At 48.5% G+C, this 142,185-nt stretch overlaps 3 protein-coding genes and 2 long non-coding RNA genes across 5 annotated transcripts in view; 1 reads left to right on the top strand and 4 right to left on the bottom strand.

The window, feature by feature from the left end:
• LOC310910096 overlaps positions 1–2,843 on the bottom strand; it is a 3,232-nt gene extending 389 nt beyond the window's left edge. The window contains exons 1-4 of the long non-coding RNA XR_014590248.1: positions 2,684–2,843; positions 2,134–2,211; positions 1,947–2,016; positions 1–1,009 (exon numbers count right to left, since the gene is read on the bottom strand). The exon at positions 1–1,009 is cut by the window's left edge and continues 389 nt beyond it. This is a non-coding gene — a long non-coding RNA (uncharacterized lncRNA). The remainder of the gene's footprint in view (positions 1,010–1,946; positions 2,017–2,133; positions 2,212–2,683) is intronic.
• Positions 2,844–16,810: 13,967 nt separating this feature from the next.
• Positions 16,811–22,873, bottom strand: FGF5 (fibroblast growth factor 5; the record flags this gene model as incomplete). Its single annotated transcript, XM_083862329.1, has 3 exons — positions 16,811–17,152; positions 20,249–20,352; positions 22,606–22,873. 3 exons carry the CDS (start codon positions 22,871–22,873, stop codon positions 16,811–16,813), a joined length of 714 nt encoding a protein of 237 aa, XP_083718455.1.
• Positions 22,874–28,950: 6,077 nt separating this feature from the next.
• PRDM8 (PR/SET domain 8) lies at positions 28,951–33,952 on the bottom strand. Its single transcript, XM_083861857.1, has 4 exons — positions 33,862–33,952; positions 32,267–32,487; positions 31,827–32,058; positions 28,951–31,631 (listed from the first exon to the last, which is right to left on the bottom strand). The coding sequence occupies exons 2-4, from the start codon at positions 32,483–32,485 to the stop codon at positions 30,253–30,255; spliced, it is 1,830 nt and encodes a 609-aa protein (XP_083717983.1). The 5' UTR covers positions 32,486–32,487; positions 33,862–33,952; the 3' UTR covers positions 28,951–30,252.
• Positions 33,953–54,612: 20,660 nt separating this feature from the next.
• Positions 54,613–59,770, bottom strand: LOC310909729. Its single transcript, XR_014590167.1, has 4 exons — positions 59,681–59,770; positions 57,858–57,989; positions 56,546–56,982; positions 54,613–54,956 (listed from the first exon to the last, which is right to left on the bottom strand). It is a non-coding gene; the product is annotated as an uncharacterized lncRNA (long non-coding RNA).
• On the top strand, positions 57,423–137,717 carry ANTXR2 (ANTXR cell adhesion molecule 2). The gene is made up of 17 exons (XM_083861841.1): positions 57,423–57,480; positions 57,969–58,040; positions 60,475–60,546; positions 66,212–66,293; positions 67,274–67,381; positions 67,481–67,549; positions 68,377–68,457; positions 82,576–82,636; positions 83,607–83,702; positions 86,397–86,466; positions 99,698–99,776; positions 102,052–102,147; positions 106,856–106,897; positions 107,450–107,545; positions 110,468–110,635; positions 111,522–111,602; positions 135,917–137,717. Exons 1-17 carry the CDS (start codon positions 57,461–57,463, stop codon positions 135,953–135,955), a joined length of 1,332 nt encoding a protein of 443 aa, XP_083717967.1. The 5' UTR covers positions 57,423–57,460; the 3' UTR covers positions 135,956–137,717.
• Positions 137,718–142,185: the final 4,468 nt, after the last annotated feature.

Here is a 142,185-nt window from a genome sequence, read left to right as displayed (position 1 = left end):
GTCATAAGTGATAAGAAAAGGTTTAACTGAATTAGATGGAAGCCTCAAAAATACCTCACCTTCTCCTTTGAAGAGCTTTTGAAGTAAGCCTCTGTTTGTCTCGCATCCAAGGACTCTGAAGCTCACGAAGTCTGAAGCTCATGAGTGAGCTTGCTCACATCTGCTGTAGACCACACTTCAGGCAGCATTTCCTCTGCCCATTAGCCAGCCATAACAGGATAAATAATGACCCGGGAATTATGGAAGGGACAGAGGGGAATGGCACTTTTATTTCAAGCAGAAGAGCCAAAGGAAATCAAATACATCAGTAGGGTACACCTGCTCAATTCCCAATCAAAACCAGCATGTAAAGTCACAACCACTCCTGACTTCCAAAGCATCCAGTCGTGCCTTTGCAGGCACCTTTAGAACTCCCCTTTACCACCAAAGCCATGTAGGAGAGAGAAATCCAAGCTCCAGCTTCTCCTTTCAAAAGGGACCAGAGGCACTACCCTGGCCGAACACAACACCAAGGCTATAATGCTCTTTCTTAGGAAAAACTAAAGCTCCTAAAAAGCCAACAACACAGGACAATCCTCCTTTGGAACTTAAGAATATTGATGCAGCTCTGCAGAGAGTGGCAATTTTATCTTCAGCCAAACCATCCTGAGACAACCAGCTGAGAGTGCAGGAGCAGCAGACAAGGCAGCAGCAATCCCAGGTGTGTCCTCAGCTCTGCAGTAACCTCTTGTAACCTTCCTGGACTGTTTTCAGATGCTTTGCTTAAATAAAAAACCCTAACATCAACATATTTCTAACCTCAAAGAAATCCCTCATCAAATAATCTTTCTCACATGTTCTACCTGAGGTTTTCCTTCAAAATAACCTGGTTTCCTTTCCAGGTTCATTTTAAAACTGTAGATCATCATCTCACAGGTACTCGTGGATATTCTTCCACCACAATTTGCTGCTTCTCTGCCAGGCTGACAAGAAGTGTTCCTTCAGTTCTTCTCCCACGCTTCCCAGTGACCTTGAGAAAAAAATAAAGTACAACTCTTGCTTAGAATCATTGCCACAGTTTTGCTTCACTATTGGACTAAGTGTTCTGTAAATAGCAGGGGATGATCCGCAGCCTATTGGAGCTGATTTGTCTATTACCTGTTCTGCCTTTTTAAACCCTCAAACCACTCTTTTGATACACACCACTTCTGCAGCTCTACAATACAAAGCAGTTTCTCCAAAGGTGATGTGCCCCTGGCTCGGCACAGCTCCCACCCTTCAGCAGGGGGATGGCAAAGGGACCTGTGGTGACACTGACAGAGAGTCACACAAACGCTGAGGAACCTCAGGGCTGGACTCTGCTGTTTGCAGGGAGCAAACAGCCAAGCATGGACTCTTTTCCTCCACAAGGAGACAAATAGTGACAAAGAATTACGAACCTGGGATATTCTAGGCCCCAAACCTGCCCAGTCTCCACCTGCTGCACAAACCTGAGGCCAGAAAGGACATGAATCCACATCCAGCACAGCCTCAGAGAAGGCCCAGCTGGTCATTTCCAGCAATGACCAAACACCCAGTCCCAGAGTCCATCGGGCCCTGCTCCCCTCTGCCCTGAATCAGCAACACCCAAGACATGCTGGCAACCCTGGAGTGACCAAATATCCACAAACCCATTCTGCCAGTATCAGATTTCTCTGCCCACCCAGGACACGCCAAGGAGGGATGTCTCTGTCTCCCACTCTCCCAACAGAGACCTCTTCACTCCACACCCCATTCAGCAAACACCAACTTAACCCTGAGCAGGGAAAGCAAAGACAAGAGAAATTTCAAAACCCTCCCTGCCTTGATGCTGTCCAAACGTGGGACAAAGCCCTTCCCACCACCCTCTTGGCCTTTTCCCAGTCTGAGGAACTCTGGAAATGCCCATCCAAATCCAGGTGAGACAGACAGCAATGTTTTCTACCCACCAAATGCCGCAGCCCCAAGCATCAGGAGGCTGAGGATGCTCTGAATTGCAATTCACAGCCTTGGCGAACCCTGCATGGAAAAGCCAAGTGGTTTGTGTGCAGAAAAAAATAAAAGTCCCCATTTTTAATAGTTAAAATGACAGTGGAAGTTACTGGCTGCTTACAGTAGCAAGCTTCATATACTCACAGTTTTACCAGAGGCAGCAATTTCAGGTTCCTTCGTTTTGGAGCCCAGCTCCAAACGGGAAACTTTGCATGACTGCTCCTGAGAGAGACAAATGGAACTTCAGGAGCTCAGGAAAGCGACTCCCTCTCCCGAGTTCACCTGCCCGAGCGCGCGCAGTGCTTCCAACCCACCTCACTCCCTTGCTCTGCACGTTCATACTAATAAAAGAAACACCCAAGTTCTGTCTCCAGCCCCTTCTTCCCTGCGCCCCACACTGCTCCTCTTGCTCCCCCCTCTGCTGCGCTGCCCCTTGCCACGGGGCCGGGCGGGGACAAACTCCAGTGTTGGTTTCCTAGGAGAAGCGCTGCCAGGCGGCCCCGCCGTGCTGGCTGCAAGCCCCGGCCGCAGCCCCGCGGCTACTTCCCGGTTCCGTGCCCGCGCTGGGAAAACCTTCATTCGCCCCGCGCCCCCAGCCAAGTCCCCGCTGCCTGTGCCGGAGTCGCCCCTGCAGGCGCCGTCCCCCTCTCCAGGGCTCTTCCCGAACCCCGCCGGGTGGCCAGTCCCCGCTCACCTTCAACGCGGCTGCAGCCACAGCAACCGCTCGGCTCCTCTGTTGTCTCACCACGCCCCTCAACGGCCTCTAACACGGCCGGGACCGGCGCTACTCCCACGCTGCTCCCGGGCACCGTTTGCCGCGGCTCCTGCCCTGCAGTGCCGGCTGCTCCCCACAGGGCGGCAGCACTCCGCGTGGGAACGCCACGGCGTATGCGCGTCACCGGGGGCGCTGTTCCGCCCTTAGATACCACGTGACGCCGGGCGCCAATCCTCCACTCCGCATGCTCACTGCTGTTTCCGCGTCGTCCTCGATGGTCACGTGACAAGCGGCTCTCCGTAGACAGCGCGCATGCGCTGTCCCCTGCTGCAGTACCACTTTTCGGCCAGCAGGCACCAGCAGCGAGTCAGTCTGAAGTGTCGGCGCGGCGCGCCCGTCCCGCGGGGACACGGGGAGACCTCGGTGTCCCCGGGCCGCCGGCAGGGCGGGGAGCGGGGTGGTGCTTGGGGCGTAAAAGGGGAAAACACCATACCACAACAAACATACCCGCGCCCGTGATTGTCTCGAAAACTGCTGGAAAGAAATTAAAATATTCCTCATCTTTTCAGTGCTCCCAGCCCAGTCAGAGAGCTTGAGAAATAAATATCTGTTCCCTGTCTTCCAGGAAGAGCTTTTCGAGGTGAAAGCACTGGAAAAGACGACTTTGCATAGCTTATTTTCTTTCCGCTGCCGTAGGAACAAGAGCACAGGTAGATGCAGCTCTCGGCACTCTCCAAACACAAGTCTGGGCTCCTTTGCAAACTGTCTCTGCCATGTAGTTTTCTCCAGGAAAAATCAAATTATCGCTCATAGCAATTTGAAGAATAAATTATCACAAAGGGAAGTAAAGAATAAAATGTTGCTGTAAGAGCCTTCAAGATCTGTTGGACTGAATTTGGAAGGGGGCATTCATTCCCTGCAGTGCAAATACACAACCACCTCCAACACAAAGCACAGCCTGTCAATTGGGGTCTGACAGCACCACTTCGACAAACTTCACTGTCATTTTTTGTTTCAGTGACTTTTCGAATCAAACTCTGAAGCTGACAAACCTGGAGTGTCCCCAACACTGCATCTGGCTGCTATGGAACAAAAGGATACTCCCAGGGGTGACTGCAATCCCAGAGATGACCTCCCACACTGCACAGACACACCTCTGGAGCTCGTGTGTGGGGTGGCAGTGACAGCTGCAAATTCCCACGGTCTGATGGCACAACAGAGAGATGAAGGCCAGCAATGCCCACAGGACGTGCAGGTTTACCTTCAGCTCGCTGTGAGGCAGCATCACCTTCCACTGTAGCCACATCCAGGGGGGAAGTATCTAAAATCGCAGGATTCAACAAAGTGCAGCATCTTTCACCCTGATCCTGTTGTAGCTCAGTGTTGGGGCCCAAACACCACATCTATGGGTAAACATTGACCTGACCTGGGTCAGTCTTAAACACAGCCCTAATTCTGACCAACAACACGGTCCCAGAGGTTTCCTGCCTAGGGCTGAGAGGAATCTGACAAGATGTTAGTAAAGAACCTTTGTTGAGAGCAGTCATCACTCCAGTCCTTCAGGCTTCAGAAGATTTTGTAGTCAGCAGTCCTAAATTCTAATCCTTAACCTAAATTTCAAACAGGTTTTGTTAGAAAAATAGTGGACAGTACATCATACAACAGAATTAAAAGACTCCACAAGGAATAACAGATCATTTTCTATTAATAACAGAAGTTTTTTCTCCTCATCTGTCTGGCACTGTAGGAAAAAATCTTTGCAATTGAGACAAAATGGAGTAGTTATTAAGGCTTAAATCTCTCAAACATTGTTGTTTCTTGGAGAACTGTGCCAGCACCAAGCTACTCCCACGTGCCCGGATGGAAAAATTCAAGATAACAAAAAGTGATTTATCTTCTCCCTCTCTGACCCATAACCAAAGCAGTTGTGTAAAACAACACAGACTATTCAAGCCCCACCCTGAGTTTCAAGGTGAAATCACACAAAACTCATTAAAGCCAGAGATGAGGTTACAGACCAGAAAAAGAACCAAAAGATGTGCTCTGCTTCGATACACTCTCCGATTGATAATTCCAAAGGAAATTCCCCACTGATCATAAGCAATCACCTATTACTTTGTCATGGAATCATTGCTGCCTTTCTGTGGAAGTGTTTCAAACATCCATGGAGAGTTCAGGGGCTCAGTTGGGTTGTTTATGGCTCATCCCTACAGGACAATTCTAACCACCCTCATCACTGCTGGACCCTCAAGTTTCAGGGAACTACTGATATAGTTCATAAATACTCCCTTTTCCCTGCAAATCAGTCCTTCACTGCACATCCCCAGTGCAGATTTACTCCATCCTTTCTTCCCAACAGCATCCTTTCCAGCACAAATCCCATGTCTCACAGACACAAACCAAACAGAAATCTACTACAGCTTAGGTGTTTGCTTAGAAAGTAATATTCTTAGTACATCAGGCTACATGATTAAAACACATACATGCATTGATGGTCAGCGAGGGAAAGCTTTTCAGTGGAAAAAATAGTCATTAAAGTAGCACACTTTGATACACCTTCAGAAAAAGCAGAATTAGCACCAATTCCTAAGACCATTTGTGAGGAATCCAGCCCTCCTTGGGACACCCAACACAGCAGATATTGAAAAAGGAAAGAAAAACTCAAGCTTGTAGCAAGAAAAATTAGACAACTCTCTCCAACTTCTGGTAAAACCTCTTTAATCTTTCACGTGCTAAACCCAACGCTTTGATTTTATCTAGGAAAACAACGCCAAAACAAAAAAAAGACCACACAGCCTAACACAGGTCACAGTTATGAAAGATACTCCAGGTCAAGTGAGGAAACTCAGCAAACACGAAGATTTAAGGAAACGTCAAGTATTCCAATGTGCTACTCCCTGGATGTGACCCAGCAGCAGCCACCACTGCTGCCCTCCCCAGCAGCAGCCCCAGCCATGCCCCACCTCTATTCTGAGCAACACAGCTGTATCTTTTCCTGGCAATTGAGGCCAGACATGGCAGCTGAACCATGTCACTTGCCTGGTATCTCTCAGGCCAGACTCTCCTCTCCATAAACAGGAGCCCAGAAGGCAACACTGAGACTTGTCAGACACCTGCTTAGCTGAAGCAGTCAATTGACTCTAAAACACTTCATTAGGTCTGTGGGAGCACTGGCAGAGCCTGCAGTGTAGAGCTGTGACATGGCACTTGGCAGACAGGGTCTCACTCAGTGTCTACAGAAACCATCCTGCTGCTCCAGAGTGTTTGCTCCTTGAAAGGCCATCCACGGTACAAGATACACATCTGACCAAAAGGGAGCAAGTGGCCTCAGATCCCATTCATTGTCTGGTTGCTCTCACCACATCCTCACCCTGAAAAGGGAGGGGGGAAGTCTACAGCTGGTTCTGGTGCCTAGGTGGAACAAATCAGCTTCAGAGCCACTGGCACCTTTCTGAGGTGACTGACAAAGTGACAGCATGTGTGTCCACAAGCCCTTGCAGAAGAGGTACTGGGGTGGATTAGAAGTTCTTGCTGAATGATGTTATTCTGTGTAGTCCCAAAAGAAGCTTAAATCAAAACAATCAGTGTGCAGGGACAACCAAATGAAGAGGCCTCTCAGTGGTAAGATATTCTCAGGAAAAAAAAAAAAATTCAGCCCTGCTTATTTGCATAGGCAGGAATCCAACCTTGTGTCACTGCACAGAGCCAAGTAACATCAAAGAACATGGAAAACTTCAAGGGGAAAGCAACACACCGCCTTTCAATATTCTACAACAGCACTCCATTTCTGCCAAGCACCTTTTTTTTGTTTGTTTTCCTATCCAGACCAAGTGCATGGACTGAATTTAAGGATATTTGAGCATGTCTGAAAGGCCTTTACAGAAAATAAAGTACGTCAGGAGACATATAAATAACCCAGACCCTGAGCCCCATGCATCCTGCCACCATCCTGCAAAGGCCTTTCCTTTGATAGCTTGGGTCCCAAACACAAAATAAGAGAGTTCTGTGATAGGGCAAGTGATTCTCTGGACAGCAATTCTCCAACCATATGCAACTCAAAGTGGGGTGAGAAAGGAGCCCTGAGAGTGGGCACTTGCTTCCATCCCCATGCACAAAGAAAACACCTTTCACTCCCTGACACTATTGCCAAAACACAGTGGCCAAGGAAAAGAAAAATCCAAGGAGAAAGCCACAGGATTCATAGTGTGCTGCAGAAGAGCAAGCCTGAAGTTAACAGCTAGAGAAGCACAGTGAAAATGAGCACCAAGTTTCTCAGCAGCAACAAAAGCAAAACTGTGGGGAATGGCAGATAAAAAAGGAAAAGGCTACAGGAACAAATTAGCAGAGAAAAAGAATGCATAATCCAACTATCAAGTCAAAGCAAATGCATTTATTTCCACCTCTTGTATTCAATCAACAATGATGAAAGACACTTAAAAATCAGTTTCTCAGAAGCATCTTTTTTAACTACTTCCACAATGAGATGGCAATTTGGATGGGAGGGGGAAAAAACCCTCTTGCAGGCTGGCAGCCTGCTTTGGGGCAGAAAAACACCGATTTGGGAGGGAGTGGAGCTATGAATAGAAATGTCCAGATATGTCTAGTGGTGCTGAAGGAACTGAGCAACACTGGCCACAACAACTTTGCAAAGATGTGGCCTGGCTGGGTGCCAGCTCCCTGATGACAAGAGCATCAACATGCCACGCAGTCCTCTCAATGCAGAATGCTGAGGGCCCTGCCAGCCTCGAGCACATCTGCACTCCAACCCAGTCAGGATCTGCACAGCCAAACCACAGGAACACTTTGAAGGCAGCCTTGGCAGATGTTTGTGAAAACCTCGTGCTCATGACAGAGCCCTGCTAAGGCCACTCGTCACCGTGCAGGGCCCACGCTTGGACCTCGTGGGGCCAGCGCTCCTTCCGTGGCTTTGGCACAGGAAAGTGTTTCAGCTCAGAACAACTGCTCTGCACAAGACTGCAGGCCTTGAGCTGCTTTTGTTTTTCCTTTATGCCCAACGACCCAAATTCAGTGCTTTCAGGGTGTAAGTTCTTGTGGCACCCTTGGTGGAAGGAGCTGGAAGATGGTGCAGTTATTGGATCACCCCTGGGTCGCGCCCTGAGGCGCAACTACCCAAACAGAAAAAGAAGTCCAATTCTTTAAAATAATTCCTCTTTTGTAAGTATTTAGCTCATCTTAGCTAGAGTTTACATTTTCTTCACAGCTATCTTGTCCAAAAGAACCCTGATCCAGCAGACCATAAACTGCAGGAATCCACAGGCAAATCCATTTCTCAGATTCCAGTTTCATTTGCTTGAGGATTCATAAGCAAATGACAAACCACCCCTCTAGAAAAGAAGTACTTAAACACATTTGATTCATTTATGCCAAATATTTTCCCCAAACTATAAAGGAAAAAAAGGTAAAAAACAACAACAGATTAATTCTTATGTTGATTGTTGTAACATACCTCCAGGTGAGAAAGCATTTCTGCCAGCCTAACAAATCCCCTGCTGACAGTACAAAGGTAACCAAACACACCTAAGCCTCTTTAAAAGATACTTTACGTTGTATTAGGAATGTTGAGGAATAACACTTGGAATTAGGAAAAATTCCTTAGGTTCTCTACTTCAGGGATGACTTTCAGGCCCAGTGAACTGAGTGTTCCCCAGATACAAACACATGGCCCTCCAAATTTGGTACAAATACCTATGGACAGCCGCTATGCTTTTTCAGAAGCCTGTGTCGCCAAGGCTGGAAATGCATGCAGGCTTTCCACATCACATCTACATTTGCCTGGAAGCACATGGACACACACATACCCATTTCTGTGCCAGCTTACCCCTCACTGCACTGCTTTGAAATACATTAAAAAGCCAGGTGGAAAAAAACAAACCACAAAATAAAGGGCTTAGTGCAGTATCATCTTAAAATTCTGCCCAGTGATGGAGAGAAAGGAGAAAAGCTGTTCTTCCACTTTTCCCAGTTTTGGACCAAGCAGTTTGAAACAGTCAATATCATCCTCAGCTGCAGCCATGGCAGGCTCTCTCCTTGCTTCAGCCTTGCCCTGACTTCTGAAGGGCCAGGGGCACCAGCAACCCAAAAGTATCAGCACTTACACTCACTCCTAGTACTGATACCTTCACGTTATATCTTCACCAAACAAACCTCAGGGATGTTTTTGCTTTCCTGGCAGACTTAGCCAACTTAATTCCCATTTATTGAAGCAACAGACACCCTGTATGGCCGTGGAGTTAGAGCTCCTCTGGCACAAGAGCCCAAGAGAAGACTGCAGGGAAGAATCCAACGACAAATTGAAACCCCAGATATGCAATGAAGGCCTGCTTTTGGCAGGTTTCTTTTTGCTTTTGGGACACAATAAAGGCCTTTAGACCATAAACACATATGTGAAAACCCCACACTGATGACTTGGCTTTAAAGATGTTGCACTTAGTGTTACAGACATAGAAATGCTTGAAATGCTTTGGGATTTGGTGTTTCTTGCACCTCTAATCACTGAAACAATTTAAAAGATTGAATGGCAGAGTTCTGAAGCTCAAATATTCAGATTATATTTTGGTGCTATCACTTGACATAACAAAATCCAATGCAATACTTAGAATATGAAAAGCAACATTTTCTCCCTTACTTTTAATTTTCCAGTTTAGGAGTCTTCCTAAAAACAGGATAAGAAAAAACAGAAGAAACAAAGTGCAAGGCCTACTATTAACAAGTATGCCAAAACACCTGCTTTCTGTGTGTTTTATAAACACATGTTTTCATTAGAAATTATTACTTTCCTGAGAATCTAAATTTATATGTGTAAAAATGCATCCAGTAGGGGCATGTGTTTCTGAGCCCACACCTCCCAGGTAAAGCATCAGAGGAAGAGTGGGACAGAAGAATCCAGAAGTACCAGCGAGAGGTTCAAGGTGACTATGTTTTGCAGGAATATTTGAAACCAAAGTGTTCTGCAGCTGCCTCAAGCCTGGAGACCACAGAAACAAAACAAGCTGCACCTCGTGCTTCATTTTCTGCCCTCTCTGATCAAAGGAGAATCAGATAACACAAAAGATAGTACGGAAGATGGTAACATCAGTCCAGTGCTCCCAGGATGGCTGGCGCCAGGATTCATTCCCTTCTCTGGCTGATGGAGATTAAATCCAGGTGTTCTGGGATTTATGGAACAAAGCCCAGCTTTGCCCCTTGCTGTTCTACTCCCAGCCACATTTGCACAGCAGAAATATCACTGGGCTCCTGTGCCACTGGTGTATGAATCAAAGCAGCAGCCCTCACTGTCCCTTCTCAGGCAGCATCCTGACCAGTCAGACTCACACTCCTCCTAGTTCAAAAAAACTCCAGGCCATAAAAAATTGGCTATTTTACACCCAAAATAGGCTCCTATCAGAGGTAAAATACCCCACACTGCATTCCCAAGCATCTTGTGACTGGACATGACTCTTGTGTTCCGGGGACACAGCCGTAACACCCCCACAACAGAGACAGGCAGCAGCACCTCTAATGCTGGCCCCATGCCCTGCATGGAAACAACAGCCTCTCATCCAGGGAAAAGCCTTATTAAGGCCAGTTCCAGCTCTGTTTGGGGGGGTTCTGGCCCCATCACACCCTGCAAATCCTGCTCAGCAGGGGTGACCTAGGATGCGGATCCTGGGTGGAGGGCAACCAGAGAGCTGGCTACACCAGTTGATGCACCAGAGGTGAGGCACAGAGATCCAGGTTCCCTAAATCCTAATCATCCTCCCTGTCCCACCCACTGCCCCTTACCCTGTGGGTGGCACTGAACAGAGACTTCTCAGCACGGAGTCATGGCATGGGTTGGGTTGTAAGGGCCCTCAAGAAATGCCCCCTCACAGCTACAGAAACCACGCCAGGGAGCAGGGCAGTACCTGTTTGAAGTGCACAGCAAGGGAGCAGGACTTGTCATAGAAGGGACAACAGAAGCCAAAACAGAAAGAGAAAACAACCTTGAGCTCATTTAGAGATGTCCTAACAAAGTTAAAATGTTATTTGCAATTTACCTCTGCCAAGGAAAATAAAACAGAAGCCTAGCTTCAAGTCCCTTCATTTCAGATCCCAAAGAAACACAGGTGCTATCACAATAGATGGCATGTTACACTTCTGTCTCTCAAAGTCAGCAGTTCACTGGGGTTTATTATCTTGTTTCCTGGTTCTCACCCAAAAAAAAGCCTCAGACAAGATATCTGATGGTGCTCTCCTTTTTTTGGCCGACAGAAAGCACTTTGAGGAAATTACTCTTACTTCTATTTTCCCCATCAACTTTCCCTTGACTCCACATGTGATGACTAGACCTGAAAAGTTTCATCCTATCTCATCAAGAATGCAAAAGGTGAAATAAGAACACTGCCTCCAGCCTTCCCAAACACGTTTCCTGCCACAGGTACTCATTTTGACCATCTGCAAAGGAAGTGCCACCATGGCTTCCCAGCCTGGGCCTTACCTGCCAATGCTCTGTAACTAAGCGAGAGACATTCAGAAGGCAGAGGAAAGGATGCAGAGAGTGCCACACCATCAGATGAGAGAAAATAGTGACCCTCTGGTCCAAAGCAGCTTTGCAAGATGCATAATTCAGAGCTACTCTGCAGCTAGCTTTTCAATATCTGTCAGGATGAGCCTTCCTGTGCACAAGGGAAGAGATTTAGCTCTGGAGAAAATCCTGTTACATTTAAACCACAACTACAAAAGGTCTGCTCTGGTGAAGACCTTGAGATCAATCCCCACCCTCTGCTCATCTTCGCTCTGCCCTACCTTGCCCACTGAATTCTGCCTTGCTGATGTATTCCTACGCAGCAACCTACAAATAACATGGGAATTATGGAAGCCTACAGCAAAGAGCAGCTGCACAACAGCCACTGGCTCTCAGGGGAGCAGAAAGGCAGCCCAGGCACTCTCTGCTCTGCTTGTTGGGTTCTTTTAGCCCTTTCTGGGAAACGGAGCTGGAAGCTGCTGTTGCGTGAGACCAAAGGTGAACATAATTCCTCAGCCAAATGAGGTCTGGCTGAAGCCTCAATGGAGCCTTATTGTGATAAACACTGGCCACTTGCAGGTATTTCCAAAACCATTAAACACAAGTTTGTTTACCGAAGAGGACACGAGATGTCACTTACCAGCTAACCCCTCTGTGTCTGGACCCAAGCAACCCCTTCCCGAGTGAACGGATGAACGGCCCAAGTCCTGTGTCCCAGCTGTGGACTAAAAGACTCATTATTTTCCTTGGATGTGTCAAAGGCCAGATTAGACAGCATTTAGAACAACATGGTCTAGTAGAAGTTGATCCTGCTCATGGCAGAGGGATGGAATGAGATGATCTTTAAGGTCCTTTTCAAGCAAAACCATTCTGTGATTCTATGAAGAGTCAATTCTGCATATTAAAAAAAAAAAAAAAAAAAAAAAAAAAAAAAAATTAAAAGGCATTTTAAAAAAAGTCCCTTTTTGCCTGAACTAGGAGCTTGAAATGGGATAGCACATGAGGTATGGCAATAGCTGAACTATGCAGCACGTGTTCCTAGCCCACAAATGCTACCAAAGACATTTGACACATGCTATTAAATTATTCCATAATCATCTCACTACACCAAAAAAAGGGAAAAAATCCACAGGAGAACCAAGCTACTCAGTGGCTCTACTGTTCACTAACTATGCTGACAAAGTAAGTGGTATAAAAATGTTTTTTAGCTCCTCATAGCAAGGTCCCCCCCAAACTACTGCTTTTGGTAGTTGTTAATTTATTTTCCTCAAGAGGCCAGAAAAGCACACAAGTAAGTGTTTGAAGACGTACACACCAGGGAAACAGAGTGGAGAAAGGGCAAGAACAAAAAATCAGAGGGAACCAGACACGAGATATGATAATACGTGACTGCAAAGCCCAGAATTCCCGAGGCAGACTCAGTTTTCACAGCAAGCGCACGCTACGACAAGTGTGAGAAGGCAGAGCTCAAAATAAAAGCCTAAACCCAAAAATTGCGTAAGCTCTGCCTGAACTGCCCTTGCCTGAGACTTTTAGAGAGTGCATCAATACAAAGCTCAAAGGCTTTTTCAAGGCGAGTTAAACATCCTGCATAAAGGAGCGGGGACACATCGTAACAACATCCACAGTAAAACATCCCAGGTAAAGGACCGTTTACCTTGTAACCACAGCCACGGTAACACATCCCACAAAAGCATCACATCCCTTCTGACAACATCCACAGTGAAACAGACGCTTGGCCTTCTTATGAGCCGGCCCCCCCCATTAGCTACCCGGAGCCCGAGGCATTGGAAAAACACGCATTTCGAGGCTACAACTTCGGAAGGACGACGCAGTTAATCCCCCTTACCTCTGGGGAGCCGCCCCCGCCGCAACGCGAAGCTGGAGCTGCGAATGCCCACCTTCTTCCTCTGCCGCCCCACGGTCGCGCTGTGCCACGAAGGGACACCGGGGACGCCCACCCAGGCACCGGGAGCGGCGGGAGAGCGATAAGGGATTGATTGATTCATTCCCTCCACGCGGCGCACGCCAAGCCACCCAGCCGCCGCTCCTGCCTCCCAGCCGGGCACTGGTGGCTGCTCTCCGGGAGCACACCTGCAAGAGATCGATCCTACCCCCCGAATGTGGGACAGAACATCTGCGGGCATCCCTTTCCTCGAAGAGTTTCCTCCAAGCAGTGTGCACTGGCACTTCAAAGGTCCAAATTCCAGCATTTGGGTCCCTTTGTCGCTGTGATGAAGCTTGTTCAAGAACATGCGTCCCTGGGAATGATTCAGCGCCAATTTCGTACTCCATAAGCATTGCACAGGATCTCCTTCGCGTTTCTGTTTGAAAACCGGGCCAGGACCAGCAAAAGGCTGTCACTTCCCACCCGAGCCAGCCCCACTGTCAGATAACTCACACCTCGGGACAGATGTTTGCGCCAAACTATTTGACTCTCGGCCAAGGGAGACACACACCAGCAGCAAACACCCCAAAAGCCGGAGTTGCGCACGGGACAGGCTGGCCGGGAGAGCCGTTCCCTGGATCCGGGTGACTCCCGGGCCGGCGGCTCTTCTCGTGCTGACCCAAAAACGCTCAGCTTCGCTGTGCCCGCCCCAGCGCCCCTCAGTGCTCCCCGGCCACCCGCTGTCGAGGGACTCCATCCCTGCTTGGGGGTGCCAGGGTCTGCGCCTCCTCCCTCCTGGGGACAGGCGGAGCCGCCGGGCTCATCATTCCCGAGGAAAGTAGGGAGAAGCCAACGAGCCCCCGCACGGAACGGGCACCGAGCCCTGCTCAGCGAGCCCGGCCACGCCCGGCAGCCCGCGGAGCCGTCCCACCCCGGATGGGGTGGTGGGGGCGGGGGGCTGCGTGAGGGATCTTCGGGGTTCCTGTTGGTGGTAGGGTTTGGTGGCAGGGGGGGCTGCGCACACCTTGCCCTGGTCACAGCCCCACCCCGGCTCTCCCGGAGACCCCTGAGGCACCGTAAGGGACCCTTCAACTCTTAAATTTGACATTTCTCTTTTCTCACCTGCCCACGCTTGCCAGCTTCATACAAAATCCTCTCCCTCTCGCTCCTGCTAAAGGATGCTCCTTCCAAGCCATGCATTCAGGAGGGCAGGACACACACAAATCCTTTTGGGGGATCTGGAACAAGACATACACCCCCTGGCAGGAGTGACTGTAGGGTGGAAAAGGATGGGAAGGCTTTTTTTTCCCTCTCAGAATGTCAACTAGTATCTCCAAAACCAGAGATCTGAGGGACAGTGCCAGCTCACTGCACTCTGCTGTACTCCCTGCATCCCCTTCCTCAGCTCCACGTGGATTTGTGCCTCCTCTGAAGACAGTAATTGTCTGAAAGGAACTTGGGAATCTTCTTTAGCTTCTTGGTTTCTGGCTTGTTTTCCCCAGCACCACAACAGTATCTCTGAGGTAGCTGAAAAGAAAAACAGAAAAAACACCCCCCAAAAATCAATTTAAATTTTAAATTTAAAAGAAATATTAACCACATTCTCAGGCTTTTAGTCCCCTGCTGCTGAGCAAGACCAGTGAATTCCCTTAAAGAAGGGCGTCTGACAGGAACGGGGAGTCTGCTGGATTCCCTGACCCTGCTCTCCCTGCTGGGGCTGCTCACTCCCTGGCACAGACCTCTTTGCTTCAATAGCATGATTACATTTTAATTATTACTGCAACAGCAAAACATCAGCTTTTGCCTTTTTTTTTTCCTGGAACAGTTTTCTGTAAAAAAATATATTAAACCAATACCTTTTTTCCTCTGAGGCAATGCGGTGGCAGAAAGACCAGCACATTCCTTTCTCCCTTACCTGCCCAGAGAGCTCCACACATCTGCCTGGGCTGGGGCAGCACCTGCAAAGGTTCTGATTCCATTAGCTCACTGAGATGAATTAAGCACTTATTACTTGGATTTCATCTGTGCACAGTCAGACAGTCCATCTGGAACTGACAGGGAGTGCAGGACACCCCTGTTCACCTGACCCTGCCATGACCCAGGTCCAGGCAGCTGCCCCAGAGGAGCCATAGGGGGGGACATCCCAGGACACAGTTTGGGGGGCACAGCACAGGGAACACACACATCCCTTCAGCTCCACTCTACCCCATTGCTGACACCGTGCTGGCCAGCCCCAATCTAACAGAAGCACGTGGAGCAGGCAGTTTTGCAGCACCCATTTTTTTTTCCCCTTCAGGGGAAGAAAAGAAGGCACAGACAAGGCAAGAGATCACACCATCAGTTTATAAAATGAAACACAGCTATTTTATTCTAGCATCCCCATCCATCCTCATACGTGGAGCATGCATGTCTGACCAGGGGCTGCCAGGAGGATGACAAAGGCAAAGAACCACTATTCCAATGGAAACAGCCATTTGTACCATAATCAGATGCAGAGAGAAGGCTAATTATTTCTGCTGGACGCTGGTAGGGCTCAGATCTTTGAGCTTCTGCCAACCTGAGCCCACATCTGGGCTCCTATTAAGGCTTCACGGGTGAGGTTCAATGCTACCAGTGCCTGTTCATACAGCAACACTGCTAAACACTGATTACAAAGTTCATATGCACAACTATTCCACAGATCACACCATGGTGGAGAAACAATTCAACACCAGGGCCAGCAGGCAACCTGGAGGGGAAAACACTCCTGAAGGGACAAGCAGCTATAACAGCATTTATTGCCACATTGTCACACTCGCCGTAAAATAAAAACCTTGCTCCCTGCCTCTGCAGATGTATTAAGAGCAATAAAATAAATCAGCAGCAAAAACTGTTGGATGAAACCAGTGGGCACCTGGGGGCTACCAGCATCCCTAGCCTGTGGGGATATCTGGAGGGACTCCTCCAGGGAGCAGGAATGCCCCGGCACCATGGCAGAGGTATTTTAAAGCAGGCATCGAATCCATACCTGGATGGACAGGAAGAGACTTGCTCCTCCAGTTGTCCAGGGAAGAACGGGAGAGACCACCAGGAGTGGGCTGCAAACAGCCACCCATCCCAAGTCTGCAACCCTCACAAAATATATACACACATCTATTATTGCCAACAAAGAGTTTGAAGACCACCTCGCACCACAGATAAGGCAAGTAAATTTGCAGGGCTTGGTCTCTCTTTTATTTGTGGAAGGGAAGAGCTGGCTTCTAAGAGAAGGGAAAGGGACAGACCTGGGTATAAGGTGCCTGAGGTTATGGTCAGAGGAAAAAGTGCAGCAAGAAGGAGATGTGAGAAAAACAAACAAAACCGCTTGGCTCTGAACATCTCTCTCGTATGAAAATGATTGTCAAAGGAGTCACTAGTGAAAATAAGGTAAGAAAATATGTTCGCTATAGAGGTACCTTTCTAGTTCTTTCAACAACTGAACACTAACCCGAGGTCCACCCAGTGTTTTTAGTTCGCCACAGGAATTCTCTTTGGCAAACCCGAGCTGCTCATCCCACCACACGCCTCTGGGGACGCCGCCCAGCTTGTGCGGTTAAGAGAAGACCTCGAGTCCGGCGCGGCCACCTGGGAGCTTCCCCGTGTCCATCTGCTGAGGGAGACATGGGTCTCCCGCGGGGTCAGCCCCAAAAGCTCCCCGGTGTCCGTTCTCTCCAGCGCCAGCATCCCCGCCGTGGCACTACCCAAAGCGGAACTTCAGCCGGTACTTGACAGGGCCGGGGTTCTTCCGAGGCGGGGATGGGACGACCTTGGGCTTCGGCGGCGGGGGCTTCTTCTCAGGGAGAGCAACGGTGAAGGCTAGCTCCGGGGGCTGCGGCTGCCAGAAGCGGGGCAGGAAGTGCGTGGAGACGTGCTGGGGCCGGGCGCGGGGGCTGCAGCCCCGCTTGGCTTTGCCCCGCTTGTTGAGGGCCACGTACCACTGGCGCCCCGAGCGGGGGCTGCGATGCACGGCCGAGGCGTAGGTGTTGTAGCTGTTCTCCTGGAAGCGCTCTCGAAAATGGCAGTCCACCGTGAAGCGGGCCTGCAGGGACAGAGGGAATACCGCTCGCAAAGGGCAGGTGGTACCTGTCCCCCACCCCCAGTGCTTGCCGGTTTGCTGTCTCCCAAAATCAGGCCCTAAGGAGGGGGGCAACAACACTGAAGCGGAGTACCAACACTGAAGGTGCCAAGCACCTGACTGCTTGGAAAACCCCCAATGCAGATGCTTCAGTAGCTGCTGGCCACCCAGGTTTGGGCTTTCTTGGGGAAAAAAAGGCTTGGGCTGCCCCAGTAGTACCCTTCCCTCCTGTCCCCTCCTGCCCCAGCAGTGCCCTTCCCTTCTCTCCAAAAAAAGCACTCCAAAACAAAAGAGCAGAGCCTAGCACTCCATCTATGTGCCCACGGCCCTGGGACCCCTGGCCATAGCTTCTGGCAGCCCCTCCCAAACCTGCCACACTTTTACCTGATGGTGAGCATGGAATCTGGTGCCCTAAAAAGCTTCCCCAGCTCAATTTCACAGCAACACCTCCAAACCACTGACAGGGAGGAGACACTGAGCTCTCCAACTTTGAAACCAGACAAGACCCAACCCCCAGCAGGGCTTTGTAACCACTAGAAAAGTGTTTGAAAGCCCAAATTTAACCAAAGAAGTTGAGCCTTAAAGCACAAGCGACAGAGCCCACAACCTGCCATGTACATTTTGTCTCATAGTACTTGGAATTAGGTCTTCTTTAGCTCATTTTTGCTCTCCCTGTCTTTCATACACCCTCCCCACTGTTTCCCCCACACACAGGCCTTCATCTTCCCCAGCAAGGCTTTGCTGACCCTTGGTGCTCCCTGAAGCCCCAGAATGCATGGCAGTGCTCAGGCAGGATGTCCCACATGCGGAGGGAAGTGCCCTGCCCTGGGAAGTGTATCAACAGCTGCCCCACCGTGATCCTGTCAGATTTCCCTCTCAGCTCATCACTGCACTGCTCCAGTCTGGAAAAGCCATTTTTTCCTGCATAGGGCAGGCAAGGAAGCCAAAGCATGTGGCTGGCATTGGATTTGCTCTGCAGAGCTTCAGAGACAATCACCAAGAGCAGTCCTGAAGTCAATTAAATTTCAAAATCCAGTTGAGCAGAGATTTGCCCAAGCAAGGAATGCAGCTTTGTTGCAACTCCTGGAAAAGGAGAATTACCTGGGGCAAATCTGTCCCCTGAGGTCTGTGCTGGACAGGCACAACACTCCTCCTACCCGCTCTGTGCTAAAAATGGACAAACAGGAGAGCAAGGATTTATCAATGAGGAAAAAGCCATCTGTGCACGCAACTGATAATTGCCGGGATAACTGTCATTTTCTGAAGCTGGTGCCTCTAAAAATGAACCACTCAGTAATTTAATTAAGCTGGCATTAAAAAAAAAAAAAAAAAAAAAAAAAAAAAAAAAAAAAACCAAAAAAAAAAAACCACACAAAAAAACCCCGTCTGTAAAACACCAAGCTCAGATGGAGCTGAGCCTGAGAGTGAGTTTTGAAGGAGCCCAAATTCCTGCAGAAAAGACTTCTTTCTGTGGTTCAGCACAAAGTCCCCAGCCTGACTCCCATATCAAAGTGCTGCCCTGAGTGACGGGCACAGGACATGCTTTGTACTGCTCAGAACTCATTAGGCTATGAAATAACTTCAATCCTGCTAGCACAGGAAAGAACAACAGATGCCAGGTTTGCATTATTGGCATTGTTTAGTCCAGCAATCTTTAGACATCTGGGTCAAGTTTCTACAAATTAGCGGCTTTCACCCGAACAGGGCATCATGTGTCCTCACCCCTGCCCTGACCCTCCTGACTGAGGTCCCTCTCTACCTCTGCTCTTTGTGTGTCAACAATTAACCATGCACCAATAAAGCTTGATTTAATTTCTGCCTGTGCCAGGGCATAAATCAAGGCTTCAGCTCAGATAAGAGGCCCATTGTACACCAGAAGGGAAGGCTCTGGAGGGCTGGCAGTAGTGCTCTGCCTGTTTCCCTCTCCTCTCCATCCTTTCCCCCTCCTGCTCTGCTCCTCTGCTCTCACCTCATGTTTTCCTTCATGGAACCATTCCCCTTTTCCCCTAGATACCATTCATGCTCCTACTTTATTTTATAAAATAAGCAAGCACATGCTCGTCCTTTAAGAATCAATAGGCTTCAGGAGCAACACTCCAAAAAGACTTAAAGGAAGAAAGAGGTGAGTTCATAAATCTCCCTTGAAGTGGTCTGCAGTCTCGGGCACTGCAAGCACATCTGTGACATCTGCTCTGGGATCAGGAGGTTCTTCTTGGAACTGAGGGGTGGGCAATAACCTTTTTGCTTTCCCCAGCCATAAGCCCTGACCAGGCTTCTCTGGAAACCACCCTCAGGGTTGAGATGCTGCCTTAAAAATGCCCTTCTTGGGGTGGTGTATGTATACACACCTTTCCAAGGCACTGACTTTCATGTAAGTACAGGAGTTCACTGTGTTTGTTTAAATGAACTCTGGAACCGACAACAAGAAACAGGGAAGCAACCCCCTGAGGTTGAAATAAGCAGTGAAATCAATTTAGGCATTCAATCGACACAGAAAGCTGGAAAAAACACAATGAGACCTGCAGGAAACCTCAGCCTTCAGGAAAACATCCTGCAAAGAAAAGTTACCAGGACTTTTTCACTCTAGCTGCAACATACCTGCACAGTCTGGACCTCACCTGCCCGAGCCTCTCCAGGGTTCTCTGTCTCCAAGGGCAAAGCCAGCCCGAGCCCCGGGGCTGCCGGCGCCACACGTGCTGCTCGCCGGGAGACATTTGGCTAAACCCTTCTGTGCGATCTGCCGCAGAAGTGGCTAAAAATAACCCAGCCGTGCTCAAAGAACAGGCTCTGCTGATGCAAGTACCCTACTGCACACAAAAAGGCCCACTTCGCACGGTTAAACGCGCTAAGTAGGAAGGTGGGCTTGGGGGACTTGAGCTCCACCTGTCCCCTTCTCTGTCTGCACGGCGCTGGTGCCGCCGGCGCGGAGCCAGCCCGGCAGCCCGAGGGGGCCGTCATGCCAGGGCCCTGCCTGGGACTGTCGCTGCGCTGACACGTGGAAGTGTCACAAAGCCTTCAATAAACAACACATACTGATAAAGGGTGGGGGGGTTTACTTACACTTGCATGGAGTTTTCCTTTTTTTGACATCGCTAAAAATTTGTTGCTGAAAACTCCTCGTATTCCTACAATCCCCTGAGACACAGCAAATATTTCCAAAATACCTAGGATGACAGAAATCCCAAAATAAATCACAGTTCTTTTCACATCGGTGTGACAGAGAAAAAATGAATACAACTCCGTCTGATAGATTTGCATTTCCTCTCCCACGTCCCTGCTCCTCATCTGCCTGGCTCCACCCAGCTCATGCTCCATCCCTCTGCCTCACAGAGTGGCCTCCATCCGCTTTGGGATGGATACAGGGTGGTGCCTGGGACTTGGGTTTTTTCTTTTAAGTTCCATTTTGGGGTACAATTCCTGGCTGGGCTGTGGTAGAACGAGTTAACCCCTGGGGAAACCACTCCCAAGAGTGTGAAAAGTCCCCTGTACCTACACCAGCCTGCTGGGATCAGAGTCCTCATGCTGCAGACACAGAACTCGGCAAGTCAGTATCACACAAGCCAGAAGGGACTGGAGGGACTGTGGATGCTCCCTCACACCATGTCCTCTCAGTAGAGCTTGGGGGACATGGCACTGTGCAACCCAGCCATAGAAAAAAATGGGAGTTTTCTGAGTGTGATAGGGGTTCTGGGCCCTGATGGGGCATGTAAGACCTGTGACTCATCTGACAGAACTGCAACCTCTGAGCATCCCTCAGCAACAGCACCAACACGTCATCTCCCCAAGTGGTGTGGGGTAACTCGAGCAGAGGGCTGGGCATCCCCCCAGCCCCTGCCAGCTGGGGGCCAGCACCACGCCCCCAGTGTACCCTTTGCACCCTGGGGAACTGGCAGTGCTGCCCAGCTGCAGCCCCAGCCCCAGAGGAAGGAGCCAGCAGAGCATCTTGCCCGTCCCCCAAAGGGCTGTGGGGTTAACATGCCAGGAGCAAACACAAAGCCATGTTAAACCCTCTGAGGCTGGGTATCAGATCACCACTTCCCATGTTTATTTTAAGGGGGAAGCACATCCCCCTGAGGCACCCAAGTCCCAGCACCAAGGGCCTGGGGGGCACTTTGGGGGGGTTATGGGCTGCCACACCCCTCACCTCATGTGCCACAAGCCATGAGGGTCTGCAGCCCCACTGCAGCAAGGCGACTTGTCAAACACCTGGCTCTTCTCAAGGGCACCCCAAAACCTCCTGCCTTTTGTGGGGTGGCCCTGCTGCCGTGGCAGACATATTCTTCTTTATTGAGGTTGCCCGGGGTGAAGCCCTATTTCCAGGGGCCAAAGCTGGGGTTTCCCTGCCAAAAGCCAACTTCTTCCTGAGGGCCTCCTCACCACAACATCCCAGCAAATCCTGCCCCCCACCAGCACATGTCCCCAGCCAGGGCTGGCTCTGCTCTGACACGCAGAGCTGGTGTGGTTGTGGCCTTTCCGGGGGGATATCTCAGGTTAAGGAGGAAGGAACTGCACATAATTCAGGTCTCTGCAGGACAGCTGTAGCACCAAATTTCTGCCAGCCCTTCCAAACCCATGTCTCCCCAAACAGCCATGGCGTGGGTGCTCCATTTTCCTATCCATCCTCTAAACCCCTCCAGGCCATGTGCCTGCTGTGCCCAAAAGCCCTGAGCAGAGCTCCTAGGCTCCCAGCATTTCTGACCAGGGGTTGTTCTCCCTCATGGGGTCAAGGCACAGTCTGGGCCCCAAATTCTTTGGTCCTGGGCAGATGTGGCGGCTGCTCCGTGAACACTCCCAACAGCTGAGCCACGCACACTGCCAGGGTCACCTCGGGCCCGAGCCCTTGGGCTCTTGAAGTGATTTTTCATCCCCACCTGCCATTTCATTCCCTCTAGCAGGATATCATGGCAACTCCAACCAGAGGATAAGCCATGAGTTAGCACAGCTTTCTCTCAGGGGAACGTCAGCCTCAGTCCTATTTTTAAACTGAATATATCCTATCACTGTGCTGGGAGAATGAGAATGCAGAGAGGGATAGAAAAGTCCCACAGGGAAAGGACCAAAAAGGGGCAGCAGCATCTCCCCCAGGTGCCTGGCAAGGGGCTATGGTGGGAGTGCAGACCTCATGCTCTCACACCATCCCCACGGACTCACTCCCTTGGGCCGGGCAACCTCTCAGGTGGCAATTCCCAGAAGAAGACAGGCAGCTCTCACGGAGCCTGCAGAACACAGCCCCCCTGGCACTCCAAATGCCCCTTCCCGGGCCCGCCAGGGCTGCAGCTCACCCCAGGTGAGGGCGACAGGGGCGAGGGACTCTCTCATCCCTCGAGGGGGTGGGATGACCGCAAGGATAGAGATGCTCAGCCCCACTACCCCGGCCCGGGCGCAGCAGCCCCCCAGATCTCCCGTTCCCCACTCACTGAGCGGACTCGCGTCGTGGGCGCCGTCCACGCGACCGTCGGGGTGCAGCTGGAGGTGGTAGCCGATGCCCACCCGGCAGTACAGCCGGCCCCGCCGCCGATCCGGGCGGCTCCGCGGGAAGCGACTCGGCCCTGCCGCCGCCGGGGAGGAGGAAGAGGAAGACGCAGGGGCGTTACGGCCCCGCTGAGCCCCGCCGGGCACCTGCTCTCGCCGGGCGCGGGCGGGCAGGGCGAGGAGGAGGAGGAGGAGGAGAAAGGACGGGCTCATGCTGCCGGCGGGCGGGAGGAGGGAGGGAGGGCGCCGCATCCCGCTCCGAGCCCTGGAGCGGGGGACCGAGCACGGGGGGGAGCCGGGCCGGGCCGCCCCTCCCCGCTATTTATAACCGGGTGCCGGCCCCGCACCTGTGCCCGGCCCCACGCCCCCCTCCCCCCGCACCCGTCCCCGTCCCCGCGGCAGATGCGGGGCTCGGGGTGCATCTATCTGGGAATTAACTTGACCTCCTCGCCGGGACGAGGCCACGGGGCTGCGGGAGACCCTGGGGACAGGCTCGGGTTGCAGCCCCCCGCCCGGGATTCGGGGGGTGACACGGCAGCTGCGCGGCCAGGCTGGCCTCGGGCAGGGGGCTCGGGACAAGCCCCCGAACCGCAAAGCCGCTCTCCCTCACTCACGGGGCGAGGCTTGGCCCTGAGAGCAGCCCTTGGGGACAACGGTGCGTCCCTATCACGAACCCCCAGTGGCATCTCACAGCCTGCAGGAAAGGAAGCTTGTCTGTCCACAACATCCTCCTTGGTTCCCGGGCAGGGGGTGTACGACCCCCAGCCTCCCACCACTATCAGGGTGACTCACACACCTGGCAGGTGCCCCCCGGCACCAGCAGCTGTGTTCCTTCCCAAACACAAAGACGACGACTGAACAGCACCGCGGGGCAGGAGGAGACCCCTCAGCAACAGCTCCCCCAACTCCGCCCCTCTTTCTGCGCACTCAGTACTCCTACCAAGCGGTGTTGTACCCTGAATCCCACCGCCCCTCAGCCATCCCAGGGGTGCTTCTGGCTGGCGGCCTCATCCAGGACACGCGCCCAGGGATCGGATTCGGCAGGAAGGAGGCAGAGCCGGTGGCACGTCGGAGGGTGACCTTCGCCTTCCAAGGAAGCTGAAGGTCAGGGGCACAGAGAGGGACACGCACTTAAGGAGCTGTATCCAGCCTGCTTGACACCTGGCACAGCCTGGTGTGAGCAGATGATCTCACAGCTTTGCTGCAATTTCAAACCATTTCTCACATATATATATCCACAGAGCTATATGCACACGCATTATATATAGACATGTATACATAGACAGCCCTATATATAGACACACATACCTGAAGGAAGGTCAGGCCACTCAAATCTTGTTTACTTCTCCCAGCTGTAGTGGTTAGCCTGGCAAAATCCATGACTTCCACTTACCCACCTCCTCTTGAATTACACACATACTGATTCCAAATCCAGACCCATGAGGAGGATGAGACCTGCAGGACTCCTCAACCTCTGAGGTGGTGTTTGTGCAAGACTTTCTGTATCAGCACAGTTGAAGGAGGCACAGCTACCTTGCTCCAGGAGGATTTCTTCTTTAGCATCTTGGTGTAAAGGCTACAGCTGGTACAGGATCAAGGCAGCAAAATCCCTGTTCTCCATCCAGGTGAGCAGACCAAAAACCACTTCTGCCACTGACAGTTAAAGGTGAATGCAAAAAAGTTTACAGTTACCATCCTAGGGGTGAGCAGCAGCCCAGGAGCAGAAAGGAGGGCCACCCGCATGCCCGGGCCAGAGATACTCATCATTAGAAAAGATTCTGTGCCCAGAGGTTCACCAGCAAGTCCAGCCTCCCTAACTTCGACCCTACTGTCCACCCCCACAGTTTCCAAAAGCAGTTCTGGTGCCACCCTCATTGCCAGGCATCCTCTAGCTCACTCACACTTCTCTTTTTCTCCTCCAGTGAAGAATTCACAGAAAACTCAAACTCCCAAGGGGTGTGGCCACCAAGAGGGCAACACCAGCCAGGTGGAGTTGCCCGGGCTAGTGTCCAAGACCTGCTGTTGGAGGGAATCCCACTGCAGTGCAAGTTCCTGACCCTTTCTGGGAGGCACAGTGAGGCAGCAGAGCCCGTAGGTCACTCATTCCCTGTACTCCTCTTTTCTGTGTCGTGGAATGGGACAACTGCAGGATAGCATTGCCCTTCTCAAGGGACTCCCTTGCACCTATCAGAGCCGTACCCAACCACCTTCACTGTGGAGAAATGACTCACACAAGTCCCTGTGGCACGCGGTGCGTTCTCATCTTCACTGTGAAACTCTGAGAACACACAAACAGCGTTTTGGGCATGACCTGAATGGTTTTGAGTGCTTTCTAGTTGTTCACCTGCATAACACATCAATTTTAAATACTCCAGGCGCTCCTGTAGCACAACTCAAAAAAAGCCCCCAAAAATACCAACATAAGAACAAACCAAACACAAGGTTTAAATCTAAATAAATAAGTAGATGTAATAGTGAACTTTCTAGAGCAATTGTGTATAATTGCCTTTGGCAGTAGCAACCTCACACACACACCAGCAGCTATGGAAGCCTAATGCTGATGTTATGTTATTTAAATTATTCAGGGCTCAGTTACAGGGAAAACTCAGCAAGTGGAGAGGATAAGCTGGGTTTCAAGTGTAAAATTCCCTATTTGAAGATGAGAAAGACTCTTCTGAGCCTGTTTGATCTGCTGCAGAGCACTGGGCCTGCAAGTTGCACGACAGGAGCACTCCCCCCTCCTAGCATCAGCCTGGTGCTATTTAATTGCCACTTAAAAATAAGCGAGGCAAAGCATGAGGAGACATGAGACCAGTGAACAGAGCCTGGGAAAAAAAAAAAAACCTCTTTGCAATGAGGATGTGCCTGAAGAAGACTCACTGCAGTGGAATGGAGGTAACTGGTCCCCAGGTCATCCATCAAGTCCCTCTGGAAGTGTCCCTACCCCCAAAAGAATGAGAACTGTGGCTGCCTGGGGAGCTTTGCAAAACCAAACATGTTACCAGGAGAACATGCATTAGAGCAGGTTAATTTAATTAAGACCATTGTTCTCATCTTATTTAATTAGGATGATTATCACCTTCACGTGCTGGGGGAGCACAGGTACAAGTGGTTAACATGCCCCCATGGGCATGAATGTCGCCGAGATCACTCAGAAGCCATCTCACAAGCCTGGATAAGGAAATAAATTCTAACAAGTGAAAAGCAGTCTCTCTTTGAATAGAGCTCAGAGCATGCCAGCATTCTACAAGACAACACTATGTCTCACAGAAACTTCCTCCCTCTGTTTCGGTTTTTGTGTGTATTTGTTTTAAAGCCACCATCAACATGTTCTGTAATGGGTCAGTTCTTTCCCCACTCCAAATCAGACCTTAGCAGCAGGGAAAGTAGAGAAGAAATACTGTACAGCTCATATGATTTTCAAAACAAGGGAACAGTTTCAGTCTTTCCTAGACATCCACAGCTGAACAATGCATTTTCAAGAGCTGAGTATTGCAATGAAATACTAATAGCTGATTTTCTAATTTTAACCAATTAGAGGTTGACTAGAGATAGACATGGTACAAAGAGGAGCTCAACCGTCCTTGCAACAATGGCAGCAAAACTGCCAGCAGCCGGGCAGCAGATCTCCATCTGTCCGGCACGCTGCTCAGCATCTTCATGTGCAGCAGAAAACTCAACACAAATATTTTGGGACTGCCTCTGCAGGGTCACTGTGAGGACGGTTTCATTGCAAAAGCCTTGCTCAGAGGTTTCATTGCAAAAGCGTTGCTTGTACACCTCTCTCCAGACCTAAGGAAAAGAATTCATGTGAAATTCTCTACAGCCCGTGCCCACGCTGATGAGGGGTTCAGGTGCCTGTGTCCAACTGCCTGGTGCTAATCCATTCCCAAATCTGCTGCCATGTGGAGCCAGAGACACAGCTTCTGCTGGCTTTGACAGGATGGGATCAGGCCCTGAGGCAGGCAGCTACCCCCAGCCCCAGCCCAAAGGTTCGCAAGCTGTGGGTCTGCTGCCTGTGGCTGCCTGACTACTGCACCTTCAAACAGAAACCTCTGTGGCTGCAGTGCTGCCTTCTGCTCCCCAGGAACAGCATTAATATCAGGATTTGTTGGAATTGTTATCACTGTTATAATTTGAAGTGTGGCCTAGCTACAGGTAAGATGGAGCAGTATTACTTTAAGCGCTGCAGGGCACAGAAAAGGGGCTCCCCAAGTCTGAAGCCTGCTTGTCCTTATTCCCAGCTCCTACTTACTGTTCCTCTGCAGTACACCAAAGATGCCCCTTGTGGGTGGGTTTCAGCGGCAGATGAGTCTGTGGGCCCTGGCACAAGCTTACAGGGGCAGCTCTGTCCCAGAGAAATGCCCATGCAATGCCCTAGCACCAAATTTTCTGGGCTGTGATGCTGGCTGAGGAACCTGCATGGGGGAAAAGCCAGCTGGTGCCACAGCCCAGCCTGCCTCTGTGCTGTGCAGAGACACAGCACAGCATCAGCCACAGACAAGAAAAGACATTTAAAGAAAGAAAAAAGAAAAAAAAAAAAAGTAATAAAAAGACAAAAAAGGCAAGGGAAAAAAAGGAGGGAGATTCTCTTTCTGTTTCCCATGCAGCAGCAGCAATGTTGACAAAGGAGCAGTATGTGGCAATGGTACTCATGCTGACCTGAGGAGAGCCAGCAGGGCTCTGGGGAGTGAGGGACCTGCTGTGGCCAAGCCGTGAGCCCAAATGGCCCAAGGGGAACTCCTGTGAACCCCTCTATACAACACCCAACTCTACAGGATCACGGGCCACTGCCTGCCTTTATTATAGCATGTTCTGCTTGTGCAGGAAGCACTAGTTGGGTTTTGATTTATCACTTAGGAGTTTGATATCCGATTTTACCAAAACAAAGTCTTGGATTAAATTTCCTGACCACTAGTCTGTAGATTTTTGTACTTATAGAGAGAAACAGTGTGAGTTTTGTGTGACAGTAACAACGCAGGCACCTGCTGCACCACATGTGCCCTGTCTTACTGTGTTTTTAGGGGGCTGACTGCAAACTTATCCAAACCCAATGGGAGAAGTCCTGGGACTTAGCACCGTGCCTTCTGAGAGAGCCACGAGAAACACATAGAAAGCAAGGTGCTGCAGGATGCTGCCATGACAGAGCAGGAACACACAGCACACTACACGGCTGTGAAAGGCCATAAAATATTTGGGGCAGATGGAAGAGATTCTGAAACCTGCAGGTGTGTGCTGGGTTCCCGAGTGCACCTTCGTGCGGGGGAAGAACCATCCCTTCAGCAGCACCAGGACAAGTGCAGGGAGGGCGTAATTAACACCGCCGCTGTGAACCTCCCCGCGTGCGGGAAGGAGCCAGCCCCAAAGCCAGGGGCTGCTGGAGAAGCGAAGCTGCTGCGGTAGAGGAGTCCGGAGAATCACCCCCAGGGAAGGAGCCCGCCGGGGCCCCGAGCATACTCAGTAGCCCCGCGGCGGCCCCACTAGATGGCGGTGCCCACCCGCCTCTGCCGCCCCCGGCATCCCCCGCAGCCCGCCCACATCCCCCGCAGCCCCGTCCCGGCGTTCCGGGGAACCCTCAAAAAACGGACGCGCGGGGGTGGCACCGTTTTTAAGGAAAATCCACGGGAAAAATCAGCGTCTCGCCTCCGCAATTAACGGCAGCAGGTGAAGCTATGGGCATTCTCGAGGCGAGGAGTGAGAGCAGGGGAAGCCGCTTCGGCTCCTGGCGTGGTTCGGGGGTTCCTGGTGCCGTGCAGGGGTCAGTGCGCTGAGAGAGTGAGCAACATCAGCGGGAAGCTGGACTGGCCATGGCAGGCACTTTCCTAGGCTGTCCTACGTGAAGGCCAGGCACTTCCCCAGGAACTGTAGAGGCTTTGCAGCAGGCCCGGGTACTCCGTGCAAACCCCAAACCCCATGGCAGCGGATGTCGGTGGCACCTGGACCCCATTTACGTGACACTGTGGGGCTCTCACGCTCTGCCGTGGGCTCCGGCCTCGCACAGATCCGGCTCTGTGATATTTTTCCCTGCCAGTGACCTGCTGAGCCACGCACAGCCTCGGTGCCAGGGTGACGGCAGTCTGTATGTGGAAATGGGTTTCCAGTTCCCGGCACATTCCCGGGCTGCCAAGTCCCCCAGTGCCCTCCCGTGCCCCACAAAACACGCGGGGCTGACGCTAGATGCACCCGCTGCAGGCGGTGCCCTTTGGACCAAGCTGTGCACCCGTGCCCGGGAGTATCCCCCTGGTCTTGGTCCTCCCGTGTGTCCCTGGCTGCGATGCCATCGCATTTAGCCCGGTAATGCACCAGGACAGAGGGACTCACCCCGGCCCCTCCAAGCACTCCCTACCCTAAGACAGTGCGGGCTGGGGGCTTCGCTGGGTCCTGTCACCCCAGACAACCTCTGTGCCCGTGCCCATCCTGCAAGCCGGGGACCACCAATAGCCCGGCAAGGGTGGGGGGGGGCGGGCAATACGGGCTCCTGGAAAAGGTAAGGTGGGAAAATATCTAAGCATAAAAAGACGGAAAGAAAAAAAAAAAAAGGCAAAAAGAAAAAGAAAGGCAAAATGAAAGAAATTAAAGACAACCCAAAACACGAAGGGAAGAGGAAAGGAAGGGAAAGACAGGATGGAGACATAAAGGCTGAATTAAATGCCAGACAAAAGCAAAGATGCGTAAAGGAAGGACGGACAGATGTCGGAGGGGCCGAAGGAAGGCAGGTGAGCAGGGAAGGAGAGCGCAGAGAAGAGGCGGCGTGGTCGGGCTTTTCTGCCCTTCTCTGCGGCCCGGGTGCGACCGGGGGCCCCGTTGTCACCGCGCAGCCGAGGGCCCACCCCTTCGCCACCGCCCATTCCCCCGCATCGATTAACGTCCAGGTGCTTTGAAGAAAATAAAGTCATTTATTGTCAAAGCATCCAACATACCTGGATAAACTATAAAGTTTAATAATTTTTTTTTTCCAGAGGGGCGAGGAAAAAAAACCCAAACAACCAAAACAAACCCAAACGGGAAAGGGAAGCTAACACGGAACTACTGAGACTCCATTCCACGGGCACCAGTGACACTCGGGGGTAAGGGGCGCGGGCGGCTGGGCCAGACGGGGGTAGCGCCCAGTGCATGCAGGACCCCGGCCCGCCGCCCGCTGGCCCCACCGCGCTCCCCTCGCCCTTAGCTTCATATCCAAAATAAAAATTTACCCTGACATAGAATTATCATTACATCTAAACCATAAGTGCTTAATAATTTAAGTAGAAACATATGACAAATGCATCAATATGTTGCAATATATGACATTTAAAAAATGTATTTTTAAAGTAATTTGATTTTTTTCTTTTCCCGATGCTTCTCTTTTTTTTTTTTTTTTTTTTTTTTTTTGATTGTTGTTGTTGTTGTTGTTTTGTTTTGTTTTATTTTACTCTTACCTTCATTTTTCTGCCTCTTCTTCTTCACCTCCTTCTCCTCACCCGCTGCCCTCCCCGCCCCTCCCCGGACAGTGGAAACGCGTGCATCGAACGGGAAGGGTGGGAGAGGGGGGCGGCGTGGGGGTTCCCCGCGCGGGTTCCCGGGTGGGTTCTCGGGCCGGGGATGATGTCCCGCTAGTTGTGGGAGGTCATGTGGCGGGAGAGGTGGTGGCGCTCGCGGAAGGACTCGTTGCAGATGGGGCACTTGAGCTTCTCCTCGCGGCGGCGCTTGACGAGGGGCTCCAGCGCGTATTCCTTCTTGTGGTGGGAACGCATGTGATAGACCAGGTCCGAGGTCATGCGGAAGGACGCGTTGCACTTGGCGCACCAGTTCTGAGCCGGCAGGCACAGCGAGGTGAACGACGGCGGCAGCAGCGTCAGCGCCGACGGCAGCTGCAGCTGCAGCGGCCCAGCCGCCGCCGCCGCCACCGCCGCCGCCGCCGAGCTCTTGGGCCAGAAGGCCGTGGTGTAGAGGAAGGGGCTTTGCTTGGGCAGCCCCCCGCCGCCACCGCCGCCGCTCGCCGCCTCCCCGCCGCCCGGCAGCTTGGCGGCCAGCGCCTCGGCGGCGTACAGGCGGGCGGGGGCGGCGGCGCCGTCGGGGCAGGGCTCGCCCAGGCCGCCCAGCTTGGGACCCAGCACCAGCGGCGGGACGTGCGGGAAGGAGCGGGCGGGCTGCGAGAAGGCGCTTTTTCGCTCCTCGGCCCCGCCGCTGCCGGGCCCCCCGGGGCCGGCCCCGAGCTGCGGCACTGTGCTGAAGGCGCTGCCCCGCGCCGGGCTGCCGCCGTCCAGGCGGGCGGCCAGCGGGCCCCCCGCACCGCCGCGGGGGCACAGGCCCGGCTCCGCGCCACCCGCGGCCGGGGAGCTGCTCTCCGGGCCCTCTTCGGGGCCTCCGTCGGGCTCGGGGCCACGGGCCGCCTTCTTCACCTCCACGAAGGCGCTGCGCTTGGCCTCTCCGGTCTCCGGGCTGGGAGGCGCGAAGAGGCGTCCGCCTTCCTCGAGCCCGCAGTAGGAGCCGGCGGCGCGGTACTGCTGCTGCGGGGCGCAGCCCGGCTCCTCCTTGGGCGCCGCCGGCAGCCCCGGTCGCTCCGCCGGGAAGCGGCCCCGTGCCGCGCTGGGCCCGCGCTCTTCCTCCTCGGGGAAGCGCCGCTTCGGTTTTCCCGTAGCCGCCTCAGGGCCGCCCTCGGGGGGCGCTGGCCGCCCCGGTGACCCGGCGCGCCCGCCGCGGGAGTTCTCCAGCTCCCGCGCCAGGTTGTGGAAGTCCGTGGAGGGCTTGGTGCTGGCGGCGGGGCCGCCGTCGGGCCCGGGGAAGGGGTGGTGCGGCGGCCCGCTGGGCTTCCCGAATTTGCTGGGCTCCTGCTCCTTGGCGGCGCCGTCCTTGACACCGGCGGCCTCGGCGGCGGGGCCGGTGTCGGGGCCGTGCAGCCTCTTGGGGCAGCGGAACCGGAGGTGTGCGGCGAAGGGCAGTTCGAACTGGAAGCGCTGGCTGCACTCAGGGCAGGCGAAGGGCGGCGAGCCTGCGTCGGGCGGGCACGATAGAAAGAGAAAGAGAGCACTGTCAGCCGGGGCCGCCGACGCGATATCCGCCGAGAGTTTGGGAATCGGGAGCGGGGGATCCCGAAGCCAACCGCCGCCTCCCGATGCCCCCCGGCGGCGGGGATCCCCCTCCTTCCTCCCGCCCGGGACGGCGGGCGGCCTCGCGGGGCACCCACCGTTGGTGCGGGCGGGGGCCCGGGCCGGGCCGAGCAGCAGCAGCTCGGTGAGCTCCTTCCCGTACCACACCAGCAGCTCCTCGTCCTTGGCGATGCGGCGTAGGGAGCGGTAAAAGAGCTGCCCGCTCTTGATGTAGGCCTCCAGGTTCTGCTCCTCCCGTTCCCGCGCCGACTGCACCAGCCGCAGCCACATCAGCCCCTCCGACGAGCCGTTGGCCGCCGACGTGTCCACCTGAAACCGCGCGTTAATCCACCGGACCGACCGACCGACAGCACGGGGCCAGGCAACAGTAGGAGCGGCGGCGGCGGCGCGGCTCTGCCCTCGGGGACAGCTCCCGGCGGAGGGGGCTCCCCGGGCCGAACTGCGCTCCGCGGCGGACACGCGTTCGGGCACCGACCGGCGTGGCGAGCGGCTGGGCCCGGGGACAAGCGGCTCTTACCCGAAATATGTAGGGAACGGTGCGCTTGTCGGTGGACTTGAGGGCGATAAAGGCGATGCTGTCATACAGGGACGTGTGGCTCAGGACGCAGGGGCCGAAAATGGCATTTTCCGGGATGTCGCAGGTGGTGTAAACGCTGGTAAAAATGTCAGTCAAGCACTGCTGGACCGTCTTGGCATCCCCGTCCCATATTCCCCGCTGGACGCCGGCGTCCTCCATCCCTGCGGGCCGAGAGAGGGGCAGAGAGGGGCCGTTATCGCACTGGGTCCTGCTCAGTGGTACACCGGGATGCCCCGGAAAACGAAATAAAACCGACTTGAATTATCAAATAAAACATTAAGAAAAAAACAAACAAACAAACAAAAAAACTCCAAAAATTGGAAAAAAAATGAAAGAAAAAAAGAAAGGGGAAAAAAGCAGCCCGGTCTGAAAAAAATTTAAAGCAGGCTAGGAGCTGCGAGCAGAGGCGAAGTGCCGGCACTCTGTCGCGCTGATTTATTTTTTTAGATATCGCGGCGGAGCTGGCTCTGGGCAGGGACGCGGTAATCCCACTGGTCACGTCCTGTCCCAAGCAGGGGCCAGGTCTCCCTCCGGCCACCCGTGGAGCCGGGCCGGGCTGCGGGCTATGCCGGGGGAGCGGGTGGGTTTCAGTGGCTTGTCATTGACGCTGATTGCGTGTCAGGCTCACCTCCCGCTCTGCGTGACAAGGGGAACGTATGGCTGCTCATTATCATAATCCAGCACTTTCCCTCCGAGATTTTAATTAAAAGCAGCAAGCTGAGGTAATTATTTTTACCTCGACACGCTTATTTATGGAGCAGGGTGAGCCCCGGCTGCCACGCGTTCTGAGGGGAGGGATGCGGGCGGCGGGCAGCTGGCGGGGCGCGGGCAGCGGACAGGGTGAGGGGCTGGCGGCGCCGAGGCCGAGGAGGGAGCGCCGCGCCCGGCTGCGTTGCCCTCTCCCTTCCCGACCAGATTAGATAGAGCACGGCTGCCTCCCCCCACCCCATCTGCCATCGAAATCCGTCATTTGGGGCTGGCTCGGGAAAAGACCGGTGCGCCTGCTGAGGGCTGCCGACGCTCGCACCGGGCACGGCTCCGCCGAGCCGCCGCTCGCCCGCGATTTCGGGGTACGACCGGGTCCCCGCACCGCCGGGGGCTCCATCCCCCCGGAGCGGCAGTAGGGGTCCCGACCCCCCCCCGGGAACGAAGGCCAGTGGAGAAGCGCTCCGGAGCCCTCCCCGTTCCGCCACTGCCCGACGCATCCCTTCCCCGAAGGAACGATTTCGCCAAACGAAACCACCGACAGCGAGCGGCCCCCACCGAATTTTCGCCCCGGCGGCGGCGGGCCCCGTACAGTTCCCCACGGCGCCGCATCCCCCCGGCTCCCCGAGCCGCCCCCAGCCCCGCGGCGCTGCCTCCCCCCGGCCGCCCTTTGTCCGGGCCGGGCGGCGCCGGGGCCGCTCCCGGAGGCTCCCACGCCGGTCCCCGCAGCCCGGAAGGGCCGCTGGCACCACGGACATCCCCGGCATTGTTCCCGCTCCGGGGCGGCAGGGGCCGGCGGGGAGCGGCGGGGCTCCTCCGCCGGTACTCACCAGGGACGGTGGGGATAATCCTCCCCTCGACAGTGGCACAAAGGCAGCTTCGGGCTGTCTGCCTCGGGCTCTCAGCGCCGCTCCATGCCGGGCCGGGCCGTGCGGGCGGCGGAGCAGGAGGCGCGCGGTGCAGACGGACCCGGTGCAGTGAGGGGCTGGCACGCAGACACACACTTTTTGTTTGCTGCACATAATCTGCCCAATGACGCGTGACAGCCCACGTCCCTCCCGTTAACCCCTTCGGGGCTGCCCGCTCGCCACCCGCCCGCCCCTCACCTGGGCCCGCCGCCTCCGGGCACCAGGGGAGAAAGGGGTGGGAAATGCGGGGCGCGTTTCCCCACCGACCCTCTGCCGGGGCAGCGGGCGTGTTTGCGGCCGCGGCTCCGCTTCGGCCCTGCAGGGGTGCGGGGCGGGAAGTGGGGGTGCCCGACGGCCGCTCCGCCCGGCGCCGGGATCCTGGCGGCGGCTTCCCGCTCTGTCCCGGCACCTGCCAGGTAGGGGGTAATCGGACACGCAGAAAAAAACCTCCTCGGGGAGACGGAGCCGAGTGGGAATGCCTGTGCCCGGGTCCGCGGAGCGGCCCTCCTGCGCTGCCGGCGCCCGGCGAAGGCCCGGCGTGCAGAGAAAGCGGCACCGGCAGCCCCGCGCTCCCCGCCGCAGCCGGGTCCCCGCAGGAGCGGGGCAGGGGGCAGCCCTGGCCTGAGCCTCCCGGCCTTTCCCAGCCATTCCGGGACGGGGGGCGGCCACGGGCTCTCCCCCTGCACACGCGGGGCTCCCGAATTCACCGACACGCGCGCAGCTTCAAGGAACAGAGACACGCGGATGCTCTGTGCCGAAATAAGGGGTTTACCGCGTGGAAAAGTGTTTAACAGTCCCTCCCTGATCGTCGTCATTTCAGATACAAAGCAGATTTTAAAAAAAGAATAATTAAAAATGGATTTTGAAATCCCTTAAACTAAAAAAAAAAAAAAAAAAAAAAAAAAAAAAAAAAAAAAAAAAAAAAAAAAAAAAAAAAAGAGAGAGACAAAGCGTTTCCCAGGGGCGAATGGAGCGGGGTTTGCAGAGAGTGGGCTGATGTTTGGCTTTCAACTTCACTTATCCCCCACACAATTACGATTTTCCTTGCATTAGGATTAAAGACTGCATATAATATGCTTTCAACATTTATCTTATTAATTCGACAAAGCGCAGTGTCTCCTACAACGGAGATTCTCATAACATTAAAAATATGTGAGTCTAAAAATTTGGATGTCGATTCCTGCTTCAGATGTGGCGGATTTTTTTTCCTATTCCTGTCTCTTTTCCCTTCCCCTCCCCCCCCTCCCCCCCCCCCCAATGCTGCAGCTCTCGTTGTAAGATATAAATTGTCCGAATGACTATCATTAGTGGGGGGAAAGAAAACCTACGCGCTAATTTCATTCGCGAAAATTTTAAGGGACACCACGGCACATATACGATCTCGAAATCGCTTCGGCATCATCTAAGCTACCGAAATTCCCTGGGACTGGAAAGGAACGCGGCGGAATTTCTGAGCTTTTATCCAGCCTCTGATGCCACTCTAAAAGTAGATCCCGGGGAACGGCGTCCTTCGACCCACAGAACAGTACCGGGACTGACGCGGGCTCTTTCTTTTGCAGTTTCTGCTGGGGGCGGGGGGGGGGGGCGGGTGGTGCCCATCGCATGGCCCTCAAAGCCCCGCGCTCCGCAGAGCCCGGTGCCGGCGGCGCTCTCCCGGCCGCTCTCCCGGCCTCACTGGGAATTTTGGGGGACATGGGACAGGTGCGCCGGGCCTGATCCGGCCCCCGCCGCCTGCCAGGGAGCGCAGTGTCACCCTACGCGGCCGTGCGATCGCTGCCCGCCGCCTCCCGGCTGCCGCACGCCCCTATCTCGGTACATCCATGTGTTTTCTATTTGTTTAGTTTTCCAGAAGATCTCTTGCGGAGAGCAAGGGGCAACGCGGGCTGAGGAGTTACGGCCTTTTTCATAGAGACCCCCCCAGCCGGCAAACCGCCGCCACTCCCCGCCCTCTAAAAGCACAGCCCCTGCTCTGCCGAGCCCCTCTCGACGGCACCAGCGCGGCACAGACAACAACTCCCGGCAAGGGGAAGCCCCAGGAGCAGCAGACAAGTCTGGGATGTGAGTTCAGAAGGGGTTGGGCTGGCGACCCAAATTCCCACAGAAGCCAGCCCTGACAGGCATCAAGGCCCGAGGGGTCCGCTGCTCCCTGGCCGGGACCTGGTGGGGATTCAGACGGCTGCAGAGGCCAAAGGGCTGGCAGAGTGGGGATGCCTGAATGCTTGGACACCGTTATCACTAACCACCTTGATAATCCTCTTCTGCCCGTGATGAGTTACTGTGCGGATGGCTGCAAGGGACAGAGCACCTGCTTTCGGGGGTGTCAGTCTTCTCTTTCCTCCCTGACCTTCACACGGGAAGGGGTGAGGAGAGGGACCAGGAAAATCTGCTCAACCTGTGCTCAGAAACACTCCTGTATCCTTTGGGAAACACTGCTTGAGTGGTGTCATGCGCCAGGCCTACGGGTGCATGGTTACTCCTATGAGGAGACGCATACACCACTGAGAGTCAGCTCCCAGGTGACTGCAATAAAGTCACTCATAAAATAAAACCACTGAGAGGACACACGAGTTCCCAGAAGCACACGAGCCCAGCCACACTCGCTCCTGTGGGGCCAGGGCACTGTGAGGAGGGGCCATGAAGGGATGATCAAAACTACCTTGCTACCCTCTCTGGCTGCTGCTGCCACAGACAGGGCCAGCTGTGGTCTCTGGGAGGTGCACACCAGGGGGAATGGAAAGCCACTCAAAACAAAATGTGGAGCCACAAGCTTTCTTGGTGCCTGGAGAAATGCAGAGGGAGACAGGAGGCAGGCAGGCCTCTGTAGTGGAAATAAATTGGGGCCTCAGCTGAATGACTGGAACCACCCTTTCTGCTTGTCACCAGGCTTGTGGATGGTGCCTTTCCTGGGGAAGCCCTCTGCTGGGGTGCCAGAGACATCCCATCACGCCACAGACACAGAGGAGTGGTGCTTCTCCCACTGCTAATTCTGCTGACCAGCATGGGGAACCTGCCAGAAGTCCTCAGACCCACAACCAGATGAATGTTTGCCTACCTCCAGGTCCTTGTCAGGGCTGAGGCACACCAGCAATGTTCTGTCTTGCTCCCAGCCCAGCTCCCAAACACCTCTCTGAGGTGCTTATCCCTTCCTATTACCTCTGACCCTTCAGCCCCATCTCAGCAGGGCTGGACTCCCAGGCCAGGTTACCACCATGCCACAAAACCACAAATCCCTAAAAAGAGCCAGATACCAGCTTTAGCTGTGCTTCACCCCAAGGAGCAAACGCTCCTGCCCCCCAGGAACCTGACATACCTTCCCTACCTGCTTTCTCATGGTTCAGCCACACCATAGGCACCTCGGCTCTTTCCTCATCCCTGATGGTGCCTGAACTTCCCCTCTACTGTCTTCTGAGCAAATGCAGAGTCTGCTTAGAAATATTAATTTGCATATTCACTAAAAGGTCACAGTTTTTTTATTATTGACCAAAACCTAGACCATCAAAGATAGTACAGGTGGCTAGTTAAATGGTTCATACATAGCCCACTATCACTGCTGACTTTCTATCTTAAAATTATTTTTCTCAGGCTTTCTGCTTCTCCTCCTTACTTGGCCTGACAGCAGCATCAAGGTTTAAAACCTGGAAAGCTTTCACCTAGCTTCACCTTCCTTCAAACATTTAACAGCCTGACAGAAGACATGATTGGCTGCAAAGTACAGAAAAGGGACAGAAATGGAAGAAGGGGAATCCCTGTAGGACTGAAATACACCTCTGCCTCCTGTACGCCCTCGGGCCTTTCTGACCCTGTGTGCCACCATCAGTGTCCCACGCTGGGGCAGAGCCCACCCCACCGCGTGGCCCAGCCACGCTTCAGTGTAAGGCCAAGCAGAAGCCACGCTGCAGCTGGAGGACAGCGCAGAGAACAGGCCCCAGAGGGACAGTCCCACAGCCCTTGACCCAGCACTGCCCAGTGTGGGGTGCACAGGGTCAGACAGTGCTGGGCTCCATCTCCTTGGGAGACCTGAGCTCAGAGCAATGGGCCAAGTGTCTCTTTGGTGGCCACATGGCCTCTCTGCTGTCAGGTCCATGAGGACATCACTCACAACTCCTCACTGGAGTCTGGGTGGCCAGTGAGTTACGCATGGCCAAGCTTTGGCAGGAGCTGACTGCCCAGCATATTCCTATTAGGTGGATAATCCTCATGCAGGAATGGCCTCTCCTTCCCTGGTGCTGCCTGGGGGCTCTGAAGGCCTTGGCTTCTCCAGCGACTGACAGTCCCTAAAGTTAGCAAAGGTTTGCTAAACCCTGGTGCAGAGGGGGTGGGGAGAGCAGTGAAAGGACAGACAGACGGGGCAGGGGGGAGGGAAAAAAATAAAGATGCGGAGGATTTCAGATCCAGCTCTGCTGCAGCAACTTGACGTGGGGTCTGTGAAGGATCTTGAAACTTAAAAAGATTTATTTTCTCTAGTCATAAATCTCATCCCGTTGTTCCTCTGACCAACCAAGCATGATAAAGTCCTTTTCCATAAAGTATTCAGTATTAAAGCCACAAAGCTCACCCAATCAGTGGCCATCTGCTTCTCCCATAACTGCTGCTCCAGAAGCAGGGAAAAACAGCCAGAAGAGAAAGGGCACCACTGTTACGGCTCTGGGACAAATGAAGAGGCACTGAATAGCAGCCGAAACCTTTGGTTTGCCTTGTATATCTGTATCTATAGAGACAGAGGAAGAAAGGAAGCATTATATTGATACAACAATTGTAAAACAAAAAAAGGAAGAGGCATCTAAAGGGCAATACAGCAGGCATCAGAGGGCCCCGCGGAGAGGGATGCTCGCAGATTCATACAGACCTTTAATTGCTTTGCAATTGAAAGATAAAGAGGCCGAGCAAAAAAACGGAGAGAGCGGCAATGCGACTTGCATTACGCGGTGCATCGGCGCCTGAGCTCTCGCAGCCAGCGAGCCCGGAGCTTTGCTGACTGGGGTACGACATTCCTGCTTCCGACCCCCTATTACGCTCTCCTCGGCTGCATCTTGGCCCGGCCACCCCGCACTGACCTTAGCTTCCAGCCGGCTGGGAGGGAACAACCCCCAAAGGCCCCCCCGGAGCTCCCGGTGGTGTAGAACACGTCCCTCAGCCGCCCCGGCCTTTCAGGCTGCTCCCCTGGAGGGGGTTTGAGGGAACTCCTCTTCGCCGCACCGCCGGCCGCGCTGAAAAAGCCGGCAACGGTGTCGCCTCAAAAAAGACGCGAGGAGGCGGGAGGGTGGCGGACTGGAGAGGGGGTGCAGAAGCCTGAGGGGGCTGCGGGAGCACCGGGCGGACAGCGGCCACCCGAGAGCGGCCCCCGCCCCTTCCTGCACCGCCGCCCGTCGGGCAAACAGCAGGTGAGACTGAGTTAAGTCATTAACCCATTTACGTCCCCTGAGAGCCGGGGGTTCGACCCGGGACCCTACTGCACGCTCTGGGTGGGGGACATCAGCCCCAGCTCGCAGGGACACGGGCAGGGACCCACGGACACGGGCCGGGATTAGCGGCGGCAGGCCGGGATTAGCGGCTCTGCTGCCGCTCTCCAGGATTACGCCGGGATTAGGAGGCGGCCCCGTCCCTACTCCCGCGCCGGGTGGGTTGAGGGGGAGTCCCGGAAACCCGGAGGGGTTCGGTGCGACCGGGGGGCCAGTTTCCCCCTGGGCCCCCCGCTGTGCCCGGCGAATGCTGCATCCCTCCGATGGAGGGCAGGAGAGGAAAGTCGAAGCCCAGGATGCTGTCGGCGGCTAGATGCAGGTGCCAGGAACCTGCCCGCAGCCATCCCAGCTCCCGGGGGTGCACTGAGCCCCCTGCTTGGTTTCCCCATCTTGGGAGCCGGCGGGAGGCTGGAGGGCCCAGCAGGAGCCGGGGCTGGAAGCACAGGGGACCGAAAAAAAAAAAAAAAAGGTATTGGATTTTCCTTTTAAGATTCCCTGGCACATGAGTGAAAGCAACACAAATACGATTTACAAAAGGATAAAACCAGGGTCGAGGACCGGGAGACGTGGATATGCTTCCCTCCCCCCAGCAGCTTTCGTTTCTCTCCCAGAGCACGAGCGGGACCAAATGCCACGTTGAAGGCACGGGTCACTCCCTGGCTTTTCCCGAGCACTGTCGTGTCCAGCAGCCCTGTATTATGTCAAAAATCTGGCATGGCAGGCAGTGGCACATCTGCTAGGTGTGGATGATATTCATTAGCCAAGGTTCTCTGCTAAACGGCCTGCCAGAGTCTCAGCAGCGTTGCCCAATGCCAATCACTTGTCTGCTGCCAGCTCGAAGGCAATTCTGCTTCAGGGATGGCTCCTTTCCATGCTGGCAGGAGGAAGAGAGGAAACAATGCATTTAGATGTTTGGGATGTGAGCGAGGTTGCACATGGGAGCAGCAAGCAGATGTAGCAGGAGAGGAGATGAAGTTGTGAAGTGTCATTCAATAATTGCAGCACAAGGGAGATGTGCTGGTGAGCTGAGGTTTGGGAGGGGAAAGCGTTAACCCCTTTCCTAACCACAAGGCAGACACTGGTGGACGCTTTTTGGAAAGGAAACATAATGAGGCTAATGCAGCAAATGGGCTGCTTGTGCTTATGGAGGACACACAGAACAACACAGGGAGATTCATGCCAGGGCGGCCGGGAAAACCATCCAGGCCAGGGGAGGGAGCTGCACTGACCTGCTCAGGGAGCAGCCTGGCTCAGATGTCCTTCCCCTCTGGGGGTCTACCTGCTGCAGCCTGGAGAGCTGCCCTGCTTGTGACATAGTGGGCTCAGTGCTGGCCCTGACAGCTTGGTTCACAGCCCAAAGGGGCAGCTGCACACCCAGGGCAGCCTGGGCACTCACCTACGAGAGATGTGCAGATCAGAGGTGGAAGGCAGGAGCATCTGCTTGGCACTGCTATAAACATCATTCTCTGGGAAGAGAGGCTCCATTTTACTCTGCTCAGAAGCTCTGGGAAGGTACTTGTTCCTACAAAGGAATTTAAGCACCTCAATTTGAGATAGATATAAGGATGTTAACCTTCCCCTCTTATTAATTTAATAAATTTACAACCACAGAATGAAACTTGAATTTGAGCCACTATGTGCTTTCCAGGGAGCCTGGGGAGGCAACCTCAAATAGATGCTCAGTAAAAGCTCCCCTCAGCCCTGTTTTCCCCTAGCTTCCATTCTGACTTCTATTTCTGTTTATGTCCATTCAGGTAGTGGTTCATAAAGTGTGTGAGATGCTACCTACACACACAGACACACACACACACACAGAGCTCTTGCCTCAGAGATAATTCCTGTGACAGCCTCAGTTTCTCAAATGTTCCGTTACTTTTGCTTGCATCATGAAAGACCACTGGCAGCTTGCAGCGCCTTTCATGCTTCTTCCAGCCAGGCAGGGAATCACAGGCTTCTCCCCCAGGACTGGCCCCTCTGCAATTACCTGTGCTATTAAATCCCCATGTACACCAAGAGCCCTCCGAGGTCAGCACAACTGTTCCACAGTGAAGCCCATCTCTGACACCACACGTGCTCTTCCCACAGGCAGTGGCTTCCCCGACATCCTCTGCCTGGCCATCTGCGGCACAGCTCAGCTGTGAGCCCTTTCCTTCTGCTCTCACCTCCCCAGGAAGTCGTTCTGCTCCGGCTGTATTCTGGACTGAGCCTTATCCACCTTCTGTTTCTGTGCTGGGTTTGTCTCTGTTCTGGTTAGTTGGTCAGCCTCAACCGACAAATGTCTGCACATTATAAAAGATTTTCCCAATTTGCTTTTTTTGTGGTTTAACGCTCGTTGTACCACATACACCTCAACACACCTCTGGCAGAGGCTATGTGAACCCCCAAACCTCCCATCCTCAGACACTAGAGTTGGGTGGCTTTAAGAGCAGGATCCAAATCAAGAGACAGAGATGCGATGCTTCTCCCGCCTCTCCAAACACTATACCTTCGTTTAAATACATGAGTAATCCTACTGGATCTACTCCAGTGCTTAAAGTTAAGCCTATTAAGTGTTATTAAGTGTTCACGGAGCAGTGGTCTGCACACAGAGGAGCCAGAAGAAAAGGGAAATGGGAGAGTGGGGTGCTGCTCTGGTAGGGAGCCATGGTGGCAAGAAACACCTCCCTGCTCTCCTTCCCTTCAGTGTCACCTTCTCCTCCGGCTACTCCCAACATCTGCAACACCAGGCTCCCCTCAGTGTTCAGGGCTGTCACTGATACTAGTGATGAGAGGGCAGTAACCGTGGGGCAAGATGAAGTGGGGGGGAAGTGCTTTAAAAACTTGTCAAAACAAAAGCCTGGATTATTTTTTTAATGCCAGGTAGGGCATTGCAGTCACTGTGTTGGGAACTATATTTTGTTTTGTTTTCAAGATGCCTCTTGCAAAACTCATTGTGTCCGTCATCATTTTCAGACAATGATACAGGAGAAAGAGAAGTTATCCCTGCTCCTACAAGGAGGGCTCTAGGAAAGCACTCATGCACATGATTTCCTTTGCTCTCCGAAGATTTCAAGCATGTACTTAGATTTAAGCCTGAGTGCTACTTTTTGTAACAGGGAGCATCTCTTAGAAACAGGACTTGATTCAAAACCTGCACATCCATGGAACTCTGGTCTTGACTCTGCTTCATGCACTGGAAAATCTCCTGCCTTGGCCACAACAAAGCATGTCCCACCCTTTGATGCATTTCTTGGCACGTGCACATTCTAATTCCAGACACCACCCTTTCTCCCCCTTTTCTTAGCTGTCTTTTCTTTGGGCACAGTGCATTATGCCTTCCTGTATGTACTACTCCATACTGCTTGCACAATGTTTTGCATGATCTAATATTCTTTGTTCAAAACTGCAAGAAAATCTAAATAAAGACTATAGCGTGTCGCATCAGTATAGGCATCAGCTAACGTTTTCCACGGCATATGGTACTTCAGAAGCCATATGTACCACTGTTTAGTGATTCTGGCAAAGAGGCGCAGAATGGTGAAATCCAACTGCCAGGATTTCTGAAAACAAATATGTAAATGCTCCAGTGCTTTTGTTATTCATAACATACCTCTAACACAGCACATACAATATGCTGTTCATTCTGTAACGAGTATACTACTAAAACTGTATTTGCTTCCGTTCTCATTTTAAAAGATTATTTTCTTCTGTATATGATTTTGCCATCCTCTCTATCAAAATCATTCTAAATTGCAATTCAGAAAAGGCATTTTATCTATTTTAAAGCACACACTATGGGGAAGATTATGTACCTATGCAAGGGTCTTACATCAGAACAAAGACAGATGTTATCTCTGCAGCCTGAAGAGTGGAATAAAAGCAAGGAAGGGATGTGCACTTAAGCAGATCAGTTGCATAGAGCAAAGCTTGTTCAGCCAGGAATAACCTCCCAGGGAACACGGGTGGGTTGCCCCTGTTCACGGGCTACTGCAAAGCAAGCAGGCGGACAAAGCGTTTGTGAACAGGCCCTCAGAAACAATAGCTGGGAAGGAAAGAGGATTCCAGACACGTGGTCCAAGGTGGATGGCGACTACCAAACTCTGACCTGGGCTGGGATCGGTCCTGGTGAGCCATGGCTTGGCCAGCAGCCACAGACAAAGGGGATGGTCTGTGGCTGGGGGCTTGTTCCCAGAAGGGCTGGCAGCACCAGCACCGAGGTGTCGGGGCAGTGCACAAGGCTCATGTGGAGCACTTGTGCATCACTAAAGGCTTCAGACCCCATCAGCCAAGGCAGAAGCTCTCCTTCCAGAGCCAGCACCAGCAGGTAAACAGGAATCAACACCCAATTTCATTAACCACCTCTGACAGCACTACTCCAGGTGCCTCTCTCATCCGCAGAGAGCTTGTCATCTCTGCCTGGGATCTTGCTGTGCTGAAGGATTCCAAAATGTTGTTGTTTAGCATTAAGCCTCTTCATTCACAACAAACATTTTAACATTATCTGTTGCCACCATCACCTCTGTCTTTCGGTTTATCAGTGTCCACAGAGACTGAAATTGCAGGAGTGACCAAGCCCATTCACAGGTTGCTCTGCAGCTCGCTCCTGCCTCAGAAGCAGGGCTCCTGTACATCCCCAGAGCCAGCACTCAGCATCCCGCAGCTCCTGGTGACACCAGGGGACCAGGCAAACCTCGGGAGGAGAGCATAGACACAAGTGCCTCCAAGAAAACCCTTGTGAGTTTTCCAGTCTATTGCTTAACTAATGTTGTTGAAAACAACAATGAACCCGTGACTCCCTGCACACAGTCTCTGCAAAATACTGTCACCCTACAGGGTCCTGAAAAAAATTCAGCCATCTCCAGACCTGACAGTGTTGTTCAAGACACACAGATGTCTTTTTCCCAAGAGATTGAGGACTGCTGCTTCTTTCTTTATCAGTCTGCAGCATCCCGTTTCAGCAAGCACAACCTCCCTCACCAGGGTTTCGTGCCCACCACCACCTCTGCTTGACTTCCCTTGCACATCAGACCTGCTCATTACCTCCTGTCTCCTGCCAGCCCCCAGTGCATTATCCCGAGCTGCAAACCATCTCGGTGCCCAAGCAATTCCTTTTTGGTAGGTTTTTTCCCTGCAACATAAACTGGGATCCCACTTTCCTCCTCTCAAGTTACACACATACTCTGTTCTAAAGCTTAAGACAGACCTTTGCATTCAGCCAGGCCTTTCACCTCTAAACACTGTTCTTTTCCATTCTATCACAGAAGAAATCCTTAACATAAGCCTTTATGTTTTTGTACTTCTGTAGGTCCTTCAGCCAGAATCTGGGATTTTTTTTTCTATTCTGTTCTAGCCGGCAGGTGATAAAAAATTGCCATAAGAAAAGTTGGCTTTGAGCGTAAGTGCCTGGATTAGGAAAAGAGACAATTAGAAAGTGCAAAGTGGCAAAAAGCTCTAAGAAGCCAACAATAAAAAAAACAAACATGCAATCTGGCTATCAAAAAAAGCCATGTTTTTCCCTTGCTGCAGTAAAAATCAACATAGTCAAAATTACAGGGTATTTCAAAAGACAGGAAGTCATGAGGAGAGGGAAAAACAGTCTCACAGGGTCAAAAAGGGAAGGCCTGGGAAAAGCCACCTGAAGGAGAATACAAAGGAGGGGACAGGGAAAGGCAAGCACCTCACACCGGATGCTGTAGTGATCTTGCAGCTGCCAAGTGAGACAAACTACCCTGAGTGAAGGGAGCCAAAAAAAGAGCCTGCTGATTGAGCTGGTTCACATGAACCCACATTTATGGCAGAGCAAAGGTCAGTCTTGCATTACCTCTTATGAATCCCTCTTGAATGAGCAGGCTGGGGACTTGATGAGCACAGGACAAAGATTTATCAACATGCCAGGGGTTGCTGGCCCTAACTCTTAACCTGCTAGCAGAGGTTGGGGCATTTCATTAAGGGGGGCCTATGCATGGAATACTTGCAGGCTTCAGCTAAGAGTAAATGGGATCTCAGCCCACACAATTTGCCACTGCCTAAAAGACACCAGGTTATTTTCTCTTAGCATGGAAGTCAGCAGTCCCCTGGAACCCTCTGAGCAGCAGAGAGCACAGAGGGGATAGTGAAGGGAAATCTGGAAGAGGTCTCATGGTACATTGTTCATCATATCCGTGAGCTCTAGATCAGCAGAGAAAACCCAACCACTCCTCCAGGCTGTGCTCCAGAGGCACTCCCTTTCTGGAGCCAGGCAAGCACCCACTGCCAAGACAGGCCCCTCTCCAGGGCCATTCACAGCTCCCATTGGCAGTCTCCCTGTGCCACCACAAAAGCTGGCCACTTTTAAGGGAGAACAGTCTTCACATGGGATATCACCCCCTGGACAGGCTTACTCCCTCTCCTAAATCCCCTGTCCTGATTGCAACTATGGTTCCAGGAGGAAAGAATAGCTTGAGCAATTGGGTATTTACAACAACACATTCTTCTGCCTCTCCTATTACTTGTTTTCAAGGCCCACGTCCCTGCACCCCAGTCCCTCCACCTGGATTGCATCACCTCTGACTGCCTGTACATGAGCTGCTGGGTTATTTTCCCCCACTTCTTCCTGGGTGTTTCTATGCATGCTGCTGAATCTATTGGACTTCATTATATGAGATTCAGCACCACTTTGAGACTCTTGAGCTTTCCCCAGCAACTAAAATAAAACAACCCCAAAACATGGACTATGTGGTGTGACACTCAGTGTTCTTGCACTCTTCACACTGGTTCCCACCTTTTTATTTTCCTGTTGCAACATGAATACCCCATGGTGCTGGCTGAGGGGCAGTAAATTCACTCCCTCCTTCCCTTCCTGCAGCCTCTGGCAATGCTCTCAGCTGCCCTCTGCTTCCCTCTTCATTCAGCTGAGAGATGCAAAGATTTCTCACCCAAGAGACACCATCCCAAGGAGCATCCCAGCCCCTTTGGGACACATACCCCCGTGTCTCTTCAAGCACCTGGGCTGCAGCAGGCACAGCTGAAAGAGCCAGGCAAGGACTAGAAGAGGGATTCCCAATGCACGCTCCTGCAGAGTGAGTGAATAATTTCTCTCCTGCAGTTAGTGCCAGCACTTGCTCTTTGCCAGTTGGCAGAGGGTACCACTTCATTTTCTGAGGAATGCTTAACATCCACCTTTCCTCCACCCCAAGGGGAGTCTTCCCAGGCAACGGGGCATCTGAAGGAGCTGCAGGCTTGGGGAAGAAGGAGGAACACAGCAGAGAAGCCAGATTTTACATCACAAATGTCTTTTAGCTGAAGGGGAGAAGGTAGCACATCTCTCCCTCACCTGAGAGTTCCCATGGGAACACAGAAGGGCGGTGTAACAGCAAATTTTGGAACAGGCACGTCTGCAAACAACTTCTGATATAATATTTGAGTCCTCAGATGTTCAGCCACTTGCACATACTGCGTGAGTGCCTGATTTGCATGGGATTTGTATTTGTTGGTATTCACATTCGTAAGAGAACACATACGTTAGATTAATGTCATCACAGTTTATGGAGATCATCTGTGCCACAGCACCAGCTCAGGGCCCTGATTGCATTCTGTGCCCTGTGGCACATGGCAGCCCCTCCTGCCCTGGCAGGGCCACCAAGAGTCAGGACGGCTGTGGCAGGCTGAGCCCTTAGGTAGTCCTGCTGGGCTCACTTCTTTTTAACACAAAAGTTTAAAGATCATTTGGAGTAATGGTCTAAAATTGCTTAGCTCACATTCCAAAGGTAAAATGATTCCAACTATTTGGACTTATTCTCTTATATTTGCTTATATGAACTTATAGCATGCTCCACACCCTCATTTTTAGTGCCTACTTAAAGACATTCAGCTGTCAAACAGACGAACTAGGTGGTCCCTTTTTGTCTTGCAAGAGCATCCCTCTCTCAGTAAAATGTGATGGTTATAATTCCCTCCCTGTTTGCCATGACACCTGGGTGCTCTCATCTGCTAGACAGCTGTAAGCTGTCACTAGAGATGCTGTTCTCACAGAAGCGTTACTGGGCTTAGTCAGACACCCTTTGTAAAGCAGATGGAACACCTCAGAAGAACAGCACTGCAGCAACAAAAGCTCATTTTCTGCTAGGGGATTTCTGTTATTGGGCAATGCTTCCTTCAGGTGACTTCACACCCCAGTGAGCCCACATGCCAGCAGAGTCCAATGATGATTCTGTTAACCTACTTCCACTACCGATGCCCAGCAGTTCCACTTCTCAAGGCTGGCCACCAGCCCCTTTCCATCTCTGCACTTCCAAATCACACAGGAGTGATAGCAATGAGGGCTCAACCCCCACTGTGGTCCTGCTGCCCAGGATTTCTGACAGACCAGGATTTCCGCTCCCGTCCCCATGGAACTGTGCACACATGAACCTCTCATGCTGGCACCCACATCCGAGTCACTCCTCGTGCACATGACCTGCAGAATCTGTCTCAATCTTGATGGTGCAACCCAGAGGAAGTGGGTAACGCAAAGGAAGAGTGCACATCTCCAAATGTAGTGATGATTTCATGCTTACCCAAGTAACAGGCCAAGTAACACCTTTTGCCTGCCCTTAAAAAACCCTTTTTCTCTGCAGCACATGCCATCAGCCCATGCTCCAGATACCTGCACAATACAGCTGCTTCCATTGCTCCTTACCCAGGCACAGCTCTCCCACCCCACAGCACAGCTCCTGTCCCACATTTTTTGTCACTTGGAGATGCCATGGTATGCATAGTTCACCCAAGAGAAGGGCATGCCCTGCTCCAACTTGGGTTAGGAGACGCAATTTCAATTTATGGTTCTTACAAGCAAAGTCTTGAAAAGGCCTTTCAATATTTGAGCACTTCAGTCTTATTTTCCAAGCAATTTATACACTAAGAAACCTGGATGGAAACCTCTGAGTGATAATCAAATCCCTTAGATATCTCAGAAAATGTTGCCCCCATATGATCTAGTACCCTCATAAAAAACAGCTCTCTATTTTTCTTTGTGATGGTTCTTACTTCCCACCAACATCTGTCACTGTGATTATGATCTCTAATGAGCTTCTAAATTATACCACAGCATTCTGCCTTGATGAGCTACATTCAGTAACTTTCATTCTGCAAGACATGAAACACTGCCTAGAAGATGCTGAAAATTCCCTCAGCACAACAGCTGAAAAACTGGTTTGGAGGGATTTTTTTGCCTGTTTGGTTAAGGTGTTTTTTTTTTTTTTTTTTTTTTTTTTTTTTTTGGGGGGGGGGCGGCTTTTAGCACTCTGTTTGGTGTTTCTTGTTATATATCTTATTCCAGGATACCTAGGAACTTTAGAAATGCAGCACAGAAAGTTCAACCTTCCTATTGCACACCCCTAAAATCTCCACCTGAAGATGGGAACTCTGTCATCACACAAGAAACAGAGATGGCACATTATTTCTGTAAGGCAGAACAGGGGGGAGAACCCAAACAAAGGCCCCAGAGAAAATTGCCTTAATTTTTATGTTGGCTCCCAGCTATAGGGTAGGATTCATTTCGGTGATGTATCCAGACCCTCGGGATGCTGTAGAGACTCAGTTTCCCTGTCCTGCCAGGATGCAGCATTATGCTCCACACCTGCTCCCCAGGCACTCCTTTCCCCCAGTGATCATACTGGGAGACTCCAGTATAAATGAAACCGGAAAAGTGAATATTAACCCCCAAGGTTTGCTGCCCTGGCTGCAAGGAACCAGAGTGTCAGCCTTGCTAACACATGCCCACACTGCCTGGCAACCTCTAGGGGATTCAGATCTCTCAGATCCATGTTGATTCCTCAGACAATGCCAGCTCCCCTCAGCATTCTCACTCAAATATGTTACTAGTGTGCAAATCCAGTGTCACACCTCGCACTAATGTCACCTGCCCATGTGAAAGTGTGTACGGTGTGTCTGAAGACAAGGACAGAGCAGGCTGATGTTTGTGTGTACAAATAGTTCCCCTGAGGCAGCAAGGTGCTGACTCCCTGCTGGTGACTCAGTTGCACCTTTCCCTGCTGCTCATCCTGGATCTGTGACGTGGCTCACGAGAGCTGAACTCAGAAGGGTTTGATTTATAGGACAGGATTTATGGGGGTTATTCCTTACTTCCTGCAGATAAGGACAGACAGCGCTGATGAACAGTTGCCATGTTTTTAGCTCAGAGTAGCTGTGCTCTCTCTCTAACTCCTGCTTGTGGCCAATCTTGCACTGGTATCTGCAAAGCAGCTCCAAAACTAATGGGACAAAATATACTGAGCACAGAAAACTCAGGGTGCACATTGTTCACCTCTCACAGCCAAACTGTGGAGAACCGACTGCCATTTCCCATGCTTCCAGCCTGAGCAAGCACTCAGGTGGCAGGCAGGTAACAGGGAAGGTACTGACAACACAGGCTGAGATTGCAATACAGTCCTGAAGCGGACAAACTTTGCTGGCACACTGATCCTCGCTGATGAGTTCCCAAGTAAACTTTATTTCTAAGGGCAGAACTCTAATTGCAGAGCACTAGACTGCTTCCAAACAGACCCTGTCTACCTGGAACATCTGCCCACTCACTGCAGCTGACACCATCTCCCATTTCTTTTGCTCTCTGTGTATCCAGTACCTTTCCAAGCCCACAGTGACTCTGGCTCATTCTCGGAAGTGCAGCTAGTTCCAATGGTTCCTTTGAGGGCAGGAGCACAGAATCCTGGAGCAGCAAGCAAAACAAGTAAATGCTCCTGAGTAGAGGAAAAGTAAGTGCATAGGACTGGCAGAGAGCCACTTAGGTGCTTATGTGCCATAGCTTGTCTGTGCCACAAGATGAGCTGCCCAGGTGAACGCACACTGACTCATCACTGTCTCCGACCCATGAAATGAGTTTTCCAAGGAACTAAACCACATCTTTGCATATCCCCAGCAGGGGTTTCCTGCTGAAGAAGGAAGGCTTTTCCTGCTCAACATGCTTCACTACAGGTACCTTGAGCTATGGTGCCATGACATTGTACCACGAGCTATTTTGCTTCATGGTTAGCTTTGCTGAGTAAAACATTTCCTTTAAAAGGCCTTCTAACAGGCACAAGAGTTCAATATGAACATGAAAAGACTGCCCCATGGGGATGAGAGTTTAGTACCCCAGCTCTCTTCCTGTGGCTATTATTGTGTGGCAACTCTAACTGTTCCCCAAAAGCAATGCCAACACACCGCCTTCTACACCTCACTAGGCTGATCCATGAAAACATACAAAGTCCTCGCCAAGCTGCTTCACCAGCTTGTCCCTGGGGGAAGGGACTTGACCCCTCCTATCCTTGCAGCCTTTGTTGCTCTGCCAATAGCACTGCAGAAAATGAAGCCTGCAATCCAGTCAACACTGCCCTACCTCTACCCATCTTACCTGCCCAAACATAGGAGTAAGAAAAAAGGATAAAACCTTGGATGACAGACAACAGCATACGAGTATATATAAGTTAAACTTTTTACATGTGGAGAAAATGAGAAAAAGGTAATTCAGAGTCACACAGATGTAAACACCAGTCAGATAAAATACATCCCAACTGCTTCACTCCTGTTTTAAGGCCAGCACAGTCACACTGATGATCAGAAACTTGTCATCCAGGCAGCTGGGGGAGCAGCTCACAAAACAGGGCAAGGCTGATGTACGCCAAGTCACCGGTGTGATTTGGCTGGTGAATAACCAGGCAGGGCAGTGAGTCAGCCAGCAAACACACCCACACTCGCCTTCCTGCCCTGAGGTCTGACAGCAGCAGAACCAGGAGCTGACTGCAATAAAATTCCCATCTTACCTTTTGAATGTGGCATTTCCCCAAGCACATCCTCTAGACAGTCTAGCTGGGGTTTGGTGTACAAATCTTCACTAACCCGAAATTACACAGGCCAGTGGAACAGTGTTGTTCTCTGCCAAGTGCAGGGGCTGTAGGCAAGAAGGAAAATCACCCAATCAGACTGGAAAGTACCTCAGATAGTTTTACCTCCTGCTCAAAGCATGGGCAACACCAAGACCAGATCAAAAATCTAGTCAGGCCTAAAAACCCCAAAGTGAGCCTACCCCAAATGAGCTCAGTTCTTGAGAGCCTGGTGCTTAAAATGCCAGTGTTGTAAGTTCCATCCCCATATGAGCCATTTACTCAAGAATTGGACTCAGTGATCCTCATGGGTCCCTTCCAACTCAGAATATTCTGAGACTGAGATTGTGATCTCAACCACGCCACTGTGGCTGTTCTGCCCCAGTGCTCAGCTGTAGCTGTGTGGTGACAAAGTTCCCCTACACCCTGCTGCATGCCTCTCCCATCCTCAAGCACACAGCCAGCCTGCCCCTGAAGAGCTTTGCACCCACAGAGGGCAATCCCTCTCACAGTGATCCCAGATCCATCCACCCCAGTGTCCTCCTGGACCAGCAGGGACAGTTGGAAGTTCTGCTCTTCCCACACTGGCCATGCCACAAGGACCTGCTCAAGCATTCCTTGGAACTCTTTGACCCCTTCCAAGGGCTCTCCAGTCCTCCCCACTCTGCATGCCCAGTACCTAGAGCACTCCACAGTGCTCCTTCCCTCGCTACAAAAAGCAGGGTCAGACCTCTTCTCTAGCTTCCAGGTGGCACAAGCTGCCACCCAGCCCCACTGTGGAGCCTCCATACCCTTTCATGGCAGCACCACCTCCAGCCAGCTGTCCTTCCATGTGCCCTGTCTCTTATCTGCAGGCAGGTCACTGCAGAAGCTCCACCAAAAGTCTGGCATCTCTCCACCTTCTCCTCTTGGTGCTACACAGCCCCAAACCCTTCTTCTCTAGCTCTTTCCTTCAGCAGGCTCCCACAAGCCAGACCCTAGTCCCACCTGTGCGAGCACCACATCTTCCTCAGGACACCACTTGCTCCACCAGGCACAGGAAGAAGCAGCTACTATGTGGCCAACAAGCCCCTAGTGCGCATCCCTGATGTCCTGAGAGCAGTATCTCCACCTCTCACTGCCCTGCAAACCTCCACACCACCTCTGTGCCAAACGCCCAAGCACCATCCTCTCCCAGCAGCAGCAGCAGCAGCAGCAAGCCCAGGTGATCCCCAGGGGATGCCAGAGATGGGAGCTGCTGGTACAATATAATCAGAATTCCATGGAGAACAACAAACAGTTCCTGGGGGATGCAGCTGGGCTCAGGAGCAGTCAGGAGCAGTGATCCCACCCATGCAAAGTGGGATCTACAAGAAAAGACAAATGTCTAATTCCACAAGGAGCTCCCGGGAAAGAGAAGGGAAGAAAAAGTAAAAATAAAAGTTCTAAATGCTAAGAAGCTTCCTCAAAATGTCACACAAGAAAAAAGCTGAAAAAAACCCACAATGCCATCCAAAAAGCCTCTCCCAAACTTATAAAATCCTCTGTTTAAATACATAAACTAAAAATGCTCTGCTGGCAATCTTCAAAACTGGGGAACTCCTCAAACTATGAGGGGGAAAGAAAAAGAGGAAAAAAAGGGAAAAAAAAACCCCAAATAAATTGGCAAAAACCCATGGAAAGGAACGGTGAAAATTTGAAAAAAGCACCAGCAGCAATACCAGCAAGGGGATCTTCCTGGTGAAAAAACGAAGGGGAGTGGTTTTCCCCCCCAATTCCAAAATTCATCCCCCTGCAAGTGAACAGCTTCTCTTTAAGTGCTGGTGTCTGCTGACTGCCTATGCCTGTCTTGGAATGTTACCCCCAGCATACAGCTCCTTTTCAGCAGGCATGATAACCTGAAAGACGTAAAGCAAGCCAAGCAGCTGACCCAAATCCCAGTGGGTTGCCTGAATTTTGTTTGTTCCCAGCTGAATTTTGTTTGTTCAAAGCACAGGCCAGGTGTTTGGGCACCCAGAGCACATGGGTCTTCGTGACTGTCACTCGCCCCAGCCTTGTGGCCGGAAGAACCTGGCACAGATGACTTCATGAAACCAAATTAGGGGTCATACACAAGAAAGGACATTGCCACAGCTCTGGCATAATTAGGGCCCATCATCATCAAGGACAGGAAATTGGCACATCTGCTTTTCAGGCTGCTGATCCAACGGTGGCTCAGGAACGATGTCCTGCTACAATGCGCTGGCCCTGCATAAATATTCCCCTCATTGTCCCTAAACAGTGGTACAAGCAGTTGTTTTATCACTCAGCCTCCCAATTGCTCTTTACTCTTTCTCTCCTAGGCCTGGGAGGACAGAATTGACACAATGCGCTCTCTTGCTCTCCTTTGCAGCACTGAAGGGTCCAAGCCAGATGGATAAATGTCAGCCCCTTTTCCTCCAGTGTGACCCCAAAGCGAACACAAGTGATGTTTCTGTTTGGATGTGCCCTCAGAAGGTTTGAACCTGTCCCCCTGGAGTCAGTGATAAAACTGTCACAAACTGGATGACTCCTGGATCACTATCTGTGCTTTTTTAAAAATTATTTTTCTCCATATACTACTGAGAATTGTGTCATCCTTTCCCTGGGTTGCACCTCTCTGCAGGGAGAGTTTCTGACTGCTCCATTCTTTTGTTGCCTCTGGCTGGGCTGTTGTTTCCCAAGAATACCATAAAGGGCCACTAAAACTCTAGAGTTGTGCTAAACTCCCAGCCCCAGTGATCCTGGGTGTTGCTCAGAGCCAGCAGTAGCTGGCGGGCCAGAGTGGGATTTCCATGTTTTCTGTCCTACTTTTTCATTTTCTCTCCCAGGCCAAAAGTGATTTATTTTTATGCTGTTGTGGTTTGCACCAGGACAGCCCATCTTTCCCTCTTTGTTTTTATTCTTTCTGCTTGTCTGAGCACTGTGGAAACATACAGCTCTGGAAAAGTGGAAACAAGCAGCTCTGCACCTTGTCCAGGGCATCAGACAGCAGAGAATCACAAGAACTTCAACAGAGGCTGCTCCATTTCTGCTGAGACAGGAGTGAGCAGGGATGATCCTGGCTCCTCAGGGATGAGTCAGCGTGCAGGAACATTGCTCCATATTCCCGCATTTATACTTCCCCTCATCCAATGTACTGCTAGAATTTAGGTTTCCTGGCTGTTGGAATTGAAGGGTTTCCTTCCCCCCTGTGTTTCTGTGCATATTTTCAGTGGGTATTGCAAATGTTTCATGATGTCAGAAAGGAAGAGCTATTGAGGAATTGTGAGCTTGCATAATTCCCAGATTTGTCTAGACAGATACTTTCCATCTGGATGATGCAGGCTACACCACATGGACACGAGAGTTCCTGTGTTACTTAATGCTGTCCTTTTTATTTATTCATTTCTACACTGCTTTACAGGATGCACACAGACACAAGGCTACAGTTATAAAGAGAACAAGGATTTGTAGCTAATCCTTCAGGAGGCAGCTCTCAAACAGCTCCTGTATGTTGTATAACTGCTGGAGTCCCTCTGGTTTCTTTTTCCTTGTACAAACATGAGACTTCCATGTGTGGTTCATATCCTGTGAGGCGAGAAGAAAAATATTTTCCTGTGAGCTGCCCTGGCTCAAGGCTTCCCATCATCATCACTTATCCTTGGGTTTGCACAGTTCAGGAAGCACTGGCTGGTGCCAGTGCCGTGGAGCTGTCCTGTTCCATGCTGCTCCTGGATGATTTGGCAGAAGGGCAATCCCAGACCTGAGTCAGAAAGGAGATTTAATTAATCAGCATTGCAGCCAAACACAGAGACACACCCAAGTTTCATTTTTCCAAATGTTGGCAATCACTGAGCATCCTGAAGAAAGCAGACTGACTCACAGCTGTTGGCCAGAAGTATCCTGGACCCGAACTGGATTTATCAAGCAACAAAGCCCTCCTGACCCTCTGTAGTCTATGCAAGATACAGCCTGTGTGGCCACTAAGCCTCTGTTTGGCTCCAGTCCTGAGGTCATCTCACCACAGCACTAAAGGATTTCCCCCCCAGGCACAACCTTTCTGCTGCAGCATTCCTGAGGACCCATGGGCAGGGCCAGGCTCACACCCAGGTTACAGCAAGGGTGACTTTTCCTACCAACTGCTCTTTTCCTACCAACTCCCCAAATATGATGAGTTCACTTTGCGACTGTTTGCCTGAGGTCTTCCCAATGACCAGCCTGGGCCAAAAAGAAGGTGGGAGTGGGTGGATGTTAAGGGACAACATGTGGGGAAATCATCTGTAAGTGTTGGAGATAAAGAAGGGAACTGTATAGCCCCAAAGGTGCTGTAAGCTGTTCTATTTACTACTTTCTCTGCACTAAACCTTGGCAGTGAACTTGCATTCATTTGCACGTCAGCCATCCCCATGAAAACTTCTGCTTCTAGAGCTGGGTTACTTTGAAGCTGTATTGTTTTAAGAGTTCTGTTTTAAATGACTGAGGGCAGTTTCTCCTTGGTTCCCCTGGTTTCCTTGCTGTCCCAGCCTCCAGGCACAAGAAGCCACTGTAAAGGAGGTCCTCATGCAAGTGACTTTGATTCCAGATGGGCAGAATGGGGAGTGAGGGCAAGCTGTGCCTGCTCCAGATGTGGAACCGACACCCAGAGGCAGCAGGAGATTCAGCTGGGGTTGGGGCAGGGGTCTGCAGCTGGCCTTGGTCCCTTGGTGCAGCCAAGAGCCAAGGTCCCCTCCTGCTGCTGCAATATGGTCTTTGCTTTGGCATTGGCAAGCTGCTGATGCCCCATCTGGCTCCCCGGATATCATGAAGATAACCAGCTCCGGAGGCTGCTTTCCTGGGGGCTTTGTGTGCACACAGGGAGAAATGCCTGTCCTGATGGGGCTGGGCACCCTCTGCAAAAGTTTATGCAGGATTATGATGCTGGAAGAGGGTGGGGAGAGAGTCAAGCATCAGCAAATGAGTTCTGGGAACCGGGAAAGGAGGCTCCAGCCCTTGTGTGAATGAAGCCAAATAGCCATGAGCCACTGCCCTGTACTTCCTATGTGCCTAGCTCCCTCTCATCCAGCCATTCCAGCAAAATAGCCAGGATTTATCTGCTTCTTCAGCAGAAACCACAGGCTAAAAGACGAATTCACATACTTGGAAACAAGTAAAGCATGAACTGGTAGTGGAGGCTTGTTCCAAGCACACTGGGTCACATGTGCTTGAAGCAAGATTTCCAACATCTGGATAACATGACACGTATTCCCAGGCAAGGCAAGCTCCTGGGGCTTGGGGTGGACTCGTGCAGCTTGGAAAGCTGGAGTGCAGCTGGTTTTGGGAAGCTCAGTAAGCTTCCTCTGTCGTCTCACACACCTCTGCATGGCCTTTCTTTTGGCTGGGTCTTTGGCAAAGCCCAGGCTGCTCTGTCCTTAATCTCCCATGTTTTGTGAATCCATGGGGACTGTAAAACACCACTTGCTTGCCCTTTGACTTTGCTCACTCAAAGGCATTAAGAACTTCGTGAGCCAGATCTCTGGCTGACATTATTCACTGCTGGTCCACGGGCTTTGAGTTTCCAGCTTGCATCACAGGGAGGCTTGGCTTGGCGTGGGGATCGGCATGGAGAAGGCACTGTAACAGAGATGCGTCAGGTCAGAGCATTGTGCTACAGTGAACCATCCAGAGACAGCAGGAACGGGGATGAAGTGAGATGAAAGGAAGATTCTCCAGCAAGATGACTCTGATTTCCCCGTCTCCTCTTGCGGAAGGACGAGCAAGATCCTTTTTGCAGTTTGATTCGCCTCCCCAGCCTGTGGGAGACACATAACCACTATTAGGAGGGGATTTTTTTGTTTCAAAATCACAATTCTGTGGTGTTTGTGCAATCCCCAAATCCCCTCAACATTGAATTTATTTGGGGCTTACTCTCCGGTACACGCGCAACGCGGGCAGCACCGCGAACCGGACTGCGCCTGACGCGGATGATGGGATGCAAGAGAAACGCACGGGCCGGGCGAGCGGGGGCGGTGCGAGCCCGCCCGCCCTGTCCCCCGCCCCAGCCGTCGCTGCGGGGAGGGAGGGCCGTGCCGTGCCGGGCGAGCCGCGGCGGCGGCGGCGAGGGGCGGCCACTCCGGCGAGAGGCAAAACGGCAGCGCCTGCCTGCGCTCTTCGCCGCCCGGAGGCTCCATGGCCGGGGCCGTGCCCTTGCTGCTGCTGCCGCTGCTACTGCCGCTGCCCGCCGGCGCCGCGCCGGCCGCGGGCGAGCCGTCGTGCCACGGAGCCTTCGATATGTACTTCGTGTTGGACAAGTAAGCGGGGAGGGAGTCGCGGGCGGGAATGAGGGAATCGCCGCCATCGTGATCGGGGCGGCGGCACCGCTTTTTGTTCGGGCACCGCGTGGGGCTGAGGGGCCGCGCGCGCGGGGTGGTCTGTGAGAGGGAAGCGGCGGGAAACGCGTCGAGAGGGGCTCGGCGGGAAGTTCGGGAATCCTCCAGAGGGGCTGTGGAGAGGGGCCGTTGGAAGTTCTCCCACCGGAGGTGCCTGTGCGGCCGGAGACGTTGGAAGGGCGAGCGGCGGCTGCATTTGCCGTCCGCCCCGCCGCGGCGGCCGGGCTTTTGTGGGGGAGTTCGGCGGCCGCGATTGCCCTCAGGGCGAGGGAGGCGCGGGGCCCGGGCGACAAACTTACCAGTGAGAGCTGGCGGTACCTCGAGATGTCTGGAACAGCGAATATTGTCGGTTTCTCCCCGAAGTGTCACCCTAGATCAGGCCGCTGATGTGCTTTGGTTTTCCCTTCTAGGTCTGGGAGCGTGGCGACGAACTGGCGAGAGATATTTGATTTTGTAAATCAGCTGACAGAAAGATTTGTGAGGTGCGTGGTGCTGCTTGTGACACCTGAGGTGATGCTGGAGTAGTTCTGGACTCTGTTAAACAACTCCCCCCGCCCCGGTCTTTTGCAAGCGCAGGGGATGTGTTCCACAAACACATTAAAAGTTTGGCTTTTAAGACACAAATTGCTGGAATATATTGGAAATTTAATTTTCTTGTGCTTGGAGCTCAGCAAAAGGGTGACAATATGTGTCTTTAAATACTCCCTTAAATGACTCTCAGACATGATTTGATGGTTTTTTAAACTTGTTTTTTGACATACCATGTGCCTAATTTCTGATTGGGTACTGCTCAAATTCTGTGTTTGGAGATCTGTATAAAGAAACAGTCTTGAAAAAATATAAACATATGTGTAAATATATAGTGCAGGTCAAAAGGAAGAGAGCAGTGTTAAAGCTCAAATAGAGAGGAAGCCCATACCATGCAACAGTGCATTTGTGGTACTTAAATATAACAAACTTTGTTACTGTCAGCAGTGTTGTTGGGCAAGTCCAGCTCCTGTTGAAATAGCTGCTGTGAATCCTGGCTGACTGCTCTGTACAAACAGATGAGGATTGCAGTGCTTTGCTTTAAAAAACCCTACAACAAAATCCAGAATAAACTGAGGTAATCCCCCACCACACAAAGGAAGAGATGGTGTGGTAGCTTTTGCTAAGGAAAACCAAGTGCAGACTGCAGTTGTAATCCTAGGTTGCTAAGAAAAGAATAAAATTAGGCCTTTATAGTTAAATATGGCTTATTTTCAGCTTGTGAAAAGCAAATCTTCTGTAAACTTATGTAAAACTTCTGTCCAGGGGGCAACAAACTTTTGAAAGTTGTTTTGTAAACTCTGGAATTACAGGGGAAAAAAAAAAAAAAAAAAAAGCAAAAAAAAGGAAAAAAAAAAAAAAAAGCAAAAAAAAAAAAAGCAGGACTTCCTTGGGTAAGTGGTAAAACATTTGCCCCCTCTGAGAGGGTGGAAAGATTTCAGTGGAAATCTTTCAGTTCAGCATCTTCTCCAGCCAAGTGACACTCCCTCTTGCAACAACTGTGTGGAGGTCTGGCTGCATTCCCATCCCAGTGAGTGCTCACAGAGGAGGCATGGATGGGCTGGCTTGTGGAGAGAAAGGTTCTGTGGGGATGCTAAAGAGAAGTTGGCTGAAACATAACTTGGAGGGTATTGCACGTGGGAGTGTGTCTCCAGCAGGGAAGTCTCATGGTAATTGGTAGGCAGTGATGCACTTACCAGAGGTTGGGATTGCAAGTACTTGGTTTTGTTTGGAGGCTTGAAAGGGTGATAATCCTGTGGTTTCAATTCTCATTTAATTTAGAGCCTCTCAGATTTTGGTATGCAGAGCCATTATGGATAGACTGCAAGCTTGGATCTTAAATCCACGGTCTGTGCAGTTCTGTCAGACTTGTAGTACTTATATTTCCTTGATGTCAATAATTTTAAGTTGCATCATTGACATCGGTGAACTGAAAACATACGGTCATTTAGCTTTTCAAGGGTTAAGTCCTTACTAACCGTAACCTGATTAATTAATGCTAATAGTCATATACAGTAAACTACAAAGTTAGTGAATATATTAAAATTGTGATGAATAAAATTTAATATAATGAAGGAGAGATGCTACAACTTACCCTGGGAAAATTCCTGTTCTGGGCCTCCAAAGCATCAGGCAACTCCTAAGTGTTTTCCACTGCTAATTAGATATGATTCCTTGTAACCTTGTGTAAAGAGACAGGTGACCTTCTTGAAATAAATTTAAAAAGAAGATTGAATTCCTTAATAAAATCAATTGATACAGCACTGCTTTTTACCATGGCATTTCTCTGGATGCTTTTAGGGAAGAAGTTTTCAAGTCTCAAAATTCTCTAGTCAGAGAAACAAACCCAGTCTCTCTCTGGAAGACCCTGCATGCTGCTTTCTCAGGACTGACACAGTCAGTAGGCACTGCCTCTGTGACTGGAAGGATTTGATAAACAAAAAGCAGAGTTGGAAATAGACATTGTGTCATCCTGAAAGAAAAGAGGAAGTTGATGGGGTTGGTTTCAAAGATGGGAAGTGTGTCTTATTAGTACCCACAGGAGCAAGAGGGAACCGAATGGTGTCCCTGCCTTGGTGTTTTACCAGTGGCCCTGACAATTCCAAAGGATGTGCATTACTTTCCATGTGTGGGGTGCCCACATCACTGGAGACTAGTCATGTGAGAGAGAGTAATAATTCTGCTGCTTTGGTCCTCGAGCATCTGGGTAAGGAGAAGATGGTCAAAAATGCTTTAGCTCCTCTCATTTTGTGTTTGTAGTTCAAAAGTACATTCCTAGGAAGCTGGAGGATAAAGATCATGTGAATTAGACTTGAATGAGTGAATGAAATGCTGTGCATCTCTATGTTTCTCTGAAATGTGTTTTTGCCTTCTTTCCCTTTTCTAAAGCCCCAAGATGAGATTGTCGTTTATCGTGTTTTCCACCCAGGCACATGTCATTATGCCGCTAACTGGAGACAGGTTAGTGCTCTGCTTTTTTAATTCTCTTTCTCCTTCTCTCTGCCCTTACTGAATCAGAGGAGCAGTAACAGGTACGGAACAACGGCTGGTGGTGGCCAGTCATGAAGCTTCCCCGCAGAGCTGATTAAATTTTGTGACCAAACCCCAGGATAACCTCATAAAAAAGGAAGGAGAAGAATGATGGGAAATAAATCCCTGATGTTAACTCTGCCACTGCTTTGCAGAAAAACAAACAGTAATGTTTTAATCTCTGTGTGGCTCTTCATCTCCCTTGGCACAGTGCAAGAATGATTCTCCCATTTGCTTTTGTAAAGCAGTGTCCATAGAATGGTTATCAGGATCTTTTTCATGTCTATGAAAAGCATAAAATGGTAAATAAATGTTTCTTATCTTTTTATATAAGGTAGGTACTTTGTTTTGTATTTCCTAATCTGGACTTCAGGGCCTGTTTTAGACAGTGGGGTTGGTGCCACTTGAAGGGTGTGACATCTTTCTGAGACTGGTGATGTACAGTTGTGCCTGAACTTTCAGTGGATGGTTTTGAAGGCATTGGAATTCAAGGCTGCTCATTCTGATTTCTAAAGCAAGTGAGGATTTGCAGATAGGATAGCTTAAGAATGGGTTGGGGGAAACAGAAGGAGGAGAAGCAGGTGGAGAAGCAGGTAGAGAAGAGACTATTGCAAAAATAATTACTGAACTCATAGAAATTGGGAAATGGTCATGTGGAATAAGTGCTCTCAGCAGAGGACAATGGCACTGCTGTCAGAATCTTTTGGTGCCCTCTCAACCTTTTCAAAACCAACATGACCTCTGCTCTCTCCCTTCTGCCCAGAAGCTATCACAGTGCAGAACCTTCTGGGTTTTGAACATGTGGATAAATCATTTAGAAATCCCTCCACAGACCTCTGGCAGGGTGGAAGTGAGGTAGTCCATCCTTTCTGCTCATGATAGTAGGGTTGGTGCAAAATGTGGTGTGCTGTAGTTGGTTCGTTCTCTGTGGGTTTGTTTGTTTGTTTTAAACAATACATAACAGCAAGTACAAGACTTCCTGAAAAGACTTGCCACTGGCAACAGGCACATATCATGCTACAGAAATATAGCTGACATCTGAGATGTCTAAAAACTCAGTTCTGAGCCCCTCCTGTTCTAGCATTTAAAAAGTAGTCTGACTTGAAAACAGCCACTTCCCCTCATCTGGACTGGGATATTGGATCTGCTGTCTGTGGGCAGAGACAATTTTATAAGCCATTTTTCCAGATGGCTTGAGAGGGGTCAGGAGAGGACACTTGAGCCTGTTCTGAGGCCTGCTGAAGTCAATGAGGTCCTTTCTCTCCATTTCAATAGGCTATCAGTGGCCTGTTCCTTATCAGCACTGATAGCACACAGACCACTTGAAATGCTGGGCAAGATCCTGGAACCTGGCCACAGGGACACAAGCGCCTTTTTCATTGCCTGTCTATGGCACATTTGGAACCACAGACAAAATTGTGTTTTTTTCAGAAGCCTTGTGTAAAGCACAGGAAGAACCTCTGCAGTTCTAGTGGGTTCCCCTGCAGGACTTGGCTCTAGTTTAGGATTGGATGATGCTCTTGCAAGTATGTCAGGGGAAGCAAAATGCCACCCTTCTTGTTCAGGGGGGATTACAAGGAGAAGGGAGAAGAAGACTTGTAACTGTGACCATATGTACATAGGTAAGGATGGATAGATACAGTTGGAGCAGCTGTCCTTTTAAATCTTGAGTCAACAGAGGAAAAATACTGAGACTGTCTGGCCCCCATTGTTCCCAACAGAAGATAATGATAAGCACACTGTAGTTCTGGGGATGGGTGTTTGTGAGGGTGATTATGGGATATTACGGCCTTGGTTTGTTACAGCACTTTGGGCTTGCAGGCGTGTTTTTGCCCTGGCTTACTTGCTAATTCCCAGATGTCAGGAAACCACAATTTCTTCGCAGCAGTTAGATCAAAGTAGGGCAGAATTTTTTGTTTGGAAAGCCTTAGGCTTCTGATTGCACAAAGTTCTTGCTGGGTTTACTGCACAATAAAGCTGTGGATATAAAGAGGGCCATAGCATAGCGCTGAAGCCCCCAAATTCCTAAATATTTTGTGAGTGTGAACAGTGTTATGACTAACCCTGTAAAGAGAAGTCATCATTACTCACAGTAACATACAGTGCTATAATAAATCCATAGAGTAATAACAACACCCAGGTGGAAAAGCTTTCTCATACTGGTTAAAGCCTGTTTGAAACACACACGTTTGTGAAGTTGAGCTGGAAACTGTGTAGTAAGTTGTAAGCAAATATTGGTGCACTCACCTTTGGGGCTCACTGTTTGAAAGCAAATGGTTTGGGACAGTGGATACCCTGAGGAATACCATCCAGCTAGCACGGTTCTCTTTTGGCCAGCTGTGCTGGCCAGTAGCAGTCCAGGTTTCTGTGAGCCTGCTTTGGCAGCACTGACAGGTGCCAGTGGCCAGGATGAGCCCTGCTACCTCTGGCTGGGTGAAACTCCTGCTGGAGATAAAGAGGGATTGTACTAGTGAAGATGGAAAAGTAGGATGCTGGTACATGACCAACTGTACCATCCTTGTCCCTAATCCAGTGGTGCACTGACTGCTCCTGGTTTCGCAGGAATGTGTAAGACATGGATGCAGCTGGGGCCTTGGTCACATGAGGTGCCTCTGCACTTGGGTCCAAGGCAGCTTGCCAAAACAGACTCATCTGCAGAGAGTGTGTTCTGCTGGCTGTATCCAGTACAGCAGAGTTGGCCACTGATGTGGTTTTCATCTGGAGCCTGTGCAGGAGGCTCAAGTTTGAAGCCGAGTAAATACTATAAGTGAATCAACTCTTTGTAGTATTTAAGAGGCCTAGAAGGCATAAGCCTCCTCCAAATGATACATTTGAGGAGGCTTGTGCAGGGTTTTCTTTCACCAGTACGACAACTTGCCTTATCAGAGATGGAGCCAGCCCTCTTTTTGTCAAAGAACACTCCCCCTCTCAGTTTCACTGACACATGTGTTTTCCTGTTTACTGTACTTCCTTCCTAGCAACAAACCCCAAGTACCTGTTTTATTTGCCTTCATTTGTTAGAGATGAGCCCATTGCCTTGCAACACACAGCCTCATTTCTTACCATAAGTACATGCTCAGTGAGAGCCACCATCTCCTGCCAGCACTCATATGCTCATCACATTGAGATAATTCAAGATTCCAGCATTTCAATAAGTGGAATGCAACATGGAAAAGACATACAGAATACTGTCCCCCACTCAGAGGAGCCAAGAGCACCTATTCTGGAATCTACATGGATATTAACAGCTGTGTTTGCCTGGCTGCTGCTGGAAGAACTGTCTGAGGCAGTTACACAGCTTAGAGAGAGAACAGATGGGGTAGCTATTAAAAATTAGTTGTGCCTGTGCTAAAACACAGAAATGGGCTGCAGCACATATGCTGGGTGGGTAAAAGATATTAAATTTGCACTTATTCAGCCCAAACACAGACAGGCTGCAAGTTGCTGATTCTGTTTTGCCTCTTTCACCTCCCTCCCCTTTCTGACTTGCACCACAAAGCCATTGGCCCTCAGGCTTTGTTAGCATTCCCAAGCTGTGCTGTGGGACGTCCAGGCACCCAGGCTGAGGGCTCTGCTGTCACGGTGCAGATGAGTTATACAACCAGAACTTCCCTGGAGATTTCTGTGGCTTACCAAACAGCCTTACAGAAACTAGAGAAAGGGAAGTTGTGAGAACATTGGGGAACAGGAATGGGGGTCCTGAGTGCTGTGGTTGGTTGACTGCTGAGTCCCATTATCAGGATGGTGTAGGCAGGCACAAGTTCCTGTGCCCAGCCTTCAAACCAGTCAGGGGTGAGTTTTAGAGTGATGGAGCCCACCTCTCCTGCTGGTTCTGGGGCCCTGAGTCGTGCATCCACACTGACCTTCTGAGATCCAGACCAGGATCTGCTTGCACTTGACCAGCTTGGAGAATGCAGACATCTGGCTGGGTCTGTCTAATGCAGCTGTGCCCTGAGGGCAAGAGATGGTGCCTGATTAAATGCAGCTAAAAAAGCTCATGCTACCAAAGATTTTCCTGGAACCCCTTGTAGGCAGAGGCCTGGCAACACGAGAGTTTGCTGTGCGACCGGGTCACAAGACATTGCAGATAAATAAAACTGAACTGATTGTACAAAAGCTATTTTTGCAAAATGAAATCTGTTTCAGAAAACTGGGATTTGAGTTGCTGCTTGTTTCTTGGCAGCAGAACACTAACGCCTGTGATGTGCTGCCACTCATTTCTGGCAAGCACCAACTCTGTGGTTTATAATCTGCGTTCGTACATAGTCACTTGCAAGTTGTTTCTATAGATGCTGAATGTAAAATATTTGGATCAAACAGATTGTATTATCTTACATAACTTGTTCCCTTCCATACATTCAATGCCACATATCTCTTTTGCTCCCTCCCCTCTCTGCTGGTTGTATCAGTGGATCCTGTGATGGGGAACTTACTCCAGCTATGGATTGTACTTTGGAACAGAGCTGCTAAACATAGAGGAAGCCCATCAGTGGAACAAATGACGAGTGGGTGGCATTCAGGCAGTGTGGCATATGCATTCTTTCTCATTTGGTCTGGCCTGAGGAAAGCTTTCACGCATCCCGCAATGTATTTTCCCTCCATCTCCTCACCCTTGCTGGGTTCCTCTTTCTCACTTAGATTTGTCACAGTGTTCTATATATTCTGGCCCAAATTTTGCCCCTTCTTAGTTTTTCCCTATCTTTTCCTAGCATGACTTTCCATAGACTTGGATGAAACTTTGTTTGCAGAAGAATGAAGACCCTTGGATTTGATTATTTCAGTAGTTTATCTGCTTTTGTTCCCCCACTAGGGCTGATTTCACTGGAAATAATTCCTGTGGTGCGGTCTGTCAACTTCTCCCCTTTCAGCCCACAGTTATTGGGCACCTTGCAGGTGGATCTGCTGTGCTGCTCGTGAAAAATCATGGTGCAAATGTATTCTCCTGTTAAATCTAAGTGAGCTGTGGACCTGTGTGGGATGTCTTATGAAAGGTCACACAAAAAGTTGCAACAGTCAAAATTTAAAAACTATCCTCAAATCCTTCTCTTTTCCCGTGGGCACAAAAGGCGTCTTGCAAATGCCACATTTACCTATTGATATTTTCTTCAGGGCAAAGGTTTTAATTATTGAAGTTCAGTTCTATGTGATTAAATTTCTGCATATTGGTCTGGATTTCTGCTGAAATAGAACTGCTGTTTTAGGGGATTTCTTCTTTGATTGCAGTGTGATTGGCAGCCAAGTTGGTTTAAAGTAGCAAAATAGACCTAATGCAACAGAATTTCCACTGGGCTAGGTAATGCTGAGGCTTTGCCACCTCTTTGTACTATCTGCTCCTCCTGAACATTACCCTTGATTCCAGCTTTTTGACTTGCTGAAGAATATTGTGTTAGATAGGTCTGAAATACCTGTTCCCACAGCACCAGTTCTGTCATGAATACACAGTCTGCCTCCACGTGGGATCCTAGCTAAAGGCTCTAATTTACAGCTTTTCATGTCAGCTCTCCTTAAGGACAAATACTTTTTTTCAATTGATAAATTACACGTTTTCCACGCTCCAGGTCACATGAACAGTCTCTTACCTCTTTTTTGTTCACAGAGAGAAAATCAAGAGAGGTCTAAAGGATCTGGAGGAGGTGATACCAGCAGGTGAGACATACATACATGAAGGACTAAAACAGGTAGGTGTTACTCATCTTGCAATCAACACATCCTCTGTTCTCACCCTTTGGGTAACAACCTGTAACATAAAGGGATTGACTGTATACCTCAGTCTGATGCCTAAATCTTTCTGGTTGCCTGAGTGATCCCAGGGTCCCCAGACACTCCGCAAATTACATGCAGAAGATGATTAGCTATCACAGCAATTTGCCATATGAAATTTCTCTGACTTGCTCCTTCTCACAGAGCATGGGTCTGTGTCATGGATCTCAGAGCTCACGCAGCATCCCAATGACATGGTAAATAGTCACACGCAACTCTGCAGGGCTGTGGGGCTTGCAGTGCCTCCCAGAGTGCTCTTCTTGGGGATGGTTTACCACACAGAGCACTGCTTGTGAGACAAATTCTCTTTCATTTTTGATTCTCTTAATTATGGCGTTCCCAGCTGCTTCTATTTTTCTTTGTTCAAATAATGCAGTTGTGATGAAAGCCCTGGCCCTGAAGGTGAGGATCTAAGCTTTCACTGTTACAGACAAATCAGTTCTTTCCCTGTGACTGTAGAACCATGTTTGTACCCAGGATCTGCACACTGAAGAGCTTGGCAAATGGAATTTTGTTGCTATTAAAAAAAAAAAAAAAAGTTTTAAGCCATTCTTTTTATATCTTGGAACCTACTGACTGTGTTCGAAATCTGGGGGGCAGCAAAGGAAATCCTAATGGTGGATTTGAAGAGATCTGTCCTAGAAGAGCTATGTGTGTTGGCAAGGGCTGTTGGGTCACTGACCTGAGTGCTTTTGACATGGGCTCAGTGGTGGCTGGAAAGGATTGATGAGGGGTTTCCCTGCTGGTAGTGTGTTCAAGGGAGGCAGAGGATTGTCATGAGAGAGAGATTTGAAATGAGGCTGTTATTTCAGATTTTGTATTAGATGCTTAGAAGATGCATCACAGTTAAAAGTTTGGGTGTAGTTTTAAGGTGGATAATTTATTTTGTTGTTTTCAGGCGAATATGCAAATTGCGAAGCAAGGAGCCACACGGTTCTCTAGTATCATCATTGCACTGACTGATGGCAAGCTGGATGGTCAGATTCCCTTATATGCAGAGAAAGAGGTGAGCACAACCTGGCAATACATGTCATGCTTTGCAGAGTTTGGGTGTCTCCTCTTGAATTTAAAAAATTGCTTATTTCTCTGTTCTATGGTGCCACAGGCGAGGAAATCCAGAGAGCTGGGAGCGAGAGTTTACTGTGTTGGTGTCCATGATTTTGAACAAGAACAGGTAAGAATAAGAACTTCGCTATTTTAGGGCACTAGGCCATACCTCAACCCTGAGTTTTACAGTTAATGTTAGGTAGTATGGAACTTTAATTTTACTTAAATTAGGCAGTGTAATGTCTTCTCTGGCTCAAGAAACACTCAGATGCTTATGTAGACATAAATAGAATGTGTGGGTGTTGTGCTCACTGCCAAGGAGACCCATTGGAAATCCCCTTGTTAACTGGGAACTGCCAACAAGAGGGTGCAGGCAAGCCCCTCTCACTGGAATAGCAACCAGGTCAGGGTACTGATCACATGAACAGAGAAGCTGTAGACAAGATTCGAGCACTGTATATATAACAGTCTTGGGATGAGGAAAAGAACACAGGATTCATGTCCTTCATTGAAAAGCTGTTCCAGAGGTACTGTGTCCCAGTGAAGGCTGTAGCTACTCCTGTTCAGTCAAAGTGGCTTCAATGGAGAGTTACATGAAAGGCTCCTTCGTGCAGAAGATGCAGAGAAAGGGTTTTTAGTGAAAGGGAGAGCAAACAGGGAAGGTAATTCTAGACAGAGGTAAAAAATCACTGCCAAGATACAGGCCATGGAAGGTTTCTTCTGTGTGGTGCTTGCCACGATGACTAGCCACCATTTTGTTAGCTGCAGTTGGCTGTGGAAAGTCCTCCAGTTCAGAAAACTCTTAACTGTGAGAGAGCTCTAAAGTTTCCTTCTGTTGACAGAGTTGATGAGGGTTGCTTTTAGACACCCATTTAAATTTTAAGGGTGTAAAGTAGTGTGTGGAATTTAGTCTGCCAGATGATTCATGTGTTTGCATGCATTTTCTCTCCAAAGCTGGAAAGAATTGCTGACGTGAAAGAGCAAGTCTTCCCTGTCACTGGAGGATTCCAAGCACTTAAAGGGATAATCAATTCTGTGAGTATCAGGCAATAAGTTTTACATTTCCTCTAGATTAGAGCATACTCTTCAGTCCCACTTCCTGTTCTAGGCGGAACTAGTTCCTAAGGCAGGAAATGCAGCAGATGAAGTTCCCTCCCCATTATCTTAGAGATGCAGTTCTGTAAATTAGCACTGCTTGAACCTTCTGCAGTTGTTCATGCTTAGACCTCATGTAGAATTTGAGGACTCTTCACAAGGAGAGGGGAGTTCATGTGGGAAGTTTTGGGGATGCTCTGTTAAAGACTGCTTTGGGTTTTGTCTGGAAAAAATGGAGACTTACTCTGGGAGACTTGACAACAACTGCTTAAAACCTGGGGAATAAGCGCAATTTAGGAATTACCCAAATCTTTACACACTGAGAGAAGCACTTTAAATCCATGACTTTAACCACTTGTTATTCCAATAAGTGGTAAGACTCAGTTCCAGTTTTCGGCATGGCATGAGAAACTCCCTTTGGTGAGATGAGGCCATTCAGCTGATTACTGTGGTTTGCAGGAAGGGATCAAAGAAAAACATTTTGGTTGTGATCAGTGGCTTGACAATGTTGCAGCTGTGTGTTAAGACACCTGTGGTGTAAATTGCCTGTAAATTTTGTGGACACAAAATTTATTTGTCTAATTTTAGACTGAAGGCCATGTCTTGTATGCAAGATTAACAGTGCTGCTGCTGCATATGGGCAGCCCAGGGCAAACAGGCTTGCTGGCAGAAGTCAAAAGCAATAATGAAATCATTTTTCTCAGAGAGTGCCCACTATCATTCATTTCCCTTTTCTTTTTTTAAATAACAAAAGGATACTACTCACATACAGGATGTTACACAGTCATGACTTTATCACTTCCCTTGAGCAATATGGTTTTTGGGAATGCCATAATGCAACAACTTATTTTCCTTGTTACTTAAAAGAAATGTAGTTCCAGGATCTTCCCTGTGCTTTCTAAAGAAAGGTAATTGATACAGGTTAGCACGTGGCCAGAGTTTTATAAAGTGTGTGCTACTGTATCAGTCTCTGAGGGTCCAGCCTTTGCAGAGAAGTGGCTAAGTTAATTAGGGAGACTGCTCTTCGGATATGTTTTATAAAGCAAAGGTTTAATAAGGAAAACTAACAAAATACAAATGAAAAGCTGTGCACAGGTGTCTGAGAAACTTCTGACACCCTGCTAAAACACTCCAAAAAGCTCTTTCCTTCCTTTATGCTCTTTCTTAATACTGAATGTTTAAGGAGGGACAACCTGGCTTGCAGCCAATAGAGAGAGATACAGGGCTTGAAGAACGGTGACAAAGTCCAATACATACTTCTCTTCTGGCACTGAGCCAATCCCTGTCAGACCAGCAAAGAAGTTGCTGTGTTTTTTTCCTTACAAGAAATGCAAGGGGTGAGTCTTCAAGTTTTCCCTATATGGAAAACACTTGCTTGGTGTGAGAAATGCATCCCTACAGGTAATCAATCTTTTGATGCATTGTCATTTATTCTCCTGAAAAGCCAGTGCAGCCCATGTGGTACTGCCTACAACCTTTACTATTCAAAATCTCATTCTGTGCCATTTGAAGGACTTAGAGGATTCAACTATGCTGCCAGTGCAAGTGATCCCAGTGCCGGGGTTTTTTATAAGAGCTGAATGTTTGACCCCAGCTGATGATGTTATGTTTCCAAGGATACTGCTTTGCACATAAGTATGTCAAGGATAGAGGAGTAAAGCATTCCCATTTGGCGTTTCCCCTCCAGCAAGAGTCACTGACCTGCAGATGAGCACCTTCTGAGGAGTCAGGTCTCCACACCCCTCTGATCCTTTGAGAAAGCAGAAGTAGGGTTGCTTGACGCTTCTGAGGAGCTCAGCTGGAAGAGTTAGTCATTCAAACACATGGAAGGTTAGCATAAGCCATAGGGTGTTCCATGAGCTGCATTCTCAGCCAAGGTGGTCTCTGGCTAATAGTAGTGCCAGCCTGCCACGTCTATACCTCCCAGGAACTTAAAAGCATCTTCACTTCTGTGTAGCAGAGAGAGAAGCTTTTCTGATAAGATATGCCAGATGGTGTTTGCACAAGCCTCAATCCAGCTCATTCTGATACTTACTAAAAACCTGGCTGTAAAAATCCCAGATTTGGGCATACCGTAGCTGTAGAACAGAACCAGACACACAGAATAGCAGCTCGTTGTTTCAAGGTAAGAGCTTAGCAGTGACAGGAAAATCAAACTGATGTATACTGTTCTACAGCTTACGTGCAAGGTCTGCTTTTGCAGGCTGAGCTCCTGAGTTGGTTCAGGGTTTATTTATAGCCCAGCCACTGGACATGTCAACACTTGCCTTTTACCACAGAGCATGGATGGAAGTATCTATAGTAGGGTTTCTGGTTGGTTTGTATTTTGTGTGTGTGGGGGGGATTTTTTTGTAGTGCATGTGTGGTGGCGGTATAAACAGAATAATTTGGTATGTTGCAGTTAATACTCAGTTTTCTTTGCAAGGGTTTGGAGTGATTGTGACAATTCGTTTTCATAATATTATAGCACTGATAAGTAGATCTAATTGAACCTGAAATAGTTTTCCTTTTTAGTCGCTATTATAAATTCATTTCAGTTTGTAACTTAGCGAGAGAATACAGACTCAGAGACACTGATCTAAAGGGGAAAGCTAATTTTGAACCAGATGAAAAGGAGATAGGTGACAAACACGCAGTAGTATTGCTCAAAGTACAGTCAAAGGTGTAGTTGTGAAACCCTCTGTGAATGTTGTTGAACAATTTCTGTTCAGAAAAAACATTGTCTTCAGAATGGTAGCAACCCAGCAATTAAAACCCCTGAGCAAAACTATAACCCAGAACAGCTGAGTAGATGATGCAAGAGTCTCTGCTACATTGATCTCTTCAGGTTTGAGACTATTTGGCTGCTGTCTTGTTATATTTGTACTTTATTCAGGAGAGCCGAGCAGTTAGTCTACGTTTGTTAGTGTTTAAAAAAACAAAGTGATGAGTTTTAGTACAGACTATCTGTAGTAACTGCTCCTGCAGTTGCTTTCAGTATAAGCAACTCTTCCAGTTTATTTTCTCTGGACAGGTACACATTGTCTGTTTAATCATGACCAGGGATTAACATTCAAGACAGTTGAGATGAACATTTATAACTTTGGCTTAGATGCTGGAGAGCTTGTGCCATGTTTTGACATTAGTTCTGATAAAATCCTAGGGAAGTAAGAAGGGTTGAAGCACCTCCATGCCATTGTGTTTCTGCTGAATAACATCCACTACCAACTCTAAAAATCTCTGCAGACCTGTGAAGAGAGAGCTGCTTTGCAAAGTTTCCTGCTCTGCCAGCATTGCTCATAGGTAGCTTACAAGGTCATAACTAAACAGCGTTGTCAGGGTGAATAAATCTGAGCAAAACTAGAGCTTAAAAGCAAAATGCTGAAGGCAAGTTACTGCACTCTCAGGAACAGTTACTGAGATTTGGCTGATTATTACACAGAGTGTAGCCTTGTGAGTGAGCCAGGACAGGGTGAAGGCTTTGGGAGGGCACAGTTTCTGTCACCATGCAGCAGATCAGTACTAGATAAGAAAATGAAACCCTTAATTAAACTCAAGTCCTGCTGATTTGTGAGTGAAAGTTGTCTGGTTGTCTCTGCAGGCAGAATTGGACAAGGCTGGTACTTTGAAAAGTTACATTAAGGGAACTCACTTAAGTAACATTATTAGAGTGTATGACAGCTCTAAGTAGACAAACACATTTTTATACTAAAGGAAGTTGACAGCACTTAATACAGAAAGTTAAAATATATTTTTTTCTTAGGAAACACCACAAAAACTTACCAGATAAAACTGCAGGAACTGATACATGCAGAACTTTAGAGGAAGTAGTCAGTTCAAAAAGGGGTCAGCCTAGAGTTGTTTTATCTTTCAGTGTTAAAAAATTTCTTAAAGATTCTACCTGGAAAGGATTAGAAATAGAATTAGTAAAATCTCCTTCTGCTTGTTCATTTTACATGTACACAGTTTTTTTGTTTTAATTTTACATGGGAAACCCACTGTTAAACATAATGGACAAAAAGTCCATGATCAAGTCCTGTGAACTGAGTAGTTGAACTCCCCAGAGCATTGTAAATTGAAGCAAAATTCTCTCCAAGTTGGCTGAGCCTTCTGGGGAAAAACGCTATGCCTTGGCATAAAGCTGTCAGTTTTTCCAGGAAAAGTTGCAAGCTGAGATATTCAAGGATCTGCCTCCTGGTGAAGGGATGACCAGGGGAGAGGAGACCTCAGGGTTTGGGTTTGCAGGGTGCAGACTCCCAGGCTGATGTGGACTGACTTAGACCCATCCAAGGAGTGCACTCGAGACCAGTGAGGCCAAAGAAAGGATTAAATGCACAAAAGATCCTTAAAAAATCCTAGATTCACCCAGTGTCTGACTCTGGCTAAAGGGGTACAAGCAGGGAGTGCTATAAAAATCTAAATTCTCTGCTGTAAAGTAGAGATTCTCTCCAGTAAAACTCTGTGGGTGATGGTGGGAAGTCTGCTCCTGTTGCAAAGAGCAGTCAGCAAAGTCCCTCTGGCATTCCAATCCATTTGGACACCAGTGAAAGGTATCTATTGAATATCCTGAGGGTTTCCATGTCAGCTGGATGGTTCCTGTGTCACTCACTGTGCCTGGCAGTGCATTGCTGCTTTGGAATTATATGGCTTGGTGACAGCCAGTGCAGCAGGGCCTGCAGGGAGCTGCTGCACAAACTGTGCATGGCAGCGGCACGCTCAGCGCTGCCAGTACCTCACGGAGTCACCTCTCATCTGAGGTGTGGTGACACTCACTGTCACCACGCCTGTGCCCCAGTGCTCAGCGCACAGAGGGAAGAGGGGCCCCGTAGGCTGCTGACAAGGCTTGGTGATGAGCAGATCTGTCCCTGTTTTGCTGTACTAGCACAAAGTCAGCAGGGAGGGAAGCCCCCAAACCATGTTGGACAGCCAATTGGTGCCCAAGCAGGGACAAAACCAAAGTCTAGGGTGAGAGGCAGTCAGTTTTGTTGGGGTAGGCAAGAGGCATTCATGTGAGGAACAATTTTACCCTTTATGTTTATAAAACTTTGCACTGGCTTCCCAAAGATGTGCTCAAGCCTCTCTCCATGAATCTCATGCCTTCTTTTCCAGCTGTGCTGTCAGCAGTACTTCCTCAGGCTGACCTGGCTTTGGCACTAGGGGAGGGTGAATTACCAAACTGACATGAGTACAACAGCATCTCTCACTGGTACCTGCTGCAAGGCAACAGAATTTGTGTTTAGGGACCGTGGGAAACTTCCTCACTGCCGCAGTGGTCCTCCGGTGTTAGACACCAGAGAACACTGCTTTCATGTCTCTAACCTGACTGCTTACCAAGCTCCACTGTCCAAACCCTGCTGTCTCAGGCCAGGTTGCAATTTGGGTACTGAGCGGCAATCAGGGACTACATGGTTTTCAAGTAATCCCTACTGCTGTCCAGCTCCCTCGAGCTAGGCTGCCTCCCTGCACTTCCTTGGGCAGTGTGCTCAGCCTGCTCCCTCCCTAAGTCCTGTCCCTCCACCGCAGATGAAGGGGTGTCAGCCAGCTGACTGGACTCGGTTAAGATTTTTCAGGGCCAAAATCAGCTTAAATGGTTCATTATCAATTATATGTCAACTTAATTGGATCATTTCCTGTAGGAAGAAAATATGCTCAGTTTATGCACTGGGAATCCAGGAAGCAAACTATTAGACCTTTAAGGAGGTGGAGGGAGGAGAAATGCAGCAAGTTATCATTAAAAGAATTATTCTGATTAAATCAGTCATCTTATTTAATCCCCTTGGATGGTCTAATCTTCAAGCTGCACTGGGTGCAAGGTTCAGAACTAATGCTGCGCTATGTTTTCCATGTGATTGAGACTGGGGAGATAGTTTTGGGAATTACTGCATGTAGTTGTTAAAGGGAACCAATGGCCTGGAATAGAATGCTTTCTGCTCTAGCCTTCACTGCTGTGCAGCCCTCAATTTGACATTCTCTGACATATTACAAACCATATAATGTTCTCCTGAAGCACAATGAGCTTGATAAGCCAGCACCGGCACTGACACGACTCTGGTTGGAGTGAGCGTGCCTGTGCCTTGTGATTGAGATGGGACTTGTCAGCCAGCCCTGCATGGCTGGCAGCTCTCTTACATAAGGGATGCTTGTACAACTGGCTCCAAAGGAGGCAGTTACAGTTCCAAATTAAATCCAGCGTCTCCTTAGTGAGACGTTTCTTTGAGCCAGATTTTTCTTACTAATTAGAAAAAAAATAAATAGTCCAAACAACTTTTTTCCTGTTATGGAAAGTAACAGTTTGTCTTGATTCCTTACATTACTTGGTAAGTAATGGTTTTAGGGTTGTTTTTAGTAATTGGGGGGGTAAAGGTTCCGATGCTGTTAGAATACGTATCTCATGACCTGCAGTTTTGTCCTCTCCATTTGCTTTCCTCAGTGGCTGCCAATGAGGTGCTGCTCAGCCTTTGTGTAATTTGAATATTCTCACTAACCTAATGCCGTGCCAGGCTTCTCTTGGGTGGTGATTTTATGCAAGACCATATGTCTCAGAGATTTTTTCATTTAGAGAGGGGACAGGGTAGCAGCCTTCCTCTTCCCCTTGCTCTTTGTTCACGGCACTGCCGAGCAGCGTCAGGGAGCAGGCCAGGCTTGGCAGTGAGGTGTAGTCATGAGCACAGATGTTTGGCAGCAGAGAAAGGTAGGACCCATTAGATATTAACTGCTGCAGTTCCTGCTCTGACTTTGTGGGAGAGAAGCACCAAAATGGTGTTTCCTTGAAAAGTGTGTGTTTCATTCCAAGTCACCCCAAGTTGATTGCCTTCCGTCTAGCATGAGGTGGTCTTGCTGCCCTGTGCCTTTCTGCACAGATCGGCACCGGGGAAATAAATGACAGAGCTTGCTTGAACACAGCAGAGGCACATCATGTGAGACCAACACTAGGAAGAATGAAAGGCTTCACTTTGTAAACAGTTAATTTCAGGGAGTTCAAACATTAATTGCTACATAGATAGGCTGGCCTGTCCAGAGCCTAAGGTGGGCTATGAAGGTGTTTCTGACTTAAAAAGTCTGATTAAGGTTTCTTGAGTGTAATCACAGAAATCAAGAGCTCTACTTAAATTTATTTCCTCTTGTAACCTTCTCCAGAATTTCTGTTAGAACCTAATTCTGCCACACTATTTGGAGGCACAAGTGCTATTTACATAAAAAAAAGCAACAGCTCATGAATGAGAAACCTGTAACAATGCCAGTCTACATACACCTTAAATTCTTCATCACATTGATTTCACACATACTGACTTTACATGCCATAAGAGTCACTGAATTCAGCTCAAAAAAATCCTGCTCAATGCACAGTCAGCATTTCATTCTCTAGAACAAAATCAGTGAGCCCAGCAAACCAATTTAAACACCTCCTGCTTTACTTCTCTTTCCTTTTTACTGTCTTAGCAGTAGTGGAAAAAAAAAAGTTTTGAGTTAAAAAGAAAAAAAGGAAGCAAGCTGCCAGTAATACTTCTAGGTGACTCATAGAAAAACAAATGCACATGGAGACATGGAGTAAGCCTAGTCCTGATTCAGCCAATTGGAAGGAATGAACCAGAATAGTTTTAGGAACTAGATGAAGCACCTGGGTGAGCTCAGCTGGACACAGCTAACCCAGCACCAGTACAATGCTGCCTTCATCAACCATTCCTCTGAGCAGTTCCATAGCCCCGAGCTGGGATGGGGCTCCAGAAGGCTTAACACACCAGAGAATGGCCTTGCTCAAGAGCAGGGTTCTGTAGGCTGGGACAGCTTTCCACAGCTCTGATCTGGGCTTCTAAACTCCATATGCATGCCCTGCTCCACCTGTATACACAGGAGGCCTGCTGTTGCCTACCATTTAAATAGCTGCCCCCTGCATCCAGTGGCATTTCTGAACAGCTAAACCAGGAGCCTAAAGGTGCAGGCAATTCCTCATTAAGAAAAGGCCCACAGCTGGCAGTCGTTGAGGCTTTGCCTGCATGTGTAGATCCAGCTGAGGCACAGAATGCTCAAGGTAGATTTCAACACTCTTTATGTTATCAGGGCCCTCTCAGACATCACCTTCCATTACTGCCCCCCACTTGACATAAATTTATCACACCAACAATCCATGTGTTGTAGTGACAAGTACATGAGTGTGCTTACCACTGTCTTGAAATACATATCCTGATGAGAGGATGTAGCTCTTGATGAGGCTGGTTTTGTGGTTACCTGAGGGAGGAGCTTGGCACAGTACAAGAGCACGTACAGTACAGCACGTTCTCATGGTGTGTCACACCATCAACTGTGTTTAGTTTCTAGCTCTGTTTTCCTTGAGGTTACAGTTTTGTTCACTAGCTGTTCTGTTTGTAGCACTCCTATGGAAAATTACAGACCCCATGTTTGTGAGGGAGAGGGGAAAGAAAAGGAGTCTCCACAGAAAAGCTATTACTGCCTGCAGCTCTGAGGCTGCCATGAAAGGGGGCTCTCAGGGCTGTGCTGCCATCTCTGGCTTGAGCACACTCACTGAGCACAGTTTGGCTGGCAGTGTGTCCATGGACTGTGCTCCAGGAGATAAAACTTCAGGAACATTATCTGTGCACCCACTAAGTGGAAAGCGATTCTGTTACGGTGTCAGTGGGTTTTGCACAAGCCTTGCCATATGGCAGTAGAATAAAGATGAGCTTTTAAAGGTGAACGTTTTCTTTTCTTTAAAAGGAGGTTCTGGAAATAGCAACTTGGATGCATTTGTTCTGTTACAGAACATATACTTTTGTTCAGGGACTCATGCTATCTTCCCCCAAAAATCACAGCAGCCTGTTTTGGAGTCAGCTTCCAGTGAGCACTGATGTAGACAGAGGTGCAAGTTTGAATGGATCCATAGGGAGGAAAGGTCACTGGTGTCCCTAGAAGTCCTTAGTTGTTCAGAGTCATTAGTGTGCCAAGTCTGACCAAAACATGTCAGTAGCTGTCTCCTTCCAGCAGTTCCCAGTTATTCTGGCCTCTGTCTCAGGAAGCAAATGCTTTATACAGCCATAGAGCATTTTTGAGACTTGAAATGATTACGGTGGTTCAGTGGAGAATCAAACTGTAATGATGACCTACCCAAACCCTGTATGTAGTGTACAGTTCTGGGCAGGAACAGATGCCATGCAAGTTATGATTTATGGTGCTGTTTGCTGCCAAAAACTTTTGAACTGCATACGAGGCTAAGCGAAACTGAGTGAGGTTGCAAAACAAAGTGACACTTAGCGTATTTTGTTAATTGTCTCTATACGGTTGGGCTGCTCATGGTTTGTTACTAGTGCATTGTTCTCACAATTTCACAGAACACAACCTTCGTTAGAGTCCTGGAAGGGAAAGCTGTTGTTTGTGTAACACTGTATTTCATTGCTGCCACCTGGTACAGCTCTGTTCTGCAGCATGTGCTTAGGGTATGGCAGGCCAAATACTCAAAAAACTGCAGGAGCCATCCTGCTTCGCTCTTTAACAGTGAGAACTTGTAAGAGGCAGGAGCAAGGGTGAAAAAAGTGTTCAGGCAGAGCCAGGCTCGGTCTGTGACAGCTTAAAGAGGTCCTGGAAGATCCACAAGAAGAAACATTGCATAAAGCAGGGGAAAGATCGCTGACAAGGCAAAATTGATAGAGGTGGAGTTTGCAAAGACTGTGAGCAGTGGGGAGCTTAATGTTAGCCTGTTAGTTGGCTGCCTTTGTGCAGAGTGCTGGAGGGACATCTGCCCTTCCATGCTGATGTCAGAATTTGTGCGTGGGGTGTTTCTGCAGCTCGGAGCTGACAAAACCTGAGTGTGTGGTCAATTCAGACACCTCCAAGTCTGAATCAGGCAATGTTTCTCGAACGGCTCTAGTGGAAGTGTGTTAATAATGACAAAAGTGGGTATCCACTGCTTTAGAAATTGTGAACTGAAGTTTGTGTGAGCCTTCAGGAACCTTCTAGTGGGAAGTGTATAGAAAGCCATGAGGACAGAAATGGATTTTAAGTACTCATTAACAATCAGATTGGTCTGGGAAAAACACAGTAGGTGAAAAGTGGGGCCACATGGAAAAACTGGTAAAACTTTTGGTAATGGATAAATGGACCTGGTAAATGAACTTCCTACAACTGTTTTAAGATTTACATGTGGGCTGACTTGTAAGCCACTGAAATAGCATGGAGACAGGTGGTTTAAAGCTCCACAGCGCCAGTTGAGATGGCCAGTTGAGATGGTGTTCCCAGAGGAGCTGGGCGGCCCAGCAGATGATTGACAAGTGACCCTGTCAGCAAAGAAAAGCTAAAGCTTGTTTGGGCTGGTTGGACCCAATGTGTGCCAGCAAGTTTGTATCAAGGTTGAGTTGGTTTGGAGTGCCCCTGGGTATCTTGGATGCCTCTCTTCTTGGTAACTTCTGCTTTCAGAAGTGTTCTGAAATTATTACTTGCTTTACTGAGAGATGCTATAGAAACTGCACAAAAGCCATAAGAAGGAGTTTCACTGAAGGGGTGGGAGGCTGCCCTGCATCCAGCCATCCCTGCAGAGCAATGCCTAGCAGCAGAGTCAGTGCAGAGCACAAGCTACATTCGTGCCACTGGTTCTTGTGCTGGCTGCTCCAAGAGCTGGCCCTAAAAACCATCAGCATTTAAAACCTAAGATGCTTGGTTGCTGCTGCTGCAGTGTGGCAGCAATGTAACAAGTCCTGCACATAGAGAAGCTACAGGATCATTTCCTCAGCAGTCTGTTGTGTTGTTGTTGAACAAGTGAATGTTTGCGGCCTGGATTCCATGTCTCATTTTCTTACAGTCCAAGAGATTGACTACCTAAGAACAGAACTACGCTGCCTTCTCTTGTCCCAGCAACCATACCTTTTTAACAAGCTCACAGCTGTGGTCACTTTACCTTGATAGGCTCTGGTTCCAGCTGGAACCAGTCCCTCACTGCACAGATCACCTCAGAAGGTAAAGAACACCCTTTAGTCTTACCACAGCTCTCCACTTCTGAAGCTGCAAGACAGCAGGACAAAGGCTGACAGGTTTCTGCTCTATTTTGTACTTGGGTTTGTGAGGAATTGGTTCTCTCTGGACAAGACAGCACTGTGAGAAGGAGGAGGTCAAGGAATGAGAGAAAAGCTTCTGTGCGCCTGGGAGCAGAGTCCCATATTTGTGTGGACCTCTGGAGACAAAGTGGATGACATCAATTCTCAGAATCTCTCCTTGCATGCTGTTGAACTAAGGCAATTTTTCTTATTTGAATTTATTTTTTTGACAGCAGTGTGCTTAACTATCCTATCTGATAATGGCATGACAGAGTTATTATTGCAACTTTTCTTGTGGGCAGTAGGTTTCTAAATAATGAATTTGCAGTGTCTTGGATTATCCAGAACTGGAAAACAGGGAGCATTGTGTAGATTTTTGTGGAGTTTGTTTTGGTCTTGCTGACTTTGCAACTCAGGTTTCTGTATCAGGATAGTTTAAAGTTAGTTTTAACTTCTAAAGGACAGGGACATGAAGGCATGTTAAATAATGCAGATGGATCATAGAGAAAATGGGTAAAATGACTTCACATCAGTTCTCCCCAGGGGAAATAAACTTCGTATTGGAGTGCTGGAGTACGCTGTGCTGGCTGGAAGGAATAGCTTGTGTGAAAAGGGAAAAAAGATTTAAAACAGATAGAAAAGAGTGAGTGGGGAAAAATAAAGGTTTCAAGATTCTGTACCTTCTTCTAAGATGTGCAAAAATGTTAATTTCCTCCACAAATGAAAGCACATGCAATAGTTGCTGTATTGAAAATATTCTTAGTTTTCCATGGTGGGGGCAGAATCCTTGTGACCCAAACATGGCTGGTACTCAGGACAGCTCATGGGTTTGGACCCTGTTGAGGATATGATGGCTTTTGTTTTACTGCGGGAAAACTCAGTTCTGGACAGTATTTCAATGTTGCTTAGGGGGAGTGTTGAGGAGAACCCAGAGCATAAGTGGAGGTTAAGCAAAGTACTCTATCTACGTGTTTCTGATTGACTCTAGCTGAATCCAGTTAGTTCTTTAAGATGTTCCATGTCTGCTTTTTAAAGTAACTTGATTGTTAAAGGGAGGGGTTTTTGAGGACAAGGCAGATTTCTCTACCATTATCCTTTTTTTTTTTTTTTTTTTCCCCCAGTGTGGACTATCAAGAGGCTTTTTGAATGATAGAAAAGAACCTGATAAACTTACAAACCTAAATTTTAGTAGTTTCAGAGGTTTTTTTCACCTGAATATAAGCTTTGTTTGGGGGAAAATGTTAAAATTAGGCCACCTTTGCAAAGAGAGGGTCTCTAAACAGTACATCTTGCTTAAGCTAAGCAGAGGACGGCAGTAATAAAATTATGAAAATTTATTGTTGAAGAAGATATTTCTAGGAGCAGTATTAACACCTGGTATTTTCTGCTTTAGCGAAGAGCATGTCTGAAAATTAATTCCATGTGGGAAATTAGTGTATCCTGACCTCTGTATTGAAATTTGCTTTTGTTCATGATTTGTGATCATTTTATCTACACTGTATTTCAGCTCAGTTGGGGTTGTTGTGTCTGCCCCTTCCCAGTTTGTTCTTAAATACAAAGATAGTTAAGGTAGGTTTGTTCCTGATTTATATCGCATTTGGAAGCGCAGTGTTAGAAAATTCACCCTGGGATGCAATGAAATTAGACAACTACTGCTTTGCAAGGGAAGTCAGGTCCTGTCCCACACTGTCCTCCCCTCTCCCTGACCTCCAATTCATAGCACTGACCCTTCCTCAGACACTGGGCAAATGGGGCCAGGACAGGGGTTGGAAGGCTCTCCATCTAAAAACAAAATTACTGAATTCTGTACCACCTGCTGGATCTGTGCTTCACATAAAGCTGACCTCTAGTCTCAACTTCTCTTGAGCTGTTTATCTGACTCCTCCGTGAAAAAAACAGAACATGCTTGTATAGCAAAGGAATAAAATGCTATACAAAATATTTCCCAGCCCCCAAACAAGCCACAGGAAACTTCTCTCCACACTGTGATGGGAATCAAAAGGCTAAAGCCCTGTTTTGGAAGCAAGATCCTCAGCTAATACAAACTGCTTGGCTTGCACTGAACTCTGGGCTACATTCTTTCCTAAGATCTCTGTTGCTGTGTCTCATCCAAATGCATGTGCCTGCAAGGTCTCTGTTTTTAAAAAATACTACTTAATATTTACCACAGGTTTTAAAGCACTAAAAAAATTAATTTGCGCACAACAGTTCGTGGAGGGGGAGGCAATATGGGAAGTTTTCAGTGAGGCAGGATGCTCTCTTTCTTGGAGCTTGGTGATTTGGTGACAGTGACTACATGATTGTTTCTGCTGGACCTGGATATGTAGCAAACGAACCACTGGGAAGCATTATAGAATGTAAGGAGTCCTATCGAGAGGAAGGAAGGAGTTAGGAGTAAGACAGAGGGACATTCCTAGGAAGTCTGGGCAGCTCAGTAGCAGGCACAGACCTGGCAAGTGGAGATAGAGAGGGGGCAGTAACAGGACTCCGTGCTGTGCACGTGATTACAGGGACCTGAACTGATGCCATGGAGTGTTTACGGATGCCTGCTAAAAATACCATTTACAGCAGGGAGAGCTAAAGTGAGATCCCCGTACAATGGCAGGCAGTGCAGTCAGGAGCACCACTGTTACTGTGCCTCTTTACATAGGGCAAGGTGCCAGCACTTGCAATAACGTGCACTTGGCTTGACCAGGCTTCATTGTTGGAAGTCTGCTTTTGACTGGATTAGGTTTTGGATCAGGCTCCTTGTGATTTGTTTTTGGCTTATACATTAGGATTGGGGTTCATGAAAAATCAGGTTAGGGATCTGGACATCATTATATTTTAAAGACTCTCTGTGGTTTAACAAACTAATCCAAGCCTTAGGAACTCCTAAACTTGACTATGCAAGTGTGCAAGAGCTGCACATACTCCAGAAAACATCCTACAAAGTCAGACTTAGCAAACCAATCCTGTAGCTGTTGGCGTGTTCTAGGGACAAGCATTTGTTTTAAACTGAGATTGCTCATTGAAATAGAGCTATGAAACCTATTTGTGACTATTTCCTCCTTTGCAATAGGTTTTGAAACAATCGTGCACTGAGATTTTGTATTTGGAGCCATCCAGTGTCTGTGTAGGAGGTAAGGTTTTATAATTTTAATATACTAGTCAGTTATTAGAGGACTGTGGCTTCCTTCTTTTATCCGAAGGAAAACTGCATGTCTCTAGAATAAAGCATCTCTAACTTAAGTCCTCAAGAAGTTAACAAAACATTGGATTTCTCTGTTGACTTCTTGTTCTCCTCAGAGGAGCTGACCACCAGGGCCTGCTTCCATAGCTTGGGTAATGCACGTGGAAGTTGGAGAGCATTTACCTGCCCCTCTCCCATGAGACTGCTCTGCATTTATCCCAGATCTATCCCAAAATCTGTGGAGTGTAAGAACAAAGCACACAACTGCATTTTTGGGCAGCAAGAGCAATATATTAATGAAATGGAAGAGTTGCACAGAATTTTAAGGCTTTGTCTTCTTTCTGAGCTTCATAATCCATGCATAGTTGGAGATCAATCAAAATAAGGTAGTTGCAAAATGTTACTTGGATTTTTTTTGAAAACATGGATGCTCTGGGTGAAGTCAGTGTTCCTGGTAAAATAACTCTTTTCACTCCTCCTCTGCACAGCTCACAGATAGTGTGGCCCTCAGGCAACTCGAAGAGAAATAATACTCTGGAGAAATGTTTTCTTCATCTGGCACTTTGAGTGAGCCTGTTCTGGATTTGGGGAGTCTTCTTGTTCTGACTCCCAGATTTCTCATTTCTCATTCACTGAGAAACTCTGTTGTACTGTGAAGCTGAGCTCTGGATCCTGGTGATAGCCTGAATCCACTTCCAGTTTCATAGGGCTGTCTCAATAAAGGTTTGGGAATAAATCCTGACTTTGCCCATTTATAAGGAGAATTCAGTACAAGGGTTCAGGAAAAAAGGAGATCTCACTAAGTTGGAAGCATTACTATGTTGTGCCTTGCTTATTGCAGACTAAATGAAATTGCCTTGGTGTGAGTTACTGCAGTGCACTGAAGTTTGGTGATTTTGTGTGTTTGCTTTTCCCTATAGAGGAGTTTCAAGTTGTTCTCAGAGGAAGCGGCTTAACCCTTGGTGGGAGAACCAACAGTGTGACTTGTACCTATCAAGTGAACGGAACAACAATCCGTAAGTTTGGGCATTTGCAATTGTCTGCCTTTGTAGTCCTGAGGCAGTGATTGATTTTGCTTCTCATTACCTCAGCTGATGAAAATTGAAAGAGAAAAATATCAAAGAGGAGGAGAAAGGAAAGCTCTGAAGATAAGTAAAGGGAGGAAAGTTGTTTCACATTCTGCTCAGTGGTTTCATTTTAGTACCAGGTGCTGTTAGCTGTGACTGGTGTTGGCAGCCCCCTGGCTGTGGGCATTAGCATGGGTGAGAACTGTTTGGCTCCTGGTGTTTGGGCAAGCAGATGTTTGCTGATGAGCAAACCTGTCACTGCAGTGTACTGTCTGAGGTCCCTTTCTGCACGATAATCCTGGCCAAGACATCTCATTGTGATTCCCAGAAGCACTTGCTGTATTTTTTGCAAGGTCTCTCTGCCCGTTCTGCGTGGTGTGCCTGGTGTGCTGTGGGTTTGAGGGGCATGTCAGTCCTCCTCCTGCAATAGCATAGAAAAAGGCCAGGTCAGAACAGTGGTGTATTTTGTCATGGTCCATGTGCTCCATGTGCACAGCATCTCAGGGCTTACTGCAGCCACAGCCAAAAGCAATTCTGTTTGACACCTTGTACAAGCACTTCCCTGTAGCTTATATGTGAGTTTGCTTTTTCTATCCAGAACCTCAAGTGGATGGCTAGGATAAGTACATCCAACTTCTAGCTCTAAACAGAATTCCTTAGAAGCCAGCCACATTGGAAAACAACTAAAAAGGAACTTGAAGGAAAAACTACAACTGATTTTTTTCCCTGCCTACTGTCTGACTTCTGTATTTGCCTGTCTTAAATTCCTACACAATCAAACTTGTGTTTCTAGTGCAGTTTCTTCCTTACGCTGGATATTGTATATCCTGGAATGGGCTGCCAGTCTCTTCTACCTGTTAAATATCTACAGTAATTTGGCAGAATAACAGGATAACCCAGTAGTTCTGCAGTAGTTCTGGATAAAGGCAGCCTGTGTAAGTCAATTCAGCTTGTATAAATTTCCCTTCAGTTTCCATTACAATTGTCACCTCTGCTTCCCATTGCCCACAAACACTTGCTACCATCTGATGTGAGACTTGCCAACTACAGCTCTGGGCTGCTTGTTTTTTCTTGGCTTCAGAAAGGGGTGTGCTGAAGCACATGAGGGTAGGGAAATGGCACAGTGATGTATTGATTATAAAAACACAATCTGCTCTATGGGGTCTTGCCAGAGCCTTCTGCACCCCCTCCAGTCCACATCTTCAGCAATGGACAACAGCGAGTGGTTAGGGAGTAGTACAGGAAGAAAACAGGGAAATTTCAAGTGGCTCTTCCCACAGTACACAAGGTCATTCTCTACAGCTCTGTGCTGGATTCTGACTGCCTGCTTCAGAGGAAGCCTAAAGGGGGCCAGTGGAGCCAGGATGAACGAGAAGATAGGCAGGGCACTTGGAGCAATAGCAGGAGGACGGAGATGGTCCCAGGAGAAGGACAATCATCCCATGTCATTGCAGTCTCCTCTACAGAAGACTGGCAGTCCCTCTGCAGAACCCTCAGTATGTGAGGGCACAAATGGAGGGTTGAGGATCTGCTGGCACTGGAGTTCCCCTCACTGAGAGCCTGGGCTCTCTTTGGGACCAGCCTCCGAGCACACTCTTACTGTGTCAGTTCCCCTGCTTTTCAAGGATGCATTTGGCATCTTTCTCATTCTGCATTTATAAAGAACCATTACCAAATGCTAGAAAGGAAGCCTGCCAAATGGAGCTGTGGGATAGAAAAATAATCTATGAAACATACCATTAAGACAAAAACATATGGCAATGTGCTAATCCCTCTTCCCCACCTCACAACTAGCCCCAAATCTAGGCCAAGCAGTCAGTGCAGATTATAGCACATATGAAAAGCTCATTTATGCCAACAGCTCCTCCTTCAGCTGCCCCTGAACTGCTTGTCTGTCTGCCTGTTCCTGAAATGCAGGACAGGGTCATCTCCAAGTAGATCTGGCAGATCACTTATCTGCTCTCACCTCACAGTCAGGAAATAGTCCTTGCGCAGAAATCCTCAGTCCCAACGTGGGGAAGTTCAAGTGGATGGTTCTGCATGTAGGAGCTGAATTTTCCCCAGCTTACCAAACATGTGAGGCAAAAAAGCTCCGTTCTCCCCTACTCACTCCTGCAGAATAAAAATGCTGTACTGGACACAAGGCTCTACAAATAAGTGCTTCATGTGCTTTACGCATAGGTGCTTTGTAAGTGTGAGATGTTTGCAAATCACACAAACTCAAAAACAGAAGAAACACTGGAGAAAAAGACACTCAAGTCACAGCTAATAAAACAGTTCTGTAATGCAATGCACAGGGATAGAGCCAACTAGAAACAAAACTTCATCTTCCAACTACTGGGAGACTATTAATAGTGTTCTTACTCTCCACAAAGGCAGTGTTGATTCTAGGAAACATTTTCTCAAAGAGCATGAGCTGACTAGAGTAGCACAAGTAAGCGCTGTAATGTGGGCTCACCTGGCATTTACAGCCAGCTCTGGGGCTCCATGTTCCTTACCTTGGGCCTGCCTTGCTGCTGATTTCTGCCAGGATAGACCAGTAAAGAGCATGGGAACGGAGGGACCTCACAGCAAGTTCATAGGGCAGCTCCTCACCTAAGCTGTACAGCATAGTAAGCTCATGTGATTTTTTTTTTTTTACAGATGAAAGGCCTAAAACAGTAGAATCTGATTTTTTGCTCTGCCCTGCACCGATTCTGTACAAAAGTGGCCAGTAAGTACTGAACCAAATGCCAGCCCATGTTTTGCTGGAATTTGGCATCATTATTGCTGACATTAATTGGGAAGGGTTTGGCTGAAGGCAATATTTTGTTGCTTTTACAGGAAGTCGTTTGTTGTTGTATTTTTTCCCCCATTCTTGTGTTACTTTCTTGTTGTATATGCCATCTTTGGAGTGGGCTTTGAGTAATCATCCGTGACCAAACCATTCAGACAGTGCCTTAGAAATGAATATTCAGCCTGTTTATGAAATACTGGAAAGATCTGTCTTGTCATAAGTTTAATGCAGATTAGCTGTTTTAACATTCTCATCTGGATCATCTTCAGGCCCACTGTTAAAGAGATGCCTTTACCACTGACACTTACAAGCTATTATAAAAATTAGGTGTCAGGACATGTACCCCTACTCCACACATCCTGATCCAATGAGTTAACAGCTCCAGCACTGGGGCTAAATTGTAGCTCTGGCCTTATTCTCAGTGTCACTGGCCAGGGCTGTACATTACTTCTGGCCCTTGGAGAACTAATCCTTCCCTCCTCCTCTCCAACTCAGATGTGCCTCAGGGCCTTATGATCACTTGGACTTCATTGTGCAGATTTCTGAAGACCCTAAGCTAATCTGAAGTCAGAAAACTGCACATCAGATCTGTGTCCTTTGGGAGGGCAAAGGCTTTGGCTGTTGGCTCCCTCCCTGTTTGTCAAGTAGTTCTTCCCAGAGAGTTATTAGGAATGAGGCTAATGCTAATCCAGTAGGAAGCGCAGCAGTTCTGCATTGTCATTTATCTGTGGCAGTTCAGCAGCTGAAGAACTAAGCATGTTGTATAGATGACTTGTCTGTAGTTACATTTCTGACTTGAGCAACAATCAGCTGCCTCAGTTGTGCTGTCAGATGGACAGCAAAGCTCCAAATGCACATCTGATTTGTGTGTTAAACAGCAGGCTGGGGGAGGGAAGTTGGAAAGCTGTAGAGGAAAAACATTCAGTGCTTGACCCCAGTGGGGTGGTTTGGGGCAGAGGGTCTGCCTCCCAGGCTGCGTCATGGCTGGCAGGGAGAACAAGCACAGAGCAGAGCTAGATGGAGAGCAGAGGGAAAGGGTAATTCAGTACTGAAAGGGATTCAATACTGATGCTTCCTGATGTTGCTTTTCACATAGTTGTGTGATACATGCCTCTTGTGCCATGTGCAGCAGGATGTCAGGCCCCTGTGCCTGCTGAGCGGCCTCTGCTTCCCACAGTGCAGCAGCAGTGCTCAGTTGGGAGCTGGTGGGGGTGTGCAAGCATTCAGCACAGCAGCTCTGTAGCTCCTGGCTTAGCTAAAACCAGTCAGCACCACCATAGTTGTAAGGAAACTAATTTTGTCCTCAGAACAATGTCAATCAGTCGGGTTAAAACGCCTCCTCCCCAGGCCAGGTGTTTCAGCATAGTTACCGTACAACAGAAGAGCAGTAGCAAATTAGGTCCCAGTATGAAGCTCCCCAAAAGCTGATGCTGTAAATGCTTTTCCACACTCAGTTTGTCCCAGAATACGTAAACAGCCAGTCCTGCCAAACGCATGTGAAGTATGTGACACATTTGTATAGGTTAAAGCTGTGGAAGTTAGTTGCACATGCTGCATTTTTCCTTACCCTGTGGAACATTACTGAACCAGACAGCTCGCACCCTGGAACTGCAGTGCAAACAATGCACATCAGCACAATGCAGTTGGAGTTTTACAGGTTCATAGGAAAACACATTTTCCCAAGTTACCGTGTGGAACACAGTTCTCTGACCTGCTATTGAAGGAGCTGGAGCTTTGGCCCAGAGCTGAGCAGTTTACTGTGCAGAAGACTGACAGCTATGAAAGATACATATGTACTTGAACTCTTGACTTCCCATTGGCACAGCCTAGACTAGCACTGGATATCTCTCAGTAATTCCTCATGTAGTGGAACCAATATTAATCACTAATATAGCAACAACTGTTTTGTTCTTTTTTAGTACTCTTTTGGGTGGAATTAAGGGTACACAAGCAGCCCGAGTTAGCTTGCTGTGTAACTTTTTAAACCTGCAGCTTGGTTTCTGGGTGAACAGTCAAGACTCACGTAACAGGTTTCATTGTATCTTTTCCTGACTGGAGAGACTTCTTGTTGCCTGATGAATTAGCAATTTTCCCATGCAGAGTAACACTAAGCTGTGCAGAATAGATAAAATGCCAAAGTGTCCAGGATGTTGGGTTGGTGAGCCCTTGCTGTCCTGGACTTCAGCCATGGTGTGTTTCTGCTTCCTTCCCAGCTGTTGGCTGCATTGAGTCTGGAGCTTCCCAAATGCCAGCTGTAGATTTAACCCAGGATTTTTTTTCAAAGTCTGCTTTTCCACAGTACCCTGTAGCAGATGGATGTATCATCCTTAGGTTGGGTGACAACATGAGTCTACTGCCTGTGCCATTTAAAATCCCTTCTTGTCATGCTGCTTCTAGAGTGCAAAATCCCATTGTCTGCTTACAAACCCAACTCACAAGGCTCCTGATCAGCTAACAACTGACAGTTATTCACAATTTTCACATGAGCAACCCATGCCTTAACACATTGCAAATTTGAAATAAAGCAGAAAGGGAAAGTATACCTACACCTTGCAGGAAGGTGAGGGAGCCAACCCAGGTTGAACTGCTTTGAGAGATCACTTATGCACTGTGATAGCAGGTGTAACAACACAATCAAGTTGGTTAGTAAACAGGACTCTGATTCTACTGCATTTCCCATTTAGAAGTCACATTTTGAAGGTCTCAGAATACTTGAGAAAATCAGTTCCCCTTTTTAGCTGAGACTTGGATTTGTTCTCCTGCCACAGCGCAAGAGAATCAAACCAATCCAGAGGTGGCTGTGACACCTCCATTACTGTACATCTTTCTGTAGTCATTGTGGTTTGGAAAGCAATCAGAGCCTTTGTCTCTTTGAACACTAGTACAGGAAAAACAGTCACATTTGAAAGTTTACATTCCTTGCTAGCTTCATTTTTGTTCTCTCACTTCTGCCCTAAGTTCTGTGAGTTTGCATCCAGAATAATCTTTCTTGTAGGCTTGGCTTCATTTCCAGCTGCCTTCTGCTCTGGTGAGCCAATTGGTGAAATCCCCTCTGCCTTGTATGGAAAGGCCAGTGGAAAAAACAGCATTTCTCACACTGCCTGAACACGTACAAATTTGCTTTTATTAGATGAGTGGATGACAGTAACTACTGTGGAAGTTAAGATGGGCACTGCACTCAGAGTACTTCTTTAAAAACTTCTGGGGGCTTCAAGTATCAGCACTTTGTTGTTTAAAAGTCCTTCATACCTTTTCTCTGTTGTGATCCCTTGGGCAGCTCCATACAGCTCTGGTTCTTTTACTTCTTCCTTTCTTTCTTTTTCCAGTTCTAGCTCTCTCCTTCCTGTCTCTAGCATGGCCGCCTAACCCCGTCTGTCCTATATACAACATCATACCCCTTCTGTCCCTTGCACAACCTCCTGTCCCTTCCTCCTCACAGCACAGCCAGCAGACTCTAACTAATTCCAACAGAACCCCCTCCCAGCTAACTCACTCTTTATCACACCCAGAGCTGGGAGGGCAAGGCTGTTCCCACTCTTGGATAATTAGCACAGCTGTAATATATCAAGGGTAAGACTGCCTTCAGCACCATCTCCATCTATCTCCCCACAGCTACAGTTTAAACTAGCACAACAAAACACTGTTTTACTGAAATGCTTCTAGTGAATAGTTATGTGACTATTACTTACCTCAGTCTGTTTGAACTCTCATTTCTCACTGGAAAATCACAGTAACATTTTGGATTTGATGGTGCCTACTTCAAACATCCAATCTTGTGAGACTCTCCTCTAAGCCAGACAAGAAAGGATGGATGTAGGCTAGGCAGTGGATTATTCAAACTGAACCAAGAGGCTGAGGAACTGTCATTGTTCTTAAAATAGTTCAGGGAACTACAGAAGTCCGTTCTTTCATGCAGCTGCAGTGCTGGCCAGCTTCCATCTTTGTGCATCCTGCACTTGAACTCAGGTTTTGCTAGGACAGAAGTATGCAGTGTCCTTCTCCTTGGGCTTGGAAGCTTAAGGAATAACAGAGCCAAAAAAGACACATCCCAGCCTAAATCTGAGTGTAAGTGAAACTTCTCTCACAGGTACCTTGACTTGATCAGCTTTCATGCCAGGGTGGGTCAGTCCACACTGCTGCTGTTAATGACCTTATTTGCCCTCTATTCACATACTCCTGTCTTCAGCTTCATTTATTGCTTCCTACATCCTGTCCAACACAAACAGCTGGTGGCACTTAAAGAGTGAAGATTCAATAGGAATTATTTTCTGGGTGGTAGGAAGGAAAATGACTACTCCTGTACTGCCAAATTCTTGGTTACCTGCAGTTTCCAAAGAGCTGATGGAGTCTGGGGCAGCTCACTTGGCACACAGCAATGCAGGAGGTAATCTGTTACCCATCACATGCCTCACATTTAGCTTTAGGGGCTCTAGGATTTCTAGCTGCAAGATGTTTCCATGACAAGGGAACAGGGGTACCTTGAATCTTGCTTTCCCCTTTCCAAGTGTCATTTTTATTAATACCAGCACCAGATTTAAGGGGAAGAGCGTGGACACATGAAAGCAAACAGGAACAGGCAAGATGAATGGATTGTGGGATCCATCCTTCAGATTACCTCACTGGGTTTTTAGACAGCTGTCCCTTTGGAGAGCAGCTGGAAGGTGTTCTGTGGAGCAGTTGTTATGGCAGGGTCCCAACTAGGGATCCTGACTGTCCCCACTACCTAAAGATAGATTCTCTTCTGCCTTTACTCCATTCACTGCTGCCTGTGACCTGGGAGCCAGGAACTGACAAACTGCTTTTGAGTCTCATATCTTGTGGAACCAGAGCCTGTTCCCTTGGGACAGTGGTGGTCCCAAATTCATCAGGCAGGCAGGATGCCAAGTAAGTGCTTGCACCCCCAGGCATATACCCAGTACATGCAGCAGCAGGAAAGCCAGTCTTTGCAAATTTGATTTAACTATACCAAGGAATATTTTTTTCCACTGTTACTTCCTTTTTCTTCCCCATCAGCTGCAGGCTCTTAAGTCTCGCTGCTTCCTCCCCTGTGCCACTGTGATGGCACCACGGAAATGCACTCAGCTAAGGCATTACCTGTGCATTCTAGCATTGATTAGGACACTGTGAACACCTTTCACACATTTATTTCTTGCTGCAGCTCCTTTATGGAATTTGTACTGTTCCCCTCCTGTTTCCTGTGCTTGATAAAGGCACTCAGGAAGTACAAGCAGTGTTGAAGAAGTGATGCTTTGTAAGGTGACTGATGGTGAATATGTTTGCCTAATTAACTTGTGGCTAATAATTCTAAGCCATTAAGTAGCTAGTTAGTACATGCTTTGAATAAACACATCTGGTGCTGCCCTGAGTGGAGGTTGTGGCTCTGTGTGGGTGACAGATGTGCTGTTTCCCCAGTGCTCCCTTTTCTACGTGAGCAGCATGGCAGTGCTGGAGCCAGACAGCCTTGTGGCAGCTGTGCACTCCCCGAGTGGCTCCAGGGACTTGTGCCTCCTCTCCTCAGCTGCCTGGCCACTGCAGCCTGCTCTGGTGCCTCAGAGCTGGCGTGTAGCTTCAAGGAACACCCTTTTCAATAGCTTAGAGACTCCTGCCTTCTAGGCTGAAAGGCAGCAGGAGAGGGGATAAAGTGTCAGGCCACCCAAGGAGCAGAGAGTTTAGAATTCCCAAGCCCTGCAGATTGATCTCTTGCTGAACAGAAGGCATTGGGAATGATCATGCCTTGCTCTGTCACTGCCTGGAACTGCTGGGCTGGACTTGGAAAAACCTTCCAAGGAGGGAAGATTCCTCCTGTGGAGGACAAAAGCCTACTCCTTTCTGTGGGCAGTCGCTTCCTAGCTTGGCACAGCTCATAACTCTCATCAGTCTTAGAAGTGAGAAAAGCTAGGATCAGTTCCATGCAGGAGAGACCCTTTCTTCCAACTAGGCTGTTGCTTAGTTTTTCAGGTTTTGGCTTTTTGTGGTAGGTCTGTTTAAAGTTGGGTATTTTCCAGACAGAGGAAGGAGTTACAGCAATAAAGTAAACAAACAGCAGAATAATTTGCAAGAGGCTAATTTGCACAGGAATTACGTCTTAAAAGTGAGACTTGAGTTCTTAGTTACCAAGGAGCAAGTTAAGGTTTATTCCTACTTCTGAGGGCCCATGAATCCTGATTACCCTGTGACTGCCCCATAATGTCCAACACAAGCTGTCATTAGAGCTAGAGCTGCAGGCCCAGCCCAGGACCTCTGTTTTGTCAGACACCAACAATAGCACAGCTGCCCCTGCCTGGCTGGGATCTCAGACCTGCCATTTGGCACGAGGAACAGAGCAAATTGGATAAACGCACATAAACACATTGGGAAGGGAGGGAAAATAGAACAGAATGAACCAGAGCAGCATCCCACAACTTGTTTGATAGGGATGATTTAAGTAGGCATATGGTATAGTTAAATGTGCTTTCAAAAACATTGGCCTGATTCTTCAAGCAAACACAAAATAAATATCTGAATAGCATGCAAGCTGATCCGGCACCATTAGTGCTCTCAGAGGATGCACTTGAGTGCTTGGGCTGACACACTGACATTCCTACACCAAGTGTCAGTGCCTCATGTTAGCATGGCACAGTTGTACTTCCCTGTAATAATGCAAGCCTCAAAAGCAAGCAGGTGACAAGCTTGTAATTACACCTGACCTAGCGGCCATTGTCTTATCTTACTGGCTCAGTATTGGCAGAACAGCCCAGCCACACCTCTCACAGCTGGATTCATCCAGCAGTCCCCCTGCCCACACACACATCTAGCTCTGGAACTCACTGGGTGCTCACCTGACGCCCCTCTGCAACAGTGGGTTATATGTTACCTCAGTCACACCTGCAGGTTAAACCTCACCTTTGTCTCACCATGTTCTACCAGACAGACAAACAGGCAAAGGCAATAACCTCAGAAAGTGTGTGTTATCACAAAGTCCAAACTCACATTTAAAAGATGCCCCTGATAACCACCCCAGTGCTTTTCTGGTGTTTCTCCCACAGAAGCCGCCCACAAAATACTGAAGTACACAAGCCCCTGCGATTTCCAGTGCATACAGGTACGCACATATGGCATCATCAACTGTTTAGTCAGACAGGCCCAGAACTTGGTCAGCGTCATGGAATTGTGCAAAACATCCCTTTGCCTACCTGAACGAGTGCTGAGAAAGATGTGTGGAACTTAAGTGAGTTTTCTGATAACATGGAAGCGAGTGGCTGAAAACCAGAGGGAGGAGAGAGTTAGTGCTTCTTGCTATGGTTACCTTTGCTACTGCTATTTTTGTTTTGTCACTTTTGCTTCCTCTGCTGAGAAAGGTAAAAATTTAGAAAAGCTGTTGTCAGCAAAGGCAGAGTGTTTACAAGCTGCAGCTCAGTCTCACATGTCTTTCAGGGTCACTCAAGAAAGGATTAATATGCTGTGACTGTGTTGAGCATTTCTGTTCTCTAATTAAGAAGTGACACTGAGCTCTTTCTGTGGTGCTGTTCACTAAGTAGCCTTACCACAGCCTTTGTGGCAATGGAGACAGGGGTGCCATTTGGCCACAGAGTGAAATTATTCACTAATGTGAGGGGCAGTGCTTGTTCTGAGTGCTTGGCAGCTGGTGTCAGCATGCAAGTGTGGGTTTAAGAACCAATTTTCCAAGCCTCATCCTCAGTCTGAAACCTACGTGGTGACTACTTATCACTTGGAAAAAACCCATTGTTCAGAGATAAGGCAACCAATTAAAAGAAGAATGCAGTAGGAAGTACAGGTTAAGAAGCAGCATGTTGACTAAAATGTTTCCCACTCCACAAAATACTGGTCACTACTGTGAAAAGGGAAAAGTACAAAGAGCCCAGTCACTTCTCAGAAGCCAGCTGTCCTTTGAAACATGCCGAATGGAGGAGAGCAGGCAGGCTCCTGCTGCTGGAGAACCTAGCCCCCAGGATGAACTCTGGGCCCTCTCAGCTGCTCAGTCCTCTTCCAGCGTTGCTGGCTAGCAGCCCAGCAGCTCTCTGTCATGGGGGATGCAGCCATTCGCAGCACCAGCAGAAAAGGAAGTCATTTGTGCTTCTCCCTTTTGACTTCCTGCTGCTCAGCAATTGGTAGGATGCCAGCTCCAGGTCAGGCTGTTGTCACCTGTTCACTGTTGTTTTCAGCATTGCAGAGCCACTGTGCTCAGGTGAAGGCAATACCCCACCCCCCCATCACTGCTGTGCCCTTGGCCAGTCCAGACCTGCATGGGATATTGGCATTACCCCTCATTGCAAACAGCTGGGCTTCCCCGGCAGCCCTGGGCAGGGAGCCATAGGGGGTCAGAACTCTCCCACCTGCACCGATTCTTTCCATTGCAAACTCACTGAGGTGAAGTGTTTATTGTAAGCATTGTCTTTTATTTCCCTACACAACATTTTGTTCCAACAAAAATAAAAAACGGTATGGTTCCCAGTGTCTGGTGCTCACATGGGACAATCTCTCCCCTCCAGAATAGCCAGAGAAATCAACTCAGGTGAGGGGAAGCCAGAAATAGGGCTGGATTACGTTTAATGTCTGTTATAAATATTAATTTCTACAAATATTTTAGAAATACATTTAGTCTGACACAATTAGGATATAATGGGACCTATTCACAGATGGAAACATCCTCAATGAATTGTATAGGCTAACAGGCCCCTCAGCCATATGGATGTGGTGTTAAGATCAGTAGTAATTTCTGGCGCAGTCCTTCACGCCCCTCCTAGGGCACACAGTGTTCCCAGAGCATTAGCAAGGACTGCGTGAGCAGAACTAAGTGCTGCACATTATGCAGTGGCCACAGGATCCCGAGTTGAATTAATAGTCTAATTTAACAGAATAATGATGTTTCATACCCTGTTACTGCAGGTTCCTGTGATTCCACAAGATCAGACCTAGTTCCTTGCTGGCTTCCAGTTCTCTCACATTCCCTAGGAGTTCCCAGCAGTGAAAGTTTTTGTCTCTCTGCACTTGTGTCCTGTTCCGTGGAAAGTCAGGCCCAGAAAGACAGCATATTTGACATGCAGCTGGAAAAGCTAGAGGGTTCTGAGGTAACAAGAGGGAGTACTAAAGAACCATCACCTGAATTTATATCAGTGCTAAGCTACACCAAGAAGGGCAGGGGGAAGAGTTTGTACTAATTCTTTACCAGAATCCCCAAACACCATAATGAATTCCAGGATGAGTGAGTCTTGCTATCCTCTGGAAAATACTCAGTGCTCCTTTTCATGCCTGTGTGACTGATGGGAGGAAGACACCTCTGACCACTTCTCCTAACTGCAGGGCATGTGCTGTCCTCCTCTCAGTTCCCATTGGATGGATGGTCCCAGTTCTCCCTCGGCACAGCCGGCTTGTGGCATAGTGGTACGGCACCAAACATGACAAGCAGGGACTTGGACCCTGCTCCAGGAGAATTGTCCCTGTCCTTGTGCAGCTGAGGCTGTAGGTCTGCAAAGAGCACCATGCCCAGAAGCCTGGCTGGAAATCCCTTCTGCATGTTGCCTCCTCCTGCAGCAGGGATGAGTCCCTGGGTGCAGAGTCATCTTTGTGGTCCAGGAGTGTTTGTTAACAGAGCCCAGGGAATGAGTCCTCTCTGCTTGGGTCAGGGAGAATGGAGGGCTAAATGTTCATTGTACCCCAGCAAGCAATGGCCAAAGACATCAGAGTGAGTTTGGTCAAATGGAGCCCGTATTATAAAACTATCCATTGCTTCATGAAGGCAGTGTTGGAAGAGAAAGCACCTTTTAAATATACAGACCTATTTTTTGCCTTCCTCCCATGTACAGTATTTTTGCTATTTTAGTGCAGGCATTTAATTCTGGAGTACCTTTGTCACTGTAATTTTAGTAACTTTTTGAGCAGTTGCCAGTTTAATTTTCAGTGAGTGAAAATTGGAGGTAAGTTATTTATTACTTCCAGCAAATGTCTTTCACAATTGTATTTAATTTTTTTTAACTTTTTAAATGGGCAATAAAATGGCAGTCTTTTAGTAGTTTCCCATAAAGTAAGGAGTAAATGAATACTTTGCAAATAGGTTACCGTAGATGGAAATGTCAGCTGTATTTCACAGGGAATGGGAGGCTTTAGAGCAGAGTTGCAGGGACATATGGCACTGGGCCACATTCCTCTGCTGTCACAATAAACCAGCTGTGAGCATGATGGACGGAATTGCAACTGTTTGGTCTCCTCAAGTTACATTTTTTGGGTAAATTGTGTATTAGGATGGGCAGTGGGCCGGGACCAATGCAGCAAGAGTCTTGTGGTTTCTTTTGGTAAAGTAAAGTAAAGAAATCAGAACATTTTTAAAAAGCTCTTTTCAGATTTATGTTTTCCAGAATTGGTTCCCATCCAAAAAGTGATATTGCACAGACAATGGATAGGAAAATCCCTTCCACATGGAGGAAGGGCCATGAATTGTAAATGAAAGGCAATTTTCCTAGTACAGTGAGAAGGGCATGAAGTACAGACTGCTGGGAAGGTGCACTTTAGGGCTGAGGTAGAGGCAGAGCAGTAGGGTTTGTGCTGCACAGCACTGTAATTACTTGTGCTCCTTTGCCAGCTCTCTGATTCCACCTTGCTCAGATGCAGTGTCAGAAAGGAGCAGAGGATGGGAATGAGCATCCTGGCTCAAAGCCCTGGAAAGCCACTGTCTGTGGGCACTGCTGGGGTTTTGAGGAGGTGTGAGCAGGGCTCCACTGCCTTTCCCTAGAGCCTGACCCCTGCAGCCCTGTGTGTCCAGCTGCACAAAGAGGAGCTGCTCAGCTCTGCGTGTTCCTGGTGCCAGGCTGCAGGATGGTGCTGCAGGCTGGCCCTGGGGGGCTGCAGCAACAACACTGCCCGACTCTTGAGGGGGTTTATTTGAGAGGCCCTGAGGAGATACCCCACTCCATGGCAGCTTTCCAGAGCTCAGCCCTCAGCTGGGATCTGTGCTGGTACAAAACTAGTACAGCCTCACCCTTCGCTGGTGAACCAGGGCTGTGCCCAAGAGCTGCCTGGCTGCAGGGACAGGAATGTTCTCTTCACCTAGCAGTACTGAGCTTTGCTGGAGGGACTCAGCCCTCTCACAATACTGACAATCACCAGTGGGAAATGCTGGGGCCCAAGAAATGGAATCATTGCTGCTTGTCATTTTCATCTCAGAATATTTTCAGTTTCAGCAGTGCCGAGCTAAAAGCCTCACACACATGGCTGGTTGCTGGTAAATACTAGAAAGTGTTTGTGTACGAGTCTGTCTCTGAGCTGTGTGAGAAGGAGTAGCAGAAGCAAGACACCTCTTCCTGGACTCACAGTTCAAGGGGAAGTGTTTGTATGAATCACAAGTAACCACAGCCCAGCAAACAGGTGGCTGCTCAAGAAATGAAAGAACGTTTTTGGTATTCCCTACAGCTGTGACAGTCTCAGGGAAGGAGTGCTTTTCTGTGTTGACAGGTTCATCCTTTTGAAGATGAGGTAATTATCTGTGTGAGTTCACTCTGTGGCTTCCAGAACTGAGCGGATATGATCAGCTCCAGTGACATCTCCAGTGGCTCATCCCTGCAGCAGTGTATCAGGGTGGAAGTGGGTAGGGCAGGGCTACCCTCCTGCAGTGTGTCCATGCTGGAGCTGATTACTCAGTGAGCCTGCTCCCTGGGATCTGTCAGTGCACCGATAGCGGGAGCGCGGGGCCAAAGAGCTGCAGGCATGGGGTGGCACCTGGCACCAAGGCTGGGAAATGCAAACCCAGCTAGTACCTATTGTAACTAGGAATGGTTACTGTGTTGTAATCAGCGAGGTGTACAGTGGGCTCCAGTCCACTGGGAAATCTTTGCTATTTTACAGAATGTTTCATACAACCCAGTGAGCTCAAGGACATGTTGAGATCCTCAGGGTGCCAAAGAACGATCCTTTTCTTTACTATGGCTAACGTGTTTTATCCAGATGTGTTTTGTGTCCCTGTTTTGCTCCCTTTGCTAGCAAAGACCATCTACCAAAACAACCTCATTCCTCACTAGTGGCATTTGAGGCAGGATTCAGAGGGCTGCCAGGGCACACACGGCTGGTGGGGCAGCTGCAAGAGTGTGTGAGCAGCTGAGTCTAGGGGGTCCTCATCTCCCCCAGAGGAGGCAGGAAACCCTTCTGCCCTGCAGTTCCAGGAGTGTTTGGCCAAATCTAAACAGAATCCTCATGCAGGAATTTCCCCCAGCATTCCTCATTACAGTGCTGAAACAAATAACTGGAATTAAAAATAATAAAAAGCACCACATCTTAAAAAAAGTCACAATTGACCAAAGTTTCACTGTGGTTTGATTTATTGCTCTGCACGGGAATCAAATAGTTTTGGGGTTTTTATTGGTTCTGATTAACTTATTCCAGTGAATTTCAATTAGAAGGAAATTAAGAGTTATTCTTTCTGTTGGATCAATTATTCAGAACAGATAATTTAAAAATGAGTTTAGTGGAAGCAACTCACTTCATTTTTGCTAAAACTGAAGAAGAAATTAGCCAAATTAGCTAAAATAGCTTTGAACTCCATATTGACTACAGTGTTTGTGCCAGAATAAAAACTCATGACATGTAAGAATGGTGTAAATGATTAATCATTTTAGTTCATGGATATCTACATTTTTATTTAATTACATCTATGCATAACATAAACTGTCTGAATCCTGGGAAACCAAGCCAGAGAAGCTGAGGAGTCTTCTTCTGTTTAACATCCACCATGTGTTGTTTTCTTGTAGGGTTAATTTGTAAAATGTAAACCACATACCATTTGTATGCAGTGTTCGGGGCTATTTATAGTAAGTTCTGACCATTTATAATTATCCAACATCTTTAACCATAATGTCTGTGTGTGACTAAGGAGTTGGTTATGGAACAGACAAAGCTACTTTTACAGTTGAATTTCAGTTTATTTTATGTCAAACTTTTGGGAATATTTTCTGCTCTCTGGAGTGGGGAAGGAATATTCTCTACGGACAACTCTTTGTTAAAGGGATCAAACTTATTCCTGAGGAGACCAAACCTATTCCCAAATAGGAATAAGCACAGGCTTCCATTTCCCCTTGACACTCCCTCTGGAGCAGAGGCTGTAGGTACAAGTGCCTGTGGAGCAGGTATGAGCCTTTCTTGGCTGTTCCATGGCTGCTCATATTTTTCCTTTGTCTCTTGGCAGAACCCTGGAGGTTTTGGTGAGTTTGAATGAAGGCCAGTCTTTCATGTCCAGCTCATTAACCATCACTGCTTTGGAGTGTGTAAGTGAATGACTTCCATAACTCCTTGTAAAATCCCACACCCCATTTCTCTTTGGGTTTTGCCATTGCAAGACCTCAGAGCAGAGAACCTCTGCTTCCACTTTTCTGTGCAAAGCTGTGTCTTTCAAAGTACTGGGAGGTGTCCCTGCCCTCAGAGACCTGCTCACTGTAGATCCCATGTCCTGAGGGCCAGGTGTGATGGTCAACTGAGGTCCTATTCCCACATGGCTCTTCCCTGAGCAGGACTGGATGGAGCAGATGGGCAGAAGCTTGGCCCTTCAGCCTGGGTGTGGAGAGGGGTTAAAGTCCTGCAGAGGTACTAACACTCCCTAACTCTGGGGCCTCAGTAAGGAGTGTAAGCGCTTAGCTCTTGTTCATCCGGGGAGACAGCCTGGCCAAGCAAAAGCCAGAGTATCCCACTTACACCTGGAAGTGAGGCAGTGTGAACATCCTAAGTCTGATTACAGGTTATAGAAGAGATAAAAACTGCTTCTGGGAGAAACCACACACTTGTGCAACCAGTGACTTTTCTAACTTAATACATATATTCTCTACTCTCTTTTAATATATTTTTGCTCTCCTTTAATTCCTTTTGTATTACTCAGGACAGCTGGAATTTGTGGAGGGAGACAACAAGCACACAGTGTTGAGCACGGGCCGTGCAAGTGGGCCTTTAAAGGTGTCTTACCTTAAGTGTGACTTGAGAGCAGCTTTTCCATTGGGCATGGAGCCTGGAGAGAATCTCTTTTGTCAATCACCATGCATTGCTCCCAACAGGATTTCTTTGCTCACAGATCAGTAACTGAAAAGAGAAAAAATGAGAATTATTCTGTTCATTTAAAACCTCACCATTTGTGCAGCTGTAGGAATCAGAGATCCAGTGCAGCCCTGCAGTTTGAGGAGGGGAAGCCTAACTGAGCTGGGAGCTGAAGGAACACACAGACTCCAAATCACAGTTCTCTGTTTCAGGGCCTCTGCCAGTTGGCAGCGTGCCAGCCGTACACCCAAACAGGGTAGTAGCTGAGGGCTGTGCAGCACAGGAGCTGCTGCAGCCCAGCTGCAGCCTGCCTGTACCTCAGCCCTCACAGAGAACGCAGCACATGGTGCCCCTGTAAGAGCTGCCAGGAATGCACAGAGAGGGAACAGAAAAGCCCTGACACAAAGCAGCTCAGAGTGAGGTGCTGGGCACAGCCTTCCCACTGTGCTGCATGGCAGCTCCGCTGCTCTGTGCTCACAGCCTGCCCTGGCAGAAAGCAGAAAGGTACAGATGTGCACAGCAGCAGGAAGAGCTTCTCAGCAGCCTTTTTTGTCTCTTTTTGGTTTCTGCTCTTGGCCTGTGCTGCAGCAAAGGCAGTTCCACACAAGAACTGCTGTTTCCATAGTAGCAGATGGGCAACTCAAGAAATGGGTCACTGCTAGAACTGCTCACTAATTCTAGGAGCTTATCAGCTGACAGCTGACTGGGAGATGAGTTACAAGTTACAGCCTCCCAATAAACACATGTTACTGCAGTGAAAACAAACAAAAATACACGGCATTCGGCACCCAGGCACCCACTGTACCTGTGTGCCTCACCAGACCTGGGATATAGCTCCGTTCCACCCCTATGTGCAGTGGAGCACCTCTGGGTCAGGGCTGTTCACGCAGTATTCCAGTCTCGGTGATTCCTTGGGTCTGTCCTTTCTTTTTTCCCAGCTGAAGTCTGAATAACTTTTATTTTCCTAGGGATGCTGTTACGTTTCTGTCAGTGTTGTTCTAAAAGCCTAGAAGTGTAGGAATAAAGACACCCCCAGGAAGTGGGTTGGAGGTGTGGGAGGTGGGCTGCTCAGTTCTGCAGTACAAGTGTTGCTGGAAGCAGGAACACTCCTTCCTTCAGTTTCAGGTTCCCACAGCATGGCTCCAAGGAGTCAGCATGCCACAGTCTGTGCAGGAGTGTGGGCGATCAGCATCAAAGCCTCACAGGTGTACTGTTCATAGAGATGCCTTAAAATCTCCCCACGTGCTCTCCAGTCCAGTGAGACCTGTGTCCTCATGGAGGAGAAGGGCACCTCTTACCCACAGGCTTAGGATGAGACTTGCCCTGTCTGTGTGTGATGGCTCATTCTTTAGCAGGCAATGGACTCTCTTTTCCTCAAGCTGGGCCTTGTTCTGATCTCAGGGCTATCAATTTTATGAGTTTTACATCAGAAGGAACGCCCTGACCTGAGCAGAACTAACGCAGCTTTTGGAGTGAGCAGGTGAAGCAGCACTGACACTGTCCCTGCTGTCTCTGCAGTCCAGTGGTGTGGCAGCCCTTATTGCCGTCCTCGTGCTGTTGCTGCTGGTGGCACTCGGCCTGCTCTGGTGGTTCTGGCCCCTCTGCTGCAAAGTGGTGAGTACAGACTGTGGGGAACAGCCCCTGCACCCTGAGCCACGGGTAGGAAACACAGATCTTGCAGGAAACTGGTTAAATGATGGAGAGGCACCTCTGGGGGAGCTTGTGACAGGCAAGGAAGGGCTCAGGAGAGCAGCTCCAGCACTGGGGCTCCACTGGGCATGGCCCTGCCTGTCTGAGTTGCACACACAGGAGCCAGCACCAGCACAGTGCTGTTACTGGGAATGGGGTGGCCTTAATGGTGTGCAGATGTTATCCTGAAATCAAGGACCATTTTAAAACTGCTCTCAGTAAAATTGGTATTTGTAGTCCATTACGGGCTCTCAGGTTGGAAATCCCTATTTTTTTTTCATAATCCCTACACACATCCATCTCTTTATCTGAGTGCACTCTTTATCCACACCCCAGCAGCAGCAGTGTTGGTCACTTGACTCCTGCCTTTCCTTTCTGGGGGAGCTGTTACCCCTGCCCTTAGAGGGGTAACAAGTTGTGACATGGGTGTGGACCCTCACAGAGGACAGCAGGCAGCAGCATGGTCAAACATGGAAGGCTCTTTATTATCTGACTCCAATCTACTTATATACATTTTGTACAGAGGGCCAAGATTGGCCCAAGGAGGTTACAACCTCCTGACCTGATTGGTCACTCTTACTTCCAATCAAGTTCTCTCTCAGAGAACAACTATGCAAAACATACAGATAATTTCTAAGAATACAATATCATTTATGTGAAGCAGCGTGAGAAAGCTGCTGCAAAGACTCAAACACTTGAAAGCAAGAAAGTCAGGGGCGACAGGGAGCAGGGAAGTTTATTGTTCATCCAGCTCAAGGACAGCGTGGAGGACTTGGGAAATGGAGATAACTTCCCTGGTCTGGGTTCCTGTTCTTGTCAGGGGCTGATGGAACGTGGGGCAGAGAGGAACTGGCTGTCTCAACTGGCAGTGCTGCAGCCCTTGTGACCCGGGGGGTCCATTGGGCCCCTGGCTGTCCAAGGGCAGGAAATCTCAGCCTCCATCTGCACCCTCACAGTCTAGGGTTCCTGAGATGAGAACAAAAAGCCTTGCTTGTTCTCCACAGCACAGGCCCAACAGAAATCCAAGGAGCTTCCTGTTAATCTTAGCTCCACTTTATTTTATATGGTTAGTCTCCCTGTGGAGAAGGAACATTGGAAATCAGTAAAATAAGCAAATAATAATAAAGTAATAATTTTAATAAAGTAAATTTTAAAAAAACCAATCTTGCTTCATAAACCAGCTTTGTAAGTTAAAATGCCTACATGAAGCAGTCCAGTGGACAGTTCTAATATTATCAATTTCCAGCCTTATAAAACCATAATTCTTCAAATGTTTGTGCCCTCTGTGTTTCCTCCCACCTCTTGTGGATACTACTTGTTACTTCAAAAGAAAAGGTAATCTTAGGCCTCTTTGCTAGGACACTCCTGAATTGCAAGCCTACATGCTGTTGCACTGAACCTACTTTGGAATACTGACCCTTCCTTCTGGTTTTGCTGGCTGGTCCTTGTGCTGTGCCTCAGCTCCTGCCCTTCTCTCCTGCACATGAGGCTTGAACATCCATCACCTGGAAGGGCCACTTGTGTCCTGGGCTTTGGGGCAGCATTCCTGAGGAGAGAGGCAGCATTAGGGCCAGGTAGTACTGCTCTTCCCTTCCTCTGCCTCTGCTTCCCTAGCAGAGTACAGCACCTGGTTTCCTGGAACAAAGAGCAGGAGCACAGGAATCAGATTCCGATGCAAAAGAGAGGTACAGGGTGTTGTGGTCAGACAAGAACCAGGCAGGTGTGTTGCCCTCTGCTTGCGGGCCCAGCTCCATCCTGGCTGGGGCTCGGTCTCACAACATTCCATGGTATGAGTCCCATGGACACTCAGAGAGTGGGGCAGGGGCACTCCTCTTCCTTGTCCTTCCTTGTCCCCCGCTTTCAAGGGTTTCACTATGACAGCTCTGTCACTTGTCCCTCACTGTGGAACATATAATTACAGCAAGCTGGCTGTAGGGTTTGTGCTGACGTCTCCTAATGCCCACATCATGTAGCGGCAGAGAAGAGTTAATGAGTGGATCAGAGGCACTGCTGCCTCAAGCACCAACTCCTTCTTCTTTTTTTTAATGATTTTTAAAAAGAAATCAGCTCTTCTCCAAACTCAAACTGTCATTCTTTGAAACTCACTAAATGAGATGGAGCTTTGCCCAGAGAGGCTGATGATAAAACCAAACAAACTGAGGAAGCCGCCCATCTCTCCATGAGGATTATGGCAGTGTTATTCAGAGGCTTTGTCATTGAAACAATCTGAATCCTGCTCAGGAGAAGTTAATTTACAATAGTCTGGTCTTCCTCTGTGCAGTTTGTGTGCAGCTCCATGCAGAGCTGCACGTGTCCCTTGGATTTCTCTTTTTCATAAACAGCTTTCTATTGACTTCACTTGGAATATCACATGATTGAAATGAATCCTTGTGTGTGCACGTGTGATTCGTGTATGAGTGTGAGAGCCTGTGGAAGCATAAGGATGCAGGCATTGACATTCCAGTGCTGTCAGCAGGGTGAGGAGCTGCTACTCAAAGCAGATTATTTTCTCACACCACTGTCACTTTTAAAACAAGTTTCATTTTCTGAAGCCATTAGAAATAACAGCTAATTAATGGATTGCTTGGCTTTAAACTGATTTTCCCCTTACATTTCAGGGAGTTCAGGAGCTGGCACAGGATTAGATCCTCCACTTGAGGAGATGAGCAAAAGCTGCCATTGACTATTGCCTCAGGAAGCCACAGTGAGCTCAAACAAGTTAGGTTTCCCTTGATTGTCCAGGGTGGGAATTGTGATTCCTACATCCCCAATGGGCACAGGACCACAGGAATTCCATCCCTCATCATAGAGAGCTTTGCTGGGCAAAGAAAGGGCAGTGCATTTCATATGGGTACATACAAATCTACCTAGGAGGACCTTCTCCTGTACAGTCTACAGGCCTGACAGAGAAAGAGACTGTTTTGAGATGATGGTTAGGGACGGTGAAATGGAAATAAGGACAGAAAGTAGATAAGGTGGCCCTTCCTTGAGTGAAAGTGCTGCTTTACTGTTTCCAGTCTCCTAATTGCTTTCAGTGAGAATGAAATATCTCCAGGCTTTGGGAAATCCTACTCAGCATCCAAGTATCTCTCAGGATCTGTCCCATGATCCCTCTGTGTTGTTGTTTCATGTAAAGTTAGGGTAATAATTCCAGTGTAGCTGTCAGGAATGTTTCACTAATTAAATAATTACTTTCTGTTAAGTATGCTGGAAATTCCTGATGGCTGGGGAGAAAAAGTGTTCATAATGATTTAAAGAAAAGTAATGTCTGGCATGGTTTTGCAACATTCTAACAGCAAAGGGATGTCTAGTTGAAATCCACAGGTCACTTTCCAACCCACCCAAATCACTCTGAGCTTGACAAATGAGCCATTCTGTATCTTAAACCTGAAGGGCTGTGGAAAACTGGTATGAGGGGTGCCATGAGTTATTTCTCCTATTGGTCAGAATTCCTTTATGCAGTGCTGAAAGTCCATAGTTTGTTTAGGCAGTCAGTAGTAACTATTTGGGTGGCACTGAGAACTGAAATGTAAATCAAGATGGAAAATGCTAATGTTTCTTTCATGTATTATGCTGACCGTCTCTGCAGTGATATTATTCATAGGCAGTGTTTAATGGAAGTACTAAAATTAGATAGCACAGAGTGAATAAAATAAGGCATATTTCAATTAAGTTGCTTAAAACCTGTATTAGATTGAGGTGTTTGTCAGCATGAACAGTTTTGGATAAGTTTATGTAATATCAAGGCATAGCAAGAACAGACTCCTTGATATTCATGGTGGGGTTTTTTTTAGCAACTTCCAGACAATACCCAAGCCCAAAACATGGTCCAATGTTGTCACCAAAGAACTTACTGTTAGCTTGCAAACCTGATTTTCTCATGGAGGAATGGCTCTATATTCAGTTTTGAGCTAAATCAGTGAAGAGAGTCCCTTGCCTGCCTCTCCCCTACTGGGTCTGTCAGTGCTGGGCATTCTCTGAGCTTTACAGTGTGGATGTGACAAAGGGAATGGGAAGAGACTGTAGAAGAGATTTAAATAGAGGTGTAAAAAATGCTCTCGGGAGTGGGCCTCACCCGGAGCAGTGTCAGAAGTGTGGGAGTTTGACTGCAGTGCAGGCACTGCACAGTCATGGAGCTGGGAGGTGGGAAATGAGAGGGCTGCGGAAGTGTCCGGGACATCCAGAGGTGAAGCCCGAGCTGAGGTGAAGGCATTTCACACTTGTCACTGGGCCAGAGACTCCCCAGCAGCACAGCAGCAGTAGCAGCAGCTCAGCCCATGGACTTCACACAGGCCTCAGACACTTTTTCTCCAGGATTGCTCAAGGACTCTGAGGGGTCTTGGCATTGGCTGTTCCTCACAGCGGCTGAGGCTCATCCGGCCAGGAAGCATGGTGGCAGACACGTCTGCCCAGAGTGTCTCCAGGCCAGGGATGGCAGGTTCTGGCAGACGGATGGTGGTAATTTCCAGAAGGCCTCGCTGATGGATGTTCATCAGGGGAGGGGGGCAGCAAAGGCTACCAGCTCGCTGGTGTTCATGGGGGCTTGAGTGGAAACAGGTCACTCTTACTGTGGTCTGTTGCCTATGGCTACTGCCAGTGCAGGACCTTATTCTTTCCTGTTTGGCTCTTTCAGGTCATTAAGGATCCTCCTCCACCTCTGCCAGCCCCAAAAGAGGTATGGTCTGATGGTGCAAATCTTACCACACTGCTCACAGGTAACCACTCCTGTGCTTCCCTGTGCACTGCGTGTCCGGCTCCTTGTCCAAGTGCTGCCAGAGAAAGGACTGCCCCAGGGGACACCTTCAGTAGAGAACAGAGTTGCCAAAGTCCAGATCTCTGCTCTGTCTCAGCTCAGTGTGGCCTGAATTAAGCCCAGATCACAGGGCCTTTATTCCAAGATAGCTTTGTTTTTCACATTCTGCATTGAAAGCCGAAAGCCTGAATAGCCCTTGTCCAACATCTAAAGATTCATGTAGGACTTAGGCAGCATTTCCCCCCAGCTTTGTCATTCCAATCACTAAAGAACTCCCCTTATAAGGGAATTCCTCTCCCTCTTATGGGCAGTAACGCAGTAATACACTGGAGGCTCTGCTGTCCTCAGTGTTTGCACTGCTTTCACAACCAACAGGGTACGCTCCAGGAACTCCAGTGAAATACATGGAAAAGACATTCAGTGTGTGTGTGTAAGTGTCTTTTAAAAGTAAATATCATTTGAATGTACTTACAGGAAGAAGAACAGGAGCCCTTGCCTTCCAAGAAGTGGCCCACGGTGGATGCTTCCTACTACGGTGGTCGAGGAGTTGGGGGAATTAAAAGGATGGAGGTTGGTATGATTTGGAGGTGGCAGTTCCCTTACACACAAGCTCTATGAGGCTTCAAGTGTGGAAACAAAGACTTGAAAGTGCACTGAAAATACAAGGCCATAATGTGTGCTTGTCTTTCCACTGGCATAACCCTTGGAAAATTCGTTACCATATCGAACAATTCTGACCTTGCCTCTGAAAGAACAGCTTTCAGTAGTTCCATTTGTCTGGGACTTTAAATAGCTGCCTCAAGACATGCTCTTTCCATCAAGCTAATGAGAGAGTGAGAGCCTTTTCTGCGTGTTTTGGAAGGAATTACAGTGAAACATAAGTCCCCCAAGTGTGGGCCAGCCAAATGCGCTGACAATGGTGACGCTGAGGAGAGGCTTGATCCCAGAGGGACTCACAGCGACAACAGAGCCTGTCTTTGAAGAGACATGATAGCATCATGTTAATTAAAACAGAATGAAGAATGTGCATCCTTATGGGCACATCCTTATGGCAGGTTTTGTAGTGAAGTCAGTCTATATGGAATGTACAAAGCAGTTTCTAACTGCAGTCCAGGAAGCTGTCTCTGTCTGAAACACTCACCTAGGCCATACTGAGGTGTGCTGATGAAACTTTAAAGGGATTGGCCTAACCAGCTGTGCTTGAGTACTTTTTAAATGCAGAAGCAGAACGTGCAGGTTTGAAGCTATGTTGCTTATATGCATTTTCTTCAGCAGTTCAGAATTGCTAATTTAGAAGAGCTTCAGATTTCACAAAAAGCAAACATTTTGTACAGCGTTTTTTAGAGGCAAACTAGGAAATGCTTTCCAACATCAAAAATGACAAGGCTGGATTTGAGGAAACTATGATAGCCTCCAGGAAGGGCTCCCAAATGGGATCCTGCACAATGGAGCAGAAACCTCATGAACACAAGTGACATCAGGACCACAAAGAAAGATGTTCAGCCCATGGCAAAAATGCAAATGAGGGTAGAAACTGATGATTAGGTTAGAAAACCTTTTCATCTGTGGTAGGAATTTTATGCAGGACTAAGGGCTAAAGATGTAAAGCAACTGAAATTCCTGCCAGCGTAATCAAGGGCCCTTGAAAAAAGCCCCCCTTCTGTGGAGCTGTGGCTCTCTCTGTCCCCTGGGACACCAGAGCAGTGACAGGTCTGGCTGGGCACTGATGGTCAGTGCTTCCAGGTTTGACTGGGGAGTTTCACCTCTGCTCTGCTGTGTCTGGGACTGGGACTGGGAAGATGGGCTCAGGCTGTTGGGAAAGCAGGACAGGCCTCACAGCTCTCCTGGCTCAGAAGAGCATGCTGCTCCTTTGGGGAGTCAGGGCACAAGCAAAAGAAAACACACCCCAAGGGAGATTGTTTGGCAGCTAAAGATGGTATCTGTGCCATGGCCAGTGATAAACTTGCTGGCCCAGTCATGACATTTCTTCTATGTTTGCAGTCCATGTGGCAGTGGAGTCTGTTGGGAAAGATGGGACCCGCGGATGCTCCTACAGGAGTTTTTATTGCTTCTCTGGCCTCTTTTCTTCTGCCATTCTTTCAGCAGCTTGATTCCTCTGGCAGCTTCCCTTTCTGGAGAAGGGAGTGAACTGGCACCCTTGCACTTCCCACTCCTGCGCTGGGGCAGGTACCCATCCACTTCTGCCTTCCCCACTAGCTCCATCCCTCTGTGACAGTCCCAGATAGCTTGGGCAGGGCTGTTTGCTCTCCTAGCTCTGTCTTTTGGCATTGCTATAAAGTTTTGTGATGTCATTGGCAGACCCCACCTGTTACAATCAATTCATTTTTATATTTGGGTGGTCAGACTCCATCACTTCTGGTTTCTTCTGTGTGAAGTGGCTTCTGTCTGAAAGAGAATGTAATTTTTTCAGTGAGAGATCCACCATCTAATGATTTTAACAGTGTTTAAAATACATTTTAGTAGCCACATGACAATCCCTGTAAAAGTACCATTGATCACAGTGAAAGACACAGGTGTACAGAGGCCTCCTGGCAGGCCAGATCACAGCAAATGGCATGATTATGGCAAGTCTTGCTGAAATGATCCAGGCCACTTTTACTAATGACTCTCAAACTCCAGCCACAGCTTTTAGCTGTTCCTTTTCAAATGAGAAGGGAACAGCCTTGGCCAGGCTTGTTTCTGTGTGCAGTACAGCAAACACTCCTGCTCAGATTGCTGCACGGTGCTTCCAGTTACAAGGTAAAATGGGATTCCTGTATCAAGGTGAATCATCCCTCTTAGCAGGATAATGTATTTCATCTCCAGAGCACAGTGAGTATAACCTGTATGGAAGTAGGAATATGTGTCTGTCTGTCCGATAGTGATAATTCAGGTTTCCTTCTCTTTCAACTCTCTCTATTTTTTATACACTTGGAGCAGTGATTAATGTACACATTGCTACATATTCTACATGTATGTTCTACATGCACTTAGGCAGGTTAGACTGCTTCATCTACACTTCTCCAGTGTGTATCTTCCTGCAGGACAACATGGAAACCTGAGCAGGTTCAAGGAGCTTCTGCTCAAACCTGCCCAAGCATCACATTACATCTGCACTGGGGTTCTCAAAAACTCTCTGGGATAGGAGACCTGAGTTCAGAAATCTTGGCTTTTATGGGTGTCAGATTAAGGTCTGGTATTTTAGGATAAATAAGAAGTGGAAATTATATATTTTTATCATTACTTAGAAAAGATTTCACAGATTCCCTGTCTCCTGTACAGCCCGTGTAAAGCAAGATAGGATTTTCTTTCACTGCTGTGTCTTATTTACAGACATTTACCTAAGACTTTTGTTATCATAATGGAGAGGTAGTGTTCTTCTCAGTACCTCCTCTCTTGTTTATCCAGCGCTCTTCCAGATTTATTCTCTGTTATTTTCAACAGTTTCCCTGCCCTGAGGTGCACTCACACCTGAACTCTGCCTTTCCTCAGGTGCGCTGGGGCGACAAAGGCTCCACAGAAGAAGGGGCCAGGTTGGAAAAAGCAAAGAATGCTGTGGTGAAACTCCCAGAAGAACCTGAAGAACCTATTCACCCTAAACCACCTAAACGAAAGCCTACCTCACCAGCCATGCAGCAGAAGTGGTACACACCAATCAAGGTATCTGTTTGGTCTTTGGTATGATTTATTACTAAGGGCTGGATTCTTTGTGCAGGCTGAGCTCTGAGTTACTTTCCAAGCGTTCCCATTCAAGTGTAATGTGCTATTCTTGAAGGGAACACCTACTCATCAGATTCCTGATGAGCAGGAGCAGTTTGTAGTCCTAAATGCAGTACTTGATCATTACTACCACATTCTGTTTGCCTCTGCTTAAAAAGGGACATATTGAGAGCATTAAAATCTGTGGGGGCTTTGTTGGCTTAGTAGAGCTAATTAAACCCAAAACACAGTTTGTAGCTGCTACACTAAGTTTAAACACACATTGTCATGACAAAGCAAGAAAAGCAAAAATTATATAAAACAATGTAATGCAAGAAGTCTGACAGAAAGCAAATTGTTCTATCTGGCTCATAAGAATGGTGCTCTGAGTCACCTGCAAACAAAGTGCAAGCACTGCTTACAAGCGGTGGGTAGGTCTGTAAATACCTTGCCTTTTGGTTGTTAAGAGCAGAAAACAAACAGGTGTAGCTGGGACTCTGGATACTTCTGTCTTCCCAAGTGCCTGCGAGACCTTTCTGACCCCAGAAATCCCTGAAGCCATGATGTCCAGATACACAGGCAAGGTCTGATACTATCTGTGCAGAGTGGGATACTCCTAACCAGCTTCGCTACCCAGGCAGGTGAGGGCCTTCCCTGGCACTCCAGGTGGGCAAGAGCAGCACCACAGTGGATGCAGGGGATGCAGGCCAGGCTTAGCTCTGCTTCCCTGGCTCCAGGGAAGTGGTGCTCTGTTGTGGCACTCCAGGTCCCTGGAATGCCCCCAGGCAGCCCCCATGCAGGTGGGGTGTGCTGCTGCCCCCTGACTGAGCCTGCTGTGTCCCCACAGGGCCGGCTGGATGCGCTGTGGGCGCTGCTGCGGCGCCAGTACGACAGAGTCTCGCTGATGAGGCCTCAGCAAGGAGACCAGGTGGGTGTGCGGTGCGCAGTCGACGAGGGGTCAGGCCACAGCCAGCCCGGCAACTCTGGTGTGGGGGGCAGAGAGCCACCGGCGCGGCACAGCAGGAAGGGTGACACACCAGGCAATCTGTGTGGCAAAAAGGGTGTGTCACCGGCCTGGAGACATGGTGCCAACACGGGGCTCCCGGAGGCAGAGGGAGGGGAGCTGGATGTGGTATGTGCTCAGATGGAGAACAGGAACACAGCCTTGTGCAGGGTAATCTCTGTCACAGGCACACAAATTGCTTTCAGACTCAGCTGTTTGTAAGAGTAGAGGCTGGCAATAATGTCCATGCAAGTTGCTTCCTAGAGCTTTGTACTTCCACACCAATGGCATCTTTCACAGAACAAAAAGTTGAGGAAATATGTTTCTCAGACAATCTTTTCTCCTGGAGTATCTGTGGCCACTGAAAAAGGGGCCTCTCTCCCAAATGCTGCTCTGATGAGGACACAGAGCTGCTGTTTTCACCTCTGATAATGAAACCAGATCAAGTATTTTTGATTGCTTCTCCTCAGGAAAGTATCACTTTGAATGTCAGCATTTACCTCCTGGGCCCACTCAGCTTCCTGTCTGTGGCACTTGGGAAGAGCCATAGGAGCAAATGCTTTCCTTTAAATAGGATAGCAGCAGGTCACAGTCTCACGTACTACAGAAGACTGTTGTGCAGGAACACTGTCTATGCACCATAAAACATGAGGGCCACATAAAAGGATGAGAGAACTTACACGTGGTAGAATGGGAGGTAATGGGAATTTTGATTATTTTCTTGGGGGTGAAGTTCGGTGCTGTTCAAAAGGATGAAGAGGTGAGACTAAGGTAAGACAAGTGTTGGAAACAGCAGAATGGCCAAGTGCCATGCTGCAGGTGGAGAGCACAGCTGGATACAGCTGTTAGCATTATTACCTTGGCAGGTTAGCCACTGTTTGCATGAATGATGTCTGTGACATGGAGCAGCAATAACAACAGCAAATCTACACACACAATACATGGCACAATACAAGTTTAACAGGTAAATTCAATGTAAACAGGAACATAGAAGTGGTGCCTTAAAAGGCTAAAAAAGCGTCAGTCAGGCCCTGTTTTTGGGAATTTCTGCCCCTAAAGGCAGGGAGTTACTGTAAGGATTGCCCTCGGGGTAGGCCTTCCTGAGCCATTGTGCAGTCAGATACCTGCCTTCCCTGGGACTGACAAGAGCAACACTGGCCAGCACCTCGGCTTGTGAAAAACAGTGGTGTCTCAAGGGAAAAGGAGTGATATTTGTACCTAAAGGAGTGGTGAGTCAGATGTGACCTGTGTCACTGCAGAGTGCCATTTCTGTCTGCACAGTGTTTGCTGTCTTGGGGAAAAAATGGTATCTTTTTCCTTGTTCCTAACACACTGGGTGGAGATCCTGTGGTGGGCCAGCTCCTGGTGAGTGTCAGCACACTCGTGTGCAGGGGAGACACACACATCTACACACACACAAACACACAGAGCCGTGGAGTTGTTCTGTTTCATCATCTTTCTGTTACTGTTTAAGGACTCATCAGTTCCATAGACGTTCCAAGAATTCACTGCTGAATTTGAGTCCTTGATCAGGCAATTGAAATTTAGGCATGAAATATCAAAGGAGAGCAAGCTGTTTGTGCATCCCTGCATTGTCCTGGCTGTGCCGTGTGGCAGGTGGTGCGAGGGCCATACTGGGAGGCTGCCAGTGTGGCTCAAGCCCTGGGAGCCACAGCTGCCAGAGGTGGGCAGTGGGCAGATGTGGGCACACCGAGCAGGCTGTAGGCACAGCTGTGTGGTGGCCGCAGGAGTGCGGGGCAGGCCGGGGCACATGGGGCCTGGCGGCTGCAACACTAAAGGTAGCATAGCTTGGACACAGCTGCTCCCCAGCTCGCCTCAGGCACAAATCCAGAGATCCAACATGGGCTGGCTGTGCTGGGGGCTGAGGACACGCAGCCACTTCAGAGACAGCTGCACACCACGGCAGCTGCGCCAGGCTCCCAGTGAGGGACGAGGACAGCAGGTATGGATTGAGGGCCCCACAAACAGCCTCCATTAAGCCACAAGCGCTTTTGAAAGGCTCCCATCAAACAGAGCAAGTCCGCAGCAGGAGATTTCGGCTGCAGAGCCATGTGGTGTTTTCTGCGCTAACAAGGTAATTTATAAATGATGCATTACCCTGTGTCTGTGCTCCTAGCTAGACTTACTTCCTTTTCGTTATTAAAGGGGCAAAGAAGACTGAGCCACAGCAGTCTGGGCTACTCTGATGAACCAGTTTAGTGTCCAAGGGTCTGTACTGAACTTCTTTTCCCAGGAATCTGAGTCTGCCCAGAAACACAGCCTGGCACAGAGGCACAATGCCAGCCTCAGGGGCCTGGATTTTCTTCTAAATCCTTGTGTTTGTTTTCCAAGTCATAGTTTGGCACCAAGAGGTGATAATAACTGGTTTAGATTCTTTGTCTGAGCTTGCTGTAACGTGATGGTGGCTGAGACTCTGATCCTGTGCGCATTTATGCACACAAATGTCTTTAAGTCCACAAACAGCATGATGTTTGTAGTGAAGATTTTGCCCCATCGGGATAGAAATAGGAGTCAGTGGTAAAAGAAAACAAAGACTGTACTTCGTTCTAGAAGAATCAAAAGAGAGGAGAACTGTAGAATGCTTCCAGCTTGTACTTCCATGTACAAACCAGCCTTTTAGAAAGAAAAACAGTTGGTTTTGATTTTAAGCGTGTTAGTATTTACCTGCTTTAAAGGTCTTTTCTAATAAGTGCTGCAGAGTTAACACAAACATCTGTTTAAAATGTTACTTTTGAGCAGCTCTGCATAATACAAAAGTAATACATTCTGCATGTGCAAGATGTGGATAGCAGTGCTCCCTCCCAAAGGAAGCTCCTGGTCACTGGAGTCACAGCCTTGCCCTGTAACCTGAGCTGCTTTCAGGAGGCTCTGGCTGGCTGCCTGGCAGGTGCCCATCCTGACTAGAGTGGCTCTCCTGGCAGTTGGATTTGCTGTAAGTCAGTGGAAGTGGGAGGGATCATCTTGCTGAAGAGAGGATGTTGTGCTGGTGTCAGGAGAAACAGGGATATTTTCCCAACTATGTAGGCAGCAGTTCTTGGCACTGCCTCCCTTGGTACAGATGAGTCTGCTGCTCTCTTAAACTAGCCTTCGGGACTCATCCCTTGTGAGAATTGGTAGGAATCAGAGAGCAGGAAGAAACCAACCTGCCATGTGGTACGGGAGACAGCCATGGAGAAAGGAATGCCAGTGCTGGGGGCAGCATGGATGTACCATAGCTGTCCCACAGCTTCCCTGCCAGTACATGAGCAGTGCAGCCCCCCAAGCCAAGTCAAAGGAAACCTTTCCTTGGGCTGGGCAGGGCAGGGGCTGGTAATCACTGACTGTTCCACTATGCAGGATTCCTAAGCAACCAACACATTTGTTTTCCTCATTCTCACGACACCTTTCTCATGGAGTGAGCTGCAGTAGAGTGATGCACCAGGCCCGTTCCTCTGCCCAGATAATTCTTCCCCTGTGAGCTGGCAGTGCAGGGCAGCTGTCCGAGCGGCTGGACGGGATTCAGGAATGGCTGCTGAGCTAATCTCCAGGCTTTGCAGATGAAGGAGGCAGCAGATAACAGGATTAAAGTTTCCCAACCCAGGGTTTTAACAGCCCGAGAAGCGAGTGGAGGGGGAGACAGAATGACTTCTGTCATTAATCTTAATTGATTGCCAAGAGGTTTTTAATCTGGCTTATTAGGAAGGTCCTTAACACACTGTCTACATATCAACATCAGATGCTCTTTTGGGACTTTGGGGACATATGGCCTATCTATATTTACATTCACACAATTTACGCATACATACATCGCTGTATGGGAGCTGCTTGCATGGGTAACGCACACAGAGCGCCGAGGAAGCGTTTCCATTTGCACACTCTTCAGCAAAAGGGGATGGAAATGAAAAACAGCTTGCACAAAGGTTACATTCCCACACGTTGAACTCACATACCTCTGTTTATATTGATATGCATATTAATCCAGATCAATTTTAGGTGCCATTTATGTAGATAAGCGTTCAAATGGCATTCTTGGTTTGGTAGATTTAAGTGAGAGGTCCCAGTGTTCTTCCACAGTGACATTACACATTTTAAAAAGTCTGAGCTGTGGTTCCACTGCCATTTTGGAGGAAATCAGCACAAATACTTGATATAACAGTCAGGTGATCCTGGAAATCAGTGACCAGAGTCAGACGGGCTCTGAGATGGGAGGTGGTGACAGAATGAGGTGAACAGAACTAGGCTGGTTTCCCTGTCACTTCACTGGGCTCTGCTCCTCTAACCAACAGCAAAGGCATGTGAAAACACCTTGGAAAAGGTGTTTTTAGAAGGTGAGTTTCTGTCTCAACTCACAGGTGTGGTGTCACCTGCCATAGCTGTGGCAGCCTGAGCTTGTTCACTCACCTATGGTGAGTTGTTACAAACCTGTGGTGAACTGCAGCTACTGGAATTCAGAGGATGCTCAGATGTGCCCACCCAGGCCCTGTCTGAACTAGGGCTCTAAAGCCTGCAAGCAGTTGCACATGTTAATCCTTTCATGCACAACATTATCCAAAAGAAGGCAGGGGGAGGGAGCTGTTTTCCCCTACAGCTCTTCAAAAGTTGGGAAGAACTACAGCACACATGCTGCTGGATGTGACTGCTGCATAGGAGAGGCAGACAGTGGGGAGAGAGAGGAAAAAAGTGATCCAAAATTATATTTATTGCCTCTGATCTTATTACTGTATTCCCATAATTCAAAATTACTTTTTGTTCTGAAATCAGTTTTTGCATGTTTAAGTCCATTCTGAACTACAGATCCACAAAGCGTTAACAAAACCCCCATAGCACTTCAGCTGTTTGCATTTTAAACTGGTCAGGTGTTCCCCAGTCAGAACATTTCCTAACCATTGACTGTGAGCTGGCTGCATCACAGTCTCCTGCAATTTAAACACAGGCTCCAAGGAAGTTAATGCAATTTGGAGTGATGGTTACTGATGCTGCTCCCTGTCACAGAGGGTTTGTGGGTGCACACAGGTTGGGTGTCCCCTCCCAATCGCTATGAAAAGATTTCTGTAACTTCTAGGAACTAGTGGGCAAATGCTACATGAGATCAACCACTGCAGTTTAGGTGGCTCAGCTCCTTCCAGGCTCCAAGCTGTGCTGGACAGATGACCAAGGAAGAGGAGCAGTGTCCCTGGCCTCAGGATGGGTGACACATCTGTCTGTGAATGCAACCTTGGGGATGGGGTGACAGCCTTCCTAGAACAGTGTTTCCCTGCTGCAGCTTCGCAGGTGCTCTGGGGCTCAGTACTGCTCCTTCCTAGGTAATGGTTGTTTCTCAGACACATTTTTGTCTGCAGTTTTCTCCCACAGCCTTGCCCTGTCTTTATTACTTAGTCCAGAAGGCCACGCCTGGCAGTGTAAGACAGTTTGATCCAATGAAAAAGGAGTAGATTTTCTTGAAGTTCATTATCAGCTTTTTCCAGTGAAACAACAGAAATTCTTTATTAGTGTGAAATAGAAGTTCCCTTTCTGGATGCAAACTGTGCCTGTCTGAGCAGAGGGGAAGTGAAGGTGCAAAAGGAGCTTGTAGCATGTTTTGTACCTTTCTGTACCCAAGTAGATGGATGATGTTTTATTTTTCAGTATAGTAAAACATAGAACCTGTGAAAATCTGGAAAGGCTGTAAAGTGATGGGCAGAATAAGCATATCATGATCGAAAAGAAAATTGATTATTTAGAGTTGAACATAGAGCAGAGCCAAGATCTCTGAGGATATCACTCCATTCTGGGAAGGATGTTCCCAGCCCAGCCGAGCACCCCTGAATAAGAGAATTCCCCCAGAAACTCTTGAGTAGTGTAACTGGGACCCCCATGCTCATCCAGGAGAGACTGAGAAGATGTCTGAAGGCACCCCCTCTTCCCAGGGCTGCTTCCTGTCTCTCAGGACTTCCTTGCTGCCCTGTACCTGGCTCTGTTTGCCCCCTTGGCGAGCTGTGGGTGCCCATCTTGAACCTGGAGTATCTCTCACAGTCCAGCCACAGGCCATTTGCTGTCGTGCCTTTACTAAAATAACAGCTCTAGACAAAGGCTCCCCAGTGAAGTGGCCAGGGCAGTGATGGGAATGCCCATACCAGCCCACCTGCTTCCACACTGGAACAGCAATTGGTCTCCTCTGGTGTAACATTGCCATGCCCCCAGCAGGTGGTTATAGATCGTGAGGGCCAATCAGCTCCATGATTATGGCAGCTCAGTAAGGTTTTTCCCTCTGATAACAACATTTACAACAAAAAGGAAAGGTGTTTGAAGGATCAGGAGAACATAATGGATATAACTTTTCCATTGTACCCAGGAATTGGTGCATTAGAACTGTGGGAATTCTCTGAGAGAACTCTTCCTCTTTCCTTAAATTTTTCCTATGCTGCTTGTAATTAAGGCCCTTTCCTTCCACACCAGCCAAATGCCCAGCTGGCACTCTGTGAATGCTCCAAGGTACTTCTCAGGATATGTTTGATGTCAGTTTGTCCTGGTTTATAAACCCATAAATGCTCTGCTTAGAGAAAGGAGAGTAATGCTAGGTTTTGGATCAAAGAAGTCAGGAGTAACGCAGTGTGTTGTGTACCCCCCGCAACAGAGAGGATGTGCCTTCCCACTGGGCCATGGCCATACATCCTTAAATACAGTATGTCCTCTGGGCAGAGTAGTGGGGCTCTCCTGAGGGTCAGGTGGAACTGAGGCACATGTGCAGAGGTGATGTGAGCCCCTAATAATGAAACAAACCCATGGCCAGAAGGGGGAAGGAGAGATGCCCCTGGTGAGCTTTGAGTACCAGCTGGGAGCAGAGGGTTGCTGATCCAGGTAAAGGGATTCACACTGCATTTCTAGGGGATAAAAATGGGAGAGTTAAACTGTAAAAACAGTGACAAGGGCATTTGGTGCCAAAGAAGAGCAACATAAAACAGGTTTTCTCCCATCAATACATTCTTATTTGTTGTGGAGCTTAAGGTGCAGAGATTTCACCTCGTATGCAGACAAAAGCCAAGCCAAGTGAGATCTTATACTAGTCTAGGATGAGCTACATAAACCCACCTGCATTTATCAAGAACCACACTGCTCAGGTAGAAAGTTGTGGCACAGAGGCTTTGTTCTTGAGATGGCTCTGAAGAGCAGTTTTATGAATAACTGCCTCACCTACTGTGTTCAGGCTGAGCCATGTGCCCTATGTCAGCCAGGAGAAACACTGAAACTACTGATCCCCTGGTTTGTCCAGTGCATGCTCAGGGACAGCGTTTGCTGTGCTTTTGTCAAAGGCTTCTGTCACTGGAGATGGTCTGGAAAGGCCAGTTTGGTGCTAATGAGATGGCTGGGAGGAGGGAGCTCTGCAACAGCGTTGGGAAATGGTGCTCTGGGCTTGCTGCCACTCTGGTGTTAGGGTCTGTCTCCCACCTGTGACTCATGGTCTGACCACACACAGAGCCTTCAGCGCCTGTAGCTGGACACCTTCCCAAGCACTCTCCCACTAGGGACCCTGTTCCTGCAGAATCCGTGTGTGCAGGAGCAGCAGGAGATGTTTGGGAGATGACAGAGCACGTGCACAAGGGTGACCTGACCAGCTCACACCTGCAGTTCTGCCATGCTGCCTGGTGCAAGAGGCAGGGCTGGGCTTCCTATGCCACCAGGGCTACAGGTCTCTCTGTTTCCATGGTGTAAGTTTGGTCACATGCACCCCAGTTCCTGAGGCTGATATTTTCAGATGTGCTACTCAGATCTATTTTAAGGGTTCTTCCCACTGCAGGTCTGTGATGAGCATTAGAGCTTTAAAGCACTGCTTTGGGAAGCTATTATCAGTAGGTATTAATTATTGAACACTATACCTTCTGGAAAAGTTGTTTCATCACTGGAAAGTGACCTTGCTAGAAGAGGCAGAGGGAAAGAGAAGCGTATGATGCCTCCTGAGAGCAAGTGGAGTGATGCATGGCAAGAGAAGACACTAAAGATTTATTGTCTGTGGCAAAAGAAACACAGATCTCTGCTTGTGCAGTAAATGTTTTTGACATCATACGCCATAATGAGTGATTGGATGCTGTAGTTAAAAAGTGTTTCACTGAAGGGAAATAATAGATATTTTCACAGTGCTCTGTCTATTAAGTGTCTAACTATGTGGCTGTGCAGCTAAGCTGGCTCTGAGAACTCCAGCGTCAGAGTTCAGGCAGTTCTGAGTTAAAAGGCAGCTGGATAATCCTGAGAGAGGACATTGAGAATTTATCTGTCTTGGAAGAAGATCCCTTTTGACCTTGGCTGGTGCAGGTTCTTATTGCCTGACAGCACACCACTGGACAAGTTCAACATCAGCACTGTTTGAACGCCTTGCATGGAGATTTCATTTATTAGCCTGGCCTTGGCCTTTTCCCTGGAATTTCTCTTTTTCCCAGCCGTTAGCGCAGCAGTGTGCTTGTCTCCCAGTGATACTGGGAGCTGGAGTTCTCCCTTTGCTCCAACAGTTTAAAAACCCCAAGAGAAACAGGTGTTCAATATAAATAAAAGCTGGAGAGAAGCCAGTACTCAGGCTCACCTCTCACCCTGTGGCTGCCTCTGCCAGGCTGGAGAGTGAGGTGTGTCCAGAGAGCTCCTCAATAAATCATCATTAAGTCCACGTGCAAATACAGCAGCCAGGCCCAGGCGCACAATTAGGCACCTAATTATGTTGAAAATGCAATTGCACACTTTGCTACAACGGCCCCATGGCCTTGGGAGCTGGCCCGGGCCCATCCTGGCCCAGTGAGGCACTGGGATGACACCTCTAGAAAGTGTTCTGTGAGGGGCAAAGGTGTTCACAGCACTCAGACGGGTGTCTGCCCGGGCACAGCACAGGTGTGTGACCCTCATCCAGCCATGGGAAGTAGAGGGGACAGGCCAGATCACAGGTGTGTTATTTCTGGCTCTTTTTGCTGCAGTTTCTTTCTCTTCCTTTCAACAAAGCAAAGAGGGGAATACCCAGCCAAGTGGGATCCGTGATTCAGATGACAGTGTATGAGTGACTGAAACTGCAGCAAGGCTGATTCCAAAGGAACACAGAGATTAAAATAATGCCGTCGCTGTTCAGGGACAGCATTTTCTGTCTGAAAATGTCTGATCTGGGAGTGTTGTCAATGCCATGATCCAGACTGTTCAGCCACTGCTCCCACTGGCAGGGCCCACCTGAGAGTAGCAGTGAGTGACCTGGGAGCTGAGGCTGGGCAGTGGGGGAACTGCTTTAGCCTCTGCTGTTCCCTGCACAGATGAGGTGCCACCATTGGCTTATTTCTGTTTACCTATGCTGAAAGTTTTCAATCTGGATTTGAATGCTTAGCAACTGAGGGAGGAGCTGAGTTCCCAATCAAGAAAAATGAAGTGCACTTGTCCTGTGCCTGTTCAATTTCCTTATGCATTTTCTTTATTCTTAGTCTTGTAAAACCAGCAGTCACTTCTCCTTGATAACATGCTGGTAATTTCTTGGAAGGAATTTGAAGGAATTTCTCATTTGGAATTGAAAACTTATACTAAAAGTCTCAGAATAAGACTTGTTGGAGAGAACTTACTAGTCAAGGAGTGAAGATACAGTTCTACATTATAAAATCATAGAACTGCTAAAATTACTGCAGTTTTTAGTTTTAAAATGCATGTAATTTGTACAGCCTGAGGTGCTGCTCAAAGGAATTTTGTCTGTGTGAGGGGATCCTCATTAGGTTTATTCTGTGAACACAGTTAAATTAGGATTTGTGTATGGATTCAGGAGGAGAGGCTGCCTGGACCTCATTTCTATCCATTTTCACCCCACCTGCCATGGTCAGGCCAGCAGCTGAGAGGTGTTTGTGTTCCATTTTTGTGCTCACAACACTACTTAATCCTACGGAAAGCCATTGTTTTGCTTAGAAAAATGCAGTGTTTCACATTTTTTGCAGTTTCTCACCTACGCTTCCAAAGAACAGGTCCATGTCCCAAAATCCCACCAAAAATCCAGCACCAGAGTCGGGAATTGTATCTGTATTTGGGAAAGCCAGTTTCACTGCACTTTGATCCAGCATAGGTGCAAACACAGGGTCATAGCCTGGGTTAGAGACACACCTGCACTTGTAAGCTCTTGCATTCCTGTCTCCTCAGGATTCCCCATAATTTGTTACTATCTCTGTGACAGAGGAGAAACAGGCACTATATTTTCTGATTGTCACTACCAAGTCTGCAGTGATTTATTCCTACAGGCTCTAACTGAATTAAAATCTTAATTAAGCTTATGCCACTTTTTTCTTCATTTTAATTAGGAACAGCCAAATCACTTGTCTGGGGGACGGAGAAAGAAAAAGATAAAGAGCAGCAACACTTTTTTCTGTTCTGTAGTTGTATTAATGAAGCTGTGGTGAGAATGTCCTCCCAAAGAGGTACCACAGGACTGGACAGGTAACACAGCATAGCCAGTGCGGTGGTACAGGAAACCTCAGTCTTCCACAAAAATACTTTCCTTGAGTGTTCCCTGGTATCATTTCACACCTAACTTCTACAGTCCTCACTTTGATAAGACACCAGGAAATGACCCATTACAGCAGTGAATTTTTGGTGCAGTCCCAATGAAAACCCCCTGAGATCATCAAGTCTGGCCTCTTTCCCAGCACTGCCAAGGCCACCACTGACCCACATCCCCAGGTGCCACATGCACAGGCCTTGGAACACTTCATGGAGAAGCATTGCTTGTCTGTCCTGCTCATGTTCCACTTACAGCAAACCGTACACAGATCACGCAGGCTGTGCCTTGAGCAAATTAGAGGTTTGCATGAAGCTCTCCTAACTTACCAAATGCTGTCATTAGTGAAATGTAAATCCCTCACTTTTAGCAGCAAAGGGATTTTTGTGTGCTCCTCTTTCTGTGTTACCTGTTCCTTTCTCCCCAGCCAGCCTCTCTGAAGGCTGTAGCTTTGCACAAGCACAGGCTAGCTCTTTGTGGAGAGGTCTGGGCTGAGTTTCTGTGCTCCTCTACAGGGTGGAAGATTTTTTTCCACACACTGCCCCACAGGGCCCGTGGCAGGGAAGTGGCCATTCCTCCAGTTCCCTCTGTCTGCAGGTAAATATGTTTCCACCAGCAAAGCTGCTGTGAAAGGACTGGGGGCTCAGGCTTTCCTAGGACTTCATGGAGCAAGAACCCTCCCAGGGGGACCTGGAGGCTCTCAGTGCTCCTGTGAATCTCCTGCTCAACATTTACATGTTGACATTTTTCTACTTAAGAGGCCTTTTGGCATCTCTGGCATTAATTTATAATGCTGTGGTAGCAAGGCTGCAGCACTGCATGAACAGCCTTTACTTTTGAAAGACTTTGCTCTGGAATCCGACTGGATTCAATGTAGAGACCGACCACATTCCAGCTGCTCCTGCTGGGATTTGGTTTGTTGGATTTTGGTTTGTTGAATTTTGAATTTTTTTCTGATTTTTCGACTAGATTTTACAAGTGTATTTCCTGGTTGTGTTTTGCAGTATCTTTACATTTCACACATTCTAATGGAGTGTTACAGGACACTGCTGGATTTTGTGCACCTTCCTGTGTGAACTGAGCCCCAGGATCAGTCCAGGAAAAAAAGGGCTTGAGTTTGTGTACTTGATGTAACTCATAGAGTCTGAAACTTCCTCTGGTTCATGCAAAGGTATAATTAGAACCAGGGGGTTTTATAAAAGCAAAGTGGGCTCAAAAGGGCCATTTATGTCAGTAAGGCCTTGCATGGGCAAAGGACAGACCAGGTGGATTGAATTTTATTACAGCTGGTACAAAGCCCCTTACAACATGCATGGGTCATTTAAAAATTTTAGAAATCATTTAACTTCAATCAGCCCTTCACTAACTGCACTTAAATGCATGTAAGCCATTTGAGGACAGTTCACAAAGCTATTTTTACTCATTTAACTACACCTATTTGAAAATATAATTTGAAATATGCAACTAATTACTATAATTGAACCTATGTTTCATTTTTGCCAGAGAAGTTTTATTTAGAAGTTTCTAATTTGCCAGTGCAAGCTTTGGTTCTGTTGTGCTTTCAACTCCAAAGAGCTGACATGCTCATCAGTGAAAGGATGTAGAAAAGGCACCAATCTACCCATGTTGCAATTAAATTCAGGCTTCAGTCCATGTGTGGCTGCAGCTTTGGAAGGTAATTGTGCACACCTCATTGCTTTTTAGTTCTGAATGCTGCTGTGGTCATTTACCAGGTAATTCCAGAGACAAGGTCTAAATTATCAGTGATTTCATAAAGTTTAAAATATCCATACCTAGTAGGAGGATGGCAGGGCACTGGCTCCTGCCTCCCAGACTGTGAGTCTGAGAGTCCTGGAAAAGCCCCAAAGCTGAGGGGGAGCAGGGCGCTGGGCAGCCCACGGCTCAGCTCTGTGTACAACAAACATGGCGTTGCCGTGGCAACCACGCTTAATTCGGTTCTGTAATAGCAGTGACAAACCCTGCTACTTTTCCCAAATTCACCACTTATCACGGCATTCCTACACCTTACCTCCAGTTAACCATTCCCAGCCATTTCCCAGCTCTCACATAAGGATTTTTGTGGGGGCTATTCCTTTCCTTTGACCAGTCAAACTAATCTGATCCCTCAGGCAGCTTGAATCTCTCTCAGTGGGATAATTAAAATTTTTATCAAACCCCTTAGAACTCTAGTTTCCTCCTTCTGGTGGCATTCCCAAGTGTCTCCTCAGGCAGAAGGCAGGAGGCAGCTCAGAGCAAGGCTCCCCATGACACTGGGGGTGTTGTGCTGTGCCCACACATCTGCCAGTTGGGTCAGGGCCCTCTGCAGGGTGCACCGGCTCCTTTGGAGAGATCTGACTGTGCCCTTCCTCATGGCCCCGTGCAGCCAGGGCTCAGGCTAGGCTCTGGGAGCAGCCCCCAAGCACACTGTCCCTGGCAGTGCCATCCGCCAGTCCCCCAGCCCCAGCCAGCCTTCCAGGCCGGGCAGAAATGAAACAGTGGGGAGTGTGTTTCTTAGTGTTTCAGCACTGCTGAATCCTGGTCTGGCCCTGTGCTGTGCCCAGGTTTGTGCCCTCCCAAGCCAAGCCATCTACACTTCCATGCCCAGGAGCAAATCTGGGTCAGCCCAGCCAGGACAGGAGGGTGCTGAGCAGGGGCTTACACACCCGGCACATGCTGCTCCAATTCCTTTTGCATCAATGCAGCTTTTCAGGAGGGGCTGGTTGAAGTGTCACCCAAGTACTCAAGGCCAATTAAGTGCAGGAGCTTCCTTCCCTATTTCCAAAGCTGACAACTCCATCACCATCTCAACCAGGCTGTGTACAGCTCTAAGCTCTGGCCAGCCTTATCTATGCTTTAGTCAGAACCAGATGTTCCCTCTCTCCACAGCTTCTCCAAGTTATTTCCCATTCTGAGACTGCCCTCAAGGGTGCTTCCCTCTGCCTGGTAAAAAGCTACAGAAATCCAGAAGCTTTGGATAATGAAGCAAACATATTTTTGTGGTGCGGCGTGGGCAATTTTTTTTTCAGTCTGCTGCTAGTTTTTAAATATAAAGTATAGCATATGTTTAACACAGAACATATGGAATGAATGAAAAAGCAAATCTTGAATTCCAAGTATCAAATTCTAAGTGGAAAAGACTCCACAGTGTGAAAGTGGTCATTCAGAAAAAAATCAGAAAGATATATTTATTATATGTAAATGCTTATAAACTTAGTTATGAGAAGGATAGTTCCCTCACTCTGGGCAGTATCCAGGCACACACACAGGTGAGTCCTGCTTTCAGAAGTGTGGCTCCTCAGCCTCAACAGGAAGGGTGCTCAGCTCAGGAGGCTGCTCAGGACCCCTGCCAGGAGCTTGTGTGCTCCTTCCGTGATGTAAGTTAGGCTAGGTAAGGCACGTTAATTTTCTGGACAGACTGACACTGCAATGATTGAATTAATTTCTAAGCCAGATAATTCACTTCTAAATTCTTAGTTCTTCCATTTGTATTTCTCTTCGCTCTTGTACTTTGTACCTGCCTGTGTAGGACAGATCAATCCAAACTTTCAGCTGGGAGTTCATGATCTCTAAGTGCCCAGACTCTATCCACATGGACCTGGGTGCTGGAAGCAGTTCAGCTCCCTGCACAGGAATAGCAGCAAACGCTCCCTTGTCCCATTATTGCTGGGGAAAACTCCTGAGAGGCCATTTCACACACGAGGGATTTTTACCAGCAGAGACCCTGAACAGAAGGCAAATGGGTAAACCAGCACACGGCCACCCCTGCATTCCCTCCTGCCTACACCCCAGCCACATGCTCAGAGAACCACGAAGAGCTTGGGCCCAGCACCGCTCAGGCCCAGCCCTGCCCTGAGGGAAACACTGAGCAGTGAAAAGCCCAGCATCGTCCCCAAACCGTCCCCAGACTGCAGCAGCTTCTTTTCTCATGTCCTGGCACTTTGTCTATCCTCCAGAACACAAGGATGGGGAAAACTGGTTTGAATGCCACGAGACAGGTATTCTCTATTATTTAGAGAGAAAGGACTCAGCAGTGGCAGGGAGGGGCCCCAGCGCAGGTCTGTGCTCCCCAGACCCACACAGGAAGCTTTAGATGCCATCCTTATTGACTGTCCTCCTTCCTCCCTTTCTCTTCCCTCTCCTTTTGTGTGCAGTCCCAGATAACTGCCAGTCACTTGGCTGGGCTGGCTCACAGAAGGTGCAGCAGGCACAGATGGCACTAATGCATAAATGTGATCTAGTGAAGGGATGCCAGCACCAACCCCCAACAGGTTCCAAGGAACTGCAGTGCACTTAGAGGGATACAGGGACTGGCAAGGTGAAAGCTGAGATTTGCAAGAGCTCACTGTTCCCAAATCAACAACAAAACCCTACAGCAAATGAGCAGATTTCTTTATTAATTTAGCAAATGCACTTAATGCCACCATCTCTGGGTTTATGTGTAACAAAAGCCCCTCCAAAGCCTTCACTCATTATACAAATTAAACTGAGTGAAGGAAAAAAAGGAAAAAGACAAAGGTGGGAACTGAAAACCAGAACAAACTCAACAGTCTGCTATGATTCCCATGGTTTTTGGAAGAGCTTCTGAGAGGAAACAGGCACAGAGGTATTGGGAGTCGGGGGATCTGGACAGTGTCTGGCAGCAATGGAGTAAATCCCATAAATACCCTGTCCCTCCTCAGCACTCGAAGCACACAAACACCCCACCAAATCCCTTTTTCCAGTAGTTGCTGGTAATGGACATTTAGGAAAAATGCACAGGGAAAGAAGTAAACTCAGCCTGACTATGTTTCCACAGGACATCTCTCCTGACTGCTGGAGAACAGGGCTATCTCCATAGGCACATCTGTAGCAATGACTTCTAGTGAGGAGAAAACATCTCAGGGATATAGAGCCTCCACCTTCAGGCCCCGTTCCCAAAGCAGGAAGAGAGGACATCCCACATCCCAGTGCACCCATCCTGGGGGCTACCAGCACTGTGTGTGACAGGCCAGCTTGGGGGGCCAGGAAGGAGCCCCCTGACAGACTGCACACTGTCACTGTGCAGTCCAGGGATCCTTCACATTCCAGTGCCATGAGCCTTATGCAGCTGCCTTTAAAGGAACTATTCCTGATTTTCAACAAGGCACACAGGAGCAGAAGCAGCATCTAAAAATTAACAAAGCTGGTAACTTAGTGACAGTGGCACCTGCAGGGGAGTTGTAGCAAATGCCTTGGCAGTATGAAATCAGAGAATGCTGCTGGGGAGTGGGATGCCCAAATATCTGAAAAGTGTGAATTACTAATCCCTTTGGCATTCCAACTAAAACCTAACAATGTGCTGGGGGGTTTGTCTGCAGGAAGAAGAGTTTACTCTTGTGGTACCAGGGAAGCTGATGTGGCTGAGGGATAGGGAAGAGCCTAGCACCCGTGCCTTTCCTGGCCCAGTGCTTGGTGTGAGCAGCACCGAATTGTCACGAGATACAGGGCTGGAACAGCTGGGTCACAGTGGCATCTAGAGGGCTAACACGTGCACTATGTGTGCAGAACAAGGGTCCTGCTGGACTCTCCCTTCCTGTTTGCAGAGCCAGAGCCAGTGCCAGTGGGCACAACCCCAGGGAACTGCACCCTCCTGCCACAGTCTTGCTAGACTTCCTCCTAAGAGCCCCCACTTAAACCCTGCCTACTGCTTCAAACAGATTGACATCTTCCCACAAAATTTCTGAAGTTTCTGGATTTTTTTTTGTCATAGTAATTGCATGATAACTAGCCTAAAATTGTTTCCACAATGTCCTAAATACCACAGAACTGGGCTGCCTTCTCTCCTTACAAGCCTTTGCCACATGCTAGTCAGATGCTGTATAATCCATGGGCCAGGATCCGAATGCTGTGCCACTGCTCCATTATGGGCTCAGAACACAACTCTGGACAATTTCTGCACCTAAAGACATAGAGCACCTGGGTCTTAAATCTCTGAGCCATCTGAAGAGTCTCTCTTCAGAAAGGCCCAGGTTATAGAGTTGATCAGGAAAAGGACACTAGGAAGTATTTCTAAAGGAAAGGGATTTTAGGAGTGGCCTGAGTTGAGGTCATGATAGAAGAGAAGTGGAGTTTGAGAATGGGTCTTCTGACAGTTCTGGCTTATCTGTTACTACACTTGATTTCAGAGGAGGATAAATTGCTTTCTTCTCACAGTGGTTGCACAAAAGGGAAGAAGGAAGAATAATGGGAATGTTTAACTTGTGCTTTAGAGGTGCCATCCCTAGGAACTCCATATTTCTGATATTCTTTGTCCTCATAGATAAAAAACACCCCAAAGCACTAGGATTTGCTAATTTATGGTTTCACCAGGCTGATTCTTGATTCTATGAGACTTGAAGTGTGATGCCTGTATAGTCGCAGATCTTCCTAAAAAGATGTACCAAACTCAGGAAGTCAGTTAGGATGCTGACATGAGGAAACTGGCACTAGAGATCAGGCCTGGTGTCAGTCTGTCTAGAGACACCCCCATAACAAAAATGGGACCCTCATTCACCACAGGGATTCATCGCAGAAGATTAGGGAAGAACTTTAAGAGCTGACACATGACTCAGAGAAAACCTCTCCCTTGTTCTTCCCCAGTGCTGCACATGTGGCTTGCAGAGCTTCACCTGGAAGCATGAATCACAATCCAACCCCTCAGTGTCCCATGGGAGGAGAGGGAGCTGTCCCAGGGACAGTGTTGCACATCACTGTGTAGAGGGCAGGTGATGTGTCCTGGTTTTGGCAGCACATGCATGAGCAGCTGAGTGTCCGCGCTGGGCAAGGTGTGCGCTGGGCCGGTGCCAGGACACAGAGCATCTTCCCTGTGGCAGTGGAATGGCCTCACTCTGCATTCCAAGGACTAAGGAGAGCTGAAGGAGAAGAGCCTTCCATTGGCAGGCGCCTGCAGTGGAACTGAGAACATGTCCTTCAAGAAAGGGACAGACCTTGCCAGGCTGGGGAGGTATTTCCAGGGAAGCAGCAGTGCTGGGAGTGAGGGAGGCTCACTGCCAAGGGTCAGGGAGAGTGAGCTAGGGCCCTTGCTCCAAAGGATCCATGCTGGAAAAACAGGGACTCTCCAGGCCATTTCCACATCCTTTCCTTTTGCATAAGCAATGCTTGCCTTGCATGAGGAAAACAACAAACTCCTGCCCTCTAGAGACAGGAGACCTCCAGCTCTGCTGAATAAAATATTTGCCACAACCTCCTTTTGAAGCAGATGCTACAAATGCAGCCAGTTTTATCCTCCCCCAGGGCCCACTGGCTGGCTCAGCAGCTCGGCACTCCCTCCTCCCAGCCCTGGAAGGCTGACTCGCAAGAGAGGCAGCTTGTCACAACCACTCTTGGTCAAGGCAGGAGTTTATTTGGAGAACTGCTGAATACAGCCACAGAAAACTTGGCAAATGAAAGAAATTCCTCCCTGTTCTTGCTACCCAAACCTGTCAGGGCAGGATGGCCAGCACTCATGCCAGCCCAGTGCCAGCTCCTCCCAACTCCCTGGCTGTCCACAGCCCTATGCCATCTCCATTCCACCTTGTCCATGACAGGGTGCAGGGCACTGAGACACAGGTGGAGTGCAGGTGGCTCTTGCTGGGTGCCACAGAACACAGGGAGCTGCAGAGCCCCTGCACCCAGGTCCCACAGGGATACACTCCTGGTGACTTGTACTCCCAAGATAGAGCAAGTGTGCTGACTTGTCCATATGCTCAGTTCCCAAGTAAGCGCTGCTCATGGGTAAAAAGCTGCTCTAATGACATTTCTTCAAAGCTGCCAGCACACTAAAGATATCCTTGGCTCCCAGGGCAGCAGCAGCTGTGTGTAGTTCCATCCATGTAGTGTGTATGAAGTGGGTATGAGCCATGCTACGTGCCAACAGCAGCATTTCACACATAAACATGCCCTGCCCTCCTCAGTGTGTGCTCCAAACAAATGTCTAAATCACAGGCACTGAAAAATAAAATCTTCCAACTTAGCATCTTTAAACCAACTCTTTGGAACCTCTCCATGGCAGGTTTGGTTTGTTGGCCTGTGCTCCAAAATATAGCATTTATCAGGTGCAAAATATAGGAACTATTTTTTCAAAACAACTTAGTCTTGTCTTCCTGGTCATTTTTTCCCATAGGTAAAGCAGGTCCAAGGGGTGAAAGGTGGTGGTGAGGTACCTGTAACTGTGCTGGCACTTTATCCTCACAGCAGCCTTTTTTTGGGTTCCCTTGTGAAACCAGTTCCTGGACCCCAGACCCTGTGACCTTTGGAAGCTGACTTCCAGGACTGTGGGATTGCTGGGAAAGATCCTGAGGTTCATGCACACACGCTAAGTAGATTACATTACCTAAATACAGAAATTAATATGCCTCTCCACTGAAGTTGCTGGCAAAATTTGCTCAAGCAAACCCCCAAATTCTTGCTAGGGCCCAAACAGCATCATTTAGTTGTAGTTTCTTTTCATGATTTTGTTACTACTTTAGGAGGCCTTTGAGCCCACCCTGCAGTGTTCTCAGAGCTCAGAGCTCACCTCAGTTCTGTCACAAGTGTTTCAGCCAGCAATTCAGGAATTCTGGGGAAAAGCTACCTCAAGCAGCCCCAGGAACAATCCTGGTGCCTGCAGCAGTAACACCAGTTCAGGAGCACTTCTCTAAGGAATTATTGCTGATGACTTGTGTGACAAAAGGTCCTTCTAGCAGCACGTTGTCCTGTGAGGCAGGTCTCTGGGGGCTAAAGTCCTACTCCCACACCGTAGCTCAGGGGTGCCCACCATGACCTCTCCAGGTGCCACTGGCAGAAAGGCAGTAGTTGGGCTCTGCTGCAGGTGAGACAGTGGAACTGGCAATGGATTTGCCTGATATCAGACAGACGTGCTGATGGCAGCACACCTGGGCAGAGAGGAGTGCTGAGAGCCCGGCAGCACAGCCCTGGGCTTGGTGTCAGCAGGATGGGAAGCCAGTTTCTAATGCCCACAATGCCCTGAGCTTCCCAGGGGTCTGGGATGAGGGACTACCACATTGTGGTACAAAGAGCAAGTGGGAGAGAGATGCCAGCATCCAGTCCCTGAGGGCTGTTCAGAGCTGCACAGGATGGATTGGGTTAGCAGCCCTTCTCCACAGTGAAGAGTGAACTTAAAAAAGTATCTAAACATTCCTTCAGCTGTACACTTCTCAGTGGGTATTTGTAGGGCGAGGGAGTGTTGTAACTGAAATACACCTCAAGCAGCAAAGCCAGGGAAGGAGTGGTAGGATTTAATGCCAGAGGAATTTTAGTGCCCAGATTGGCCAGGTGACACAAGCTCTAGGTAATGCTGCTTCTACCACCTCTGGAACAGGGAGGTCACTGAGGGCCCTGTTGGAGGGTTTGACCCTGCACAGGTGCTCTGGTTCCACTCCCACTGCCCAGGGGAAGTGCCAGGATCAATTGAGCAAGGAAACAGGACTCTGAGGCAGGTGCTGCCAGGAACTGGCACCTCAGTGCCCAGTTTAAATCCCTCCCAGCTTTACTCCCTCAGAATTCTCTTTTATTGTCACCATTGCACACAAGTGTGCAGGTCCAGAGCACATTCGTTATCCCAGTGAGCAGCAGATGGGGAGGTAATGATTCTGAAAAGGTGTGGAAAGCAGGAAATGGCCTGTTCCCATGCATGAGCAAAGAGGAAAATGTGTACACAGTCCTGTCTGTTAGTGCATGGGCTACAGGGAGGAGGAACTCACTGCCCTCAATTTCAGTCCTTAGAGAGAGGCAAAGTGCAGGCCAGGCCACAGGGTACATGTGAGAAGAAATAGAATGAGATAAAGCAGGTTCTTGCCTGCTGACCCAAACGGCACCAACAGCCTGCTCAGGCTGCCCTGGGGAGCTGTCGGGAGCAGACCACTTTCCAGGGACACAGGCTGTGCTCACAGGAATGTGCCCATATGTGGGAAATGGATTTGTAGAGAATTCTCAAAGCCTGACTGAAGGCCCATATAGTATGCATCTGTATGCAAACTTTGAGATAAGAAATGCTGACTTAGAAATGCTATGGAATAGGACAGACATCGTTGAGAGAGAAATGGAACTAGGAACAAGTTTCAAATGATGGCCTTGCAAATAAGACTAGATGCTTTGGAGAAATAGAACTATGAAAGATGTATTGTAAAATTGCCCACGAGGTGTAATTTTAGATGATTAGCTTTAAGGCATTAACAGCATTGTATGGCAAAAAGCTGATAGGCCAAGAATTGCTTATAATGTATTGTAATTAGGAAATAGTTTGGCTTCTGATTGTGATGGCATGAAATGTAACATCTGTACTGTCTCACCCTTCACACAAGACTGAAAATGGAATAAAAGTTTTTAAAATGCCTCCCAGTTGCCCCATGTCTGGGTCAGAAAAGAGCACAATCCAACACCCATGAGGCATGGAAGATGCTCTGGTAGTGCTGAGAGGACAGGGCAACAGAAAAGACAAGTGTTCAACACATGCCTTGGAAGGGACATTATTCTGAAGCCCTCTCCTTCCTCATGGCTCTGCATGGGAAGGAGTTCAGGATCAATGCCAAATCCAAAAAGGCGTGTGCTCTTCATGAGACACTGCAGCCAAGGTAGGAGTAGCCGAGTCTCAGCAATGGGTGATGGAGATCTCAGTCCTCCAAGACAAGGAGAAGCCAAGCTTTTAGGAGATTGGATACCACATGGAGCAACGACTGTCCTGGCAGAACAGCACTGCCAAGTGTTCCTCTGGGGAAAGCAGTTGTTCTTAGTCCTGAGCCAGATGCTGAACACATCAGCAGTGCCATCCATGGAAACTCTTCCCATGGATACAACTACTCGGCATGCTAAAGGAAACACGGAAGGACATGCACTTGAGACCAGACAGAGCAGCTCAGTCTGGAGGCTCAGTGCGGTCACATCCCATCCCAGATCCAGCCTGCATCACCTGTCCTTCCTGAATTCCAGATGAACACTGAAGATGAACACTGGAAGAGCTCCAGAGGAGCCCTTGCCATGTTGTCCTGCCCCTGAGGAGCCCAGAATTCTGCTGGGATCAGGGACAGCAGCATGTGTTTGCTCTCATACACACACAGACACCCCAAAATGCTTGTTACACTTGGCTCACCACTGTCAATGGCCAAGCTCCAGGCCCATGGTGGACATTGACTCAAAGTGATCTCTCCTCCCCCCTTGGCCCCAGTACTGCCCACAAAGCCTTAGGGGCTTGGAGAGGGATATGATGGGGAGAGCTGCTCCTGCAGGCCCCTCTTGGTGCCTTGTTTTGGGCATTGCCAGGTGAGGCTCTAACTCGGGGTTGGATGTGAGCACCCACCCCTTGAGATCCCATGCCCTATGAGAATTTTTTCCACCTTGCCCTGTAACTTAGATGCAGTAGGAAATTCAACAACTAAAGAAATGGCTTTGATGTAATATAAAAGAATTCCTTCTTAGGTAAACTCCCTTGCCATAGATCTCTTTCCCCTTTTTTGTTGCTGTGCAAGACCTGCCACATTCTTCCCATGCAGTACCTCTGGTGCATCTGTGAGCATGAAGGGTGAGGTTTTTCACATTGGATGTGGTGCATGGAGACAGATCTCATATTCCCTACAAAGATCACCGAATGCATGCATAACTCATTTTTTAATTACTCTAGTGCTAAACCACTAATTTAGTGCAATTTCATACTGACTACATGTTGGTATTGTTAAGGTTTATGAGCCAATGATTTACAAGGCATGGTACGTCAGAACTCAAATTGGTTGGAGTGATGGTTTAATTGAGCACAGGGACACAAGTGTAGCAGTAATTCCCCACACTAGGGTATCCTGGCAATGCCACCAGGATGGGAATGCATTGGTGGAATTGGTTACATGGAATATGCATGTTTTAATTGGGAAGTTCAAAACCAGACTGGTAACACTAAGGTTTAGTAAATAGTGCTTCTACTTCAGTAAATAGTTCTTTCTGTAAAGGTCAGATTAATCAGAAGAATTTAATATTCTGTTTCTAAAAGCTGGTCTTAGTGATGACACAGATATTGCTGCATGGGAGGTTTTGGATGCCTTTCGAGGAAGTCCACAGCTTTTTCTCCACACCAGTTTGCAGGAGACGGTGTTGTTAGTCACATCACTGAGTTTCTAATAATGAAAACCTGCGGCTCATATTGATCTGAAGTGATAAACCCTAACAAGTGAACATCAGCCTTTTATGTTCTGCCTGCCTCAATTTGCCAATCTAGAATGCAAAGGGTTGAACATTACAACTTAAACTGATGGTGTATTTGTTATTAGATGTTACCATCTGATGCTAGGAGTGTTTAGAGAGACGGTGTTTCTTATGGCTCTGAGATTCCCCAGTCCAGGGTGTTTTCCCTGCAGTGACATGGGCAAGAGTCTGCCTGACCACACAACTACTTTCTCTCCTCCCTTCTCCATGAGTCATGGAATAAAGAAGTTGGGGGCACAGATGTGGGAGATGAGTAGGGAACCAGAAAGGGCAGTGCTTGTTTAAGGTTCTCCTCTCTCCCTGCTCTGCTTAGAACTACTCATTCTGGCAGAAAAGCCATGTGGATATGACACCTGGGGACATGGTAGTGGCCTTGACAGTGATGAAGGAATGGTTGGACTGGGTGATCTTAAGAGCTTTTCCAGCCTAAAGTATTCCATGATTTATCTCTCTGCATCTCATACTTTTATAAGACAAGTGGTGGCAGCCAGAAGTTCCTACAGTTCCTGTCTGCACCTTTTCACCGGATTTATATTTCTTAAACACCTGACAGAACCACATCTGAAACATCAGGAAACTCATTGACACTGCCCCTCTCGTGCCAGCCAAGACCCACTTGAGTAAAGCTGGATAGCTGTGTGCCATTACCCTCCTTGATACCCAGAAAAACTGGAGATCAAACTAAATGAATAACAGGAATATGAAACCCATCCCAAATTTCATTTGGCAATTCCATAATCTCCTGGGTTTGAGCAGAAAGCAGTACTTTCCCTCTAACAGTGCATCTCTTAAAGCAGAAATAAGGATTCAGAGCACAAAGCAGTGCTGCCTGCACTGTTCACGTGTCACCATCCTTGACAGATGCCCGTGACCAAAGGAAAGGAATTGCTGCTGTGCTAGAGAGCTGCTTTGAGGCAGCACACCCCACTCCAACACCCCATGACCCTGTGAGAGTTTAGGCATTTAAATGAACTCCAAGTGAATAAAAGAGGTTTAAGCAAACTGTTGGATTTGTTTCATTCTCCTACACAGAAAGCTGTCAGGATTCAACTGGACCCCTTTATAGATATGGCATCACATGAAACCCTTTTTCCTTTTATGCACAGCAATTTACAGATTCTAAGTACAGAGTCTGTAGATGCAGAGCTAGAGTCATTGCTAATAAAATGCAGTTTCTGATCAGCAGCAGCTCTGCTAGCAGTCACATTTATCTGCGCTCACTGCATGAGGAACTGTCTCAGGGAAGATTTGGGGCAGGATCTGCCTTTCCCATGTTCTTCCCTTCCTACAGTCAGATGGGTTTGGGTTTGCTCACTGCCGCTTGCCAGAATTTGTGAATTATGCTCACAGAAGGCCTGGGAGTGTCAGAATGTGTCGCCCGTGTCCTTGTGCTTGCCTAGAGCCTGCATTTGTAAGGCAAATGCAGTGCCTCACTCTGGGTAATTTCCATTAATTCTTAAAAGGTTTTTCATGGGTTTGTTATTTTCCCAAACATCTGAATTTCAATTACAGCCTCCTTCTAGCATCCAGGAACCTCTGTCTGTGCGCTACTCCTCCAGTAACAGCTTCTCTCTTCCCTCAGGGCCGCTGTATCAACTTCACCCGAGTTCCCTCTCAGTAAAGGAGAAGAAGCAGATACCAGGAGGAGAGACAGCCACATTGCCACTGTCCTACCCAGCTGAGAGAACCGAGCCCTTCCTTGCATCCCTTGGACCATCATCCAGCCCAAGCTCTGCAGGTTCCCGCATCCCTGCTCTGGGAGCCCACATTCCAACTGTGCACTGGTGCTCTACCCATGCCCCGGAGAGCAGCACTGTCACATGTGCCTGGCTCTGTGCAATGCCGAAGGGACAGCACAGACACCAAAGATGAGAATGCTTTTCTATTTTTATTATTTGCTGTTTTTTAAGGACTACAGATTCTCAGGATGCAATGTGCTTTTAGTGGCGACGCAGCGTTCCTCTGCTGCAGCGGAGGCAGGTGGTATTTACACAGGGACTACTCGCCACAGGCACAGGATAACAATTCCCACCAGGCTAAGCAGGCACAGAACCGAGTGCCTCAGAGCCATGTCAGATCCCTAACCCTCGCCAGCTCCCTCCGTCGTGCCTTACGGGAACCTTCTGACTGGAAATCTTGTCACTCTAACACTGAAAAGTGCACACGCATGACAAAATGTAGACAAAGATGCCTCGAGGTATCAGTAGCGAGCAAGACTTTGCCCTTTAGTTTTTGAAGACACCTTTCTTTCATTATGCACTCGGGACAGGAAGGAATTACTAGAGCGTTATTCCACGGGAAGACAGCCTGTAAGCAGAGATCTTGAGCTGAGTTGGAGGTACTGATGCTTCAAGACCTTGACACTGTGGCTGGTGGTTTTTTCCCCTTCCCTGCATTTACAGTTCAGTAGCGCATAAAACATCATCATCTATAAACATACCTAGCAGTCGTAGGCTTGTGTGTTTCTTTTTTAGATTAAAAAAAGCAGTAGCCACTAAGCTGGTATCTCAGGGTTTTTTTCCCCCTGCAAATCTCCAAGGGCTCTTCAGCGTCACAAGCCAGCAACTCCCTTTGCATGAGAATTTCAAAGTTTAATTAATATAATTAAAGGCAACAGCAAGCAGCAGCCTGTGAAGATTTTGCTCATCTTTTTTATGCCTTTTGACATTGAATGACCTATTACTGTATGTGCGTTCCTCGGTGGCGGAGGGGGCGCCGAGTGTTGGGTACGATTCCGCAATGGGAAAGACCTCTTTCCATCAATTCAGAAATTAAATTTATGGAAGCGCCGGCCATCACCAAACATCGACAACGTATGTATAATAATTTTTTAGAAAAACCAGTGTCGTGTCACGTCGACGATGCCAAATTATGTTAGCGTGAGTGGAAACACTGTGGGGGAGGAAGGAGGGAGCAGCTGAAGAAAAAGGCTCAAATGATCCAGTCACTTTCGATACTGTACTTCAGAGGCAGAATGGATATTTGAGTCGAAACCTGACAAAGCACGCCCGCTTTGATGGGAACTGGTATAGACAATGACCAGTGGCTGGGTCAGTGGGATGTCTCTCTGCGAGCAGGGAGGCTTATCAAATGACACTAAAAATAAGTTCAACAACCATCATGTTGGAGGGGAAAAGGCGAACATTTCACATTTGGTGGGCATGAATGTGTGCAAGATGGAAAGAGCAATGCGGAGCATCCTGGGCTAATTATCTCCTTTGTGCTCTTCATTGGAATTGCAAGGGACAGAAATAATTCTCTTGGTCCATGTCCAAATCCGTGGCACTGCCCAAAGATGCCTTTACATTTATCTACTCGCTTACATCTTCTGCTTGAGTTTATTTATGTCACTGGTAGCCTCATCAGCAACAGTCTGCACATTAGACTATAAATAAAATTATTATCTTAGTTTCAGTCATTATTTCCATCTTCTCCTCCCCCATAGCCTCCCCATCATTCCCACAGCTCAGACCTCCGTTTTCCAGGGCCATGGTTGACCCATGGTACGGACTTCCAGAGGCAGCTTACTTTCCCGTGCACAGCATGGCTGGGAGAGCTGCCACAGCCGCACCCTGCGGTCCCGGCTGCCCGCAGCCAGGGCGAACCCTTCCAACACCACAAGGATGCTGCTCGTACCTTGTGAGGCATCAGCCACGCAACCAGAACCAGAGCGCCCACAGCAACGCTCTGTCGCTGCAGAAACACAGCTTGGGTTGCACTGGCCCTGGGCTAGGGATGACTGACCCACAGAGCCCAACCAGCAAGCCCTTGGCTGAGCTCAAGCCCCTGACGAAATCTCTGTACAGTCTCCAGCCCAATGCAAGACCAAGAGCCAACACTGGGCAGGAGTGCCAGGACACGGGTGAGGTCCTGCACTGCTCCTCAGGGTGCTGAGGCAGCACAGCTGGAACACTGAGCTCAGCAGATGCTAGGTTAAAACAATCGGCTCTGTCTTACTTTTCCTCCATTTTCCATGTACACATTACACATTCCAAGGTATTGCTGGAGCGCTAGCTCGTGTTCTGAGCTGCACTGTGTAACAGGACAACATGCAGATGAAGAGGGTTTTCCCCCTCACATTTATTTCCTGCCTCTCAAAGAATATTTGTAGCCAACTGAGACACAGAAATAGAAATCCACTTACCATTTTTGTCCTTTCTGCCTGTGTCCATTGAAAATCATGAAATGAGCAGTTCTTCACAGAAAGGCTGATCCCAAGCCAAATTGCATTTTGGGTCTCTACACAGATGTTCCCTTCTAACTCGCACAATATCACAGCATGTTACACTTGGTATTTTGGTGCCGATAATACCTGAGAGCTTCCTTATTACACAGTGTGGAATGTCCATCACAAATAATTTTGGGGGTGAGAGACATAGGATGATATAAAATCCACTGATTCAGATGACACAAATGAGACTTCCTTGGCAGGAGTGCTCAGAATGCCTGAGAGAACCCTAAAGAGCCATGTACAAAGAGCCCAGCAATGCCACCAAGGAATTCTGAGGGGCTCCTCTCACCAGTGAGGCAAGGGAGAATTCATGGGAATAAGAAGATCCTCAATATAACAAGGCTATGTTTATTTTATACGTTTTGGTAATAGCAGAAATTAATTGGCTGGAGTTAATACAAACTAAAAATTAATTCTGCTGTGTTCCCTTTCAGTTTTTTTGATTTAACAAGAACTAGAGCATTCATCAGGCATGAACCTGCTGTGTGTAACCTGGGGGAGCTGGGTCAGGCTGATCTAAGGCAAAATGGAAGGGAATTCTGAGTGCTGCAATGCAGGCTCATCCCAAGCCCTAGGCGCTGCAGGAGAGCCCTGGCTGGCTGGTACTAATTCCTGTTAGAGATTTTCCTGCAGGAAATTTCTGTGCTACATCCCTCTTCTTCTGATCATCCCTAATGTGACACCACAATTCTGCATTTCGCATGCAGTTTGTTTTACACACTTGACTTAGCCTCATCACACTGGAATGTTCCCAACACAGGGATGCATTCCCACTCCTGGGGATGCTGAGGTTTTATCTTCGACCCCTCTCAGCTATGGCATCTCATGCAGGTCATGGGTTTGGGTTTGCATCCCTTTCCTGGCATTCTCACAAACACTCAGGACAGAGGTGTCTGGCCTCTGCAAAACCGACTGCTCTGGTCACTGTTGTCACCTTAATATGTCCTCATGGTTGGAATCATGCTGACAAATTCCAGGGAGAAAAAGCTGAAAGTTCTAAGTAGGGGAGATGTTAAGATTTTCTTTCTGCTGTTTCTCCTGCACATGTAGGAGGAACTTGGGAATTCTGTATTACGTCGTTTCAAACCAAACCTCCCTTTCCAGCTGTAGAAGAATTGGCTCTTTTATTGGTCACAATTCAGACTGTGGGGAAAGGTGAAAGAAACCCAGTGCTATCAATGAGGAGAAAAACTGCATTTGATCCTCTGTCATTGAGTGCTACCTCATGACTACAGGAAAACTGCTCTGCTGCAGGACAGGTGTTTTCCTTAGTTCACTGGGAAGTGGCAAGGCCACAAGCACCACCTGCCTTCAGAGTTCAGCTTGGGGAACTCTTTCACCAGAGGAGCCACTGAGGGGTAATTTGGGAGCTCAGCTCTGCAGTGCTGGGAGGCAGGACTTGTCTTTGACCTCCCCTTTATGCACTGCTGGGCATACAAAATGGGCATGGCAGAGTGGCCCTGGGAGCAGGAAGGGCACAGGTGACAGTCTGCCTGCTGCAGACACCAAACTCAGGTATGGCCAGAGCAATGTCCCCTTCCCGACTGCCAAAGCGAGTGAGGGGCTTGGCCGCTGTCCTCACCAAGAGCCAGGGCTCTGGCCTAAGGAGCTGCGCCACAGTAGGGCACTGGGAAAACAGCCTTGTGTGGCCAAAGCACTCCCAAAAAAAGCCATAGCGGGGGCAGTGTGTTGAACAGAAACTTCAGAGGCTGCAGTGATAAAGTCCAGGCAGTGCTTCATTTGCTAAGGAGCAGCTTCTGAGTACTTCTTGTGCCATTACAAAGTTAACATCACAATTTCTAAGGAGAGCCTTATTAGACCTGGCATGTCCTATTTTATTTCACAAATCTGTTTTGCATTGGCTCAATTAAAATTGTTATATACTTTTGGGTCCTGTAAAGGTGCCATCTGTTTAACAGTGCAAGTGGGTCCTTGTGATGCACTTGTAAATTTTGTGCTGCAGTATTTTTATTTTTTTTTAATATAATGAGGGACTTCGGATGCAAGAAACTGCCTTTACTTGATAACTTTTTTTTGGATTTTAGCAGTGAACTCATAATGGTTCTTCCTGTGTTACAGGGATGGCTCCACAACCCATGGAAATGCAAGACTTGATTTCCATGTTTGCACCAAAATCGTATTATTTAATTCGCACTTTTTTTTTTTTTTTCATTTGTTTGCTCTGCCTAATTTTGTAAATGAACTTATTTTTCCCAATCAGGAATGCACAGGACTGCTCAGCTGGGGCCTGTGGCTGCTGCTGCTGCCTTCTGGAGAGCTCTGGTATGTACCAGTAGGGCCCAGGAGCCCACTGCAACAAACCACAGCCATCCTCACTGGGACTGGGAACAAACGCACCTTCTGAGGCAAAAACTGTACCTGCAAAGCCGGATGTACTCTACAGCACAGCCAAGCCCAGAACAAATCTCTGGAGGAACAGAATTCAGACACGGTTTTATACTTTGGGGGGGTTTTAGTACAATTTTTAGGTTTGCTCTGATGTCATCAGCACTGAAATGCCATTCCTGACTCCCAGTGAATTAAAACAAGACCCAAACCCCAACCTATTGATTGGTTCTCCTTTAAAAGCACAATCTCAAATTCTGCTAAATTCTCCAACACATTGTAGGAGAAAAGCATCTGCAATGGCACCAATCCTGCAGCATTTGTGGGGTTCTCAGGTCTGTTCCACAGCCAGGAAAGGGGCCTCAGGTCTCAGCATACAGGTTCTCTAAGTTGAACTGCTTTGTTCTGGGTGGTGAATTGGGCAGTACCCAAAAAGCTCCCAGCTCCCTGCAGCACCGCTCAGCAGGACATTTAGGAAAACTTGCTCCAAGCAGCACGCTGCTTCTAAGCTGCCTTCCAGGACATGGATACACCTGGAGCACGAGTTCTGCCCATTTCAGCATATAACGACATGACTGAGTCATGGAGAAATTCCTCCCTGACCACACCACTAGTATTTGCCCCACCTTGGCCCAAAGCACCTGCCCAAGCTCCAACAACAGCCCTCACTTCCCTGGACAATCTCCTGAGGGCACAGGGAGACCCCATCTGCTCCAACCTGTGGCACTGGAGTAAGGATTTATCTGTGATTGAACCTGACTGCTTGATACCCTGCTGTAACAGCACGGACTACAGCGGCCCAAGATGCCTTCCCCTCTTTCCCAAAACCTCTCCAGGCTATCCACACACTCTGTGGTTCCTTGGGACAGCTGCCTGGGATTGCTAGCCCCTGGGATAGATGGTGTCTACTGACAGAGCTGCAAGACACTGATTAAATTATGTGCTTTGGCCAACCTGTGTGGGGAAAATTAATTTAAGTGCCAAGTGATGGGTTCAGCCCTGCCTTGTTGGAACGGGGAGGTTGGGCTCTGTGATGCTTCATCTCCCTTTATTTGATTAGGCAAATTAGGAAACAACAGTGTGAAATGCATTATTGTACTGATCTGATGTCCAAAAATGTGAATCTCATTAGAGCTCTGGCCTCAACACTTTCTATTTGGTTTCTCTGTAAACTGAGGAAGAGCAAGTAGGTCAGAAATAGATACTTTTCAAATTACATCAGAATAGCCCAGTAAAAAACATCATATTCTGTACAGGCTTCGTTCCCTGGAACA

This window comes from Zosterops lateralis (assembly GCF_965231275.1).
Source record: "Zosterops lateralis genome assembly, chromosome: 5".
Classification (NCBI taxonomy): Eukaryota; Metazoa; Chordata; class Aves; order Passeriformes; family Zosteropidae; genus Zosterops; species Zosterops lateralis.
The sequence above is the reverse complement of the archived record's forward strand: the minus strand, read 5'-3'. Positions and strand labels throughout refer to the sequence as shown.

Coding starts and splice junctions, on each gene's coding strand:
- PRDM8 (XM_083861857.1), bottom strand. CDS start 32,485: ATGGAGGACGCCGGCGTCCAGCGGGGAATATGGGACGGGGATGCCAAG. Junction 32,059..32,266: donor CCGTTCCCTACATATTTCGG/GTAAGAGCCGCT, acceptor GCGCGGTTTCAG/GTGGACACGTCGGCGGCCAA. Junction 31,632..31,826: donor GGCCCCCGCCCGCACCAACG/GTGGGTGCCCCG, acceptor CGCCCGACGCAG/GCTCGCCGCCCTTCGCCTGC.
- ANTXR2 (XM_083861841.1), top strand. CDS start 57,461: ATGTACTTCGTGTTGGACAA. Junction 67,382..67,480: donor CCTTATATGCAGAGAAAGAG/GTGAGCACAACC, acceptor ATGGTGCCACAG/GCGAGGAAATCCAGAGAGCT. Junction 86,467..99,697: donor ATTCTGTACAAAAGTGGCCA/GTAAGTACTGAA, acceptor GTCTCTTGGCAG/AACCCTGGAGGTTTTGGTGA.